Source organism: Zootoca vivipara, chromosome 3 (genome assembly GCF_965207765.1).
Source record: "Zootoca vivipara chromosome 3, rZooViv2.hap1.1, whole genome shotgun sequence".
NCBI classification, from domain to species: Eukaryota; Metazoa; Chordata; class Lepidosauria; order Squamata; family Lacertidae; genus Zootoca; species Zootoca vivipara.
Window position 1 is genome coordinate 46746017 of NC_142586.1, and position 144179 is coordinate 46890195.

Below are 144179 nucleotides of genomic sequence, written 5' to 3' on the forward strand. Positions count from 1 at the left end.
ATGCTCATAATATAGGATGACAGCTGAATTCAAGCTAAGCAGAACTTTGGGGAAATCTCTGGCCCCTCTAAAACTGTCACCCCACCTTCTCTTGCCAATGCACTTCCATTTATTATGTATGAAGTTTAGGAGAGCATCTTCAATCTTCAGTGCAAAGGTTCTGGTAAGAGTCTTCTAAGTGACATTGATTAAGCATGCGGTAATTCAGGCATAAGCTTATATAACTCTGGCAATATTATGATCCTAGCAGTATTATGACGGGAATAAATCACAGGCTGAGAATACAGGAACAATTTCCATAACAAAACCTATTCAGGGCTATCAAAATACTTCACATCCGAAAACTAGGGCAGAAGTAGGAACCTATAGCCCTCCAGATGTTCTTAGGTTTCATGCCCCATCAATCTCAGCCAGCATGGCCAATGGATAGGGCAGGCAGATTAAATAATATTGTTGTGAACTGGCAGGACAATGGGGGGGGGAGAGAAGAGGATCCCAGAGAAAGGTGTAGCTGGGACTGGGACACACGCTGGGGATGGGGAAGGAGAGGTTGGTGTAGGCAGTACTCACGTGGTGATGGAGGATGACGAGGAGATGGAGTTCAGTGCACAGGAACCAGAGCAGTAGGACCCATCACCAGAGCCAGAGAGGCCCTTGACTCCATGAACACAGCAGACTATGAGGCATAGGGAGCAGTGGGTGGGGTACTCCAGAAGGCTGGCCCACAGTCCAGCTCTCTAGCTCTGGGAGGAGGTGTGATTCCTCAGCTGGAGTAGGCTCAGAACATGTGTGGGTCATACGCCTCATCAAGCCCCGATGCTGCAACCAGCATGCAAAGTACTGTAGTATAAAAGGGAAACAGAGCTGAGGGGCTGGGTCTACTCAGCTGCCCATGTTGAAGGACCTCAGCTTGACATCTCCAGGATGTTTGTGGGACTGTGCTTTGGTTTGGACTTTGGACATGTGGATTGACCCTGGAGTGGGGGCTTGCTGCCAGGTAGGCCAGAGTTCAGGACAAATATAAACCTAAGGGCAGTTCTGTTCAATTTGAACAAAGGTGCATTTCAATCCAGCAGCTTGTTTCTCAGAGAAGCAAAGTACAAGCTGGGCATGAGGGCAACAGCTCTCATCCACGATGGTTTCCCAACAACTAGAATGCAGGGGCATGCAACTTCTGACTCTGGAGATACCATATAGTCATCCTGACTAGTCTTATCTTCCATTAATTTGTCTGCTTGTTAGGTAAGATAGTGGTGATATTCCCATTTTTCTACCTGCCTTGTAGATTGGGTGTACAGTAGTTGTTTGCATCATTTGTGGATATTTGTTCTGTAGTGAGCATGCTCCTGTAGTGAGCATGCTCCTGGTCTGATGTGAGTTGTGATCTGCCCTGTGGATTACTTGTGTGCACATGCATGTGCAAGTATGTGAATGGTCCAGGTTGGCAGAAGGATGTTGCATTAGTTAATCATTTGAGTCCCTAGTTGTCTATGATCATCATTCCTAAGCCAAAAACAGAAGCTTATTCAAAGAAGAGGTATGTGGGATGTATGGGGAGGGATAGTACCTCTGGTAGAGGATCCATAATGCTCCTTCTGGGATAGGTTGTCCACCTTTGGTCCCCACCATGCACTCAGCTCTCATCTGGGCTTCTAGAAGCTGTCGGCGTGTGACAGTGGTGACACCCCGGTAATGGCTTTGACTGGCTGGCTAGATCAGTTGAGGTTAGCTGTTGGGTCTCAAACCCTTGGTGAGTTAAGGACTTCCCCTGTGAAGATAGTCTCATCTGCTCAATCCGCTGGAGCTTAATTGTGGGTCCAACAGTCAAGAAGGCAGTTTCTGCATGTGCTGTAGAGGGAAGTGAGGGACAGATGGGCTCACCAACCTGGGAAGGTAGCCTATCTAGGAGAAGGAAAACTCTGATCCTAAAACTCCACTGCCTTGTAGGATGCTTTTGGGAGAAGAAAAGTCTAAGGAGTAAACTCCACACAAACCTGGAGTCGCTAAGATGGATGGTGCCTTGTATGCCTCCTTCCAGCAACTCCTGCAGCCAAGCTGGTGCCAAATGCATTTCTCTGCTGTCCTTTGGACCACATCAGCAAGGCTCAAAGGGAGCGGTGTTGTTGTCTGGACAGCTCAGCACCTCCATACACACTGTCCAAGTTTGTGCCCTGGGGAGGTCACTTCGGTGCTGCTAACCCAGCAGTTTGACTTCACCCCTGAAGGCGCTTTCCATGGCCTCATGCGACAGGCAGATGCCAACAACGAAAATCAAAGACCATTATTGAATAGTAACAGAAGAAGAGAAATGCTGTGCTTTTGTTCCGTTACAGTTGAGTTCAGTATGAAAGACGTCAAAACTCTCAATTTCAGGATAGGTTGTCCAGTGGTTTTTATGCCCAGAGGGCAGTTGCATCCAGAGAGAACTCTGCGATACATTTACCACCTGCTCCTGATCATGGAGGTGTTGCGCAAAGAGCGCTTTTAGTGCGTTGCTCCCCTCCAAAAGAGAAACACTTTCCACAGCAGGTGCCAACTAGTCCATGGGTAAGATGCTACAGCTGCTATTTCTCTCTCTCTCAGATGCTGTGTCATCTAGCCTGCTCCCATCCGTCTCTTTGAGCTAGTGATGTTCAGCACTGCTCACTGAAGCAATGACAGCATCAGTTCTGTTGATTCAGCATGCCTGTCACTTGGCAAAGCCTCCACCTGGAAGCCCCTTGATGTCTTGACTGTGTCCTTATGTCACCTGTAATTACCCTTTGCTAAACCACTTTTGCTAGTGTTTATTTCTCTTACTGTAAGAGCAACACTGTGACTGTTAGCTGTAGTCGTTAGTTGATAGTATAGTGAGCTTTATTAAATATGAACCCTGAAATTTGGAATCCCTTCCAAACTGATGCCAAAGTTTTGTACTCTTTCCGTACCACCAAAGCTGGTATAGTGTATATTCATGTTCCACCAGTGGAACTTTCTTTGACTAAAATTTCATCCACTGTTGGGGGGGGGGTCGGGGAAGAGATGCTAAGAAAGAGAAATCAGGCCAATTTATTCTATTTTGCAGCTGGGAAGGAGGTGATAATGAGGACTACAGAGAGTTATGCATAATGGAGAAATCCACAATAGGCTATTTTGGTGGTTTCACACACCTGAAGCAAAAAAATGATGTTAATTAGAAGTAGTGGAGACCAAATCAATGCTGGATCCAAGCTTTGTTTATTTGTCTGGGGAGGAAAAGTGAAGTAATAGAAAACAATGCTGTTTGTCCCTGCAGATAATACAGTAATGAAGGAGTTTACACAGTAAATTGGAGGCCTCCATGGCCAAAGTAATTATAATGACAAAAGACAGCCTAGGAAGCTAAATCACTATTAGTTCCAACTCAAGGAGCCAAGAGGAATTAAACAAGCCAGGAGGTTCCAAGTAGCAGATGCCTGCAAATCTTGTATGATTTTACAATCCTGCAGCCAAACATCTACAGGGAAGATCACTTAGGTGTTATTAAACATGTTAGCTGATCGTCATTTCCTTTAAATTGGAGATGGCAAACCTTTTCCAGCCTGAGGGTTGTATTCTCTCCTGAGTGATCTTGCCACATGCCAGTGGTGGGCATAAAAAAATGGATGGAGTATTAGCTGTGGCTTTTGGTACAGTTGGCTGCCTTCTAGATGGGAAAAGCACTTGGGGAAGGCATGGAGCACGGTCAGTGAGGGGACGTGGCCTAAGGGAGAGTTTCAAGGGCCCCGTGCTTAATCCCTATGCTTAATCCCAAAAATAATATAAAGCAATAAACATGTATTTTGACTTCCCTCCCCCAACAAAACAGCATTATGAAGACTGATAAAACTGGAAACAAGAATTTATTTATTTATTTATTTAAAGAATTTCAGAATTAATAGGGAGTAAATGAAATTTGACATACTAGGTATTGGTCACCATTTCATAACACAACAGGTACTGCAGTTTGAAAGGAACAACAGAAAATGGGAGAGAACAGGCTTTTCTTTTTTCAGTTGGAATTCACTATAACTCAGTTCTGGCACCTCTCAGAACAAGGGAGGCCTTCGCGGTGAGTTCCGGCACCTCTTTTTCTGGAAAAATAGCACTGGAGGGAAGCACTAGCAGTATAAGCAGGAAAACTAACAGAATATTTTCCATATCTGAATGTACCCTAAGACATGGAGATGACTGAAAGTAGGAGAAAAAAGAAAGTGTATTAAAAAGCACTGATAAATCCAGATATATCATGAGTACAGTACAAATATCAGCTCCGTTGATGTCTACAGCTGGATAGATGCATTGCCTTGGGGTTAATGAAGTTGCCATCATAATATGTGAATTACTAATATGAGGAAGAAGGAAGAGGAAATTGAGAAATGTATTGTGAAAGAAGGTTAATCTGTGAAGCAGTTACTACTCTAAAATTCAGGGTGCTAATCGTTTCAATAATTCAAGGTGTATACAAGGTGAAAACAGCTAGAAGACTAGCATGACAAATTAGAGCTGATAATGTAAAAACAAATGAGAGAGAAAGTGAAGGAGGGCAATTTGTTGAGCTCAAAATAGCTTACAACAGCACACTTACTGCCTGTTTTTCTATATGTCGATTCAAACAATCAGGTAAGGCTAATGATAGAATGTGAGACATTAGGTTAAATAACACTGGGGAATATGCATGACTTGAAAAAAGCAGGATCGTGTTGCTTTTTTACTTCACTTATTTTTGGTGAAGTGCTGACAGGAATATCTCCATCCAGAGAGAGATTAGATCTCTTGAGATGTTAATTAACAGATATATTGTGTGATAACCCCAAACAAACCTTCGGTCATTTGCGAGATTTGAAAATGAGAAGAATTCTTAAGAACAATTGACTCTTTCAGCAATGCCTTGGGCAGCAATGTGGAAGGTGCAGTAATGCAAAGCTCATGCAGCGACCAATTAAAATGTTAACATTAAAAATAACATTGTAGAATCCAGCTGGTACCCTTGCACTCATAGGAAGGCTTTCAATCTAGTGGAGGTGTCCACTATTGGAAGAAGATGGGAGGTGTTTTTGCTGATTCCAGCTCCCAGAAATGTGTTCCAGTGTGTTGCGAGGACTCTCCAGAACAAGGTGGGAAGTGACATGAGGTGCTGCAGGGGAAGGGGATAGGAAGAGAAAAAGCCACCACCTCTTGATTTGAACCAAGTGTTATCTTGTCCAGCATTTGGTCTACACAGTCTTGGTCAATCAGATGACTTCAAGCTCTGCCTACAACAGAACCTGCCCTCAGTACTTGTTATTAAGAGGTATGCTACAATTTTACATAGACGTTCTACCTAACCATCATGGGATAGACAAATTTAGGCAGAATTTTTAAAAAGGTAGACTAACTTAGGCACCATCGCTCTACTAATGGCTTTCCAAGCTAATAGATATCACCACTACATATGCAGTTAATTATGCAATATGTGAATATATTCTTTTGGCTGCTGGCAATCCAATTTTATTTATTACACTTCTATATTGCCTTTCCTCCAGAAAACTCAAGGTAGTGCTCATGACCCCCCCCCCACCTTTTTATCCTCACAACATCCCTGGGGGACTTACTAGGTTGAGATAGTGGCTGTCCCAAGGTGAAGTTCATGGCTGAGTAGGGATTTGATCTTGGGTCTCTCCAACCCTAGTTCAACACTCTAACCCCTATTGTATCCTGGCTCTCCAGTTCATTACGTGACCCTGAATTGTAGCACTGCATGTGTCAGAGAAACATTGCTCTTTCCCCCACACCATTCAAGAACAAACTAGATATGATGTGAGATCACCATGCCTATCACAGTTCAAACAATTTAAGGTCCAGGAGTGCTCTGGTCCATTCTGTTAGTATCCTACCTTAAACTAGCTTGCATTTCCCCTTCTACCTAGCTAGCCGGCCTGGTGACTCAGTGCCTTCCAAATCCAAGCTTCATGTTGAACATTGAGTATATCTTGTGTGTACAACACCGATCCCCAATCAGCAACAAAACCTCTGTATCGTATTGTTTTGGAGAGCTATACTAAAACCATAAAGAGGTAGATAGCTTGCAGGCAGAGCACATGCTGTGAATACAGAAAGTTCCAGGTTTTGTTTCTAGCATATCCAGTAGCAGGAAAGAGCTCTTTGCCTGAGACCCACCACCCGTCAAAGAAAACAGTACCAGGCTAGAAGAAGAAAGAGCACCACCTCATTTAAAGCAGATTCCTATGTTTTTGCTGGCAGCTTGGACTGACTTGTTTTAAAATGCCTGCATCAGAGAAACTGGCTTCCCACTCAGAGTCAATCATGAATACACAAAAGGCTTGTGCGTGAATGGGAATATGATTCAGAGTGAACACAAGAGTTGTCAGCTTTTCCTTGGAGCGTATTTCTTTCTCTGAACCTTATGGTGTATTATTTTTGTAAGGAGGAAGCGGAGAGAGAACAGCTTATCAGAGCAGCCAACTTGAAAAGACAGTCGTACCCCCTGGCGTCTCTCAGGCATGCACATTGGCACACTGTCAGCCATCAAACATTCCCTTAAAAGAAATTGCTCTGATGACTGGATCATGTGCAAGATTTCTGTTGAAGAGAAACAAGGGGAACCCTCTTGGTCTCCATATATTCCATAATCTGAGAAGCATTTTATTGACTGGCTATAGAAAAATGGATGCGTGGGCTTAGGAACTAGCCTGTTCCTATTAACTCCTGGATATCCTGTTAACCGGACAACAGAAGCATTGTGTGAATAGATCCACCAGCAACAAGCTGCCTTTCTCCATATGAACCTACCGGGACTCTGAGATTATCTTTTGAGTGCCGCCGCCTTGTGCCTCCTCCTTGAGAGGTCCGGAGGGTGGCCATACAAGAACGGGCCTTCTTTGCAGTGGCTCCCCATCTGTGGAATGCTCTCCCCAGGGAAGTTCGCCTGACACCTTCATTATACACCTTTAGACGCCAGGCAAAAACATCCTTGCCTATGCCCTTTTAAAATGTGGGATTTTTTTGGGGGGGGGGGGAGCTATTGGGTTGTTGTTTTTGATTATGCATTTGTGGTTTTATATTTTGATTTTATTCTGTGAACCGCCCTGAGACAAGTTTTCCCACTTGTGGGCTGTAGTGCCAAAAATTATTCTCATACTGTTTATGATGAGGACACCAAACATGAAGCCAGCAAGCAGTAACCTATTGAACTAAATTCCGCAGCATTGAGTCATGTAGAACCAGAACGAAGACCAAGGGCACCTTTTCCTGCGCCTAAGGAACTGAGGGCCTCCCATACTACCTCATCATTCCAATGGCATGGGGGATGCACCAGGTAGGAGGCCAGGTAACACAACAGAAGGGATTGTCTTCATGTCAGACGGTTGATCCTTTAATATGTTTTCCAAAAGGAAGTGGGGCATAGGAGAGGTGAATGGGAGCCAGAGGCTCAAACAGCCTTATTTCACATCAAACAATTTTTGGAGCACATGGCCCACAAGGAGCTCTCCATGGTGCTGCAAGAAGGGAGCTGCCTTGGTACCACAGTGCCTTGGTTCCTGAGTATCATGGGAGCACGTGTATGTTAGCCAGTTTTCCACATGGAAAGGTGGAATGTAAATGTAAAAGCAAAGAAATAATCTGAGTTCCCACAATTTCCAGGTGTTTTTCATGCACACCAAGCTGCCTCCACATAAGAAAGGTGTTTTGAAAGTTAAATAGCAGTTACACAATAATACTAGGTTGTTTATTACTACTCACCACCTATTTCTCTGACATGTAAGATTTTCACTTGCATTCCTGTTTTTATAATATGGCTTTACTGGTTTTTATGTTGAATTTTTGTATACCACTTAGAGACTTTTAAATATTATTCAGAAATGCTTTTAACTAATTAAAATAATAATTTTAATAATAAATATTTCCACCTTCCCAATGCACATTTCAGACTCCTTTAGGTTAAGAAGAACCATTTAAGGCTTTATAGGTCCCTGTCGAGATAGGGGAACAACTGGGCCACCAACCAAAGGTAATGGAAGGCACTCTGTTCCACTGAGGCCACCTGAGCTTCAAGTGACAGCAAAGGATCCAGGCGGCCCACCCACCCACCCACCCCAAGGTACGAACCTGCTCCTTCAGAGGGAGCGATCAGTATCAGGCAGTTGCTTTAGGAAGAAAATGCTGGTGTGGAGGGAGAGAAAAGGACACATCTCCACCACCCCATTAAAACGGCATTTGTTATGACAAGTTGCCTCATGCTAGGAAGTAATGTAAAAAGGGTAATGAAGTAGAAAGCACTGTTCTTCGTTTAAGTGTTGCCAGCTGACATTCTGAAAAGCTCCCTCAGTTTGTGGTAAAGTAGCAAGACAAATGGCTAATGCTCTTCACAGCTGGCTGGCCTGGATGTGCTAGAGATCACCATTTGTCAAAAGGTAACTTAAGAGCAGCAGGCACAGAACGACTACTTTGTAAGTCGGGGGGGGGGACATCATTCAGCCCAGTGACTACATTCCCTTCTGAGGGACAAGTGCTGGTGTGGACAGGGCCAGAGGACAAAACAGACACAGCAATTAATGTAGTCAATTTGGCAATATCCTTTTCTTCTTTTAGCATACCTTTCACTCTTTTGCCATCCAAATGCCCCCAACTGCCTCCCTAGCTGGTTTCTCGCTTCTAGTGTTGTTTTTATAATGATATGACTGTTTGGGGTGTATGAAGGTGCTAGGGGAGGGGCAATGGCTCTGGTGGAGTGCGGACCATGTTCCTTCAGGGTAGTTTGTCCACCTTTGGTCCTAGAGCAAGCTCCTTTACCCCACTGGAGGCTTTTAAAAAATCATGCCAAATGGTTAAAAAATTTTTTTACCAAATGGTAGTGAGAACCTTACAATGTCACAAGGCAAGATAAGTGATGTTGGACTGGGTGTTAAGAGTTGTGTATGTGCTTTGTGGTAGCGTATCTTGGATCACTAACATATTTTGTGACTTTTTGGTGTTCTTAGGGAGGTTTAGTGAGTGGCCTGGATGTTCCAGAGACAAACAAATATTCAAATTTTTGAAGTATGATACTTAGATCTAACAATCCATTTCTTTCTTTTGAGATAAAATATGAAAGGTCTAGATTTTCCATGTAGATAAGCATCTGTGATTTTGCAGAGAAAAGGATCATGTCAGTATATAAAAATGAAGTTGCTTGTAAACCACAGTTGTATTATTGTCAGCTTTAGATCAAATGGTGCTCTAAGGTTGATTGTTCCGCAGCATTATTGTATCTATTCTGGCAGTCAATGCATAATCATTCCTCACAAAAGGAGGGAAGTCTTATTTTTAGCTGGTGGGCAACAGGCACACACTCCAATACCCCAATACGTCAAGGGGAGATATATCCTATCAATAAGGCTGCCGTATCCTACACACATCCAGCCCAGAACAGGTGGGGAAAGTCACAGTGCTTTGAAAAGCAGAGTGGCAACAGCTACAACTCCCTCCCCGTGTCCATGGCAACACCGCCAGTGCCCACCAATCACATCCAGTGTGGTGATGTCATGGGGATGATGTGTCAAATTGTGGAGATAAACGTGGTGCAGTTTTGGAGGAGGAGACCACAGTAACTGTCAGCATATTTCTCTCTTTCCCCTTAGGGGTTGGACTGGATCTCTCTGTGGTGATGGTGGCGGTGGGAGCATAGCTTGCCTGTGTTCTGTGTCCAAGCTACAGACCTGCCAGGAAAAGTTACTCATTGAGTGTTTGACTAGTAGTGGTAATGGTTAGAGTAGGCTGTCTGGTCTTCCCAGGGAACTTACCTGCATAGCACTTCTCCCAGCTGTTGGAGGCAATAGCCATAGCTTGGATAAGACACAGCATTCGCATACAGCTATGAGGAGGAGGAGAAGGTTGCAGGAGATAAACTTTCAAATTCAATTGGTTACTGGCAATTGCTGTGTCCCATCACCCTTGTGTGCTCTAAGTGGCTCTAAGTGTGCATGATCTGAGGCTGGATAAATATGTCAATGCATCTCACTATCTGGAGTTATGGTGTCCCTCTGTGTGGTATACTGAAATCGGGTGTCGACTGACATATGACACGGGTGGAACAAGAGGCAGGGGAGAAGGAATGCCTTTTCTTTTCCTCCCCCCTCTTCCTCCTTTCCATTGAGTTGAATGGCAGACATTTCCTTTACATTAGCTCTGTAGCTGGTGGAAAGTTTTGCCAGTATTGTTCAGGGTGTACAGAATTTTGCTTAACTCTGCTCCTCCCATCTCCCACCCACATCTCCACTCATTTTGGCTGGTGGAAAGCGGCAGCTCAGCAGACTTGGTATGGCATTGCACTAGTGTGTCACTGCAGTTACAACATGTCTGATGTGACCCTGGTGGGGGTTAGTTCTGACATACCTAAAGCTATGGAGTCATAATGTGTCATTATTGTAAGCATATTCTCTTAAGAACAATAGAAAGCAGAAGAAATGACAGGTGCTAATCAATCCTCCTTTCTTTTCGCTCTCCTCCTCCTCCAAAGATTATTTACTTCCTTGGTATTTCAAACAAAAGGAAAGAAAAAAACAGTGCCCTGCCTTGGACAGATGACATTTCCAAATCAAGATTTTACTGTAGAGAAAAACATTTACTATTTGTCAATCAAGAGTATATCAGACATTGAAAAATATCTCATTATATTAAAGGGAAAGCCTGATCTTCTCATTTAGCATTTGCTAAGTTTATATAACTTAGGAACATCTTGAGAAAAGGACCATGTCTTAATGGCAGAGCATGTATTTTGCTCACAGGTCCCGGGTTCAACCCCTGCCATCTTCGGGAAGGGCTAGAAAAAACCTCTGGAGGACTGCTGTTGACAACAGTGTGCCAACGATACTGTACTAGATGGATCAATGGTCTGAGGCAACTAGGGCAAATTCTTATCTTCTGAGAAAAGGCCTGATGTACCAACTCAGTCAAGAGAAGCAGGGGCTCTTCCAGTTGCATTGCTACTCAATTTGCAGCACCTCTTTTTAATTGCAACAGCCCAGGGATTATAGATAACAAGACTGGTTAAAAATAGATGTTAAAAGGAAAGAGGTGTGTGTGTGTGTGTGTATTGCACTGTGCAAAACAACGCAACTGCATACTGATTCAAAGCAGTGCTGCATAAAAGCTAGACCTTTAAAAGAACTGACACACAACTTGAAATTACTCCGCATTTGTGATATAGTTATTTTAATGGAGAGGCATTGGCAATAATCCCAACACTCGTCGTGGCTGTAAAGAAAATACGAGTTGACAGTCTATACTGGAACAGTACTTACATTTAATTACGAGAGCGTTGGATATGTTTACAAGGAGAAAAACCACATTAAAACCTTTTCATCACCAACACCTTTGACTTTTAAGAATTCACGTTAACAGCGTCATCTGCAATCTGCCTAATTATCCAAACATGCTATTTAAAAGGGATGACTGGAACTAAAATGAAGAGCCAAGAGTAAACACTGAACAGAAGCAAAGGAGAGACAAAGTTCATGGGAAGCTGGGCGTGGCAGTTCTTAAATGTAAGTACTACACCAAGTGCTCCTGTATAGTTTTAAAATGTTGTTCAAGCCCTTGATTTAACTGAGACAGTAACGGCCTATTCTATCCATTCGAGATTTAGGCATCTTGCTATAAAGGCAAACATGTCAGATGCTTCCTCTATAACTTTGGCTGTGGGCTTCCCAGCCCCGTGGCCAGCCTTGGTGTCCACGTGAATTAGTAGTGGGTTGGTTTGCTTGGGGCTTTGGCCCACGACATATTGTAGAGTAGCAATGAACTTCAGGGAGTGAAGAGGCACCACACGGTCATCATGATCAGCTGTTAGAAGTAAGGTGGCAGGATACTGAAATCCTTCTCCTTCCGGAATTTTGATATTGTGGAGTGGAGAATACCTGTTCAAGGGACACACATTTGTTGGAGATTTGATAAAATGCTGCCACTTGGCAGGAAAGTGGGAAAATAATAAGGAATCTTAGGGGCTGGGGACATGATTGACTTATTCAAGACATTTCTATATCGCCTAATTATTTGCATTTGTAAGTGGTGTAAAACATAAAAACAAACCACAAAAAAATGAGACAATAGGACAATTATCACAAAACCGAATGCTATCTTAAAATGCCTGCTGGAACAAGTAAGTCTTAATCACCTGCATAAAGTTGAGCAAGGAGTATGCTGACTAATAATAATAATAATAATAATAATAATAATAATAATAATAATAATAATTAATTTATTATTTATACCCCGCCCATCTGGCCGGGTTCCCCCAGCCACTCTGGGCGGCTTCCAAAAAAACAGAAATTCTAAAATACAGAAATCCATCAAACATTAAAAGCTTCCCTAAACAGGGCTGCCTTGAGATGCCTTCTAAAGGTCTGGTAATTGTTCTCTTTGACCTCTAGTGGGAGGGCATTCCACAGGGTGGGTGCCACTACCGAGAAGGCCCTCTGCCTGGTTCCCTGTAACTTGGTTTCTCGTAATGAGGGAACCGCCAGAAGGCCCTCGGAGCTGGACCTCAGTGTCCGGGCAGAACGATGGGGGTGGAGACGCTCCTTCAGGTATACCGGACCGAGGCCGTTTATCTCAGCTGGGGACGTTTTCCACTGGCCTGGGCCCATCACACTATATGAATAACTTCTATATTGAGCTGTGCATCTGAGCCATGGGGGGGCCACCAACAGAGATTTCCTCAAAGATCTCAGTGATATGGCCAAGGCAGCCCTTAAGATATCCTGGAGCCATGTTGTTAGGCTCCTTGTAAACTAATGCAAGAACCTTGAACCTGACCTTGGTGATGCATGGGCAGCTAGTGCAAACATTTAAGCACCCTAGTTATGTGCTGGTGCTCTGAGAATTAGTTCTTGTTGAGGAATGGGATGTCTGGATCTAGAAAAGGAAGGTACACGTGGCCTACTGACTCATTCCAATCCAAGAGTGGACAGGAAAGGGGCTCCTTACATTTTATGGTAGTTTCCCCCTCCTCCATTTTGTGTGTGTATTTGGCTGACAACAAGAGGAGGATGTAAGAGTACATAGGGCAGTTAACTTGGGGTTAAAGTGGCAAATTTTATTCCAGGGATTGCTAGGAAATGAGACTGGAAATAAAAACTGCCATTATTGTAGGGCCCTATGGCAAGGCCACATTTCAAAAACTGTGTTCTGTTCTGATCACCGCATCTCAAAAGGGGAAACTGCTTATGATCACCAGCTGTCCAGAACACTTCATTGGCTTTCAAAGCTGATTAAAGGTTGTAGCCATAAAACACACCCCCCCCCCAAAAAACTAAGCATAGTTAAAATGTTAACTGCATTCCTAACATACTGGGAATACCTTGCACCACCCCAGTCTCAATATATTTATTTTGAAGTAATTTCAGCTGATCATATAGAGTTTATCTCCAGGTCAATGTACTCAAAATTGCAAGCTAAGTTGCCTACATGTGAGAAATTTACTGAACTCAAGAGATAATGTAGAAATGAATGCATCCTGGATTTATGATGTCACTTAACGATGTGATTTTCAATTGCAGCTACCATATTATTGTTATTCAAGAAGGCGGCGGTGAATATAAACAAGGAAAAACAAAACAAAACTCCACTTACTTGTACAGCCAGGCAAACTGTTCCTTATAATCAGAGCAGCCAAAGTCTGTTGTCCAAGCATGACCAATGGTGAATTTGTGGAATTTTAACATGTCCATCACTCCTACTTGAGCAATAACACAGCCAAATAGATCAGGACGCTGATTGGCACAGGCAGCTGGAAAGTGGAGGAAAACACACCCAACCCAAATTGAATCTAATGTTTAAAGCAGCTAGCAGTGCTAGCTAAAATCTACAAGTAGCAGTTATAAAGATGGCAATCAGAGGATGTCAACATTCGAAACATGTAAGGGCAAACCTGCATAGGAACAGATCAGTTTGTTGCTTTAGCTCTAAGGCAGAAGTTTATTAGGGGGGAAAGAGGATGAGATGCAGGAGCACCTGCATCCATTCTGTGGGGAACTGGAATCCAGGAGGCTGTCTTTATGACAAAAACAAATATGCATGTTTTAGAACATGCTGAACGTTAATATGCTGAACGTGAAGGAAGGAAGGGCAATTTCATGCAGACAAGGAGCAACTGGGGGATGGTGCAAAATCTTCCTCCACTTGTTCCAGGGCCTTCCAGATGTTGTCAAACTTCATGTGTTTGGCCATCCAGTTGTTACCCTATCAACTTTAGTGGCCATGTTCTGTGGAGTCAGCTCCAATCAGTCCAAAGCAGTGCCGATAATCAGTGCTGCCTTTTGTGTGCTCAGCTCAACAAGTGAAGCATCGGCACTGAACAACCATTTGAAGAGCCTATTATTAAATAGTGTTTGTCCTTGTGTTTCTCAAGGACTTTAAATAAAAACTAAAGATTAAGGAAACACAGCATTTTTAGAGGAGCAAGTCTACCGAGAAGAGAGGGGTTAAGGGCCTTCCAATATTTCAGACATTTTCAACGGCTGGTAAATAATTTAACTGGAACCGTGTGCTCAGGTTCCAGGGGACTGATACGCCCAAATCTTGAAGAGTGTCATAGCAGATCAAAATACCCACAAGCCATTTTGCAGGGCAGGAATTCATGGGGTAAACATGCCAGTACACAGACTCTGGGACCGTCTTAGGTAATTTCAGTCAAACAGATTGGTTAATTTTCTCAACAATGAGATGGAATGCAGGGGTGATCAGAAAGAAAAACACTTGTGTGAGCAGTGGGTTTCCTATTGGTTGGCTACTGTGAAAACAAGATGCTGGGACTAGATGGGCCATTTACCGAATCCTGCAGGATCTTCTTATGAATCAGTCCCTAGTTATACACAGCTCTAGAGAAGTATTCATGCCTTATATCACAATAATATTATACTCTTCATACGGTTAGGCTCATGACATGAAAGGTGGAAGGGGAACAGATATCTTGGTACCATCAACATGGTTTTGGGAAGCAGATGGACTTGGCAAAAGATGACTGTTTTGATACAAGGCTCTTGTATTACCGGGGTAAGAGATTTATCACACTAATTTTGGAACAGTTTTCTATAAAAAGCCCTAAAAATTCAGCCATAGGCTTAAAAATGGTGAGGTTGTGTGGATTTGGGGTATATGCTACAGTCACATTTCAAATGTAATTCCATGACTATGCAGTTAAACCCATAAGAAATAAAGAAAAACAGAGAATGGAACTCAAAACTGTAATACTTAAAACCAATTAGTGCCTGTTATGTATGTGTTGTTCTAGGAAACATCCACTTGTGCTTTTTTTTATTTTAAAGAACACAGTGTCAATTCATCCTGCAAAAGGTTTCCACTGTGCATGGAAAGGGGTACCATTGCCGTATCAAGGCTTTGGTCCTGGATAAACATAAGGACAAAATACTTCAAAATAGGAGAGTGTGGGCTAAAGCAGAGTTCGTGGCAACTAGTGATGCAAAAGTCAGCTCTGACTAGCTATTTTTTGATATGAATTTGCTCTTTCCTTCCCTACCTACGGTACTTAAAAAAATAAAAACAAAGTGTTTTGTATGAAGCCAGTTCTACCCTACAGGAAAAACAGACAGATGTATCAGTGCAGTAATTATGTGTGGAGCTCATAAAGGCAGATGTTTTCTTAAATGGCGAATTGGTATTCTGCAGGCCTAGACAATATTTGGGTATTACACTAATTACTTCAGTTTGTTAACAAACGGTGCAATGTCCAACTTGTGTGGGGAGGGGAACGTCCTTCCAGATTATCCTCTGAGTCCTCCATTTATTTACATGACATTAAATTCACTTAGCTTCGTCATTTTTTAAAAAGGAAAAGAAAGCAGACAGCCTCTTCTTACCCACTAAGAGACCTCCATTTGAACCTCCATTGATAGTCAGTTTCTTTGGAGAGGTATACCCCTCTTTGATAAGATACTCAGCTGCACACTGAAAGTCATCAAAGCAGTTTTGCTTATTGGCCAGGATACCACCTAAATGGAAATAAAGAAAACCAGCTAATTAACCCTTGAAAAACACACAGATACGCACACTTTTGATATTGACGATTCAGAACAAGTACTCTAGGGTGTATGTACACACAAAAAGAACTGCTTGGATTGAATTTTTCAGTTCCACAAGTATTTTAATAATGTATGCAGTTGAGGAACACAAAAAAATAATATCACTTGCAACAGAGAGTTCAGAAGATGGTCTTGCCAATACCTTTAATGCTTTCAAAAGGCTTGAATAATACATACCTATGCTAAAGACTTGGGGGGGGGAGAGGAAGGAAGAAAGGAAGGAAAGCACAGACCAGGTAATGTTCCTAATAACTGATCGCATCTAAAAGCGTCACATTGTAGATTGCAGACAAAACGGCCATGTGCATTTCTGACTGAGGTTTGTCTTAATGGGAAATCGACAGCATCCAGCTCATTTATGGTATTTTAAGCTTATAGGCTTATAAACTTTATAGTTGCAAAAAAAGTAAAAAGTAAATGAGCACTTTTCTTAAAAACAATAAATCTTTCATTCATGTGGTGATCAGGGCTAGAGAAATATATCTTCCTTTTGAGTTCTGGCATCTATCTACCGCAGATCAACAAAGAACTTAAGGTGCACAGCTAAAGTTATCAAAAACAAAGAAAAGCACAACACTATCACAAACACAATTGTATAGGAATGCAGAGATGTTTTAAGAGTTAGTACGCTTTTTTGCCATGCAGCAAGATCTGTTTTCTTGCCTACTCTCCTGCCTTTCCTTGTTCCAAATCTAGCAAATATTTTATTCCCTCCCATTCAGTAGATTTTTATTTGTATTAACGTGAAAAAAACCTAAGCCAGGTGGAACAAAATAAATTTTACTGGGCAAGGCAGGTCCCTTGATTTTCACCAATAGTATACCCCTCTTTGAGAAAATACAGCATACTTCAAAACAAGTCAAAGCCATATTTACATTAAGGTAACAATACAATAAAGCTTCTTAAATCCACGGGCAGAAAATGACATTATGTATAAAGGCTTGGATCCATAGTGGTCTTGCATGGGCAGAAGACACTAAGTCACAAAAGGTGCCCTTCCTTCTCCTGCTGCAGCACCTGCATCCCATTTCATTCTATTCTGGAAAATCCTCCAATGCTTAGAAGCTGCTTGGGGAGTAACAAGCAGCTGCAATGGGGAGTTCTGCTTATACATCTTTGATCCAAGCCAAGATGTACAGAATTCATACACATAATTCACATAAACACACAAAATAATCAAAATTACAATGTTTGATCTGTTAGGATGTAGCAGTAAACTATGGTTTATTGCTATGAGAACAAACCAATGCCTTGGACCCATGTGCTCCCTACTCTCTACTTCTCTGATAGGACTGCAAGCACAAGATCAGAAGATTTCACTTCTGTTTTCAATTAGCCCAGTTCATCCTTAAGTTTTTTTTGTGGTTAATCTATAGTTTGTTATTATGGTTAATCTATGGTTTATTGAAATAAGCCATCTTCATAAATCAGGGTTTTAAGTTGGCTTATTTCAGAAAGCCACAACCACAGTTTGTTGAAATTAATCAAAAACAGAAGTAAAGATTTGTAGTTTCATCCTTAACAGCTGTGATGGAGGAAGAGAGAGTACATAAACATGCGGTAAGTTCCCATAATGATAAACCGTAATTTATTATTACACCCTAACATAGCCAATAAATTTTCTGGATCATAGCCATGAAAACAATTACTGTGGCTCAATCAAGGCAAATTTCTACAATTTATAGTGGTTAATATAAGTTAGGGTTGCCATATTTCAAAAAGTGAAAATCCGGACACAAAGGTTGTTGTGTTGTTTTTTTTTAAGGAAATTCGGACAGGGGTTGCCATACATCTGGAGTTTCCTGGACATTCCAGGTGAAGCTCAGACCACAGTGCCAAGCTCCATGAATATCAGCAATAGCTGCTCATGACACTTAAGAACCAACAGACTTCAACCTAATGCCAACACACAGTCTTGTGTGCAAATGAAACAGAAAAACCAGAGCCCTCCCAAATAAAGGTTAACTTTATTAAGAACTCATTAAAGATCTACAGCTAATTTCCTGTTATTGAAGGGCACTTTGTTTTGGGGCAGTAATACTGTGTTGTCTCTTTCTGAAATCCCCAATTACTGGGAAACACTCCAGACTACAGAAGCAATTAAAATAATAAAGAGGAACAAAACTGATGCAGTAATGGAGAAAATTATTTTGTAAATTAAGAAATATGGACATTTTCAAATAAATTTATGATGGTGTTCCGGAGTCAAATTAAGGTAATAAAACAAAACCAAAACCAGACCTCTGCAGTTGTTTAGCATGGAGACATACAAACATTTGACCTGTGGAAAGACAATCACAGTGCAACCCTTTACATGACTACACTCACAAGCAAGTTCTGCTGAGAGGTGTGTGTATGTGTCCAGGATTGCAGACTGTTATTGAATAAAGCACTTAATAATAATAATAATAATAATAATAATAATAATAATTTATTATTTATACCCTGCCCATCTGGCTGGGTTTCCCCAGCCACTCTGGGCGGCTTCCAACAGAAAAATGAAATAAAATAATTGATTAAACATTAAAAGCATCCCTAAACAGGGCTGCCTTCAGATGTCTTCTAAAAATCTGGTAGCTGTTTTTCTCTTTGACACTTTAGGTATGTTTTTTGCACCAAGGAACTCTTACCTTTGTGCCAGGTCTCTCCATATTCACCACCTCCTCTGATATTAGCCACAGCTAGAATGCCACCCAGGTGTCTTACAAAAATGAGTCTTGATACACTGCAAATATATATATACACACACACACAAAGACAATTAATTGGTAACTATTTTCAGCGCTTGGCCTATGATGCTCAAAATGTAGCTGGAGGAGGAATATGTTTCCATTCATAGAATCAAAGAAATGGAAGGGACCCTGGGAGTCATCTAAGACCAACTACCTGCGATGCAGGAATCTCAACAAGATCATGCATGGTAGATGGCCATCCAACCTCTGCTTACGAACCTCCAGGGAAGGGGAGAGCCCACCACCTCTCATGGAAGGAAAGAAAAATGAGAGATGTAGGAGCATAGGAAGCTGCCTTATTCCACAGGTCCATCTAGCTCAGAATTGTCCACAATGACTGGCAACAGCTCTCCAGCATTTTAGGCCAGGTTCTCTCCCAAGTCCTACCTTGGAGATGCTGGGGATTGAACCTGACACCTCCTGCATGCAAGGCAGGTGATCTGCCACTGAACGGCAATGCCTCCATTTAGACAAGCAGCTGGATTACAACCAAGCCACTTCCTGGGATTCCCACAGCACACTCTACAATGTCAGGGGCTCTGATGTATGGCCCAGGGTGCCAGAGATTTCTGCAGTGGTGCGGAAGGAAGACACAATACCTCCCTTGGGCCCTTGGACACCATCCAAGGGGTCACAGGAATGCAGTCTTAAATGCTATTCAGTCTTCGTTGGACACCTGAGTCCGGCTAGTTTTCCAAAAAAGACATGCCAGGTTAATTTAAAAAGCCAAAAGATGAGTGATATTGAGGGAACAGAACCTTTAATGCCATTTTAATTCACAGGATACTGCCTGCCAGTTAATGATCTCTTTTTGGCAGGAGGTATTTAGATGTTCTAGCTCGACTCTAGGAAACTGATCTCTGTTCCTTCTTCTTCATCCAACTAATGTTTGGATAGTTTCCTGCAACTTAGGCACAATCAGTCCAACAGGAAGCTTAGCTGCACAATATGTGTTTCTCTTTGGTAGCTATGAACACCATACAAGCCAATTGAGGGCAATGGTAGAGGGTGGAAGGAAGCCCTATGACACTAGCCCTTGCATAAGCTTCTGCTGATGTAGCTGAATGTGGTTAGCTGAATCTGGTCCAGAGTCTTTTTTTTAATTTTAAAGTGTGCATATTACTGTATCTGTATGTATAAGTATATGTATGGCCCTCAAAACAAAGGCTACGCTGCCCTTTTGATGTTCTTGTTTTCCACTGGCCAGCAGCTCTATTTCCACACTGGCTTCCAGCCCTTAAACCAGTTACGGGGAATGTTTGTTCGTCCAGATGTTGCTGAGCTACAACTCCCACCAGCCCCAAGTGAGATTGCTCAAAGGCCAAGCTTCCTCTCTCAGACTGCATTCTGGTGGAACACACCACCTCCATTTGCCAGCATTCTACATCTACATTAGACCAACCTGGTAGCACTAAGACTGAAAGATACAGGTGAGCTGCTAGTTAATGCTTCATGTGCCCAAAGTGACTAAGATCTTTGACTTTACAAACGTGGCTGCAAATAGTCTGCGACACAGCGATGCACACGAGAGACACTTACACACATGCTGCACACGCTGCTTGTTATGTGTACTAAGATCACTGTGTGCACAGAGATGATTTTTGATTTTAAGCTGAGCTCAGTGATAAAATGGGAAAGGTTTGAAGCTTATATATTATGCAAGTGTTTTTTGTTTTGTTTTTAAAGTCCATTTAAGCAGGCATTTTTGGTTCTCTGCTTCTGAACTTATGACTCATTCATTTGGGCTTTATTGTCAGGTCACATCTGCAAGGTACATAGCTGAGTGACTGGCTGCTGAATAAAAGACATGACAGCAAAATATGGAGAAAGCCCTTGGGATGTTGAGAGGATAGTTTTCCCCTGGTCACCTGTTCTTGGAATCATGCAAAGAGTGTGTTTTTATTTCAAGTGTTCTCTTCTGTGGTATTGAGTACCTATGAGCCATCTGCCAAAAAATAGCCCCTTCTCCAAAGGCTGGCCTCTTTTTTTAGCTGCTAGGTGAACACAAGGATCTGGTGGGGAAACACTCAAGGCCTGAAAACTTTAACTTTTGCATTAAAAAAACTGTCCAAATTCTTTGCAAAGGGAACTTCATATCTGAACTTAGAATAAAACAAGTTAACTATAATAAGGCTTAAAAAAAAGAAAGAATCAGAATTGTGTACAAACGCTGAAAATAGCAAAGCTTTAGGAGTAAGAAGTGGAAGTGAAATAAAGGGAAGAGAAGGGGAGGAATAACAGGCAGGTAGTAGTTACAGGTAGGTAGCCGTGTTGGTCTGAGTCGAAGCAAAATAAAAAAATTCCTTCAGTAGCACCTTAAAGACCAACTAAGTTTATATTTTGGTATGAGCTTTCATGTGCATGCACACTTCTTCAGATACCTGGTATCTGAAGAAGTGTGCATGCACACGAAAGCTCATACCAAAATATAAACTTAGTTGGTCTTTAAGGCAGGTAGTAGTTGTGCATAGACCTAACAGTGGCTCTTAATTCAAGTCAGCAGAGTGAGAGAGAGTCTTTGCTAAACATCATTGTCTGAGAGCATGGATCTTAAGGCATGGAACGATTCAATAATTTCATCTTAATGTCATCCCCATGGGGAATGTCCCCAAATAAGAACCTATTTGGGACATTTATAGCACTGTTCTGCTAGCGTGCTGGAAATTTAAGTGAAGCTTTTCTCCATTTTTTTTTGAAATGTATACAGTACTTGACCTATGGCTCAAAGCAGTTCTCAGGGCAGTGCAGAGGTACTACTTAGGGCAGAGCAGGGTTGGCACCAACTGCATTTGTCAGATTATCTCTCCTAAACACACCAATATCATCTATGTAAGAAAAAGGAGTGTCACCATTAGACTCGTAGTTTGGTCATGACTTTCAAACTAGCACAGAAACTCTGCCAGATGAAAAATAAGGACTATAGACGTGTTAAAGGAGACCTGCAGTGTGGTCAACAAAAATCTGAAAGCAGAAAAGAGCTAGTAAGAGGTGACAAAGCAGGCTGCTTAACTAGCAAATGATCACTCATGTTTTGGGAACTCCCTTGACCTGGCTATTTCCACTGGGTTTAAGTTTCATTATCAGTATCCTTTAGCTGCAAATTCAGGCTATATAATACAGTACACCGCACAACTTCTTAATATAAAATTACTGGCACTATTACAAATCTTCATAAGCACCCCATCTCTGCTTACCTGTAGCTTGGTGTGATTGATATGTTGAAGCCACCATAACCATAAAGGAAAGCAGGATGAGACCCATCTAATTTGATTCCTTTTTTGTGGACAATAAACATTGGAATCTTAGTACCATCTTTGCTGGGGTAGAAAACCTAGGACAGAGAAAAACAAATATGGTACAGTCAGTCTGCTTAGATGGATCTTAGCCACAGGCAACCATTTTAATTTACAAAGGAAAAGAATGGGAAATAGAAATAAACAACATTTTGATTGTTAGGAAGTTGAAGGACGCAAGAATTATGACATAAGACAAGCACTGCTAAATCAAACCACTGAGTCCAGCATTATGTTACTGTGTCCAAACAGATACCCTCAGCAATTTTTAAGTCACCCATTGGGGAAAAACATTGTGTGGACACTGTTCAAAAAAGTGGATACAAATCAATTAAATGAGTGAATGGAGTAGAGTTGGGGATGATAGTTTTCAAGTTATATTCCCAAGAGACGCCAAAAGCTTGCTTGAACAAGTGTTTCTCTGAAATCCAAAACAAAAGAGAACAAGGGGGGTAGGCTTCACTAGAGAACTGAGGCTCTCACTGTAAAAGGCCCTGTTCCTAGTTTGTTTATAGCAGGGGTGGGGAACCTATGACCAGATATTATTGGACTGCAACTTCCATCATTCCATACTGGTTGTGCTGTCTGGGAGTGATAGGAGTTGGAGTCCAATGACATTGGGGGGGGGGAGGGCACAGATTCCGCTCCCCTGCTTTACAGGGAACTGATACCGAGACTAGAGGCTCCCCTACTTATATTGATGAGCCATAGATCACACGTAGGAAGAGGTGCTTCCTACAGCAGGCAATATCCAGGCTATTTAGGGCTTTAAAACCAGCACCTTGAACTGCTAACTAAAATTTCCCAGCAATTAAGGAACAGAATGCAATATTCTTCTCTTTTTTTAATGCTTTATAAAAAAATACACAGAGACAGCTTTGCTGAAATAAGCCACACAGAAAACTAGGGGAGAGCTATTTTTGTAGCTAGCAGATAACTTCAAGAGGAATACGATCCCTCTCTCCCACATGATATTTAGTGAGTATATTTATCACTGTGCCCACGGTTGGTAAAATCAAACACCACTACAGTGTCTTAAATTAGCTCCTGCTCAATCACAGCTAAGGGGCGGTGGGGGGAGGCATTTCAAAAGATTGGAGTGGGGGAGGAGAATGGAAAAGGGGGGGGGAATGGAACAAGGTTTCCAAAGCATTTATTATTTAGTTACATTGCATGCAACAGGTGACGGCAAACTCTTCCAGCCCTGAAAGTAGCCTGCTTTAACAAGTCTTTCACAAGAATAAACACTTCCATAAATCAGTATCAAAGGCTTGCACAGAATAACAGGCTCCATGTATGCCTGTGACAGCAGCTATTGAATAAAACTGAGCCAGTGCTGGCCGCAGTACCAGAAAGTAGACATAGAGAATTATTATTATTATTATTTATACCCCGCCCATCTGGGGAATCAACCAACTAGTAGCCTCAAAGCAAAGCATTTTTTCACAACCATTTAATTCTCCACACAGCACATAGTTAAACTATGGAACTTGCTTCCACAGGAGGCAGGGGAGGGCCTCCAACCTGGCTGGCTCTGAAACATGATTAGGCAAAATTACGGAGGAGAAGGCTACTAGCCATGGCTACTATCATCTGCTTCCACAGTCAGAGACAGTGATGCTTCAGAGGACCAGTTGCTGGGAACCTCAGGAGGGGAGACTGCTCTTGTGCTCAAATCCTGCTTGTGGGTTTCCTCCAGGCACCTGGGTGGCCACTGTGAGAACAGGATGCTGGACTAGATGGGCCATTGACCTGATCCAGCAGGCTCTTAGATTCTTAAAACCACCTTCCATGGCGAAAAAATAGCAGATCTATCCCCTATTAAGGATGCATCTTGTTTCCATTCAGTATGGGATAATCTCAGTTTCTTTACCCTGATGCTAGAAACACCAGGGGAAAAGGGGTGTGAATTCAGCACAAGTCAATGCTTTATACCTATTCTGTAGGACTCAGGTATACTGGATACCCATTTGACCAACTGATCACGACGGACCCCCAAGGACTGATCTATTGCTTTATCCCAATGAAAGAACAGCTGACCTAATGTTGCCAGCCTTGGTGCCAAACTTCCAGGTAAATAAAGGCTTCCGTCAAGGGAGGCACAGACCTCGATATGGTCAGAAAAGCTGTTACAGAAAAGAGCAGAAGAAGGATAAATAATCAAGGTAAGTTTTTTTCACCAGCCACCTATAGGGACATGAAGCAGTGTCATGCTGGTAGAAGAAAAGTTCCAGGAGTCTTTATTTTATTTTTTAGCCCTTGTTAGTGAGCCTTGCAGTCAAGTAGCAAATGGTTGGTGGACAGAAACTCCCCAGGTGGCAGGAGAGAGGGGGGAAAGAGGTGGGGAAGAAACGGAAGAAAATATAATTAAAATTTTTTAAAAAAAAAAATCTGACAGAAATCCTGCAGCGAAGGCATAGAATAAAGCTTTTTTTATTGTTGCTTAACCAAGTAAGGAAAATAGTTTAATTCCCTCCACACAATATCAAATGTCTAAAAGGTTTGATGCAAAGCGGGTTAATCAAAAGCTTTTGAAGGCAGCCTTCTTATTACACTTCTATTCTTTTTGAGTTCTTGCAGAGCACACTGAAGATCAGTGACCATTCCTTATCCTTTTTGAAAAGGTGTCTCATTGAATGCATTACTGTACTAGAAAACCTGAGAAATTAAAGTCAGATCCCTTTCATTAAAGTAGCCCTTAATGCCAGAACACGCCATGATGCAGGCAATTATTGAAACAACAGTCGATAGCAAAGGGGAAAGTGTCAAAGGAGAACAATATAACTGACACACACAGAGGTTTTTGCAATATAAATAATGGATGTCGTTTACAACTGTGGCTTGAAATCTTGATCCCCTTCTTCCTCCCCACCCCAGTATCTTCTCACCTCTGACACTGAGCACTCTTAACAGTTTCCCAGTTGGAAGCTACAACAATTGAATGAATGTGCTAATACCTTTTAGCATCTTCAGCCCAGTAGTGTCAACCTTGGCTGCCAGTGACACTCCAAAGCCCTTATGCAGAGATAATTCCTACCCCGCTACCCAAAACATTTTACCTTATACTGTATAGTTTCAATTCCTAGTTGGGGATCAGATATACAGTAAGCAAGTCAACTTGCCAAAAAGGATACAGTGAAGGTGCAAGCCAGATGTCAATAGGCAGGGCGTTCCCCAAGTGTGCTGTCACACTAAAAGATCTATTTCATACAAGCACGGAGCAAGTTAATACGGGGCATCTGCAGGAGTGCCAGTTCCTCAGATCAAAGTGGTCGAGTGGGCATGCATGGGGTAAAGATGTAATCACAAGCAAACTGGTCTCAAGGTGTTAAGGGCTTTATATACCAGTAGTAACACCTTGAACTTGGCCCAGTAGCAGACTGGCAACCAATGCAGGTATCTGAGCAGGGGTGTTAAATGCTGACAGGGTTTCACTCCTGTTAACAATCATGCTGCAGCATTCTGCACTAACAGAAGCTTCCAGATCAAGCACATCCAGTTGTGGTTTCTGCTCTCCAATATCTTCTCCTTTAATCAGTTAGGCTTTTTTTTCTTTTTCTTTTTTTAAAAAAGGTCTCTTTAAATCACTCTTTGTTTCAAGAACCATCACACTCTATTGGTTGCTCTTTCTTGAAAAAGTGATTTTGTTGTCAGCCTATTTATTAGATTGTATAGTAGCTGCTGCCAAGAAGAACATCAGTCTATGACAATGGAGGCCACCTATGGCTTATGATCATTAATCTTAGGAGTGGGAAAGGGAAATAGGAGTTGTGTTGAGATTAATAACGGCTTTTTCCCCCTGCAGTCACCCTACTTTGTAAGTTTCATGAGAGATGCTTCAAGGACAAAGCAGTAACAACTGGCCTGAGAAAGGTGACTGACTCTGAATAACTCATAGGCACATTTCTCACAGCTCAAGTTAGTAAATTCCCCAGGTGAAACTGAAAGCAAACATCCTTGTAATAAAACTGCCCAGTGCTTTACATTATACTTAAAAAACTGCTCTGTACAAAAAAGGAAGAAGAAAAAATGGCTACAAGCAAACAACGTCAGGCTGTAAGAAATGACAGGACAACAATAAAAATGATAATTTCCACCCTTGATCAAAGCTAATTCTACCGCAAAGTAGCAAAACTCACCCCATATTTCATTTAATTTTTCATGCTGAAAGTAGAAACACTGGATGGTATTGAAAAAAGCTGTCCCATTTGCAAAAGTACTTCTGCTTGTGCCACAGAACCTCCCCTCCTTCTCTCCATTTATCCCAAATATGCTCTGGATGGTTGTGAGGACACAGAGCATCCCCCAGAACAACTGTGGGGAGAGGAAGTTCCATTGTGCAAACGGAAATCCTTGTAGGAACAGGACGATTTCACTGGATACAAACCAATGGCAACACCATGAAATCTCTACACATTTTAAACGTCTAGCTAAAACTGAATGGGAGATCATCGCAGTTACATGTAAGAGGTGTTTTTGAAAGAAATAACCTTTGAGTCCTGTAAGGTTTTATTTTATACAGTATGCATTCTACCATCTATATGAAGTCAGTGGGTTATGTCATTCTGGGATCTGAAGCGAGGTCATCAGTATGCAGGTGACACACAGCTCTTATTTCTCCTTGTCATCACAGTTAGGCAAAGCTGTGGTTTTTGCTGAATCAATGCCTGGATTTGGTTAGAGGGTGGATGAGCCAATAAACTTAAGCTGAATCCTGACAAGATGGAGGAAGTGCCCTGCCTAGTTCCGGAAAGCCCTACACACAGCCTTCCCCAACCTGAGGTTTTGGACTACAATTCCCATCAGCCTAAGAGAGAAGGCAGATTCCTTAATTACAACACGGTGTCATTGTTTTACATTTTTTTGTGAACCACATAGAGAACGTAGTTAATGGGTGGTCTATAGATGCCTACCCATAAATTGAAGGCATTCTTAAGACATTCAATAAACTGTTAATGCACAGTATGATATAAGCATAAATAGAACTCTTTCAAGTGCAGGACTATATGAACTATGCAGGGAACTGACATATATAAACACTTTGTAAGCAGCTGGGACAAATGATTGAAACTTGAGTTGCTCTGCTAAACAAAGGCTGTTACTTTCCAATTAAGATCTAATTTCAAAACCCAAAAAGCTTTTAATTTACTTTAACAGGCATAAATAACCCTTCTGAGCATATCACCTTTCTTTATTAAAGAAGCACTGTTATGCTAGATTCTAACGCTAATTTAATACTGTTTGTTGGACTGGCATAAGACTACTGAACTCAGTTCAAAGAAGCCCATCTATAATTTATCTTCTCTTAAAGAAAGATCTCTAATGGGATTTGCAACATAATACATTACTTCTCCCATCCAGAATGGAACCACACACCTTAACCCCAACCAAGACAAAGACCTTTTTTTTGACCAAATTATTATTGAGGACCTCATTTCTGCACTGCTCAGAGGTGTAGCTGTCCCAAGATGGCTCTTTCTGCCTCTCAAACTAGGGAAGAAGGTTATCTTTCCCTGGCTCCACATTGGATGGATTTTGATAATGTGTGTTAGTTTAAATGTAACATCCAAGTTGTGAAAAACCAATTCAAAAGAAACCCCTAACAACATACTACATTAAATCACTCAGACACACCATGTTCCTCTGAAATTGAGAACCAAGATGATATTCTAGCTATATTTATACCGATAAGTTTTTGGCACTGGTTTCGGAACAGTCTGGATTTACCCTCCTTCAATTCGCATGGAATAAAGTGAACTCACAGTGATGCTGCTCTAGTTTTCAACTACTGAATTCTAATTCTAATTCCAAGTATAAACTACTAATCATGTGCATAATACTCAATGACATTATAACTCTAGCATCATTTTTCCAAGAGTTCTTTTCTGGCTCAGATTTTAATCCATGCTGGTGTGCATCTCACTCTACCCTTCTCATTCCTGAATGTTGTCATGTCAGAATCCCAGGGACCTGGGAGCCTTACATACAATTTCCAGGGTTCCTTTGAAGGCATCTTGTGCTCAAGATGCAGTTAAACCTTTGGATTTGGCTTGCAGGGGAAGTGGAGCAGGAAGGGATTCTAATTCTGAACTGAGGTATATACACCCTCAGAGTTGATCCTCAGAGTAAGCAACAAGGCTTTCATTCCATCTTATATAAAAAGACATTACATGGCAGGAATTGAAAATATACTCCAAAACATCTGGAGGGTATCACAACTCCCATTAGCCTCAGCGGGCATAGTCAATTGTCAGGGATTATGGGAGTTGTAGCCCAAAATATATGGAGAGCACCACATGGGTTATCCTATGCCTAGAGAAATATTCCTAATTACCCAGATGCCCATCAGCAAGTGTTTAGAATGTTCTGCCACTTTCATAAAACATTTTGAACCGCCAAACAAAATAAATTGAGATCCACTTGCTAACATAAGAGTAGTTCTTCTCTATCTTGGGAATATGTGAAATAATGTGTTGATTGTTAACTCACAAAGGCAAGATCAATCTGTATTCCTAGATCAATGTTTGTGTTAGCTGCAAAGCTACAATTGAAAAGGATAAAAGTTTTACCCATGTTCCATTTCAGAAATGATACTGGAGGGGAAGAAAAGACAAATAGACTTTATCCTTCCCATGAGTATAGATGAACTCAATTACGTACAGTAAAACTCAAAATACATCTTTATTCAGAGTACTTTAAAGATTGGAAAAGCTCTCATTTAAATTGCCATTAAAAGGCTTTTCCTGCGCAGTAAGCAATTTGTAGAGCAATAGGATCAATGGGTATGGATTGAGGCAGATCTACTTCCATTCAGGACGGTCTTTTAACAAGCGGCATCTGAAGGTTTGGAATGAAGCCTCAGATTGCAACGTCGTCATCCATCAGTCAAGATCTCCACTACTCATTGGAAACAAGTTTGTTCCAGCTGTGTATGTTGCTAGAAATACTACCCATACTATCACGACATATTGCATGCAGGTATGCAGTCCAATGTTACCTGTTCACTAAAAGTGTTCTGACATCACATCTGCAATGCAGGATAAGCAGATTCATACTTTTAAAGCAGCAACAATAAGAGAAGGTGCACATGCTGATATTATTTGTATCCTCCATTTTATCTGGCCTCATGTTCAACAACAATTCATGAAGAGACCAGTCCTTCCTTACTTTCAATTTGGGCTGCAAACCTCCAGGTTTTTTTTTTACTGGTATTTGTTTTAAAACAATGGTCTTATTTGTACATAAGGGCAAGGAATGGTCCAAAACAAACCCACGGTTTGCTGCTCAATTGCATCCCTCTCTCCTTCCTGTGCTGCACTGGGAAGAAGCAAACCAGTAAGCTTCTTTTGCATTATGTGCAGACAAGTGTTTATGCTTTGCTATTCTCCAAACAAACCGTGAATGGAAGCCAAAGTTTATTGTTTGCTTTATTGCTTGTGGTTTGAAGGAAACAAACCGCAAATGCCATTTGCTAAACCAGCACTCTGGTTCCTTTCCTACTGGCCTGGCAGTTGGCACAGGGAGGAGAGGGGCAGCACCAAGGAGCAGCATGCACCAGTCAACTGCATGCTTAGAGTAAACCATCCATTTATGACTTACCATGGTTTATGGCTTACTGTTATGTGTGAAACAGTTCACTGGCACAGGCTTGGAAGTCGTAGCACTGCTTGAAGAAATATGAATAGGAAAACTACGTTCACAGGTCTTGTCTATGATCACGGGTCTTCCCCAGAAAAAGGAACAGGCAACAGCAAGAAAAGAGTAGGCTAAGAAGCACTTAGATGCCAGAATTGGGGAAGAAGGGGGGGGGGGAAACACCAATAAATTTTCTTCTAGAGAAAACTTATTTCTTGTTCCTGTGCTAGCAAAACACTCAGCATACACAAAGAGGCAAAGCCTTCTGTATTTTTCACCAAGGCCAACAAAAGAAGATAACATCCCAACTGTTCCCAAATGGATGGAAGTAGCACTACCCTGAAAGTACTCAATCTTTTTTTTTTTGGCACACATTTTCAGCATTGCTGAAAAGCATGGCTTCCTCTAGTGACTTGCATTATTTTAGATTGCCCTCAGTTTCACTCGCCCCCCTCAGTGATGTCATCACATAGCTAAATCTAATTGGCTGCACAGCATTATTAGAGTGCATAATCTCCAGTGGATAGGATCATCCATAGGTCCAATTAAGGCTGATTGGTGCAGCAGCAACAGCTGGGGGGAAATTCTCTGAAGAAGTAGCTGAACTGGAGATATGATAGGCCAAACAGGATTGAGAGGGGGGGGGGAAGAGCTGAATTTTGGCAGAGAAAAACATTTCTCACCGTCACAATTAATTTCTACTTGAAAACTAGCGTATTTGGCAGAGCTCCAGACAGCACGCCTGAGCATACAGGGTGGCATCCTAAACTTGCATTCATAATAACTATTAATAGAATTTGAGCCATGTCTGATCAGTAGAGCAACTGCTTTGCATGCAGAAGGTGAAGGTTCAAACACTAGCACTCTCCAGGTAGGACAGGGGAAGAATCATGTCTGAAATCTTTGTGAGCCATTTGCAGTCAATGTAGACAATGTAGGAGACATACATCAGTATAAGGCAGCTTCCTATGTAAAACCAGACCACTTGTTTGAGTTGAGTTAAGTTGGCTACAAAAAAAATTAGTACCTGCCTATTACTTAAGGCTATAGGTAACTATTTCACTCTAAAAAGGTACAGTTGAAACACCAACAGAAAGCAATTTAATAATAATAACAATAATACTTTTATTATTTGTATTCCGTTCATCTGACTGGGTTGCCCCAGCCACTCTGGGCAGCTCACAACAGAATATTAACTTCCTAAAGAACAGAGCAAGGCACAGCCACAGCCCTTCTGAAATACGAATATTTTCAGTCATCTTAAGGATGATGCTCATTAGCAAGATTGCAGAGCCACTGAACATGCCAATTTTGAATTCCAGTGGACCACTTATTTGAAAAGATACTAGGAAAAAGAATCCTCAATATATTCTCCCTTAAAAATTGTGATCTGAATCTCTTATTTCCCCCCCATAAGGTCAATCAGGAACTTGGTTAGCACATTAATGAAAAAAAAAGATTTTCACTTTTTAAAAAGTTTGCACATTTAATACTCACAAAGTGTCATGCTAGTAAGGATAGCATGATCCAAGAATGGTGTGGGAAGATAATTGTGAAGAAATTTCTCTTACAAACTCTGCCAATTAAATTCAGTTCTGACTCATCCTCAACCTTGTCAAGATTACCACATCAGTACCTGATACAGGAAATTCTGTGTAAGGGGCGAAGATTATTTTAATCTCGTTTCTACTCCTGAATAAACAAATATTCCAGTCTACATTGTTAAATGTAGTAAGAAAGGAGCTATACTAAGTTCACTATATAACCCAGACATATTCGGAGGATTTTGCATAGGCATCTGGTTTACCACTGTGAGAACAGAATGCTAGATCAGATGGGCCTTTGGTCTGATCTAGCAGGTCTCTGATATTCTTATATTTTCACAATATGGCCCTTAATCTATGCTATTCCTTAGAACAGACTGTTATCCTTAACCACCCATGCAACTTTCCTTTAAATAGAAGTTCACAACTGCCCAGACAATTTTGGAGCCTATCATTTTGTATCTGTTTAACTGGCATTAAGAGCAATTGAACTGGTCTCAACCACACCGTTTTAGTACCTGTAATCTTGGCCTGCCAAAATAAATGTACTGAATTCTGAACTGGAACAGCTGGAGGTGTAATCTATGATGAAATATCACTCTGGGGCATAAATATGATGAGCACAGGGCTCATCACAAGGACCGAAAATGCATAGCTTTTACCTAAAGGAAAATATGAATGATTTACAATACCAAACAGGAAAGCTCAATTAAACAGAACTGTGCAAACTTGTCTCTGTCCCTACATAGACCTAGGGACGAAAACAGTGTTAATAATTGGGTAGGGGACTAGTATTCGAAGGCCTGGCTGGCTTGTCTCTTTAAGCCACATTTAAGCTTAACAGTAGTTAAAAGGAGAACATGGTGTGGCTTAGTACTACAGCTGAACTCAGGTTCATGGTTTGTTTCTCAAAAAACAATACAACCCCCCCCCCCAAAAAAACAACAACAACTGGCGATGCACACAAAATCTTCTGCAAAACACTTTGCAGGACCCAAAGATCAGAATAGCCCCTTGCAAAGCGAGGCCAAATCATCAGCCAACTCGGATCTTGCAAAGCGATTTCTAATCTATGGGGCATTACAAGACCCAAATATCAGTTCATTGTTGGTGCTTTGAATGCTGGTTGGATTTGTGACATAAAGTGATTGATAGGTGGGCAGACACACCCAACAGTCGAATCTGGTTTACTGGGGATGCTCCACCGTTTGTATCTAGTTCCCCACCCCTGCCACAGCAGGTGAAGCCAAACAGTTGTCTCAGTTGCTCTCTTCTACCCAGATGAAAGAACAAAAACATCAACAACAAACCAACCAACCAACCACCCAGCCACAAAATCCAATCATATTTGAGAAGAATTTGTTCAAATTATACATTTGTGTTTAATCTACTCTCAGTGCTTTATGGAAAAGTGATGCCAATTCTGTACACTCATACACATATTCAAAGATTTTCTGAGTGTTCAAATAACAAACATCAACATAAAACAGAATCACAGTACATCTTTTAATCTTCACTAATATATGCCATGCTAGCAATGATGGACTTAATTGTGCTTATCATAAATACTAAGTCTCAATAATACTGTGTGTTCTAGCAACATGAGTATATTGTTAGTCCTATTAGAGATACCTAGCTTAATGTACTGAAAACAGCCTAGCCATAAAAATGTTGACATTGCACAGCAGTGATGCCTTTAAAGCTTCAGTCAAAAGGATAGAACTATTGGTTCCTTTAAAAAAAACCAATCTCAAAGAACTGATGTTGAATTCTTCAAACGTTTGCGTAGTTTTAACATTGGAACTTGAGGCAAGTGCAGAAATGATTTTAGATTCTACAAACATTTTCACCTAAAATTCCCATTACCTTTTCCTCCCACTGAAACACTTTAATTACACGGCTATTTGAATTCAATTACTGTCATCTCACTGAATGTAAGAACACTGTATACTTATTAATGTTACACACCCATGTCCTTTTTGCAAGAACACAAGATGGGTCACAAAAGTGCATGTACACAGTGTGCTTGTATTAAGCAACCATGGTGGCATCTTTGATAATCTCTCTTGCCCATCGGTCTGCAGTGGAATCATAAGATGGGTGTCTGCAGTCTCTCAGTCCCTGACCTAGTCCAGCACCCCATTTTCACAGTACCCAACCAGGTGCTTCCAGACAAGCACACAAATAGACAGGGAGGCAATGCCCTCTCTCCACGGTCTCCTTTCCCCCTCCAGCAAGGAGCAGTCAATGGCGTGTGGCATCATGAAGGTTCTTTTCAGCCATCGTGGCTGAGAGCCACTGACAAGTGGAACTTGCAAGAAAATGTTGCTATAGATTCTCATTCTAACAATGAGTTAGGAGTTAGGGAAACTCCTAGAGCAGATTTAGGGGTATCACAGCAAGAGTGAGGAAGTTACACTGCACCACTTAAAAGTTGCTGCACCAGCATAACTGTTCAGTTGGCTACTGCCTTGCGTCAGGAAGGGAACAGAAGGAAGGAGCAGTCCAAGCTGCTGGGGAAGGTAGAAAGGGAAAGGAGACTCAGGGTCTCTCTGGCACTGGCACTGTAGAAATTCCAAGAAAATGCTTCAAATTTAGGACCTGTTCTCAAGGAGTCTCACCAGATTCCCTTTTAAGTCACTATAATTGGCCAGGGACACTTGAGATTAAACTCTTAGGACAGTAAAGCATGACTCATAGTAAACACCAGCTAGTTATTAACACCACAGAATCACAAAGAATTGAATTTAGGGTGTCTGTCCAGGTGGCACATTAATTTTCACAGGGTACTGTCACCATCAGCATGAGATCAAAATGTCCTGTCAATTAATGGGCTCCATCCTGTAACTATACTTGCCAGGGAGCAAAATCGACCAAAAGGTAAATTCAAATCAATTGTAACCAACAGCAACTCTTGTCAGCCTTTTACAGCAGTTGATTAGAATCTGTAAGAAATGATCACTGCTTCTCTTTACTCACCTGCACTGTTTGGTAAGCTGAAGGATCAAATCCTTTCACTGTGACCTCTCGGAAAACTCTTGGCTCCAGTTCTTCTTTGGTCAGATCACAGTGGTAGATAATACCTGAAAATGTGATTCAAGTTGGTCACTTACAGTTGGTCATTCAGTGTCTCTTCAAGGAACAGAATTCAAAAGTGTCTGTAGCTATTATTGGAATACTCAAGTCTGTGTGTGTGTGGAGCTTTGAAAATACAAATGAATAATCATTTATCAAGGCCTAACTTTTTAGCTGATGCAAAGTCTTTCCCCGTGGATCTAGTTGATGAATTCTGCTAGAATTCTTGCATTTCAAAAAATAGCTCAATTTTTCCTTTCTTTCTTTATAATTAAATGGTAGTTGAAACACTCGTCTCCCCTCTAGAAAGCCCCAAAGCGTTCTGGCTTTTGCATAAGATGCACTTAGGAATCAACACTTTGTATCCTCACCATCAAGTAATATCACCTTTAATCTTCCTTGGCCTCCTATAATGAAAGGCTTTGAAATGGGATGATATGTTTTTAATGACATACCCTGCAAAAAGTGAGTAGAGCACACCTTTGAAATTGCCTGATATGCCATTAAATGTACACTCAGTTGTGACCTTTCATCTTGCTGTAGAATTCTCAGATGACTGATCTTTCCCTGCTCAGCCCTCCAAAGTAAGTCAACATTTTCCTATTTCCTACAACAAAGTGAGGCATTTGCTATGGTTTAATGTGGCCTGTGAACACAGCTGGTATCTACTCTTTGTGTTTAATTGCCTGAGCAGTGATATGTCACATAGCAAATAAGCTGCCTTTTTATTTTGTTCTTAACACAAAACTGGGCAGAGTGTATTGTGCTACAAGTATGACAGAATTGCTCATCAAAATTGTGTCTGACACACAGTCTTTCAGCTCCGATTCAGCAGGCTTTTCAATTGCCAAAGTTTAACAGTAAGTTCAAAGCAATGCCCAGGGATCCAGCAAAGACACAGATTGTTATGGGTCAAAAATGCCTTGCTACATTCTTGCATGGCAAATGTAATCCTGGGCTCCTATTCTTCCTTTTTCAGTGATTTCTAAACTTGCTGTAGATGGACATTTCTCCTAGAAATAAATTCTATTTGCTCACAAGGCTCTCTCAGTCGAATGTACTTAATACTCGTCTGCATAAAGCAAGCTTTGCATGAAGAAAGAATGATAAAAAATACTCTTTTAAAGTAAGGCCAATTTTGTAATTGCTTTCCTTATTAATGGCCCTCCCTTAAATCACAAACAAATGAAGAGTAAACTAACCATTTCAACAAGGGCATTCTACCATTTACAATGGGTAGAGTGTTGGACTGTGGTCTGGGAGACCAGGGTTCGAATCCCCACTCAGCCATGAAGCTCACTGGGTGGCTTTGGGCCAGTCACCATCTCTTAGTCTAAGCCAGGCACCCCCAAACTGCGGCCCTACAGATGTTTTGGCCTACAACTCGCATGATCCCTAGCTAACAGGATCAATGGTCAGGGGAGATGGGAATTGTAGTCCAAAACATCTGGAGGGCCGAAGTTTGGGGGTGCCTGGTCTAAGCTACCTCACAGGATTGTTGTGAGGATGAAATGGGGAGGAAGAGAATCATGTACACTACCTTGAGATCCTTGGAATATAAAGGTGGTAAATAAAAATAAATAAATGAACTTAGATTCTTAACCCACATTTTCTGAGGGGCCCGAGGAGTGTATCCCTGCAAGCAATAAGCCAACCACCCCAGACCTACTTCATCTAGCTTCTCTAGTCTGTAGCTTTGCAAACTGCCCTGGAAACATGATGGGTGGGTGGCATAAAATAATACTTCCATTCTCATACAACTGGAGTTTCCCCTTAGCAGAGCTGAGCTTAATAGGTCAACAGCAGAGGTTTTGGGCACGGACGTCAGTGATGGGCATTCCTGCTTAGAACATGTTGCGTCACTCTGCATTTGTCCTCTTTTTTATTGTATGCTGGGCTTGTATAGCCATCTGCCCAGTTGAGGAGGGAAGGGTCACAGGCAGTGGGAAACAAGAGAACAACTAACTTAGGACATTACTAGGTGCAGCATACTCAATGGCTGTTTCAGTTTCAATCTTGGAGAGGAAAGAATGGGAGTGCTGAGAGTTGGGAGGGATAGACAGTCAACAATGAATTACTATGTGCAATCAGTGGTGTTGTTAGAGTCCTAGATCACCTGTCCACCTCCCTCTGCACCTTTCCGCCTTTAACATCACAATATAACACACTTTTTACTTTCTTTATAGGGTGTTCTGCAAGGTATGATCCCAGAGTAGACCCCAACCACTTTCTCCCAAGCGAATGTGGCCCTAGACCCTGAAATGGGTGCCCACCTTTGTCCAGAAGACCATAATTAAGGAAAACTGGATTTCAACTAATATCTTGTTGCTAATACAGTTCCTTTCTTGCACTTACATTTCTCACTGCTGCAGTGATTTTCACACAGCCTCATTTGTGTGTTGCTGTAATTTTGATTTTACAATGCTTTCTTAACTCTGAGGATTTTGCTAGCTTCTGTCTGGCTTTCCGGGGGTGAGGGAGGGCTCAGTATCAAGGGGTGCTAAGGAACAAGAGCTCTTCACAGTTAAGAGCTGCTGGTAGTCAGCATCTTGCAAGACACCAGGCTGGAACCAGAATATCAGAGCCCCGGCTCTGGAAACATTCAAGGCAGTTTTACTAACGTAAAATTAAAATGTTCAACAATACGACATTGGCAGCACAAGCCATCATTCTACAAAACAACAGAAGACACTGTAACACTTCTGCAAGTGTTGAAACACACGGCTACAAGAAGTGCCAAGCAGAAACTGAGTGCAAGAAAGAAGATGATGCTATTAAACGTTGCTGGCACAACTGCAGTCAGCTAAGAGCAGCTTCCTGACTTCTTTCCTCTCTTTTCCTTCCCACCCCCTATCTGAAGGAGACCAGAAATGGAACCACAACTTGAGGCTATCAACAGGAAACAAATTTGTTGTCCAACCAATTTAGGAGAATGAAGAAGAATGCAATTTTCAAGCCTGTCTGCTCAGAACCCCTCGGCACAAGAACAAAGTCCATGCATTGATCCTACTACTGGGCTTTGAAAACACAAAGTAGGGCTTCTTGCTAAAAAGCCATGGTCCTTTAAAAACTATGCTGATAAAGCCACACGAGAACAGACTGCATGCTGGACTAGATGGGTCACCGGGGCTTTTCTTTTGTCGACATCTTCCAGCTTATTAATGTGGCCACTGCCACAATTGTTTACAAAAGCCTAGTGCAAGGTATTATGGCTACCTATGAAGTGAATACTGGAGAAAGAGCCCCTTTATCCATTTATGTAGCATCTTTTGTATAGGCAGTAGTTTCACAATAACTGCCCTATCATTCCCAGAGCAGTTTGGAGACAGCCGCTTAATTCTTTACAAACGGACAACCATTTATATAGTGAGCAGTGTGGTGTTGTACAACCTTATCTGAAATGTACTACTGTACTTCGAGCTGCTCGTCTGAATGGTGGGAAACTGCTTGTTTAAATTGTTCTAGGTCAGGCATCCCCAAACTGCGGCCCTCCAGATGTTTTGGACTACAATTCCCATCATGCCTGACCACTGGTCCTGTTAGCTAGGGATCATGGGAGTTGTAGGCCAAAACATCTGGAGGGCCGCAGTTTGGGGATGCCTGTTCTATGTGCACACACGAAGGTCCCCCTGCATATAGAAAGTATAACAGCAGGAGGAAATATTGAACCCTTCTCAATGGCATGCTATGTGCAGAGAGGCTTGTTATTTTTTAGCTGGGGAGCCATTTGAACTTGGAATATCCCACCCACAGGAAGAAACAGCATTGTCTAAAAATCAAAACTTCATCTTATTATTTGACTGACTTTATAAACAAGCCATACCACTCTGTCCAATGACCACATCACTTCCTTACATCAAAATACCTCCTTCTTCACAAAATGTAAATAAGCAGGTTTTAGAATAGGTTAAGGTCCCTCACTACCTTTTGCTTTTCTCTAAATTGAAAACTAATATGGTAACCTAATTACAGGATTTAAAAAGAAGCATTAACAAATCACCATGAATAAAGCTTTTCAGAAAGCTATGAAAAATAAAGATTACACAAGGCACTAATTGGCAAACTATTTATGAAGATGGTAACTGGCCCCCAATAAACACCGAGCACAAATCATTGGTGGTTTAGACTTTATAGACAGTCATCCTTGATGCAACACTCAAGAGGCACACAAACTGTTTCCATTGTCATCATTCTATTGTCAAAATTGTTATTTTACAAAAGCCAGATTTCCATATGGTCACATAAGAATCTTACAGTTGAATATGAGATTGATTTAATCTGCACAATAGATTGAATGCAAGCACCATTTAAAGTACAGGTACTTTCAATGTATTATTCAGTCTTAGTAAAAAGCAGGGTTATTTGCCACACAGACATGATTCAATTCTGCAAGATCTTTAGGTATTGCAAACACTCCAACACAGTGACAACCTGCTGCCATGCTCCACCAAGCATGTGAAACAAGTTGTTTCAAAATAAGAGACTTGTGAAATAGGTTCTTGCAACAAGAATTTCCCTATACTTGACTAACATTTGTGTATGGGAAGCGTCATGTGTGAAGCTGCCCAGAATGTAATGCAAAGGCAAAACAGACTTACCAGGTGATAAGAAGGAAGTAAACTGATAAAATATTTCACTGTCTTTCTTTTGGCCACTATATCCCACAATGCTGCCAACGTCCAATGGGAATGTCTTGAGATGAGCTCCAGTTGTAAGGTCATGAAGCTGCAGGACGTTCTTCACATCATGGAGGTAACACAAGACTAGGAAGTTGGATCTGACACAAGCTGCCCATTCTGTCCACAGGAAGGGAAAGGGTCCATTTCAGAATAAGCAGTAAATATCACCATAACAGAACACACTTTGTTTAAAAATGCACAACAGTTATATAGATTTCCTTAGCTCTTAAATCCAAGGGCCAAACAACACTTTAAACCTCGTACACAGCATACAGCAAGATCATCAACCCTAATCTGATTACAGACATGGAGGACCCAGCTGAACAGTATCACAATGCAGGGGGAGGGGTTTAACCGCACCCAAGCCATGATTCCCCAGCCCCCCCCCAAAAGCCCTGCACATTTCTGAGGCTTAGGTCGCACCCACACCTTGCATTTTAAACACTCTGATGATTCAATCCAAAGAATCCTGGGGACGGTAGGAATTGTTAAGGGTGCTGGGAATTGTAGCTCTGTTGGGGGTGAACTAGTTCCCAGAATTCTTCTGGGGCGAGCTATGACAGTTGAAGTAGTATAAATGTGCTCTAATGTAGGGTCTGGCTGTGACTTTAGAGCAAAGGTTCCAGCAGGTGCCAAAGCTTTGCAGCCACACTGGGGAGGGGGTGTAGCTGAAGAAGGAAGGAATAAGCTTCCCCTCCTTGCGCATCATGATCCTGATAACTGTGGGGGGGGGGCATGCCTGTATTTAAGAAGAAAAAGAGAAAGCTGTCTACTGTGCATTAAGTGTAGCATGTAGCTTGGCCCTAAGCAAAAACACAAGTTCAATTAGATTCTGAAAGCTTTCCAGACCTGTAAATGTAGTTGTTTTACGTAAGCAAGAACATGAAACGTTGGCTTGCAAGCCAGCATATGGCAGACTGTATGTATGTATTCTACATTGTTATTAATGAAACTTTCAGATAACCCATCTGGTTCCGGCAAAGTTAACAACTTATGGGAATACTCAGCATGTGGAAAGAGCTTGCATCTGTTCTCTCATAAAACAACTGAAGCAAAGATGCATTGTGATCTGCATTACTGATATCACAGAAGGATTACATAACACATACCTAGCACTCTTGGTGCACCCCTTACTTATGGCAGAGAGTGAAGGAGTGCAAGGTAAGTCAAAATATTTTCCCCACAACCCTTAACCACAACTGGCCTCTTACATCAATAGGGATTTACCCTAACCAGGGTTCACTCTTAAAGGGGATGTATTGACATTAAGCAATGTTAACGCCAGTGCGCTTCACATAGCTAACCATGGCTATGGATGGTGAGGGCACCACGTCTGTCGGACAGGAAGCACACACTGTCACGGCCCAAATCTGATCCCTTCAGAATTTGGTAGCGTTAGTTCTCCAGTGAACTTTAACAACTTTAATTCTTTTAAAATTTATATACTATCCACTCAACATCAAGACTCTGTAGGCCGCTAAATCAGATTATTAATTTAAGAATGTTAGATTGAAGGGAGACAGACAGAGACCACCGAAAAACATAATCACATCTTATTTACTGAAAGACTGCTACTGCTGAAGCAAGTTATCCCATTTTCTTTTCAACCAATTCCATAAATAACTTATCATACAAAACATTTTGCAGCAATTTCTGGCTTAGTTCAACTAGTGTTCTTTGCCCACCAGACCAACCAAAAGAAAAAGAAAAAAGAATTACAAAACAAAAACACAGGCTGTTTTATAGTGACAAAATGGGGGAAAGGAAAGGAAATAATTGCTTCTTTTTATAGTACTGTAAGCTATAAACACAGGACATCACTGCAGCGGCTGTGCCCATATCTCTCCTTCCTTACAGCAGGAGAACCTGCCTAAAGGCAATTTTATTTATCGCAGGGAGACACACAAGTAACTAAGTTGGCTTGGCACAGGATGCAGTACAAGAACAAGGGGTGGTCTGAATTCAGGGGCTCTTCATTTTTACAGAGTTCCAGCGGTATTAGCAGTAGCCATGATCATGGGCATGGAAAATCCTGAATGGCAAGTGGAAGGATACAGATACACCAGCCAAAAATATGTGCTTTAATCTCTAGCCACGAATTGTATTGATAAAAGCAACTCGCAAATAAAAATTACGCTGCAGAACAAGATAACACTGCCTATTCAGAGAACGTTGCAGGCAGAGCCTTCTCTAACAGCTTCTGTTAGTATTAAGGTGCTTTGATAAAAAGCAAGGTTGAAAAATATCTGAAAATAATGCCAATCATCTTTAAAAAAAAGGAAAGAGCTCTCTAAAAGGAACAAATATTCTGACCTTCATGAATTTTAGATACCCTGGAGCTGCCTTTCAAAATCTATGGTCCCCCCCCCCCCACTTCTCAATTCACAGAATTGCATTCTAAATTTATCTCAACTCTGTGTGAAACCTCTCCTTATAACCCAACTCTTGTTTTGTGCTTTGGGGTAGGAAAAAAATAACGAGTCAGCTGAAAGAGAAAACTGGCATATGTTTTTGCCATTTCTACACTTTCATCATTGAGAGTAGTTTTTGCCCAAACATTATGCTGTTTAGCAGCAGTAGCTACTACAAAGCATAACAACAGTGTATTGTTATCTAAGCAATGCTTTTTTGGCGGGAAAGGAGGATTTAGGAGGTAATACTTCTGTGTATTACCTCCTAAATGGAGGCAGTGAGAGATTTTACTTTCTTGGGCTCCTTGATCACTGCAGATGGTGACAGCAGTCACGAAATTAAAAGACGCCTGCTTCTTGGGAGAAAAGCAATGACAAACCTAGACAGCATCTTAAAAAGCAGAGACATCACTTTGCCGACAAAGGTCCGTATAGTTAAAGCTATGGTTTTCCCAGTAGTGATGTATGGAAGTGAGAGCTGGACCATAAAGAAGGCTGATCGTCGAAGAATTGATGCTTTTGAATTATGGTGCTGGAGGAGACTCTTGAGAGTCCCATGGACTGCTAGAAGATCAAACCTATCCATTCTTAAGGAAATCAGCCCTGAGTGCTCCCTGGAAGGACAGATCGTGAAGCTGAGGCTCCAATACTTTGGCCACCTCATGAGAAGAGAAGAATCCTTGGAAAAGACCCTGATGTTGGGAAAGATTGAGGGCACTAGGAGAAGGGGACGACAGAGGACAAGATGGTTGGACAGTGTTCTCGAAGCTACGAACATGAGTTTGACCAAACTGCGGGAGGCAGTGCAAGACAGGAGTGCCTGGCGTGCTATGGTCCATGGGGTCACGAAGAGTCGGACACGACTAAACGACTAAACAACAACAACAACTTCTGTGTTGATGCTGATGGCAGCCCAGCCTACATAAAACGTAAGATTGTGTGTGATGCAAAGCTAGATTTATCAAGTGGCTGTTAAAGGAATCAAGAACACTATAAGACTGATGGTATACCTGCCCCATTGAAACATGGCAATGGACACTTAATAGAAAACTCTCACCAAGGGCTGGTTCACAGAAGGCGTATCCTTTACATACAAACACTTCCCCAAGCACTCAGGCAGTCACTGCTGTAGTCAGAAGAAATCCCCACAATGAAAAGAGCTGGAGAAGTGCCCTCCATGATCAGGGCAAAGACTATATGGATCAGTGGCAAAGCATTTGGCTTATATGAAAGAAATTCCAATTCCTGGCATGCCTAGCTTAAATGATCAGGGAGCAGGAGGTGGGAAAGACCTCTCCTGGAGATCATGGAGAGACAACTGCCACTCAGAGTGGAGAATACTGGGACTGATGGAGAAATGGCCTGACCTGGCTTATAGCAACTTTCTATGAACTGATGCTGCTGGCTGTGGCGGCAACTTTCCACTTCACATGCAGTGTGTGCCCACATGAGCATACCAAAGACTGATCCAGTAGGGAGCAAAACATCTTAGTGTGAATCAGCCTTAAAACCCATTTTTAGCAAAGACCAAAACTTCATTCCTAAACATACTAAGGAGTAAGTCCCAACAATGGATACGGTGGATGTGTCTGAGCTACACAGCTACAACTACTAATGGAAGACATCAGTTCCATTGTTTTAAATGGGATTTGGCCACTACTAACTTTGGCTTGGTTAGGGGCTTAGGTCTGCCATCAGTTGGCTCTGCTTCTGAGTACACATGTCTAGGATTGGATTACAGATCGGTAGGCCTTCCATTCGTATGTACTATGCATTTATTTTGCCTGAGATGTGGGAAAAGATTCACAATATAAAACACCCAAGGCACTTTCAAATAGTGGCAAAGGAGTAGTTTTCATGTTTCTCTACAAGAGAGATGTGCTAAACCAGAAAAAGAAGCCTATGTTTGTGTGCTTAAATAAACATAAAGAAGGTAAAGGACCCCTGACAGTTAAGTCCAGTCACGAACGACTCTAGGGTTGCGGCGCTCATCTCGCTTTACTGGCCGAGGGATCCGGCGTTTGTCCGCAGACAGTTTTTCCGGGTCATGTGGCCAGCATGACTAAGCCGCTTCTGGCGAACCAGAGCAGCACACGGAAACGCCGTTTACCTTCCCGCCAGAGCAGTACCTATTTATCTACTTGCACTTTGACGTGCTTTCGAACTGCTAGGTTGGCAGGAGCTGGGACCAACAATGGGAGCTCACCCCGTCGCTGGGATTTGAACTACCAACCTTCTGATCGGCAAGCCCAAGGCTAAAGAAGAATGTTTACAACCATTGTGCTATCTAGTATTTGAGAACAGTGGTGTCAAGTCCTGATTAAACCAGGGCAATGAATCACATCATGCTAAGTAACCATTTAACCTTTGAATTCTTACACATCTTGTTTCTGCAGAAGACACTTCATTAATATGTCATCTTTATTAGGCAAAATCAAAAATTCACTTGACTGCAAAGCTTTCAGAGCGATAAATTATTAACTGCCTTCTGATATAATTATTTCTTTCCAATGCAAATCTGGGAAAAGACTAAAGTAAAGTGACACAACGGCAGCTTGGCCTGTTAGCATCAGGACAAGTTGCTCTTTAGGAATAAAGCACTCTCATACAAATTGAGTACAGTATTATAATTTCTGCAGTTCTGGTATATGGGAATCTAGCAATTGGGTGGGGGAAGATTTCCTCCCACAGTGCATAAAAGAGAATTAGCTGGTGGTGCAGTGCTGTAAGGACACGTTCCCAACATCAGCATTGCTGTTGCTTACCTGGATGGGCAGCAGAAAAGTCAGGATTATGAAGGCACACAGGATTGGCTCTCAGATCACTTCAGCCTCGCCACTGCTCCATCTTTGCACCATCCAGATAAGCCATACTCTGAGCACATTTATTTCCATGGGCCTACCCTGTGCATTACTTAGTCACTGTGCACTGTTTGTGGTTCATATGCCATGGCTGTAGAACTGCTGTTAAAAGACAACCTGCAATTCCGCCTCACAACATTTCTTAAACTTAGGTGATTAACTGAAAGTCCTTCTGAGTTCTTACAAAATTTTGTACGTGGCCTCTCTTTTTCGTCTGTAACTTAATATTCTTACCCAGAACGTCTCTTCCATGTTCAGGAACCAGCACTTTCCATTTGGATTCCTCAGGGTCACTAAAATCAATGTTAATTAGTCGATAATTTGGAGCGTGGCGGTTTGTCTTGAAGGTGAACACAGTTCCCTCATTGGTGACATATTCATATTCTGCATCAAAGTTGTCTATCAGTTTCACCCAGTGCAGAAGACCTACATTAAGAGAAAAAGGAAAGCACTTACAACTGTAAAACCAAGTATTCATGATGAGGATGTTTAATAGCAATGGGCTGCATTCAACCAACTTTTACTCAGAGTAGGCCCATTAAGTTAATGACCATGAGTAACTTGGTTGACTACCACTCAGTGTTCTTCTGACCCCAGAAGTTTCTTTTTCCTGCAAGCATCATAGCTTGTTGGGTCTAAAGAAAGGAGGACTTGCATTATGGCTGTCCTGTTCATTCTAATATTTAACCAACCACACATTCAATCACACGTCTAGACCTGGTGTCTTCTAAAATACATCATCATCATCCATCCCCACCTTTCCTCGCAAAAGAGTCCAGGGCAATTGAAAAAGTAACAAAGTAAAATTTTATTTTGACAGCAACAGAACGATTCGAAAAACCTTACAAGGATTAGAATATATGTTAATGCTCTTTTGCTCCAGAAACAATAATGGTGTTCCTATTCAGAAGCATATGTGACCATAAGCATGTATGGCACCAAAATGTCAAGTACAGCTCAACATCTCCTTGCACTCCTTTGCAACTTAATAAAAAGGAACATACTAATTAGCCCTGGCACATGCAAATATACTGAAGTAATAATTAACCTTATTCTGTCTATCAGCATTTCTGAAACCTTATCATACTGTGCATGACAACAAAGAGCTTTTGCTTGGAGTGGAGAGAGTCGCATTCAGACAATCCGTCAAACTATGTTGACATGAGTAGCAACTAGCCTTGGGCTTGTGTGCTACCTCCTACTTGTCCCCAAACAGCAGAGATTAGAAGCTTCTGTTTCCACTTAGTGGCAAACCACTGTCTGCTGTTGCCTCTGAATACAGCAGACTATAGTTTGTTCAGATCTTAACTCGCCTGCAAGCCAGGTTCCCAAACAAAAATCAAGTGTACTGAATCATAGGAGTCAACTACTGCTCACTGAAGGATAAGCAGTGCAGGTTAAGTCCCCTCCAGGGACCAAAGATTTTATTCATCAGAGAACTTGGCCGAAGTTGCTGCCCCACTTTTGTAAACCAAGGGTTGGCCCGTGAAACAGAGGCAGCACTTTTTGAATAGTTGTACCTCCCCTACCATCACCGGTGCACACGCTTGTCTCACACAACTGTTAAGATAGTTCTCAGATGAAAAGATTTTCAAAATCAAAAGCTATATAAGGAATTTTCAGTTGCCCCAACGTACCCCATGCGGGATAGCTTCGCTTTCTCCCTCTGCAGGCCTTTCACAGCCATGCCACTGCTAAGCAAAAGGAGCAACAGGAAGCTGGAGGGTGAGGAGACTGAGTGAGCACTCGGGGCACAGCTTCTCAGAAAAGTTAACCAGACAGATTGCTCTGCCTGATAGCAGAAATTGTTCTACAGGTAGTTTAACACAGAAAGTTGCCAAGGTATCTCCCCACAGAAGACAGGAAACAAAGAGGCTGCTGTGTTGAAAAGAATTCCTGCAGCAGAATCTCTGGCTGGAAGGAATGCAAGTGTGTGTGTGTGTGTGTGTGTGTGTGTGTGTGTGTGTGTGATGGGTCACACATCATGCGGAGTGAGAAGGTGTTGGAAAAGACACTGCAGATTGTCTAGCAGCCCATACTCTGGCACTGAGCTATTGCCAGAAGCCTGCAATGATAGGCAGATAACCCAGAGGATGAATGAAGAAAGCTGAACAGAACACGCTGCAGAGAGGAGGGTGGGAAAGATTTACACCTCTTCTTCTCAAGCCAGTAAGAAAAAAAACGTGTTGTTAAAAACAAGTTCAGCAGCATCGGATGCTTCCTCATTCTGAGTCAGACACAGGGTACAGGGCACTTCACTTGGCATCAGCTCTTCAAGGGCAGATGTTACTTGATTCTTCTTAGCCCGTGACCCCAGAGACTGAACCTGGGCTGCTGTGCTTGTGAAACAGCTTTGCTCTACACTGAGCTGCAGCCTTCTGAAGCAGACAAAAAACAACAACAACCCAGATGGCAGCAGCCATTACTGAAGTATCATGGTGGAAATTCGCTTTCGTTTCAGGTCCAGGGCATCCCATGAAAGGCACGGATTTTGACTTCCCATATTTCAAGATGCAGAGTTAAACTTCACACTCCTGCGATTCTAGGTTAAGGAATTTGACTGATGGTTGTTCCTCCTTTGGCTATGCATTTTAACATCCAAGATACAATGGCTGTTTAGGGGGTGGGTGGGTTTACAACTACATTTCATGCTGCTTTAACAGACAGTGAGTTAAAAGGTAATAGCGCACAGCCTAATCTCAGGAGTCAAATCCATTTTCTACCAGAGACAGAATGAGTCAACTTCACAGATCCCAAGCACATCAAGGATCAGTGAACAGACAAGACACAGCTGCCTCCTTTACAGTAGAACTAATAAAATGTCACACTTGCCTGGAGCCTTTAATGGTGGACACCCTTCCTTTCCCTTCCAACAATTTAAAAGGCAAAAGAGCCAAGACAGCTTTCCAAAGCAGGCAAGGCATGGCAGACACAAACACTCCCAGTCTGAAAGCTGCTGCCAGTCAGTGTAGACAGTACTGACTTAGATGGGCCAAAGGCCTGGCTTGCTATAAGGTCACATCAATAAATTGTATATTAAAAAATCTTCATAAGGGAAATGGGCTGCACAGAATATAGGATGTTTTTAGCAGAGTATATGGAGACTATGGGTATAATTAATTCAGTGGTAACCACCTGATGATATATCTGCAAGTTCCAGTGGTTAAATATACAAAAACCTAATACCTAATCACAGAGTACATTTTAGATGCTTATTAATCCAGTTTAGAGAATGCCCAAACACTTTGCTAATTTATCTATGTTTAAAAGATCAGCATTGTTTCAGAGAGGCTATCAAATGAAAGCATCATAACCAAGACATTAAACTGATTAAATTCCCATCTCTATCTTCCTAGCTTTTAACATCTGCTTCCTTTTAATTTGAATCTAGTTCACATGAGACTTCAATCAATCAATCAATCAATTATTGTATTTGACTAAAAGCCATTACAAATCCAGTTACAAAAGCAGCATTGGAATATAAGACTTATATACAATCAATATATATAGGGAGTGGCGAGATCCTGTCAGTAATTAGAAACTCTTAATATGGGTTAAGCAAAGGGAAAATAACGTCTCTGTTGGTTCTTTGTGTGAAAAGATCATTACTGTGGCCTTTTTAGGAATTGAGATCATCAGTATGCAGAAAGATCTACTCACAACAGTGAAATTACTCAAGCTACATATACACTGTGCAGTATTTACTTTTCTATAAATATGGGCGAGATTGCCTAAAATATTAAACAAACCAAAGAAATTAACAGTAATTACTAACACAAGGAATCTTTTTACTTTTGCCCTTTATTTCAATGTGAATCAGAAATGCCGTTGCCAATACTTGCTACTACTGTAGATATTTTTGGGTACTGCCAATGCTCAGCGATATTACAATGCATGACACTAAGAAAACAACAGACATTTCTGTTGGGTCAGGATCATGTTGGGCTAATTCAGACATCATGCCAATGATTAAATATGGTGCCCGAATTGACAAACCATAGTTTGTGATAAGCTGAAAAAGAAAAGGGGGCAAGGAACTATAGTGTAATGTGGGTTTGTAAACTATGGCTTGGTTAATCATGGCTTGGTATGCCTGAATTAACAAACGACAGCTATGCCTATTGTTTTGGTAGAGTTAGTAAAGTTTTCGCTTTAATGTACAGTATAAACACCAGCATTCTCTGGGATACAGCACCTTCTTCTTTGTGGCTTAGTAGGAGAATGGTAGAATAGATGCTGAACATTCATCTTGACTCTCACCCAAAGCCCAGTGGTGCCAACTTCATCTTTTCTGAGCACATCAAATGTCAGAAACTTTTGACTGGAAGTCAACTTAAGAGTTAACAGTCTGAAGTACTTTAGGGCAGACAGAAGTTATCCTTACCCCCCAGCAGGTTGTTGGACTTCAGCTTCCAGCTCTCATGGCTAATGGTTAAGGATGATGGGAGTCCAACATCATCCAGAAGACCTCAACTTCCTTTAGAGCTAATCCAAATTTTACAGGTAAGCAAAGGAAACAGAAGTACAAGTTGCACTCACACCAGTCTTCCACTTTTTAAATGCAGAACCAGAGTGTCAGACTAGAACCTGGAAGACCAGGGTTCAAATTCCCACTCCATCATGAAACTCACTGGATGATTTTGGGCCAATCTCAATATAACCCACTATGAAACTGCCTTGAGCTCATTGGAGAAAAGGCAGGATCTAAATTTAGTATGAAAATTAAGTTCAGAAGCCAACTGTGGTCCTTGATATCAGCCTGAGCAGTCATTAATTAAAAGAAAGCAAAGTTGAAGTTACTCATTGCTTACAGTTGTGCTCAGACACACACAAAAAACTTTTGGCAATTGTGAAAATGTATAAAGGGATTGCTCTAAAGAACGGATGAGTAAAGATGATGAATTAAACCTATGAGGGGTACAGATTTTTAAATTAGCTATCATGTACACAGCATGACAGAAATAAAGCTTATTTTAGAATCGGGTTTTAAATCCCCATTGAAAAAAAGGGACAGATTGTGGAAATGACTTGGATAATATTCTACATCCTTCTCCCACGCATTTTTTCTCACGCAGTTCTATCTAAGGTTATAAATGTTCTTAGGATGAAATCAAATTATAATACAAAAAGATGCAAATATACAGTAGAGGCTCAATGGTTTTTTGTTTTGGTCTTACACTGAACAAGTTATCTATGTTTTCAAGCCTACACTGAAAGCATGCTCTAAATCAAGTTCACTGGTTAAAGTCTTCTCACTGATTATATCTATTTGTATAATATATAATTTCTTCTTTTTTCCAGTGTGCTTAGTTGGCCATGGATAACAACTCTCAATTTCAACTTTAAAATGTCTACAAATTGTAGGATAAATCAGACAATGAAGTAATTAAAAGTAAGAAAACGGCTTTGAAGAACAAAAGAATTCTTGTTTTGTTCCTTTGAGCACATCAGATAAATTTATCCCCCTCCCATATGTTGAGATGTCCTTGTCCTGTTTCACTCCACACCAAGTTCCAATTAGAAGCTCATTGAGCAGAAATTAGAATGTTCTTAGGGTACTTAATAACAGATGGAAATTTGAATTTTGATACACACATGGTTCAACAGAGTCCAATAAATAGAAGTGTTCAAAAATGAAGCCAAGCCTTTCCTCTTAAAAAAAAAATTGCAGTGGCCAACAGCGCAGCATAGAGCCACCACAAATGAGAAAGGGCATTAGGGATGTATATAACCAAGTTGTCCCATTCATGCAAGGACTCCTGCTTGCACAATGAAACTTCCCCTCTTCTCGTGCATGCCTCCTCCCAAAAAAAAAACCCTGCTCCAGAGGATTGGAGGAACCCCCAGAACAGATCGAGGGCAGGCCACCTGTCAATGATTATTTGGCTGTTATTCCTGCACTGCCAGGGGTTGGACTAGATGACCGTTGGTGTCCCTTCCAACTCTACAATTCTACGACTCGGGTTGTAGCAGGGAGTTGATGGAACTTCAGATGGGAGGGGGGGAGTAGTCTACAGTGGCAGCCATAAATGCAATTTTGAAAATGGAACATACACGCATAGACAAATCCAGAAAGACTTATTCTGCAGCAAGCAAATAATATGATGAAAGCAAAGGGGGAAAGAGAAAAATCTACAAGTCCCAAGAACAGTTTATTGCTTCAAATGCAAGCATTCTAAGAGAAGGGGTAAATTCTGTAGCAGGGGTGGGGAATTCAAATGTTGCTGGATTACAGCTCCAATCACCCCTGTTTTACAGGTCTATACAGGGGGGGAGGTATTTCAAGTAACTTGGTCCCAAGTTGTTCAGGGCTGTAAATGTTATTGCTGAGACTGAGAGCATGGTATGCTGGCCAACTGGACTGACTATCAGTTGCTCAGCACAGGTGTAATACATGTGCATCCAGGGGCTCCACTCCACACCTGACTTGGGCCCAACCTTCAGTGCAGACAGAGTCACATAGGATGGAATATGTACCAAGCTACCCCTTCGTATGATTAAATAATCTGAAAATGACAGAAGGAAAATTTGTAGCAATCTGGAATGTGACTGTTAAAGACAAGCCACGTTTGCAGCCTAAGGAAAGAATGTGTGATTTCTCTGTTTAACAAATACTGGCTAGAGAACAGGGCAGATCAAGCAGCCACTAGGAACATACCCATGTTTTTTATTCTTCGTACAAGATTTGTAACTAACTGTTATACGTAAACTTGCAATGTATTCAGAAAGAAGTAATTTTACTTTGACATGAAGAAAGCAGCCTCTTACCAGTTATACCATTTGATTCCTTCTGTAGATTACAGTACCACAGCCTATTAACTGGATCACATCCTTCTCGTATGGACAGCAAAGCGTACTGCCCATCATCAGATACCTAAAATTTATCACAATGAATGCAACATAAATATTGATGTACACCAAACAAAAAAGTTACTAACAATACTCAGAAATGTTTGTTTCCCCAAAAAAGCATTTTACAAACCAAAAGCAAAAAAGGTGTGCCAAAATATAAAGTTACAAAATATGTACCGGTAGGACTGATATGCTTTGTACAGATGTGTTTGGAACCAGTGATCTTCCAGATGGAAGATCTAGGGGTGATGGGAACTCAAGTCTATCAACATCTAAAAAGTAAAGGTAAAGGACCCCTGACAGTTAAGTCCAGTCCAGTCGTGAACAACTCTGGGGTTGCGGCGCTCATCTCGCTTTACTGGCCGATGGAGCCGACATTTGTCTGCAGACAGTTTTCCTGGGTCATGTGCCCAGCATGACTAAGCCGCTTCTGGTGAAACCAGAGCAGCGCACGGAAACGCCATTTACCTTCCCGCCAGAGCGGTACCTATTTATCTACTTTCACTTTGACGTGCGGACTGATAGGTTGGCAGGAGCTGAGACCGCGCAACAGGAGCTCACCCCGTCAAGGGGATTCGAAGCACCGACCTTCCGATCGGCAGTGGTTTAGACCACAGCGCCACCTGCGTCAACATCTAGAGGGCCACAAATTCTCCTAGTCCTTCAAATCCGTTCCATGTCTCAGACACATACAAAATGTGAAGCAAATGTCAATTCAGTATTTTGACTCAACAGTGCATTCTGAAAAGCAACAAACCAGTGTATTTTGATAGAAGCACAACTGCCTGAAATTAAAGCCAAATGAATTTTAAATCCCTCTCATCTATGAAGCTCTCATATTATGGAGAGTCATGCCAAGCTGATGTTGTTGTGCTAAATGCAAAGTGACAGCAGACAGTGTCAAAAATTATACTGGCAGATCTTTATTAAATATATTCACTCTACAGAAAGCATCCTAAATCAATTATATCAACACTTAAATACAAATTTTTAGATGATCAGCAGGTGCAAATATTTTAAAGCCATGTCCTAATTCTTCCCCTTCCCCTCTCTCTGCTGTTGTTGTTGTAGTGTTTGCCATTATTGCTGCATGTGTGGCTTTGATACCTAGGATTTCTACACAATTAAAATACAGAAGCACAGAATATCTGTTTTGTATTACACATATGTAAACAAAACGATTTTCAGCATTAAAATACAGATTTCTTTGAACCCTTAGGCATCCTTCCCTCCCTCCATGGGTTCCATCTTTCAAAGAAGCTTTACATCATATTGGCCCATATACCTTGATATCATCTCCATTGAATAAAAGCTGCTCTTTCCTATCCTTACCTGAAGATGCCATGGATTAAGCCTGGAACCTTTTGAAGGCCAAGGAAGTGATCACCCACTGCACCTTCCCTGGCTAGTACCCAACATTTTGAGTTAATGTCAATATACTACAAACTTGAGAATCTTTACTGCCTTCACTCCATCAAAGCTAAAGCAATATTTGAAACTTTATTTTGCATGATGGCAAACAAGAGCCCCTGACAGCAGCAATTTTGAGCATATCTAATGAGCTTCTCAACATTTCCCGCTGGACTGGTGAATAGTTGGTAATAGTTTGCTTAATGCGATTCCCAGAACACATTCTTAATCTAATTTCCCAACACACATTACGGGTAGGGTGCCAATTAAGTCTGTCTTCATTGCTACAGCTGTCTTTATATCAATGCGTTTCAAAACTCAAAGGAATTCAAGAGTATTAATGCAAAACATTATTGACAGCTGCATTCAAAAACTACACCATCGGATATTTTACTGGAGAAAAATAAAGGACAAATACATGTCGTGTGTGTGTGAGCACACAATGTGAGACAGAATAGCCTCTTCCTGCTTCACCTGCCAGCCGCTGGCCCAGCAATGTGCTTTTTTTATCTCTGTGGGGCTGGATGGCCACCCCTGTCAATTTGCATTTCATGCTATGCTGAAGTAGTATTCTGTCCACAGGTTTCAGAGTCACTCAGGTCCCAAATTAAATGTAGTTTGATTCAGGGTAAGGATTAAATTAAATATCCTATCTATTTCAGTGGAAGAACTGAAATTATACTGTTTTCTCCATCCCTTTGGTTTTTATAGAATTTTTTAGGTGCCAATCTGGGTCTTTCCCCCCTGAAATACAAAATTAGTATTTTTTGAGGTGGGGATCCCTTTTTTTATAAAATTCATTAACCACTGTCTCTTGGAACGAAGCTCCCTGCTATAATACAACACTCCCTTGTCTTCTGGTTTGTTTTTTAACCAGTGCTCTTGAGAAAGAGAAACCAATCAATTAAAAACCTTTCTTTTTTGCAAGATCCTGTAGCTGCTTATACGCAGAACTGATTGAATCCATATACCCCAAACCTGTGTGCACTTTCTAACCACTGTATCTTGTTAATTGCAGATGTACACAGCCACCACCACCACTCTTGCCAACTCCTGTATTTGTAATAATCTTAATTTATCGAAACCATTAAACCAGGAATGGGAAGCTACAGCCCTCCATATGTTGATGGGCCACAACTCCCATCGTTCCTGATCCCTGGCCATGCTAGTCAGCTGGGGATGATGGGAGTCTGAGTCCAACAACAAATGGAGGGTACCAAACACTTCAACCATGCATTAAACCCATGCATTTGGTTCCTACTCAAACACTATCATGTTTTCCAAGAGGAAAACAGCAATTAGCACATAATGGAGTCAAATGAAGCAGGTGTATTCTATTGGGAGCTACACTCTACATAAAGCATAATTGGGAAGATCATGTTCCTTTATAAAATAGCCGTTTCAATTATGCTAGGCAGAAAGCCCTGTGGCCACATTTCTAAGATAGGTCCTGGGATTCAGAACTACCAAGAAGCCATGCTCTTTAACCTGGGAGCTGTTTCCTATCATAAAATATGTGGGAGCACGGTTGCCTGCTCAATAATTAGCACAGGGATTCCCGGGGCACACTTAGAAATCTTTTTAAAAAACTGCCATGGGCACCATGAAATACAAAATGATCTTCAGAGAACAAAAACTAGTGATTCTCATAATCCCTGCCCCAAAGGTCAGACATGTCTCCAAACAGACAGACCAAAAAAAAAGGCCCTTCCAAATAAACACATTTAAATAATAATAGTGGGCCCTTAGTAATCTCCCTTCCTCCAGAACAATGCCTGTTGCCTGTTTCAGTCTCCAGGACTTTGGAGGTTTGTGAAGATTCCAGTGCTTCACAGCAGCTCATGCCAGACTTCAACCGCTGCAAATCCCACAGCACATGACAACTGAGATACTGTAGCAGCTCTTGTTCTGATTACTGGTATTTGTTTTGAGCAAAAGCACAAAGGTGATCCTTCAGGTCAGCTCATCTAGGTTGTGCAGCAGTTAAGTGCCTCGAGCTAGCTGAAAGTGAAAGTAGTTTTGCAACAGAAACCTTTAAAATGCTTCTGAAGCAAAACACACCAGCTATACAGCTGTTTTGTGTGTTTGTGTGTGTGTATATATATATATATAATTTGCATTCTGCACTCCCTTCAAAAATAACACGTGAACACAATAGCAGTATAGGTGGTGTGTTTTGCTTCAAAGCATTTTAAAGGTTTCTGTTGCAAAACATATTATATATATATATATATATATATATATATATATATATATATATATATATATACTGTATAATATATAGAATATCCTAATCTCCTAATTTGATACTTTTGATGGCATCTTGTATATTACCCCAAGCATGGGAACTTGGTTAAAACAACAACGTGTGCAGCACAGATCCATTTAAAAACCACCCCTGCTTTCCCCACTTAACTCAGATGCCACACACATGGCTTCAAATCATCATTCTATAGTGCCCTCTTCTGGGAACTGCCACAAACTTGCTCCCTCTGCTTCCATTCTAAATTCTAGATATAGTGTAAGGGGGGGGGAACAGGGCCATGACATTTCTGGTTTTAGTTAGAATTGATGCAAATAGAGACACAGAACATTTGCTTTGGAACAGGGGCAGAGGATGAGGCTTGGGAGGGGGGAAATGACTTGGATAGCTGCCAATGGAATGAAATTTAGTCCCTTCTCTGAAATGTAGAAGCACCATGTTGAAGGAAATAGGGTGAGAGTTGGGCCTGTTTTTTTTAATTTCATTTACCTATCACATTAACATCCTACTTTTCATCCAAGGGGCTTAATGAAGTGTACACTGCTCTCTTTCCGCTCCCTCCCTTGCACGCTCACAACAACAAGGATAAGAAATAGTGACTGGCCCAGCGTCACCCAGTGAACGTCACAGCCAAGTGAACCTTGACGCAGGATTCACTGAATGAGCCCTGGCAGTGGAAGCCCTGCACTAGGGCTTCCGCTTGTGCAACAGGGCTTCCCCCCTCCCCACGCACCCCCCCCCCAAAAAATTGGCTCTGCGGTTGTTAGGAGAACCCCTAGAACAGTACACAGAGAGAGGAGACAGGGATCATTCCCCATGGCAAGCTGACATGCTTGTGCTGTAGGAACAATCAGAAAAGCACAACACTGAATTCCTCCTTATGTCTCCGCAGCACTAATCTGACAGGAGCTTCCCTGCACTCAGTCAGAAGCCATGGAAGCCGCGTTGGACATCCGGCTTCCGAAAAATGTTCGCAAACATTTCACTCACTTCTAGGTTTGTGGCATTCGGGAGCCGAATTGTTCAGGAGCCAAGCCGTTCGACTATCAAGGTACCACTGCAAATATTTCCACTTGCGCAATGGGATCTCCCCCCTTTCCTCCCTTCTCATTCCACCTAAATCTGCTCCAGGGGTTCCCCTATCCTCCAGAGAAGATTTAGGGAGGTTGTAGGGTGTACACAGGGGGAAACTCCTGTTACACAAGTAAAAATCCTTCTGCTGATGAGGCATGTTGGATACTGCCAAGTTGAGTGGAATTCAACGTAGCACTAAGGCTCAGCACAGGTATTTCTGCTTGTCCACCACATGCTCTTCTGGGAGCAGGAATCTCCCAACCCTCCAAACCATATCTGGGGGAGCTATGGGGTGACATGGGGGGGGGAGTCCTGTTGCACTAGCAGGAGTCCTTGTGCTGGCTTCCACTAGCAGAATAGGAGGGTTCAATCCAGCCCATTGATTTCACTCGGCCTACTCAAAGTATGAATTAGTTGGATTATCACTCTTTAGTTTAAGAGAAGAAATGCTAGCTTTGATGAGAATGTGGAAACAAGGGCGTGGCTTTTGTTAACTCCTTTGTGTAACTCCTTCCTAAGCCACCCCTCTAATTTCTAAAGGTTTGGAAGACAAAACTGTTTCCTTTCACGTTGGCTCAGTATTGTTTGTTACTCAACCTGCATATTGCTCAAAGTGATAAATAAATACAAGAAACCAAGAAGCAACTTTTACCAACATTTATATAGTATTGGATGGGCTAAAATTTTCTAAAGGTATAAAACGCGACCCCACTACAATAAAAGGAATATTTTAGATATTTAATGGTAGCAAAATCATATAGGTTTGTGCATCCTGTGGGCTTTTTAAAACTATTTTCACAAGGTCATTTGCCAGAAACTGGCAGCAGTAAGAGGGGGGGGGGAGTAATAAAATATTGTAAACAGCAGGCAAAGCTGGTAAATGCTTTTAATTAACAACAGATGCTGGGTGTAAGAAGTCTCCTGCAGATATGTAATCAAAAGTTATTAATTCCCTCAGACAAACAAGCACCTTGAGAAGTTTACGAGCTTCTGTCATTACAGATTTATAACCTCATTTTATATAGCAAAATGAGGCATACTCCCTAAGTTTGATGGTGAAATGTGTTTTGTATGTCAAAACACCATCATAACACTAACACTACAATCTCCTGAATTCAGTGAGACTTACTTATGAGTAAGCACATGCAGGATCACATTGTCAGGCCATGAACCTAAGCATACTTGTTTGAAATCCAACCAAGAGGATTCATGCAGAAAAATGTTTTTGCACAAACCACTCACCTGCATGCATAAGGGACAGAAACACCCATATCAAAAACAATCCAAGTTCTGGACACATTGCCGGTTCCAATCAAGAGACCCCAAAGCACAAAAGTTGATTTCACGCTCATGAAACCAACTACTGTAAATTAGGAGGACCATAGGTTCAGCGCCGGTGCTAGGGCTTTTTGTGCCCTAGACAAAATCACCTTCTGGCGCCCCCCCCCCCCGGCACATGACGCCCCTGAGTCCCACCCATAGGCGGGAGGGCGCTGAGCTCTCATTTTGGCTTGTGTGCCTCCCGCCTATGGAGGGGACGCTGTGAGCTTTTCAGCGGCGGCGGTAGTGAGTGAGCGGCGGCAGCAGCAACAGCGGCCATAGCTGAAGGCTTCAGCTACGGGTGCTGCCGCCGCCACTGCTCACTCGTTGCAGCCGCTGAGGAGCTCACAGCGTCCCCTCCATAGGCGGGAGGGCGCTGAGCTCTCATTTTTCCTCCCGCCTATGGAGGGGACGCTGTGAGCTTTTTAGCGGTGGCGGCGGCGGCAGCAGCAACAGCAGCCATAGCTGAAGGCTTCAGCTACGGGCGCTGCCGCCGCTCACTCGTTGCAGCCGCTGAGGAGCTCACAGAGTCCCCTCCATAGGCGGGAGGGCGTTGAGCTCTCATTTTGGCTTGCGCGCCTCCCGCCTATGGAGGGGACGCTGTGAGCTCTTCAACAGCGGCTGCAGTGAGCGAACGGCGGCAGCAACAGCGCCCATAGCTGAAGGTGGCGGGAGGAGCGCAAGCCGTGGGAGGGCGGCGGCGGCGCAGGGGTTTTGCGGCCCCTCCATTTACGCGCTCTAGGCAACGGCCTAGTTCGCCTAAATGGACGCATCGGTCCTGCATAGGTTCCCCATCCCTGCCATAGAGGGCCTGTTATGGTACAGTGAATTGAAGGTGGATTTGGATCAAGGAGATCTGGATGTGGCAAATGTGTTTGTGGTGTATACAATGCAGTTATCACTGTGTTTCCCACTGCAAATATATACAACTTACAGAAATACAGTGGAACCTTGGTTTTCGAACGTAATCCGTTCCGGAAGACCGTTCGAGTTACAAAACATTCGAAAACTCAATATGGAAGCCTGAAAACAGAAAAATTAATATGGAAAACCCAATATGGAAACCGCCTCGGAAGTTTGACTTCCGAGGTGTGCTCGAAAATGGAAGCATTTACTTCTGGGTTTAAAGTGTTTCAGTTTTGAAAGGTTCGTCAACAGAGATGATCGAAAACTGAGGGTCCACTGTAATAAGTTTAGAAGCATTAGCTGACAGTAATGAAGTTAAAAAATGTTGTTTTAAAATTCTACAAATGTTAATTCCACCATATTTTTAAAGCTGAAAATGTGTGTCCAGTACATAGCAAACATAAGTTTTCTTTTTAATAGTGTTTTCATTGTGGCCAATGCCCTTTCAAGTTTTTTTTTTTTAAAAAAAGTGGTACTACAGTAGCATCAGATCAAAGGAATAATGGCTGAGAACAGAAAATAATATTTTTTTAAGTTGAAGAAAAATGGAAGGTGTGTGTGTAGGAGGGCTCTTACTGAAAACTGATCACCACAAAAATTCATTGTAGAAGAAGTCAAAATGAGTTCTCACCAATATACCGAGTCACCATTTTCACATATTTAAAATAATGTGTTATATATTGGTCCTAGGTAGTGCAACAGAGGTGAAAAGAGGCAGCGAGAAATCTTTTTTAACAACAAAGGATTCGGCCTATAAACAACTTTTCACTTTTATTATCTGCTGAGTTTCAAAAAAGGCGAGATGCACCATACCTCAGCTCCGCCCATCCATTTTGGCTCATGAGGAAATTCAGCACATAAAACATCCTTTGATTGGTCAGTTCCCAGGACATGATAGTACAACTTCTGGTGCAAGTTTGTCGACGTCTCAGTGCCTGGGGCAATCAACATATTCAATTACAGGTATGTAAGTTGTGACTTGTTATTAGTTCTAACAACCTGAAAGTTTCACACCTTAACATATTAGAAGCTTCTTATTTGACAAGGTAGCAGAACTAGATTTAATAACTCATACGTTTTCTGGAAATACTAGTCCTTATGACCAAGAAGCTAGATAATATCTACGAGGATAATTATTATTCCATGCATTTTTCTTTGCATTATTTTTCTTTATATAAATATAACACATTTGGAATACAGTAATATGTTCTTTACATCAGCGTTTCTCAACCGCTGTTCCGCGGCACACTAGTGTGCCGCGAGACGCTGGCTGGTGTGCCGCGACGTGCGGCGACGAGAAGGGCGATTTGCATTGTCACGTGCCTGGCGGCCGCCAATATACAACACTGACCCGCCGGAAAGCAATATTTCTCCTCCTCTTCCCCAAAGCTCGGTGCAAACGAGCCTGGCGGCCGCCAATACACAGCACTGACCCGCCGGAAAGCAATATTTGGCAAGTGTTTCTTACAGTCATAATTATAATATAGGGCGGCACAGAGTTAATTTTTTTAACTTTTTAAATGATGGTGTGCCTTGCGATTTTTTTCACGGAACAAGTGTGCCGTGGCCCAAAAAAATTTGAGAAACACTGCTTTACATAAATTGAGATACATTGCTAAAGTTACTTTATTTTTATTTTCTAGTCTGTGTAAAATGTCATGCTTAGCTTCCAGCAATATGTAATATTCCCTGTCAAGGAAGTGAGATGTTACTTTGGCTTGAAACTTGACAGCATTCTGTGATGGACAGGTGGACAGGCAGAATAAGAAGTCCCATGAGCCAAAGAAACTAAGCAACTGGGAGATGTTGGCTCTAAGCAACATGTCCCATTAGCATTAGCAAACTTGGGTCTCCTGCTGTTTTTGGACTACAACTCCCATCACCCCTAGCTAGCAGTACCAGTGATGAGGGATTATGGGAATTTAAGTGCAAAAACAGCTGGAGACCCAAGTTTGGGAAACCCTGACCCAAAATATTCACAAGAAGGAAGCAGAGCTAGTAATGAAATAAAGGAGTCTAAAGTAAATAAAGGCTATAAAGGCCTGAGGATGAGACAGGTGATTGTATGCCACTCACCATCACTTTTCCCATCTTGCTTTGGGTAGCAGTTGTAGAACATGCCTTTGCCATCATGGGTCCAAGCCATACAACTGAATTTTACCATCTCCAGTGTGTCTGCCAGTTCTTCAGTACCATCCACTTTCATAAATTTAATTGTTACCCAGTCTGACCCACTGGAACTCAAGCCATATGCAAAATATTCGCCATCTTCACTGAATGCATAACCTAGTGATTAAGAAAAACACTGTGTATTAGTTTACATTAGTTACACACTTTTCTTTCATAGTTTATGCTTCTAACACTTGCCTTCACCATATAGGCAGCACCTCAAAGCATGTTTTAAGTCTTCCACAATTTAATTTTTTCACACGTACATGTGTATAACTCAAAATAGAGAAATTTTACGTTGGCTTCCAAAACGATGCATTTTTGAAAAATCTGCTACACTGACCTCGCAGAGCCACAGTGCCATCATCAGAAAGTTTATTTGGGTCCAGAAATACTTTGGCATCAGCATCCAAGGAATCTTGCACATATAATACTCGTTGATTCTGAAGTCCAGAATTATAAAAGTGGAAATACCTAGAATGTACATACAATAAATGATATAATTATTTGGGGTTTTTTAAATTTTCAACCATAGTATGAGATTGAATACAGAATTATGCAGGCTAAGACTCTCAAGAGGAGTTGCAGATTTATATAACAGAGGAAAGCAGCTTCTTCCTGATGGAAAAATGCCTCATTTCAGTAATTTTGCACACAATTTCATCCATCAGGTTGCATTAAGTCAACATCAGATTCAATTAGCAACTCACAAGTTATGTTAAATAGTTCATTATAACAGTTAGAGCTTTTGACATTGCTGCAGTATGTAATGAGACAAATCATTAAGATTTCTCAGCCATGCACTTACTTTAAAAAATGGAAGAAAAATACTCTTCTTCATACTGCAGCAGTTTGGCATTTCCATGCATGAGAAGCCCCTTAAGGAAGGAAGTCTAAGCCCCTGAACAAATAATACCAATGGCATGGTTGCCACAAAGAAGACAAACCACAGGCATACCTTTCTACATAGGAAGCTGTTTGTATGAAGTGGCACCCACATGGTAAACCAAGTTGAATCATGCCAGTAAACCAGGAATGGGGAGTAGGTGGACTACAATTCCCATCATGTGGTGTGGCCAACCATCAGTGATGACAGAAGCTCTAGTCCAACAAAAGTTGTGGGGCTGCAAGTTTCCCAATCCCTGTAGTAAACCTAAACCTCTCACTTTTGTAGAGATTTTGCTAGCTTTGCTAGCTTAGCTATAACAACCCAAAATATATGCAGACAGGCAAATGCATCATTGCCATATACAAAGGCTCAAGTTCAACTTTATAAAAAAAAATGGTCCCAAACTGCCACTTGTGAACGACTGTTTCATGAAATATGCTTCAATGCTGCTGAACCAGTTTAAGCATAAGCCATCATATGGCTTAGCATTAATGCAAACAAGCAAATGTGTGGGTTCCTGAAGAGGAGATCACAACTGCTGTGTTCTTCTCCCAATTCCTCCTGCTGCCACGCTACCCAGGGCTAAACCATGGTTTGCCTTGGCATGTCATCTGAACCCTAGTTAGTGGTTTGTTCTGCCCAAAGGTTTCTCTGAAGTAGTGTAGCACTGTAGGACAGATGGTGAGAGTCAAACAATGGACAAGAGCCTATGGGCAACAGTGCAGCCTTTAAGAGCTCATGACCTAATTGGGCTCCGATTGTGGCTCCAAGCAGCGGTTCACAAGATAGCCATGTCTGCCAGGAAAAGGAGCTTGACAACTTTGGAAAGTTGGGAGATGAACTATGCCTGCCAGATAGATTTTCCTTCTTCTTGTGTATTGAAGGGGAGAAAATGACCTCCCCACTTTGATGTGATGGAGGACTAGTGAACCGAGTAATCTTAAATAGACAATTTAGCGTACTGGTTTTTTGTCCTTTTCTGCTTCAGTCCTTTAATTACTGCCAGGGATATTCTAAGCCAGGAGTAGCCAACAAGGTGTCGTTCTGATGATAAAAAACTACATCTCAATATCACTAACAACTGGGCAAGCAGGCTGGAGCAATCCATCATCATCTGAAGGGAACCATGCCTCTTCTAGGCCTTTTCCTGAATTTTCAGCTTTCATTAAAAGACACACACACACCTTTTCTGACTCTATATTAAGGAAAATGTAGAAGCAGTAAGCAATTGCTCAGTAAGGATTAGTAAACCTTCTCTCACTTCCAGTAGTTTAGTAAATGTAAGCAATGGCAAGAATAGGACTGAAAAGTCACAGAAACAGTCCTGTCCTTTCACTGCTCAACAATACAAAAGGTAGGATTTCTGTATTGTCCTTATTACAGCAGTTCGTCATGACTTTATTATTTTTTTTGGCAGGCTGGCTGTTAATTTTCCCGGCTCAAGATTTAATTAGTAGAGACACTGTCTCCTCTCTGCCCCCCCTCTCTCTCGTGTCTCTGTGTGTGTGTGTGTAGTTGACCTGAGAATCACTTGGTGTGAATATTTAGCACATAATTTATGATACCCCCACTACAAAATTTCTGGCTATAAACCATCCTGCAATAATCCAAAGACACACACAGTCCCTTTACATACCTTTTCCCTTTCTTGAAATGACAACTATACTTGGGGTAGTCATAGAGTTCTGTCATTTGCTCTTTAAATAGTCCCCGGACAGCACACTGCTCAAGAAAGGGTACTGTTATCTTATTTTGTGCCTCGACAAAAGCCTGAAAGAGAAGAAACAAAACATAATGAAATAAAACATGGGCTTTCTAAAGAAAGAGTCTGTGTTGACCTGGATCAGCAATGGGGAGCTGATGAACCGGCAGATGTTGTTGGAATCTCAACTACCTGATCAGACAGAGGCGGGATAGCCCATGATCACAGGTTGGGAGTACAACATCTGGAGGGTCACAGGTCCCCCCACCACGGTCTAGAGAGTCCAATGATTTGGATGCAACTTCGTAACAGTCTTAGAGTAGAACTGAATATACCACAGATGTTATTTTAGGAATGCTGCAGCTCGTTTCATTAAGTGGCACATAATAACATGATAACTCAAGTGGCTTTCTAATATTCAAAATATGATAGCAATCTGCCCAGTCCACCTATTACTGACTTTTAATTGCAGCATCCTGTGTTAAAAGGGGGAGGGTGACTTTCGAGATGGATTCTTCCTGAGAGAAAAGTCTACAGTCTGCCAACTTGCTTTGCAGGTCATCAAAGGATTCTCTCGAGCAGCTTTTGGATGAAACCACTTCATACATTCAAACACAGAAAGAGGTAACTATTTTACCACTTGCTCACCACACCCAGGCTGAACACGCCAAAAAAGCAGGTCATCACAGGTATGAGTCCTGATGAGCTTTATGGTTCTCTTTGATCTAAATGCAAACTCTCTCATTTGGTGTTTAAACAAAATTGCCAAGATGCCATGAAGACAAACAAAATAAAAAAATTCCTTTACTTCGATCCAGACCAACACGGCTACCTACCTGTAACCAGAACTATGAAGACAAACAGTTTAGCCACCACTGAAGAGATACTGTATATGAACAGTAAAGTGAAGCACTTTAGTTCCAAGATTAATGCGAAGGCAGATTACTGCTGTTTGAAATGGTATAAATGGATGGCTTAATGATCCAACATAACTATTGGTGAAAAGGTTGCAAGAATCTCAATAGCAAGGCTGGGCTGTAGCTTTTGTGCAGGCTGATCCCATGTGTGCCAACGGAATAGAAAAGCCCAATGCGGTGAAAATTTACTCAGAAGCAAGTTCTGTTGAATGTAATAGGGCTTAGTCCCAAGTGAGTGAATGCTGGTTTGCATCAATAAGAGCAGATTCTAGTTTGTGGAATGCCCTCCCCAGGGAGGTTCGCCTGACACCTTCATGACGCCTCTTCTCTCAGGCTTTGGCTAATTAAACAACCTATGGTCTTTAAACTGGGGCAAGGGGGGTATTGTTCTGTTTGCTATTATGTTATATATTTTTGTGTTATTATATTGTAAACCATCCTATGATCCTCGGATGAAGGGTTGTATAGAAATTTAATAATAAAAAATTAGCTATACATTTAGCAAAAAGAAACAGAGAATAAAAGGACCAGAAGGGGACATAATCTATTATCTCTGATAAAATAAATGGGCAGTTTCTGCAAACTACTCCATAGCATTAAACAAAATCAATTTCTTTTAACAGCTCACCAGAGAGAACAGTATTACTGTTCCAGTTCAAGGCCTCAAATTAAGTGATAAAGGTAAATTTCAAACAATTTTCTGCAATAATGAGACACAAAATGCATGTGAACCTGTGAACTGAAAATGATGAACAGCCAGATGTTTGATACACTTCATTGCTTGTATTAAAAGCATCGGGGTTCAGTTTAAGCACATTACACACCAAGAGTACTAGGTTCACAGAAATATTTCGATTCAAGGTGATTAACAGCCCCTTTCGCAAATGCACTCTACCTATCCTTGAAATTAATCAAAACATACTTGAGCCTGGTTGAAACATAATGGTGCCAACTTCTTAAGAGCTTGGGTATGAAGATTTAGACTTCTCCCCTGTCCACTGTGACATTCCCAGAATTATCCATTGTTTAGTATTGTGTTTGTATAGTGCTAACCTTGGTTAATCCTAACAAGCTTTCTCCTTTTCCAGGTAGAACTGGAAAACACTTATCTGAAACCTTTCTCCTTAAAGGTGTGCAAATGCTGTTCAAATCCGGATCAGAACAGTAGTGGTTCATGCTGGTGCAGATGCAATACTAAATAACAGCTAAGGCTTTATACAAAGGGAAAGAGAATTTCCACTGGAGAGGTGACAATGGTAAGGTGGGGGTAATATCCACAAACTCACACCCAAATATCTTAACTGCTGCTAAATGATTAAAGCTACATCTGCCCTGCTTTGTAAGTATCCTGCCTATGGCTTGTACCTTAGTATATTTTAAATATCATTTACTTAGGAAGATCATGCACGTGCCAAGTTTGTCACTTACTCATGTAAACTTCCTCTCTGTTTTCCAATGCATGCACAAAATTTGACACATTTGACCCAGGCAGCTCCCACCTTCCATGGATCCTAAGCAAGGTCCTTTCTTTAAGAAGTTTGTAAAGTCACCACATGCAGAAGCCTCTAGGGGGCATACAACTAATCAGCTCAAGCCACTGCATCTTCCAAGCTAAAATCTCACCCTTCAGCCATGCCCACAAGTGATCATAGAAGAAACGTCAAGCCCAATTCTACATAACAGTGTCATAGCTTATACAGATCAATATGTAACATGGATGTTACTGGATGTAACAATAAGCCAGAAAGTATGCTTCGTTTTAACCACAGCATCCACGAACAAACCTAGACTTCAGATTGTGCCTTGTTTAGAGAGAAAAACAAGCTACAAACTCTGGTTCAGACACAACACTAAGTCAATTGCTCCATGGTTTGTTTCCCTGCAGCGGTAACAGAGAGGAGCAAAGAGCTTAGGCTACATGTCCCAACGTGAAACATTTGCACATTAAGGCTGAAACAAACTGTATCTTAAGCACTCCCGCTACATGTGAATATGGCCATTGAGTCATACCACTGTTCCACCGAGTCTAGTTCAGTATTGCCTACACTGACTGGGAGTGGCTCTCTAGGGTTTCAGATAAGTCTTTTCCAGTTCTACCTGGAAATACCAGAGATTGGACCTAGGACCTTTGCTCTCTCAATGACATTCGATCCTCCCCTAGTATTTTTAAATGGAGATGTAGTGAATGGAACCTGGTGCCTTCTACAAACAAAGCATGTGCTCCATCATTGAGACTTTCAGTCCCATCCCATCTTTTCAGCCAGCGCTCCAAGGCACCGAACCCAAGACCACTGCATCCAAAGCTTGTGCTCTGACCATGAGCTGTGAGACATATAGTCTAGGGAAGCTACCCCACTGTAAATACTAGAGGTCCTGAACCAGGGACATGGGTCATTCAAACATTTCTACCCTGCACAACTAACCAAAAAACACTACTCCAATCACAGCAATTGCCTGTGGACCAGTAACAGACTTCCTACAAACACAAACCTTTCTGGTGTAAAATGATCATTAGTAGAAAACTATAGTTTTTGCCTGAACTGATGTTTTACCTGAGACTAATATCACATTTGAACAGTACTTTGCACCTCTACACTGCAAAGGCATTTGCCCCAAGGTGTCCAGAATTATAAGAAAGACTTACCTTCGTTTGCTCACTATCAGGATCTTCAAGCCAGCTGTATGGATCACATATTTTACAGCCATGATAGTCGTCCACCTGATTTTAAAATATACAAAGAGAGATTTGTTGTTTTTTTAAAGAATGCTTTACAATCACTTTATGAGTGGCATTAAATAAGTTATTACAGCTTCATACACTTCTGAAAACTGGAGGATGCAACAGGCAACTAATTTCATCAAGCTGCCCTGACAGCAGAATAATAGCCTCTTCCAAACAAATTAAATTAATCGAGCATAACCAACCCAGAGAATTTATGTGCCGAGGTAGTTTGTGGACCTTCTGTTTATATTAACAAAAGAGAGAACTCTCAGCCATTGATTATAACTTGGCATGGGAAAAAGATGGGAAATGAAGATCAACAAAGTGGACCCTCCAGATACGAACTTAATTCATTCCTGGGGTCTGTATGTACCCGGAAAAGTCGGCATCTAGAGGTGCCACTTTCACAACCCGAACGTTACTGAGGGTCCACTGTACCATTAACAGCTTCTAAAAACACAACAGCAGTTTGGAACAGAAACCAAAAATAGGACTTCTGCAATTGCTATACTGAAGCCACAGGTGTCTTTTTGGATGTATGGCTCCCTAACTAGCTGCCTTTTGTGCTCTCAACACAGTAGACATGTTCAGGGATTTCTAATTCCAAAAATGAGTCACACTTGCTGGAACAGGACATTTGGGTGCATCTGCAAGGGAAAATGCTTGTGCTCTTGGTTTGGTGCTATAGCACTAAACAGCAAGCACTAGAAGGATTCAGGTGTCAAAGCAGTCTGAAAGGACATTAGGCAGTGATGGGGACTCCAAATGTTGCTGGACCAAAACTCCCATCATCCTCATGGGAGTTGGAGTTGAGCAATATCTGGAGAGCAAGTGGTTAACCACTCATGTTTTAGGTGAAGATATCAGCACCTGAACTTGGGAGAACATCCTCCATGCAAAAACTATACATGTGGCTCTCCAGATTGGACTCCCAACTTCTATCATCACCAGCAGCAAGACCAGTGGGCAGGGATGATAGGAGTGGGAGGTCACAGGTTCACCATCCCTAACCTAAAGGAAAAGGGACAACGATAAAACTGATTCAGGCTGCAATCCAGCCCCACCTACCTGCAGCTGCACTGTAATTCAAGTACTGTACTGTAACAGTTTAAAGGGACAGCTATTTAGGTAGTAGATCAGTATCACACCAATTTTCAAGAGAAGGAACAACTCATTACTCCTACAGCCTGCTCCTATTCAGACCTTTAGGCATATTTAAACCCACTACTTCAGTGAGGGAAGATATATCTAGCTGTAGATTTAAACACAGAGAGCCTAAAGAAATGAGCAACATTCAGGGCTTCCGGTTTGTCGCCCGATCTGGCCGGCGGGGTTTGTCTCGAGTTCCGAGACAGCCCGGCTTTGCTGAGGGGGGGGAAGGCTGCGAAAGCGCCGCAGCGCCCCAAAATAGTTCCAGATACAGAGTTCTGGAAACAAAGCTTCAGCGGCGCCCCATTTTTTAGCGATTCCCCGATCCTCTGGTGAGCTCTAATAAGAGCCCCGGAGAGAAAGGGTTGCAGTCGCGGGGGCCATTTTGAAGACCAGCGTTACCTCAGCGAAGTGAAGCTTCGAGCCGGTGGTGGTGAGCGGCAGATTCTTCCAAACTTGCTGATTCGGAAAATTGGAACCCGTGAGTAAAGTTTGAAAATATTAGGATATTGGACTACAATTTGGAAAACGGGAGTGAGGGGGGGAAAACGGAAGCCACCTCCTCCCACCGATTGATTTAAGAAGCAGTGTAATAAAAGGGAGACCAGTGCAGTATATTATTTGAATTCCTTCAGAGACTATTTTAAAGAATTACCTCCGGAGGCAGGGCAAAGGGGTGAGATTTATTTCAATGCTGATATAATCCCCGCACTTCAAGAAAGGGAGAGCTTCTCTCTACCCCGAAATCGGCAGCCCGGAGAGGACAGTAAGCTGATTGTGAAGACGGATGTTAGCAAGGACTTGATACTTAAAAACTCTTTGATTGACTGTTTGAAACAATTTTAAAGTTGAAGTTAAATACTACGGAATGGATATACAGTTTCCAGTTTGGACTTGTTACAATATATGTCTTTTGTAACCATCTCCTGGTTCTTAAGCCTCGCTCTACCCTCGGCAAGCTGGAAAAATGGCAACAAAAGACTATACACCTGCGTTCAAGGACAAAGTGATAAGACTCTTATGGGAATTCAGAATAGAGACGTATAAGACTCAGCAACAACTGCTGGAAATAAATTATGATTTACAGGAGCTCAGAGAACGGGATTTGCCCAATGAAAAGGAGCAAGATTTGCAAAAAGAGGACTTGTCTAAAGAAAGAACACAAGAATTACAGGAAAAGGCTTTAACTGAAAAAAGGGCACAAGATGAGGAATGGTCGTATGAACTGAGCGATGGGAAAAAGGAAAATCAAAAGAATAAAGATGGATTACAGGAGTCAGTAATGCAAGAGTTACAGGAGAGACAGAACGCACATAAGAAAAATGGACAGCAAAGAAGAAAAGAAGATTGGGGAGGGGGAGATAGAGGGGTCTGGATTTTGAAACAGGTCAGGAAGGGGGTGGGTTGAAGGAAGATTGAATATTTAATTATTTAGGATAGACAAAAAGGACTGATAACTGGACTGACGACTTTGGAACTTACTGGACTGGAAGGGAAAGGCCGAGACTGGGGGAGGGAGGGGAAAATCATGATATTTAAAATTTGTGAATGTAAGAATAATAAAGAGGTTCTTTGGAGGATAAAAAATAGACAGGTCAAGAAAAGTAATGAGTAGAGTTGATTATGAAAAGATTCGGAAATATTAATTTAGAATGATTAAAGAGGATTTAAAAATTGGGATAGTTTTTATAATATAAGGTCAATTTTTCTTTTTTCTTTTTTTGTGGTAATAGAATGGGAATAAGAATAAGAATACTGCTAAATAAGAATTGAAAATGGAAATCAGGGTAGGGGGGAGGTTGGGGAGGCCCACACAATGATTATAGAAATATAAGTAATAATGATGTTTTTTTTTTCTTTCCTTTTCAGTCTCATTTTTTCTTCTTTTTTATCTTTTTCTTTTTAGGGTTTTTTTTCCTTTTTGTTCCCCCTCCTTTTTCCTCTTTGTTTTTTTTCTTTTTGTTTGGATAATTGGTTGGATGGATGCCCCCCCCTCCGTTTCCTCCCTTGGAGCCTCTCGGTGGCAGGGGGGGTGCCGGGGGGAGGGGGAGGGGTGGGGAGAAATTCAACCATAAAATTAAACACTGCCGGCTGCCCACCTTTCGGGGGTCCCTCTGGTGGGAGGAGAGGGCTCTGGGAGGATGGACAGAAGTCAGTGGAAAATATGTTATGTATTTTTCTTTTGTATGTTTGTTTATAATATAAAATCAATAAAATATATTTAAAAAGAAAAGAAATGAGCAACATTCTGCTAACAGGTTACAAAAGACTGCAATATGGCTGAAAGTTCTTTTGTTGCTAGTGAAATTCTGGGAGGGACTTCTGAACAATACTAGCAATTTTATTTACAAAAGGCATTTGGAATGTTTGTTACCAGAACAGGGCAGAGCAAGCTTGACCCTTCTTTGCCTAATGAAATATTTGATTTAAAGTATTATTTTCTGTAGCATATTAGCCTGAGAATGTTATAACGAACAGAGTCATGGATTTTAAGAAATGGGGAGTACAATTAAATCTATAATTTAATGGCTGGTTAAATTCTTTTGTTTTTTTATCACTTTTGTTTTCTTTCATACAAGGCACTGCTTTTCTCCATATCATGGAAAAGTAAAGCTGTTAACAGGTATTGTTTGTCAACCTTCCAGTTAAGATTTCAAACACAAAACTACAAGAACATGGTAAGCGGGGTGTGGGTGTGCAAGCTCCCAAATTAATAGAACTTGTGCTACAAAGAATTCAGAGGTAGTCTCTCTAGAGTCTAGACCAGGGCTGAGAATCTTTGGGTCTGTAAGATCCAACTCCCATCAGTCCCAGCCAGCAAGGCAAATGGTCAGGAATGACAGGACTTGTAGCAAAATATTCATCTTGAGGGTCACAGCTCCCAAAACCTGCTCTAAATCAGGACTTGCCCACACTTCTGCTTGTGCCATGCCTAGAAAGCATACTGTATGTCCGAAGAGTTTCCTAATTGCCCTACGCTTCCTAGGCACGAATTGGAGTGGTTTTCCCCTTGCCCTGCTCCTTTCCAAGGGAAAACCTGATCAAAAACCTGAACTGCCATTTACTCTGATCAAGCGCTGAAGTGTGGTTCTCACCAGTGGGGTGGGGAAAGCAGCAGGACAAGAGGAAGTGTGGGTTAAGTCCTTTGTCTTCTGCTGCAAGAAAACACCATCTGTTTCTTTTAGAGATTTATATAACGCTTGATTTTCAGAATTCTGAAGCGGCACTATCCATACACCAGCCCCAACTGCACATCCCTTCCACCTCTAAAGTTCTATAATTTTATTATAGAACAGTATTTATTATAGAATAGTATGGAGAGCCAATGTGCTGCACAAAGCTATTTACAGAGCAGATACAGGCAAGCCAAACAGCAAGCCAATCTGGTTACTGGCCAATCTGATTTGAGGAAATTATGTCTTCCTGCTTGAGCAACAGGTGCTTGTTTTTGGGACTTCTAGGTTGTGCAAGACAAAAAATGTGCCAACATTAAACTTCTGCAGCTCACACTGCGTCGCTGGGTGGCAAAAGTGTCCCCCGATCCTCTCCAGGCATGCCCACACCTGCCGAAATAACCCACGGCGGCCGTCCTCAGCAACCCCCACACCCTCAAGTAGTGGAGAGAGGCAGGAGATAAAAGACCCCGGTGGTTTTAGACAAAACCGGCCAGGTTGGAAAGACTGGTGTGTGGATGGATGTGCAAAGGCCCTGCGCATCACACCTGCATCCATCCCTTCAAACACCTCTATTTCCGCATCAGGCTTGACGGGGAAAGCCCGCAGGGTGTGATAGATGCGGGAAGCCTTTCCACACCGGGTCGCCGGTGGCCGAGGAGGAAGCGAAGAGGCAGGAAGCCACCGGGTTCCGGGAGCTGCCCCGGAACTCCAGGGGGGCTCTGGGCCGTGTTGGGGGGCTCCGGCGACGGGAGATGGGGGGCCAGGGAGCTACTCACGGATGTCTCTTCGCGGTACACCTCGGGGTACTGGAAAAGCTGCATGCTGCTGCTGGCGGCGGCGGGTTGCGGGGAAAGGCAGGCGCCGTGGCGGAGCGGGAGGCAATGGGGCGGCGTGCAGGAAGAGGAGGGGCCCGGTGGGGCGAGGCGCCACTCGCCTTCCCCTTCAGCCGAAGACAGGCGGGCTGGAGCTCCGCCGCCGCAGCAGCAGCCACGAAAGGGCCCTCCCACTTGCCGGCGAGGAACTGCCACCCCCGGCAAGAGGCAAGAGAGGCGAGTGGAGCAGGCCGAGGAGGCCGCGCGGCTCCCCCTGCAGTAAAGCGCCAGCATGGCCGATGCCGTCCATGCATTCGAAGATGGTCTTTCTCCCAAGGCATCCTGGGAACTGTAGTTTAGTCCCTCAGAGAGCGCACCTGAACCCTTTGCAGCAGCAGCAGCTCGCAGGATTCTTGACGAGGTCGGGGTGGGGATGTGCTTTAAATGTACGTTGTTTACGCAACCTCCCCCCCCCAAAAAGCAAACTCAGAAGGGCTCAGAAGCCATGCTCTGTATTCTGGTCGGCCTGATAAAAGGTCTCCCCCTACTACGTTGTTCATAGAACGAGGGGCGAGACGACTCCAAATGTCATCTAGTCCAACCCCCTGGAATGCAGGAATACAAAGAGACTGCATACATACACACACACACACACCACTTTCAGAGAGAGATCAATTAGCTTTGGTCACGTGAAACAATAAACCATGGGTTTGTGAAATAGAAATCTCTTGCTTCTTTATCATAGTCATAGAGAAGGGACCCAAGGGTCATCTAGTCCAACCCCCAGCTGTAATGCAGGAAACTCAGCTAAAGCATCCATGACAGATGGTCACCCAACCTCAGTTTAGAAGCCTCCAAGGATGGAGAGTCCATCACCTTCCGTGGGAGACTGTCCCCCCTGTCTTTAACAGCTCTTACTGTCAGAAAATTCTTCCTGGTGTTTAGTCAGACTCTCCTTTCTTGTAACTTGAAGCCATTGGTTTGGGTCCTCCCCACTGAAGCAGGAGAAAACAAGCTTGCTCCATCCTCTTTGACACAGCCCATTAGATATTTGAAGGTTATCATATTTCCTGTCGGTCTCCTCTTCTCTATGCTGCTGCCCAGATCCTTCAACCACTCCCCACAAGTCTAGGTCTCCTGTCCCTTGATCATCTTTGTCACCTTCCTCTGCACACACTTCAGCTTGTCAATATCCATCTTAAACTGTGGTGCCCAGAACAGGACACAGTATTCCAGGTGTGGTCTGACCAAGGCAGAATAAAGTCGTACTATTACTTTGCTTGACCTAGACACTATATTTCAGTTGATGCAGCCTAGAATAGCATTAGCTCTTTTATTTTATTTTTGCTGCTACATCACACTGTTGATTCATGTTAAGCTTGTGGTCCACCAAGTCTCCTAGATCCCTTTCACATGTATGTGGCAAGCCAGGTGTCCCCCATCTTATATTGGTGCAGCTGGTTATTCCTGCCTAAGTGCAGAAGCTTACATGTATCCCTATTGAAATTCATTTTGTTAGTTTCAACCCAGTTCTCCAATCTGTTAAGGTCATCTTGAATCCTGATTCTGTCTTCTGCGGCATCTGCTCTCCCTGCCAGTACAGTGGCATCTACAAATTTGTTAAGCATCCCCTCAATTCCTTCATCCAAGTGGTTTATAAAGATTTTAAACAACGAGTCCAGAACAGAACCCTGTGGCATCCCACTTGTCACTTTTTTCCAAGTGGGGTGACAAGGAACCATTAGTGAATTTAGGGATTTTCTGAATTTGCCATAAAGTAAACGCCTTTCAACACAATAAGATATACTTCTGAGTATAAATACGTAAGACTGCAATGTGAATCCCAACTGTGGCAAATGAGAGCTTCTGTTTTCAACCCTATTTTTCTTTTTCTCTGTGCCCATATGTATGTACATATAGCTGCCCACTTAGGTTTCTATTCTGTATATCTGAAAATGCCAAATAAAATTGCTAGAATTAAAATTGTTAAGCCATTGTACCATAGACACCTATGTAAAAAAATGTATACCGACGAACTAATCTGGTCAATCTTCTAGGGGGGGGATGGGTTCAATGTCCATTTAATATTATACTTTTCCTTCAGAAAAATGAAGTACAAAAATACTGGTATCCTTAGAAGGAGACATCTGAGAAAACGCTTCTTTAAATTTATACAGACCTGATGAGGTTTGACCCCTTTTCTTCCAAGCCCTTGTTAGGGTGGCATGTACAAAAGAGGAGAAGCCTTGTGAACCTTTTATTGTGAAGAAAAGGGAATTTCAGCAGGTGGAGTCTGCATTACAAGCTATACTTGTTGAAATTCCCTCTTCCGCATGAGAAATATGTGTCATACTAGGCTCCTTTGGAAGATGGATGGGATATACATTTAATAGAGGAATGCAGCCTATGGGTTTTTTATAATGTATAAATATACAAAATTATTACAATCACTGCACACCATAATTTTATAGATTACAAAATACGTGGGGTGGTGGTCAACTATATTTTATTCAAAGTAGACCTATTGAAATTAATGGATCTAATTTATTCATCTTCATTATTTTCAGTGCGTCAGTAAAATACTGAGTTGAATATTTCCCGAAATTTACAATAAAAGCTCTATAAAATTTAAACTCTTCACAGGGGTGGGGGGCTTGCTAAAAACATTTTTGTTTAGACAAGCCTACCCAGATATCTAAAATGTTGATATGTGTTTTAATCTGCTTTTAGTTCATCACTGATTTTGATTTGCTCCACATGCATTCAGGTGGGACCAGAGTTACAAAGTTAGCTCTAAAGATCTGTCACTGCATCTTCACCTTTCTTTTGATCATTTTGATATACCAATAACTAGAAACTCTTAAAGAATTTTCCTTCCATTTTAATCTAATTTATCATTCTATTTCAAAAAGTTATATTAGTATGGAACCTGTGCTTCTGAAATGTATCAGGAGGTGGCAGCAAAACCACACTGTTTCTCTGTCTCACCAACGGCAGTTGAAACATCTTAATTCACCCCAGAACTGGCCCTACTACAGTAAACATATTCCAAGACAATAATGCTCACTCATATCACAAAGAACTCATAACCCACCTGCTATCAGCAACCAGAAGCATCATAGCCAGACACTGGAGAGACCTTTCAGGAGTAAGCATGGACCAATGGTACCAAATAGTACGGGAAACAGCCCTACTAGAAAAATTAACCGATAAAGTGAAACTGACACAGGGACAAATAGAAGAAGATACCTTCACCCCGGTATGGCTCCCCTTTATCACATACACAGCCCAACAAGACAACGACAAGAATCCAACAACAGCATTTGAATCAATATGGCTAACCTGATTCAAAAACCCACACACACCCCACTCACACACGAAAACAAAGTTCAACATAGCCATTCACAAACAAATAACTGCACCCTAGGCCAGTGGTGCCCAACAGGTGGTCCGCGGACCCCCAGGGGTCCGCGAGCTATGCCAGAGGGGTCCGCAAGATGCTATTAGAATAAAAAATATATTAAATATATTTCGTATGATAACATTTTTTTGCTTTGGCCGCTTCCTGCATGAGCAGAGTCTAGCGCAAAACGAGAATTAGATAGAGGCAGTAGTTCTGCTGTATGCCGTTAGGTGGCACTTTACAAACACTACTGTTTTGCAAAGAGGCAGTGCGCGCATTCTACTAACGCTCACCTCCTCAAGATGGTTTGCGCGCGTCGGCTTCATTTGTGCGCTACTGCGCAGGTACCCTGTCTTCTCCATTCCCCTCCCTCCTCCCTGGCACGCGCTGCCTCTTTGCAAAACAGTAGTGTTTGTAAACAAAGCGTTGTATTTCACGGAAGCTACAGTTCGCGTAGTTAAAAATGGACCGTTGGTTAAAAAGTGGTTTGTTAAAACGACAAAGGCCTACAGATGAAGAGGAAGATAATGCATTTGATGTTCAAGCAAGTAAGTCAGTGACTCTCGAACCGATCTTGTCAGTGTCCATTGAACCTAAATCGTCGGCGTCCCTTGAACCTAACCCTTCCAAGATCAGTGTTAAGCTTACTGGAAAAATTAGATTAGGAATTAGGAATTAGATTTAGGATTAGGAATTAAGGGGGGTCCTTGTCACAATAGCGGCTCAATGAGGGGTCCTCGAGAAAATTTTGTTGGGAACCCCTGCCCTAGGCCAACCCCAATTTCTCTCCCCACCAAAGGAACACAAGCGAATAGCAAAGAGAACCTGCACAAATGACGCTACACAAAAACCCACACATACATTAAGCAAAATAGAAATATCGCCTCCTGACCCCACCCCCTCCACCTCTTCCCCCCTTTTTTCTTCCTAATGTAACTCTAACGTCTCAACAAATGAAACTGACCTATGGAAAATGTAACTTGAAAAAAAGAGACATTGCGGATACCTTTGTAAACCAAGAAAACTTTAATAAAATATCTTTTTTAAAAAAAATTGTGCTTGGGTTCTGACGAATACTTTACATTAGTATTTAAAATCTTTAGAACATTTTGATAAGAACAGGCAGCTTGATGGCTGTGTGCCTACAGATGTTCCCCTCCCAGTAATTAACCTTGCTTAAGTGGTTTCTATTTAATTGATTTTAACTGGTTTATGTTTATTCTTGCTTGACATCTTGCGTATATAATTTTCAGTGTATGAAGTAATTAACTCTTTCCAGAGCATTTTCTCCTTTGTACCGAAATCTCTTGTGGTAAACAATAGGTTTTGAAAACAGTAGGTTTATTATGTTCATTGTGGGTGTGGGTGTGCACGTGCTTGTGCATCTGTGCTTCTCTGCCTGTGTATATGCAATCTAAACAACATCTTAAGCAGAGCTGCCTTCAGGTAGCCTCTGGATCATAGCAAAGTGCAGGCAGTCCAAGCTATCCTCCACTCTCCAGGGAGGGAACCCTGTGGTCCTTCCAGATGTTGATGGGCTCTAACTACCATCAGCCCCAGTCATCAGAGCCAGTAGGGATGATGGGAGCTTGTAGTCCAATGATGATGGCTTTACTTAATTGCACTGCTGACAGTATACAGAGCTATTGTGATCAGTTTCTTGACCACTGTTTCCTATGTACTGTATGCTCAGCTCAGGAGGGGTTATGGTCCAACAAAACAGAGAGAGACTTTAAATCATTTATCAAAAGTGCTGGTTTTCACCTTCTCAATAGCACAAACTATTTATGTCCGAGGAGCTTCAGGGGATGTATATCAGTGGTGTCCAAATGTTTTGCAAAGAGGGCCAGATTTGATGAAGTAAAGGGCTGTGGGGGCCAACCAATATTTTTGACCTTTCTTCTGGATTGAAGTTGTTGAGCTTTTTTTGGATTTTACCCCAGAAAATAAACTTAAACTGACCGGCAGGCCTGATTAGGCCCCTGAAACGCACTTTGGACATGCCTGATGTACCGTATATGATCCCCCCCACCACCATTTATCCACAGAATGACAGGTTAGTCTGAGAGATAGTGACTTGCTCAAGGACTTCCAGGAAGCTTCATGACTGAGAGAGGATTTGAACTCCTTTCTCCCTGGTCCTAGACTCTATACGCCATCTTCGTTGATTCTGGGTGGTCTAGGTGGTGGTAGGGTGATGGCCATAGTCCTAAATGTGCTGAGGACAGAGACTTCTCAGAAAGGTGGCATTCCACAAGAGTGATTTTTTAAAGAATTGAAAATATTAGCAACATTGTAAACATTAAATATTAGATATAAAACATTATATTAGATATTATATTAGAATTTTCATTGTGCAGCAATGACCATCTTGATGTCAATGCTAGAAAGTTTCGTCCAGTTTGCCCTGGCCTATTTCAGCCTGTTTATGCCGTCAACAATATATAGAAAACACCAGGTTGGGGGAACCCTAGCCTATTTGAAGGTCTGAGGCCTCTCATAGCACACTTGTAAGTACTCATTTTTCCCCTGTGTGGAGAATGGTTGTGAAGAGAAAAATAGCTGGTGAAAGGGTTAAGCAGTCCTTTTTCTGTTACCTAATTCCTTTGCTCAAAAATGACAGCCTCTTGAGTAGGGGTCAGCAAACTTTTTCAGCAGGAGGCCGGTCCACTGTTCCTCAGACCTTGGGGGGGGGCTGGACTATATATTTGGGGGGAGGGGAATGAATGAATTCCTATGCCCCACAAATTATCCAGAGATGCATTTTAAATAAAAGCACACATTCTACTCATGTAAAAACACCAGGCAGGCCCCACAAATAACCCAGAGATGCATTTTAACCCAGAGATACACATTCTACTCATGTACAGTAAAAACACGCTGATTCCTGGATCGTCTGCAGGCCAGATTTAGAAGGCAATTGGGCCGCATCTGGCCCCCGGGCCTTAGTTTGCCTACCCATGCTCTTGAGGATTCTTCTGACTTACAAAGAGTGCAAATGTGTGTTACATCTCATTGACCACTTATTCTTTCCCTTCCTTCCACTTCTGGAACAATTAATTTCATCCATTTATATACTCCTGCTCAAGATTGTAGCTGTGTGTGTATGCAGGGCAAAAACATGTTAATAATCATGTCTGTTGACTGATCTTATTTTTGCCTTTATTGTTGTGAATTGTACAATATTTGCTGAAGTACAATATTTGCTGAAGTGCAATACGGGTTGTTAACATATCAGGTGAACTTGCAAAAGACTGCAGCTCATTTAAAGATAAATGTTATCTAAACCTTGTGAGGAATAAACCGATTGTGTCAAGAAATGGACCTTTCTCCTCAGATAATGTATGAGATTTGTGTAAAGTATGCAACTATTGAATGGTCTTGCAAAAGACATAAGTATGGCAAACAAGAGTGAACAGGTTTTCTTTCACCTTCAGTGTAAGGTAAGTGTCTGGTACTAGTAATTATCAACAGAGCTGTTAAAATGAATTACTTAGAGAAGTGGTATATAAAGGTAAACTTTAAAGATTAATTAAACTGTGCCAAGGTATGCATTAATTTGTGTCAAAAGCTATGTTTAATTTAAAAACAGCAAAATGTTTTCTCCCATTAGAAGTGCCACTAGGGCACATCAATTCACATTGAGTTTTCCAAGAGTGCTTAAAAGGGTTGTAACAGCCTGCCCCTCTCAAGACAGAAGGCAGAGCCATACAATGCATTTAAAGCACATCCAACACACATTTAAAGCAGATGACTTCCCCTATCCAGGGAATTGTAGTTTGTTAAGGGTGCTGGGAATTGTAGTTGGGGGAGGGGCTACAGTTCCCAGGATTCTTTGGTGGAAGTCATGTGCTTGAAATGTATGGTGTGGAACTGCCCAGAAACTCCCAGATGTTCAGAGTTTACTAGTTTTGTCTCCTCATTCTGAATGGAGGGCTGAGCCTTCATCCCACACACTTATGACATAATTGATGTTCCCTACAAAAGATCACACCTGCAGCTCCAGGTAAGGAAGGGCTCACCTTGTCTGTCTGCATATTGCCAGATCAACAGTTTTAAAGATGCAAAAAGAGATATTAATAAAATATTAATATTCATGTTTAGATGCATGTTATTTACATTAATAATCCCGGAAACAAATGTAGCTTCCAAAAATAATTGATGTTCAACACCACTCTGACGGGTCACTTTTATTCCTGTTTTGCAGGTGGGGAACTGAGATTAAGGTTGCTTTCTTTTTATGGGGCATCCATATGAAACTGTCATCCGAGCCTGCTCATTCACTGAGGTCATCTGTGAACTCATCTTTGGAAGCAACTAGAAATGTGGCCTTCTCTATGTTGGCATCCTGATGATATGACATTTCTTGGTTTTTTTCTCTCTTGAGTTTTTGTAGAGGAACAGTATGCTCTTTGATTTGCCACTTTGCTGGTAGTGGTTCTGTTACTGCCTTGTAGCTAGGAAAGCAGCTTCTGCCAACCTGGTGCCTTCCATATGTTTACAACTGGAGGGCACCAAGTTGATGAAGGCTGTGGTGGAGGGTATTGACACTGGAATACCCATGCTAGAAAGGAGAATAGGGCTAAAAGGACAAGCCATGATTTCTTGTTCTCCAACCTTGAGCACATTACCCAGCCCATGTTATAAAACACTTGCATACACAGAAAAGATTTTCCTGGGAGGAAAATGTGACTTTTTCCTATCTTCCTATCATGAGTTCACAGCTTTGTGTTATGCAAGTTTTTTGGATGGTGGGGGAGGGGGAGGGGATCTGTTGAAACCAAGGGTATTTGACCCTGACCACAGACTTCTTATCCTTTTGCAAACAACACAAGCATTCCAATTGACACTAAGTGCTCTCCGATATCTGATGTGAAACCTTCCAACCTACTTCCACATAGTAAACATTCAGACACAGGAGGAAGCTATTTCCTAGGTAGCAGTTTTTCTTACATCTGCTTAGTATTAAGCTGTTCATATATTCGAGATGGGATCTTTAAGAAGCCACACCCATAGTCAAGGACGGATGCTGCTTATTTATTCTATTAATTCTTACATGATGGGGCTGGTGTGATCTTCCTTCCAAGGGAGTGCTCTGATCCATATCTGCTTAGCTTCATAAATGCTACAGAGTCAGGTGCTCTTAGAGAATGGGAATTCAGAATTTGTATTTGTGAAACATGCTGGTTCTAGAAAACAATTAGAATTGGAAGGGTCATCTAATCCAATCCCCTGTTAATTCATTGCTAGGAAGTAAATCACAATTATTAACATTTTACAATTCGAGACATGAAGCTGGGATAGATTTGCTTGAAGTCAGCAAAGAGCTGGGTCACTTGTGGACCAATCTGAACCTAGTATAGACAGAGTAGGTGCTAAAAGCCTCTTCTCTGTGTCTTATATCTGCCATGGCCAGTGTGGTGCCCTTTAATTGTGGTGGACTACACACTCCCAGGACTGCACCTGGCCGCGTTGACTGTCTTTGTCTCACATAATGCCTTGTCTTATACAATACCCCAAATCTCCACAGATATGTTTTGTGTCAGCAACACACACGCTTGTCTAGTGGTGGTGAAAGAATGAGCCCAAATATGATTCCTTTTGTATAAAAGAGAATAGGAATTTTATGGTTCAGCTCAAGGAAACCATCTGCTAAGAGAAATAGTTTGACTAAGATTTCCTCTGAGATTATATGTGAAATTTATTATGTGTTTTAATCTTCCATGGCATGAATGCAACAGTTTAGTAGTCCTTTTGTAAAGCAGTGATGCAGTTGCAGTTCCAAATCTTTCATCCATACGATCAGTTATAGAAAGAGGAAGCTGCCTTTTCATTCATTATATGGCTGCCCTGTCTCCCAGGCATGGAGAGTTTCCCCTTTGTGTCCTTTGTTGGATACCTTTGGAAACATTCAAAACAAACAACTTCCTTTCTCTTCCCGTAGACAGAACAAGGAATATTAATGGCTATCTACCTGTGATAAGCTCTCTGCAGGTCTCATTTTACATGACTTGAAAGAGTCATCGGTATAGGCAAGCCCAATTAACCTGTCTTGCTCTCACAAAACAGAGTTACCAAGAGGCTATGCCTTATCACATAGCTCAGGGAAACAGTTCCGGCACAGCAGACTGATCAAAGGATATTTTCAAGCACAAAATCCCCCAAACAAACAGAGCACACACTTGCATGTAGCGTCCTGGTGTCTATTTTGGATTTTTCTCTAGGCAGGATTCTACAAGTAATAAGGATATTCACTGGCAACAATCTATCACATTACATGAGAGAAAATAATATCCCGGCAACAAATTTCACTTCTTTATCCACTTCTGAAAGAGTGTGTGTGTGTGTGTGTGTGTGTGTGTGTGTGTGTGTGTGTGTTGTATAACATACTTGTATTAAGGAAACATAAAACATACCAGTTGCGCAGAGTTATAGCCTATTTCTTTGTGCTGCTGGTGGTTTGCTTCCAGAGTACTGTATATAGAATTAAGAACATGAAACATTTATTTAGCTTTAAAGTGTATGAATCGCTCAAGGTGATATTCAGCATTCAAATATTTATTAAAACCCCATGAAATCTGTAAGAGTAATACCATTAGTGGAAAAGTAGTCCGTAACACCACATAACACCAGAAAGAAATTCTAGACCGCACTAAACTGTTACGTGCCCTGTAGAGAGCAACCCACTTCATACAATTGTATTGTAACAAGCTGAGACGTGGACAAGCTCATGCATGCAACCACTTTCTGTGGACCATGATTTTAAACCAGGAAGTCTCTTATTACCATAGCTGCCAAGTTTTCCCTTTTCTCGCGAGGAAGCCTATTCAGCATAAGGGAAAATCCCTTTTAAAAAGGGATAACTTGGCAGCTATGCTTATTACAATAGTTCCCAGTTTTATCCAAACCAGGAAATAACAGGATCCTAAACTACGGTTTTTAGTTGCTTGAAGATCCTGGATTCAGCAGCTTGGAGCAATGGTAAAACACTAGGCGCCCAATGTTAAGTGACCAAGCATTAGCCCAATGGCAATCTTGGGTGTTGCTGTTTGACAGAGTCTTAGAATCATAGAATCATAGAGTTGGAAGAGACCACAAGGGCCATCCAGTCCAACCCCCTGCCAAGCAGGAAACACCATCAAAGCATTCCTGACAGATGACTGTCAAGCCTCAGCTTAAAGACCTCCAAAGAAGGAGACTCCACCACACTCCTTGGCAGCAAATTCCACTGCCGAACAGCTCTTACTGTCTTGTTGGCATCCAGTGAGGGAAGCCAGCCAAGAAAGAATTAACTAGCATACAACATGCAACCATTAATGATGGCAACCTGGCCATGTTGACCAGGTCAGGTGTAGATAGGTATGTTTATCGAGGGCAGGACAATCCCCATGGGTCAATCATCCCCTTTGTCCATTATGCAGCCTTTTAAACCAGAATACCATATCATATGTCAATTTAATAAGGTTGATTCTGTGTTGCTGGTATACACAGTGAAATAGTTCATGTGTAAAGGATTTTAGTTTTATCCTTTTTTCAGAAGTGCTTCACAATTAGAGAAATAGGAAGGTACCATGTTTTCACTATCAGTACCAGAAGGATGAGCTGAATTCCTAACCAGCCTGTCACTATAAGGTTTATGACAATGTGAAATGAACTGAAACCATACAAATTAAGAAAGAAAAAATGTAATTTTATATCCTTTTCAAAATCCTTTTCAAAATAAGTTTACATATTTTCCTCTGCAGAGCTGCGTAATCATAGAATGATTCACTTAAGCTGTCAAAACGTAACTGTCTGCACACATTTTTCTCCCACAAGCCACAAAGAGTCACATTGCCCCAACTAGCTGAGGACCCACAAAGTTCAGAGTTTTCACCATTTCTGCTTGCCTAAATGTCCAGCCTGAGACCTTACAGAAACTGGTGGGGAGATGCAGGTTAGGTTTCTAATACTGCACCCAAACACATGCTTTCAAAGGCCGTTCCCCCACATTGTGACCACATGCTCACACACTGTGACAAATTTGCAAAATTCTCTTACAGCCAATAATTGTGACCATTATACACCAAGTCCCCTTCTTAAAACAGACCAAATAAGTGAGAGTTAGGTTGATCAAATACTGTATGTGTGTGAATAACATGCAGAAATGTCCCACGATATATTGATGCCTGATATGGAAAATAGAGATGTCCCCATGATAATGGAAATATGGGAAACAAAATAATGGATACTGTGCCTTCATTTAATGGCGCCCCTGGAGAATTAGAATGGATATTTTAGAAATATATTATCTACATGTTCAGAGTCATTTTAAAATATCAGTTTTTAGTCTAGCTTCACCATCATTTTATTTGTCTTACCCTTCACCAGAAGGTTGCAGGATGAATAGAAAAACAACATGCGATTAAAACAATGAACAGCAACTCTTATCTATAACCCCCAAAACAAGCATTCCATTAGGGCAGGCATCCCCAAACTGCGGCCCTCCAGATGTTTTGGCCTACAACTCCCATGATCCCTAGCTAACAGGACCAGTGGTCGGGGAAGATGGGAATTGTAGTCCAAAACATCTGGAGGGCCGAAGTTTGGGGATGCCTGCATTAGGGGAAAGTTTTAACTAGAGGTTGCCTTAAAAACTGGTTATTTGGCAGCTCTCTTTTAGAAATAAAGCACAGTGTGTCTGGGATTTATTATCTTTCTGTACCATCTCTCTGCTTACTCTCATCTAGTTGACAGTTATACATCTAACATTAAAAGTGGCCCACTTTCTCTTTTTGGCTCTGATCTGGAAATGGTTAAACCATAGCATTTGGAATTAACTCAGTGGAAATTAATGACTCTTAATTCTTTTACTAGCAACCCTTGGCAGTTGCATCCTTTTTATAATGTGTCCAAAATGTTCAGTATATTATCTAAACAGTCGTTCCATCATCCCTATAAGGTATTGTGGTAGCAGTAATCTCATGATACGTGTGGTGCTTTCAAAGGGAGGTCGAACATTTCAGGTTTAGCTGGCTGCTGTGTTTAATATTTATGCAATACATTAGTTGCTTTTATCTTGCCCAAGGTAACCCAATGCAACATATTTTTTGGACTCTGGAAACTGCTGTGGACCATTCTATGACTCTAACCATATCTGAAGCATTACAGCCTCAACACCCAATTCCAGAACACAACAGATTACAGATCATATCAGAAATATGGCACAACATCAGAACATGCACTTCTAACTTCCAGGCTTGGACAAGCTCCATATAGTTTAGGCCACTTCATGAAATCACCTGGAGGTGTTTGCTTTGCAGTCAAATAGCATGCTTACTTTGTTGCTGCTCTTCTATGATTCTATGATTCATTCATTTGTTCAAATGTGTTTATTTATGGGAGGAACATGTAGATATTCTGCAGTTGAGGATTTTCTCAGCATGCAGATAAAGTGATTGAGGAACCTCTACCTCTTGAATATCTGTTTGTCACACAGGTGTTAAAAGCCTAGGAACTCTTGCCAGAAAAAAAGCTGGGAACATTTCCCAAACTTATTATATGGGTTTTTTCACACACTATCTTCTCCCCCACTTACTCCGGAATCATCTGGAGGCAGTCTACACTCTTCCACTGAACAACAACAACAAAAATACATCTCTTTCAGGCTGCTGTATTTTGTTTTACCATTATTCTGATGAATATACCCTTTGAATATTAATGGGGTTTTGTAACTTTAATATGTGATGAATAGGCTGCAAGTCTTACTGATCTTCTAGTGTGGTTTTATTTTAAGTTGTTTTATTTAGTCCTTTTTATTGTTGCATTTTATCTGGTATCTATTTTCTGTATATTGTCATATTTGGGGGGAAAACAGATTAGAGAGCAGCAGACAGCCAAACAGGTAGACATTTGCAGTTGTGGGAGACATAGCTGCCAAGTTTTCCCTTTTCTCGCGAGGAAGCCTATTCAGCATAAGGGAATTTCCCTTAAAAAAAGGGAGAACTTGGCAGCTATGGTGGGAGAGCTCTCCTAATCTTATCTTCTGATCTATTTTTTTGCCATTTCGCAGTCAGACAGTTCTAAAGGATAGCACTCTGCTTTCTGGGCAGAAGTGAAAAATCGAGGTTCCTGCTTATAGCTCAGTTAAAATGCAGGCTCCATTAGGGAACCCCAGTCCATACTCTCTCCCATAGGAGAATGTTTCTGCCCATATACAGGGTGAGTCCTTTAAAAGAGGCCCCGTTGATACAGAGTACACATGTTCCACAGGGCCTCTTTTAAAAGACTCTCCCTGTAGAAACAGTGAAGGCTAGTCCATTAGGGCAAATGGAGAACAGGTCCACCAAGCTCAGCTAGCCATCAGCCAGCCCACAACCTCTTGCCCATCTTCTTTTAACCAGTCCAGGGGATAGCACCATCTACCACCTTTTCCTTACTTATCTTCAGTGTTGTAATTATGGAACTCAGCAAGCAGGAGGAGGACAAAGCTAGAACTAGTTGGGCATTGGCTCTGGCTCCACCTACTGGCTTTGGTTCCACCAGCTGTTGGAATCCTTGGCATAGCTGCCAAGTTATCCCTTTTTTAAAGGGAAATTCCCTTATGCTGAATAGGCTTCCTCGGGAGAAAAGGGAAAACTTGGCAGCTATGATCCTTGGCTCTGGCGCCACCTACTGTTGGCCTTCCTGCTTTCCTAATAAGAGGCAGGAATCAATGTTGCATACCGTAGAACCTCACCACTTCAGTCAAGGTGGCGTGATGGAATTTAGGCCGACCAGGTGGGTGGAGGGCAGGAAAGTGCTCCTACACCTTCAATTTAAGTGTGGGGAGTTAGTGGCTCTCCAAATGTTGTTAGACTCATCATTCCAGCAGCTCCAGCCAGCATGGCCATTGGTCAGGAATGACAGGAGCTGAAGTTCAGCATCTTATGGACGGCCACAGGCTCTCCACCACCCCTATTTCTACAAGTGGAGCTTGCCATGCAAGCAACACTTGCTGGAATGGCCTTTTCTACACAACTATCAAGCATGGAGGAGCCTTGTCCTCGTTTGCATCTGGCCACCCCTAGGTGGAGGCGTCCAACATGATACCATTTCCCCACATCCTACTTCAGCCCCTATTGTGACGTATTTAGCAGCATGACCCAGATACAATTTGGGAATCACTAGCCTATGGAAGAAGGAGCCAACTCTGCCATTGTTTAAGATTGACAGCTGCGGTAACCTGAGTCTCCCGAAAGGTCAGTGGCCAGCCCCACAGCCTCTTCTGTGCCTATCAGTGCCATCTCTTAAAACAACAGTTGCTTCCAGAAACCCTTCATCTCTTTTGCTCTTTGGGCCTGTCTTTCCTCTTCCTCCCAGTCCCCAGTCTCGTTCTCCATTCCGTCACTGGTGCACATCCTTCAACATCATTCTCTCCCCTTTCTCTATGTTTTTCCTGTTGTCGTTGGAAAGACCTTTGTTGTGATAGCCCTTCCTCCTTCCCCCACCCCTGCAAGGAAAAAGAATCTTACTCAAAGGCCAACCCTGTTTTAAAAGGAAATCTGTCATTAAAACGTTCCTTCAGAACAAAATAGAGGGCCCTTTTCAATGTCTAACAATGCAACTGTGAAGTAAGTCCCCACTTTGTAAGTGTAGTTTTAAGATTGCATCCTGATGAAGTATGCCAGAAAAAGCTGCCAGAGGATCACCTAAATTTTGTTATTGCATTTATATCTCACCTACCCTGCAAGGAGCTCAAGATGGCATGCATGTTTCTTTCCCCATTGCCCTATTTTATTCTCACAACAACCTTGTGAGGTAAGTCCTACTGAGAAATCCACAGTTGCCCAGTGGACTTCATGGCTATTTGGAGATTTGAACATCCATTATGCCACACTGATTATCAGCTGCACTAGAACAGTTGTCTCCATCCTTTTAAGAGCCACCTTGCACCCAAACATTTAACTGGGCAACCCAATTCTTAATTTTGTTTACCATATTTTTGCATGGTGGCAGTGCTGCTATTGCAACCCATCTTGGATCAGGCCATGATCTGAAGTGGTTCCTGACCCACCATTTGAAGACCATGTGTACCCAGTGCCGGATTTATGCATAGGCTGAAGCCTAGGGGCTCTAAATCTAGGGGGCCTCGCCAGCCTGCCCAGCAGGCAACCTTCCCTCTCCCAAAATTGCAAACCCAAGACTTCATGCGAGGGCAGGACAACTTGGGCCTCTAAATCTAAGGGGCCTCGCCAGCCTGCCATCTCCCCAGTGCCACAGTCTCCCCTCTTCCAAAATTGCAAACCCAAGACTTCAAGCAAGGGCAGGGCAACTCAGGCCCAGCAACAATAAGACCCAGGGCTAACCATAAGGGCCCAGTTTGAAGAAGTGGGGCTCAACTTTAGGTTTTTTTTTTTGTAGGGCCCCAGTTCACAGCCAAAGCCTGCAAAATCTTATAGATATAAATAAAATCCATCTAGATTGATCTGGTGTGGGGGCCAGTGGTGTAGCTAGGCGCCTGGCTGCCCGGGGCGGCAAACCCGAAGGCACCCCGCTGGGGGGAGGTGTCCGTCGCGCACATGTGTCGTGCATCACGACACACAATGCACATGTATATAACAGGAAGACCCAGCCTGCCCAGGCCGAGAAAAGATACAGCCTTCTTCCATCCTGAGCACATTTATTTAATATTCCCCAGCGAAGGCAGCAATGGGAATGATTCCCTATATGGGGGAGTGCATGAGTCAGAGCTAGGTTTGTGGCTGAGGCAGTAGAAGCATCCCTCCACTTATGCAGAGGTTAAGGCCTAGACCTTATTTTAAGAATAACATTACAACTTCATTTTCCTAAGAAATAATGCTTATTCCACAAAATGTTTACAAAGTTCAGCTATTGCAAAAGTTTTTCAGTGTTAATTTATTGCATTTTTCAAAAATCACCATGGTATTTAACAATAACATCTTATGTCCTTTAGAGGAGAAATTGTGAATTGCAGAATTTTAAATACCCATCATCATCATCATCATCATCCTTGGCTTCACTCAATTTTATTTTTTTACACTCTTCCATTTTCTTTTAGTCGTGAGGGTGGGGGGTGGGGAGGGGCCTCACAAGTGGAGTAGCCTAGGGCCTCACTTCATCTAAATCCGGCCCTGCGTTTTACCAGAAGATGTAAATATAATGCCTTGGAAACCAACTGATTCCTACTCTTGTGCCCCACCCTCACTTTGTGAATTTCCTGAGCAATCTATTTACAACTAGCTTCCTTCAAACTTGGAAGCATTCTCTGTAACAAAGGCTTCCATATTAGGCTGCCAAGACAACTATTAAAATAGAATATTGCTATTCTTTTTTGAGCACTTGTGACCTTTCCAATGTTTTTGTTTCCTACTGCTCAAAGTGAATGTTTTACAATGCTGCTATAAAAGTTTCTTCTTCTGTGGCTGGATATGGTTGATTCCCCTGCCCCCCAGAGAACAGATGATCATGTGAAAAGGCGTCATTGCTTGTGGTAAGCACAGTTCTCCAACTATATCCCCTGTTCACGAGAGGTTCAGACAGTCTGAAAGTAAGATGAAACAAATGAGTGAGTACATCACAGGAAATATTTATTTATCATGTGCATATCCTGCCTTGCCTCCAAGGAGCTCAAAGCAGTGTAAATGAAATGTCTCTCTCTGCCGCCCCAATTTGCCCTCCAGTCAACCTGTGAGATTGGTTTGGCTGAGAGTGAGTGGTTGGCTCCAGGTCAGCCAGAGGTTAACAGTTGAGTAGAGTTTTGGACCTTGGTCCCCGCAGTCCCCACCTGACATTCTAACTACTGTACCACACTGATTTACCATATGCCAACCTTAAAACATCTTCAAGCCTACCGGGATATCCAACATCGGCCATGCTCAGCATAGGTTCATTACATGGATGTGACTAACTGAGGTCTATCAATTTCAAGTGGGTCTCCTCTTGAGTACAACTTAGCTGAAGGCAACCACTTCCCATATTTCTTACAAAACAGCCAAGAGCTACATCTCCTTGGGAGGGCTTTCCTTGTTGACCAAGGAAGTGTGCTTGCTTTGAGAGTGCGGATCACCTTTCGAGTTGATCAGATCAAGACAGCACCATTTGCCACCAAAAGGAGGCAATCAGCACTCTCAGAGTTGACAGCACCAGTTATTTACTTAGCAGAGATGAATGAATGAATTTATTAATACGTCTTTACTTAGCAGGTGCTTGTATGGATTTCTATGAAGCAATTCTATCTGTGACCAATTTTATGTTCACAGGTGACAGCAGTGAACAGTTCACAAACCGCATGGATCTTTGCTGAGTGGCACCAAATGGTCTGTTAAGAAAAACTAAAAAATCATGATAAATATTTTAGAAAAAAAACAATGCAAAAAATACCCCAAATATACCTAAATGTACACACACACCCATAGTGTGAGTCAAGGTTGAAAGTTTTGTGTGTGCTTTTTAAAAAAGAAAGCATATTTAATTATAGGCAGTTTAGAAACTGTTACCAGCAAATGGAATCAAAATATCTACCTTGTTGCGACTTGTCCTTGGCTCTAGCATGGCAACAAGTTGCTAAACAGTGATTTATTTATTTTTTTAAAAAAGGAATGAATAAAATAATTATAATGAGATCAATCTTAATTGTTAGTGGTGGTGGTTTTAAATAAGAATCTGGGAAATCTCATTGGTGGGAATTTGATTCAGCACGAGCAGATTTGCTTGCTTGTTTCTTTTGATGCATACACTGGATTTTGGAAACTTCTAAGGCAGGGGTCAGCAAACTTTTTCAGCAGGGGGCCGGTCCACTGTCCCTCAGACCTTGTGGGGGGGCTGGACTATATTTTGAAAAAAATAATAATGAACAAATTCCTATGCCCCACAAATAACCCGTAGATGCATTTTAAATAAAAGGACACATTCTACTCATGTAAAAACACGCCAATTCCCAGACCGTCCGCAAGCCAGATTTAGAAGGCGATTGGGCCGTATCCGGCCCCCGGGCCTTAGTTTGGGAACCCCTGCTCTAAGGCCATCTACAGGAAGAGAAAGCCTGCAGTTCATTGCTAGTAGTACATATGTGACGATTCCAGGTTCATCCCCTAGTACTTCCAAGTCAGACTGCCAAGGCTCCTGCCCGAAATTCTGGACCGACAGTCTGACTCCACATACTGCAAGCTCCTACAGGGATGAGGTGGCACTGTGGTCTAAACCACTGAGCCTCTTGGGCTTGCCAATCAGAAGGTTGGCGGTTTGAATCTGAGCGATGGGGTGAGCTCCCATTGCTCTGTCCCAGCTCCTGCCAACCTAGCAGTTTGAAAGCATGCCAGTACAAGTAGATAAATAGGTACCACTGCAGCTGGAAGGTAAATGGCGTTTCCGTGCACTCTGGTTTCTGTCATGGTGTTCTGTTGCACCAGAAGCGGTTTAGTCATGCTGGCCACATGACTTGGAAAGCTGTCTGTGGACAAACACTGGCTCCCTTAGCCTGAAAGTGAGATGAGCACCACAACATCATAGTTGCCTTTGACTGGACTTAACCATCCAGGGGTCATTTACCTTTTTTTTTTTTACTGCAAGCTCCTGTATTCATGGTCGGATATTAGGACAAGGCCCTTTTACCATGCCAGTTGGCCATACAGCTAATAGAGCATTTATGGGCAGAGGCAAATTTGGATGTGCAGAGTTTTTCCTAGAAGGAAAGTAAAGCAACTGCCACCCCGAACACTTCCTTGTATTTGTAACTTGTCAAACTAGCTGCAATTCCATCATTTATTCCACCAGAGGCTCCTGATATTGTAAGCAATGATTAAATATAAACATTTTAAGGTCCTCACAGCTCAGTTATCTTCCCAAACTGTAGGAGTGATGGGTTATTTATCACTTAGCGGCAGATTTTTGCTCTCATCTGTATTGGTAAGCAAGAGCAGAGGCTCTGACTATGCCCCATCCAGCATTTTAATCTTATAAAAAAAGAAAAGCTGGTAGTGCTTTAGTGTTAAATTGCATCAGCCTGTGTGCCACTGTTTAGATTGGTCTGTGCTTTTAAGGCATAATGCAAGGGGAGTCTGTCCACTCATCAATCTGCCCACTAATGTGAATGTTCCTGGGCACCTAAAACAAATATGTGGCCCAACTTCCTTTACCTGCTAGCCAGTGATTTCTGCCAAAAAATATTGTTTACTATTTTGATGGTGCAAAGGCAAAGCTGTCACATGGCCCCAGAAGTTCCACTGCAGCCTGTCATCTGATTGAGGCTGTTTATGTGCCATGCCCCAAGGAAGTGAAGCAGAAAGAATGCTGTGACATTTCTCAACAGGAAGCATTTATCTTTGCTTCATCTGTACTTAATTGACTTGCAAACCACTCAGGACACTATCAGTGCTAAATGAACAGCTCTTAAGTAAGCAGTTACATTTTGCACAAGTGTCTCTAAGGTACGTTTAGTTAGTTTTGCTCCTTGTTAAGTGGTACAGAAATAGCTCTTCAGCTTGCACACTCCAACCTGGCTATGCACACACCTTTGTGTCTGATAGTTCCAAAATGAGCAAGAAGTCTTGCTCGGAACTCGCACTATTACATGTCAGGAACACAGAATAAAACCTGCACTCAGAAATGCCTAGTGGCATGCTCCATTCCTTGTTTCATCGGGGCATAATTCTTGTCCTTCTTCTAGTACAGTACGATGAAAATGGTTTGGACTGAGTCATATGCCCTCTCCCCTCCCATTAAATTTGCATTGTCCACAGTGTGTGTTTCACCCTACAGTTTCATTTTAACTATCTGTTTACACTCATTGTTTTCTCGACATTTTCTTGCACATTTTTGGAACTGTCACTATCAGTCTCAAAAGAGTGCAGGCGCTATGGGCAACAATGGTGCTATCATGCCACCTTCACCTCTATTCAGGGTACACAGAGGCGTGGCAAGGGGGTGTGGTAGGGGCAGTCCGCCCTGGGTGTCACCACTGAGGGGGGTGACAAAATGCTGGGTGGCACTCACCGCAGGGCCTGCAGCATGCCTGAGCCATGCGTCTCTCCTGGGAGTGACACAATGGCTTGGGTGCCCGCAGGCTCCACACTGCCCCCAATGCTCCACCTGCTGCCTCCCCCTCAGCTGTAGGGAGGCTGAGTGGGAGGAGGCAGGCAGACTCTGGAGGCCCTGTGGAGCATTCTGGCCCTGCCTCCACAGGTGGCTGGCCCAGCCCTTGGACGCATGCCAACCCAGGCGGCCGATTGTCTTGCTCTGCCACTGAGGGTACCTCCAGGTTTGCAGGAGCTTGCAGGAGGGAGTCAGGTGCATACTGGAACTATAGGTTTGCACATTTGAAATGATTAAAGTGCTACCTTATTTTTTTAAAAAAAGTGTGCAACAAGTCCACTTAAAAAAAAGACTTTTGGAGGTTTAGAAAGTGACAGGAAAATGCCTTGAAAACTGTGACGAATGAACGATTAATGGGAAGACATGTAAACATCCCGCAAGCCAGTCAGGATGAATGTTCATTGCCATATGACTACGCTGTAAACAAATCGAACTAAATGTCCATTGAAGACCAGGCGTAGTCTCACCACCATGCGAGCTTTGGGCATGCAAATCAAGGTGGATACTGCGTGAATAGCTCACCTGAAGGAGCCCAGCACTGCAATCCTATAGCTACTTAACTGAGAGAAAGTCCTTTTAAGACTGACTTCTAAGTGGACATGCATGGAATTGCACCATTAAAAACTTCCCTACTTCCAGCCTTTGTGTGCCTATGAGCACACACACACACACACACACACCCCTCTCCTTTTAGGCAAGGCTTGTTTGTTTTGGCACACTCTGGTCCTTTAGTGTTAATATGGATTTTCAATCCCTCCTCCAGCCCTATCATGCATTTCTTCCTATGTTGCATACAGTAGCTATGTCACACTGGTCACACCAGATCGCAAATTCTTTTATGTCTGAGAAAGAAACACTTGGCATTTGCTAAGGTGTTGAATGAAGGAGAGAACTAATGCTGTATCCTGTTAACCTCAAATAACTCTTACATGTGATTCCCATGCCTAGAGACACAATTAAACTGTACAGTATAAACTTTGCTTTTTTAAAAAAACACCACCCACACCATAATTAACTTTCCTTCCATATTTTTGGATTATTATTTTCTTCAGAGCACATTTGGGTGGGGGACAGAGGATGGGAACTGCAGATATTGCAGACTGGCAAGTTGCCTATCATGGATATCCAGATATAAGAATGATTTGTGGGAATGATTCCACAGCTGGGAAACCATAACTTTGGAACTAGCTGTGAGCATAGCTCATGTTTCTCGCAGGCTTGGTGATTGCAGTGACAAAGCCAGGACTCTCTCAGTATGAAAACTTGAAACAATTACAATAAACACATTTATGTGGCACAAAACCCTGACATAGTAGTAGTACCGTAGTAGTAAAAAATAACAAACACAGGAAGAAATATTTCAATCACATCCAAACCATACATTCTGAGCACCATTATACCACTGTAAGGTTCATGGGAAATCCTAAAAACCCTCAACACTCTTAACAAACTACATTTCCCATGATTCTTCGTGGGGGGGGGGGGAAGCCCTGACTGTTTATGCCACTAAGTGGCATAAAAGTGCTTTAAATGTATGGTGCACAATCCCACCAAACATGGTGCATCTTTGTAAGAAGACACAAAGCTTCCTGAGGTAATGCATTGTTCCCCAAATATTCTGGTAAAAAAACACTTGCTAGCGAAGTACAATCCAAGTAAAGGAGATGTTTCCTGATTATGTGAAAGAAGAATCCTTCTGTGTTGCTGCTTGTTTTTCATTCCACAAGGTCACAAACATGTCGTCAGTAAAGCTTCTGCTGAGGCATTTATAAAGCTGTCTAAACATTTTAATTAGCCACACCAGATTGAGCAAAACTGCTGTGCTAACAAGTTTCCCCCTCCCCCTTTTGTTTTTAAAATAAAATAGAAAGTGCCCTGCGTTGCAGCACAAGGAAATGCCTAATTAAAATCTAGCTTAATTAAATCTTGGGGAGATTAATTTAGGTAGATTGTCAGAAAGTACAGGTATCCTCCAATCAGCTGTTATTGCTCATGTGTCAATGTTCTACATGCTGGCTTGTTAACATTCCATTGGAATTAATTGTGTGTCTGGGGCCACGTCTCTCAAGTACAGACTAAAGACAAGGAAGTGTTCTCATGGGTCATATGTGAAAACGTGTCTTCTAAAATTATTAAAACACATAACTAGCTCGTAAACAGATTGCTTAAATGCAAGGCGATCCTGATTACCAGATGCTGGAGACAGACATCAGATTAAGAAGATGGCTCCCATCTCGATATGTTTGGCCTGTAAGCTTCCCAGATGCATACGGGTATCGGATCCTTAAGACAGCATGCTGCAACAGATGGAGTTTTGGTGTGGTCCAGAATGTTGTCATTATTAAGAACTTCTTAGGACTGATCTACACCATCCATTTAAAGCACATTCAATGCACATTTAAAGGATGTGGGGTCTCCCAAAGAATCCTGGGAACTGTAGTTTTTCTAAGATTACACATATAAGGAAATCCATGCACAAGAGGGAAGAAAAGGGAGAAAAGGTGCACCTGATCTTAAAATCCCGTTTCAGTTGTAGGACTGGGCTGAGTTTGATTGCTTGTGTTTCATTAGTTATTCCCTGCCCCCTTTCTTTTTACTTTTAACCAACTGTCTAAATAAATTCTTCTCTGCCTCTTTTTCGTTTCTTTTGGTTTTATGCATTCCTCAAACCCTACAATCTCACTGAAGAAGAATGTGAACTTTTTATTTTTTAAAGAAGCTCTTCAAGTTTTGAGTCAAACTTTCACATCTGTGCCATTCAAGTGGGTTTGAAATTAGGCCAAACCGTTAGACCCACGTCTTGTTTCGGTCCTTGACAAACAGCTTGTGCTGCTTTGGGCCTGATGTTCTTCAGGAGCATGAGCTGGTTCGTGCCTCTTCTTTCATAAGGGAAGCGGTAGAAGATAGCTGTGCATCGCTACGCTTGCAAAAACAAACCTTGCTCAAACGGCATCTTCCTCCCCGCATCCATTTTAGAAGCACCACTGCCTCTCACTTCAGCCCATAGTATACAAAAGACAGTAGCAAGCTAGGCCTCTAGCTCATGTGCTCAGAAGTGCTGGGGTGGAACTGGCAGAGCTGATGGTCCCCTGCCGGCATGGCCAGGGACACTGGCTTTCCTGTTATAGCTTCTGGGGTTGGTGAGCCATGTGACCTTTACCTGTCCTGAGCCTACTCCAGCTTAGGAATCACACACCTCTTCCCCAAGCTAGCCAGCCCCACCTGGGCTGTGGGTCCTTGCCTGCCTTCCCTCAGAACTGACAGCTGTTAGTTCTGGAATCCTGAGGCAAAGCAGGAAGTGCCACTCTGCTTTGCCACATCACCACACCACTCACCGCCACTGCGCCACCTGCCAGCGGCACTGCAGTTGCACCACCCACTGCGCCCCCTCCGCCATATGTGGAGAAGCAGCGCTAAGACAATCAAAGTATTGCGCAAAGGATCCTGATACTGGATCACCACAGTTAAAGTGTTTACTGACACTCTATGCACTTGGCTATTAGGCATACATCCAAGTTTGTATTTCTTAAGAATGGTCCCTAGTAATAATAACACCCCTCAGATCACCACTATCAGATTTCATAAATGCACATTTCAAATATATACACATATATGTAAGTATATATTTTTACTTTGTAATTGTTAGTCATGTTTTAACTGGGATATTATTCACAAGAACCTTTTACATATTTATTAATATGGATCACTTCCCTCCTTAAATGGTGACTGATGAATGGGAGCACAAAAGACTTCCAATTTAAAATTCCACTAGAGCCCTAAACAGTGAAATCTCATGTATTTGTGTTGACCTCGCAGGACCCAAGTTTCTATCAGGCTGCAATTCAATGCAGATTCACCTGGCAGTAAGCCCCTTGGAGCTCAATGGCACTTACCTCTGAGCAGATATATATATAGGATTGAAGCGTTGGATTATTAAGGCTGGCTTGCTGAATTACTGACAGCACAATTCCATTCATTTCACTACCTTGGAAGTAAGTCCAATGGCGTGTGCTTAGCATAATTACAGTTGTATATTTAGCTGTTGTACATTTTGTCTTTCCTCGATCGATAGAAAGGCAGGATATAAATGTTTTAAATAAAGAACAAATAAAAGACTGAAAAGGATTTGGCACACTGCACTTCGTTTGGCTCCTTTTCAATCCAGTTAGTTGACTCTGAGCCATGTAGCATAGATTCCAAGAACATTGTTTAGGGAAGCTCCGCAATTCTTTTCTTTTTTAAAACTGATCAGAACAACAGAAAAGTTGGGAGGTCACATTTCAGTGAGCTGAGCCTTAGCAGTGCAAGCGCGTTGCCCTCAAAGTGATCTAGTTAGCCAATCTAGACATAAGAACTACCACTCTATGTGATTTTTGCTGAAATTCGTAGGCTTTGGGTTTAAAAGCAATGCAGTCATTTTGCAAAACTCCAGCAGCCTAGATGTAAACTGTAAGCTGTGGGCCAACACAGAATTTCATCTGAGACACTAAGGAAGAGAGTGCTATGGAGCATGTACAAAGAGTCCTTGTCCCATTGTCAATATCCTTTACAATCACCTGTAGATTGCAGGACGGAAAGGCTGCCAGCTCTCTCACAGGGAACTTTGGGTTCTAGTGCCATTCATTTTAGGGAGGTACCTGCCTTATAGATATGAATGGTCTTAAACCCATTTAACTCTCTGCTAAATTTTGACCATGTGAACACTTTGTTATATAGAAAGTGTCTTGTGTTCAGGCTGCATTGGGCAGGAAATAGGCCTTGGGCGGCGGGGGGGGGGAGCTGGACAGATGGACATATCACATTAGCAAATGATCTTTGCGTTAACCTTATCAGCACAACCTTTACATTATCAAATTTTGTATTACAAGTCAAGAGGGTTACTTTGTAATGCTGTAGTTATAAAGCAGCCTTGAAGTTGCCCGTTCTCTTTGACAGGAGTAAGAATCCCCCTCTGAGCAGAAATGGGCCTGGCTTTCCTAATCAATTGTGTATACATAGGATGGTGCAGGTGCTGAAATGCCAGGTGTATAGGTGTCCACAGTTATCTGTGATTTTGCATACTGGAGCTTGTACATTTTTGCTTGCATTGGAAGTTGGAGCATGCCATTAGCGCATACCAGGGTGGGTTTTTTTATGGCAGTTGCAAAAATGTTCTCTATCCTCTCATGTCCCCACCTCCCTTTGGGTATGCTTATGCCTGTTCCAGTTTTCTGTGTTGCACCATCATCTTCACTTTAAAGAGTAGCTGTGCATTTTAAAGTATGGGATTTATCTTTAAGATGTAGTAAATTGTGAACTCCAGCGCAAAATTGTGGGCCAAAGGAAAGGTGGTGAGGACCGTTTCTTTAACAAACTCCAGTTCTCCATGCTGTCTAGCAAGTGTCCATTTATGTGCTCAAGCTGAGCAGTTAACGGCTCGATTTTCTGCATAACTACAGGCAGAATTTCTATGCGTTCCAGCTGAAAAAAATGCCCTTCCTGTGGTAATGTTTTGCTGGGTGCTGTCTCTCTCCATGCCTCCTACTTCCATTTTGTTTCCATCAGCCCAAAGGAAAGGCTGCAGTCTGCCTTTTCCCACAACCACCTGCTGAAGGCACAATTAAAACTGTTTTGTTTTGTTTTTCACAGAAATGCATTCACTCAAAAGAGCACTATTAGAAATAAAAAGTTTCCCTTGCAGGTCTTGAACCAATGGCTTCAAGTGACAAGAAAGGAGATTCTGACTAAAGATCAGGAAGAATTTTCTGACAGTAAGAGCTGTTTGACTGTAGAACGTACTCCTTCAGGAGACTGTGGGCTCTTCTTCATTGGAGGTTGTTAAGCAGAGGTTGTTTGGCCATCTGTCATGGATGCTTGAGTTGAGATTCCTGCATTGCAGGTGGTCTGGGTCAGTCCATAAGGGTATTAGAGTCCGGAGCATTAAACAAAAACAAAAAACCACCCTAGGAATATGGTTGAATAGTGACACACAAACACACAAACACACATAATTCAATGGGATTTTCTCCCAGGTAAATGTGTATAGGATTGCAGTCTTAATCTCACCGAAATGAATGAAACCGATTAGGATGATTCAATAGGACTTGGTTCTGAGTAGACATAGTTAGGATTGCACTTTTAGTTGTGGTTTACAGCCTAAATTATTTCCCAAAATATTTCCATTTTTAGCAGCAAGTAGCAGTGGAAGACAGGAGTGCCTGGCGTGCTCTGGTCCATGGGGTCACGAAGAGTCGGACACAACTAAATGACTAAACAACAACAACAACAGTTCATTTTGCACTTTGATTTCATATAAATGTACCTTCCATTTGACAGGATGGACTAAAAACTGCCTAACAAGAAAAATAGATGAAATTTGTTTTTCTTTCTTTCTTTCTTTCTTTCTTTCTTTCTTTCTTTCTTTCTTTCTTTCTTTCTTTCTTTCTTTCTTTCTTTCTTTCTTTCTTTCTTTCTTTCTTTCTAACGTTGCTTAGTTAAAGGGTAACCCAAAAGTCTAAACCTATTTTATTAATTCAGTCCTATTTCCTTAGGACTGTAGTTCTATAATTGTAACGCTAGTAGGAGCTCCATCCAAAGGGAAGAAAACACAGCTAGTTTCAAAACCAGATGGTTTTGAAAGTCAGCAAAATCGCTGGCAACTCTGAAACAGGCTGAAAGGAATTGTCTTTCTCAACTCTGTAGCAGTGCACTGTTGTTCTGTCAAATGATTCTCTATACATCTCAGAAACAAATTCACCTGTCTGCAATATACTTAGGTGTACACAAAGAGCTCACATTGTTTAGGAGAAGTGTTAATATAACTGTCCTTTCTTTAGAGCTAGGGAAACCAAGGCACAAATTAATTAAATGCAGGAAACCAAGGCACAAATTAATTAAATGCAGGAAATTATAGTCGAAAAAGGGATGGGAAACCTGTGCCTATGGATGTTGTTGGACTACAACTCCCATCAGCCCTAGCTAGTGTGATTAATGGCCAGGGATAGTGGGAGGTATAGTGCAACAAGGTAAGGTATGCCACAAATTTCTTATTCCTGCCCTAAACAAAATAACTAATGGGGCTTCTTCAATGGCTTCTTTTAAAGAGCTTCTATGTATGGCAAGCTCACTGGAAGGACAGATCGTGAAGCTGAGGCTCCAATACTTTGGCCACCTCATGAGAAGAGAAGACTCCCTGGAAAAGACCCTGATGTTGGGAAAGATTGAGGGCACTAGGAGAAGGGGACGACAGAGGATGAGATGGTTGGACAGTGTTCTCGAAGCTACAAACATGAGTTTGACCAAACTGCGGGAGACAGTGGAAGACAGGAGTGCCTGGCGTGCTATGGTCCATAGGGTCACAAAGAGTCGGACACGACTAAACGACTAAACAACAACAACAACATGTATGGCAAAACAGGGACACAGGTGGCGCTGTGGTCTAAACCGCTGAGTCTAGGGCTTGCTGATCAGAAGGTTGGGAGTTCGAATCCCTACGACGGGGTGAGCTCCCGTTGCTCGGTCCCAGCTCCTGCCCACCTAAGCAGTTTGAAAGCACGCCAAAGTGCAAGTAGATAAATAGGTACCGCTCCAGCAGGAAGGTAAATGGCATTTCTGTGCACTGCTCTGATTCACCAGAAGTGGCTTAGTCATGCTAGCCACATGACCCGGAAGCTATCAGTGTGCCAGTGTGGTGTAGTAGTTAAGAGAGGTAGACTCATAATCTGGGGAACCGGGTTCGTGTCTCCGCTCCTCCACATGCAGCTGCTGGGTGACCTTGGGCTAGTCACACTTTTCTGAAGTCCCTCAGCCCCACTCACCTCACATAGTGTTTGTTGTGGGGGAGGAAGGGAAAGGAGAATGCTAGCAGCTTTGAGACTCAGCAGTCCTGTTGTGAATAGTACATTGCAGGCAAGATATGACTAAATTGAGACTAAATCTTTGAGTTTTTTTACAAAGATTTATATGATGAGGTCCAGCTATGCCCACAAAATACTCCGTTTTTTAAAATGTCCAAGTGCCAAAGCTCAAGACTTTCATTTGGAGACTTTGTCCTTTTTTGAAATATAGCCCAGGGAAGAGTTCCCTCTCACAGTAATAACAGGAAAATGTATATTTGGTTTTTTAAAAAAATGGTATTGTTCATTATTTTTAGGAACAGCAGGTGACTGACTTCCACTGGATAAAATATGAGCACACTTAGGTTCTGTTTTTGTCACATGCCAGCTTTGTTCCGATTTGGTTCCCATTCCCTGCATTCCTGAGTTCCTCTGGCAAATCAGATACACAATGTCTTTTTTTTTTTTTTGCTCCAGGCAGAGAGTCCGATAAAATATAATGGGACACAAGAGTTGGCCGGACTGCAATGTGCAGGTGTTGGGAGCATTGTAATCATCCAAACCAGATGCTCAGGAGATTATGCACCTGCTTCCTCTTCTTTTGGCGCTCTGGAGAATATAGCTCAATATCGACTCCAGCTCTGCCTTGGCCGGGTAAAAGAGATGTATCTAAGGCAGCTTTGGCAAATGGTCATATAAGTAAACACCTCACACAGAAACAGACTCCATCGAAAACATAGGTTCTTGCAAAGGGGAGCTTTTGGCAGAGGTGGGTAACTACCTCCCCAGGTATTAGCTACTTGCTTTGGAGAGCTCACATTAAAGGCTTCAATCGTACACTACGGTACAACTCCTAACTCAGTTCAGCAGGAGTCAAAGAGGTAAGTGAATGTGCTGGCTAAGAGAGTGGCATCCAGCAGTCTATTTCCCACAGTACCCACACAGCTGCTTCTGGGAAGCCTCGCAAGCAGGACATCAGCCCAATGGCTGTCCTTCCTAGCAAGGGGTGTGCTCACAGGCAGGCTGCCTCTGATCCTGGACGTCATACCGCAGCCTGTAACCGTTGACAGCCTTATCCTCCGGCAGTTGGTTTAATCCTGTTTTGAAGCCATCAAAGCTGGTGACTTGTGGAAGCAAATTTCTCCACACCTGCACACCATCCCATAAACCTCCATCATGCCTGTCCTGCACTCTGCCTTTTGGCGAAATGAAAAAAGCCTCACAGGTTGCCCCTCTTCTATCTCTTTTCCAGCCCTGCTTTTTGACCTGGTCGCAACATCAATCTGTATAAAATAGATTAATACAGTTCCCAGGATTCTTTGCGAGGCAGAGGGTGCTTTAAGCATTTGGTTTGTAGGGCAGACCCAAGCCATACATTGAAAGCACACTCAGCGCACATTTAAAGGACCCTTTGCAGTCCCCATAATTTTTTTGGGGGGGAGGAATGTCCTTTAAATGTATGCAGCCTGAAACATTCAAGTCTGTTTGTCTGCTATTGATGCCTCGATTGGAGTTTATTGTCTAATTAGGCTAACTGGGGCAGAGTGGGGTTGGGGGTGATTAAAATAAATGATAAACAACGCATCTTTTATTTGATATTATTTGGACTGGTTTCACTTATCTGCAGAGATTTTTTTTTTTAATGCTCCTTAATTTGTCCATGAAGTTCTGTATCTAATCATTAGTTGAGCAACCAATAATCTTCCTCCATCCCCTCCGCCTCCTTTTACGACCAACTTTAATCTTTGGACTCAGTGAAAAACATGCTTCCCCTATCATAACTAGTTTAACAAAAAAAAAAATCCCTTTCAAGTTTAGATTACTCAGATACAATGGCTTTCCTGCAGCTTCATGCTGGAGAAAGGAATTTACGTTAAGGGAAAAGAGAGAGAGAGAAAAAAAGAAAGAGAGATTTATGATAGCATTGTATTTCCATTTGAATATGGAGAGTTAATAACATGCATATGTTTTTTTATTATTATTTTAAGATTTAAGCTATGCCATCGGCAAAAGGAAACCTGGAAATGGTGGGACTGGCAAGACTCAATGAATAACTTAATCTGGATTTCATTCACAAACAGCAGCTCACACACAGGGAAAGGGCTGGTGTGTTTGGCCAAATCGGAACTGGAGTAAGTGCCAGGATTTCCTGATTTGTTTACATTGCTCAAAACCCTTTCTTTCCCCCCTGGAGTAGGACAGAATTAGACTTCCTTTTCCACTTTTGGCCCTATCCAAACTATTCTTGCCTGACGTTCAGTTCTTTCCCCTATATTCTCCTTTGTTCCATTCTCATCTGGCTTCTTGTGTCTCTTGGGGGGAAAAAATCAGAAGGGCAGTGAAAGATGCTTACCTACGACAATAATAACAAGGTGGCCTGTGTTGTTGTTGTTGCTGTTTTAAAATGACAGTAACACAATGCCCAGGGCCTTTTCTCATATAGCCCTTTGGATTCACCCCTTTTAAAACAAATATTCCAGAATGGCAATCCCGTCAGTGCTTCATCCTTGAGGCAAGCATGTTACAGTATAGCAAGAGGAGAAACCAGCAGATGAAGCTCATTCGTCTAAGTCTTGTTGATGAAACCTGTCACTGAGTTAATAGGAAATCAGAGGGCAGAGATCATAGAAGGAAAACACTTTTTCATCAACCGGCAGAACTCTTTAAGCACCTGAAGGTTTTATCCACCCCTCCTCCTCCTTCCATTCATAGTTTACTTTTACTTGCTCTGCTGCATGTTGTGTGTTGCTTCAAATAGCAGTGTGCTGAGGGGAAACAGGTTTTGCAAATCCACATGTACTAGTGTAGCCTTTTGACCAAATCATAGCTGTCAAGTTTTCCCTTTTCTCGCGAGGAAGCCTATTCAGCATAAGGGAATTTCCCTTTAAAAAAGGGAGAACTTGACAGCTATGGACCAAATCCCCCCAGAAGGAAACCACCAGAACTTGGATCGAGACCATTGCTTTTATAATAGGTTGGGAGAGCGAAGAAACCATTGGTGGCTACTACTGTGCATATACGAAATTAGCAGTGGAGAATTCCATTGTAAAAACAACAACAGGAGGGGATATAGAAAACCACAAGGACTTACTTGCAAGCATGGCAATGTTTCCTTTCCCCCCTTGACATGCCCTTCTCTTCCACTGCATATACACATTTAGGATTTGTTTGCAACTGTGTTGCAACAGTAGGCTCATTTGATCTGTCTTTTTTGTACACTATTTTCATTGAATATATGGATTTTTATGCGCACTTTCCATAAATACATACAGTATTTCATACACTTTGGTTGGAGAATTGCATATCAAAATTTGGAGAAGCATGAATTTAAAAGGAGAGCTGTGCTTTGTTTCATGTATTGGTTTGTGAATGATGATTAGGTAAGTTTTCATTAAATCCAAATCAAATTACAGGTACTTCATCATCTTTACTTCTGAGGTAAAATTGCCTCAATTCTGACTTCAATACAGTTTTGCATACATTTCCAGAGAGGTAGCAAAAAAGGTAAAAAGAGGTCTGCATCACCTTGAAGCAGAGGTGGGCTGAAGATATTGTTATAGATTTAAGGTAAACTGTGGAAATTAATAATTCTAGGGTTTTGGTTATTTGTGATATGAAAGGAGAGTGCAAGATGCAAAGGAATTCCTAGGCCGGTTTATGCAAACCAGCCTGGTTGGCTTAGTGAAGAGCAAGCCTAACATGCCAAAAGGTGTTGATGGGCCATTGAGGAGAGGGATCTTTTAGCTTGGGGAGTGAGCTGTTACCAAGGTGATGGGGGTGTTTGAGGGGACAGGGAAAGGGTTTTTCTGGGAAAAAGAAGGGAAGAAAGGTTGGGATCCATCTTTTGCACTGCTGCCTCTGGAAATGTGTATGCCGCAAGGTCTGAATTTCCTCCATGCAGACTGAAGGTGTAAATAGGTGAATAGCATGGGGACCTGCTAGGAATACAAGTGATAAGGTGGTGTCTCAAGTAACCTGATCCCAAGTTGTATAGGGCACCAGAACCTTGAACTTGGCTCAGTAGCAGATTGGCAGCCAGTGTAAATCCCACAGGCAAGGTGTTATAGGTTGGAATTCAGTCAGGATTGCTTCTGAATAGACATGGTTAGGATTGTGCAATAAGAGAATATTGTGCTTCCATTAGCAGGACTATAAAACTGCATTGCTGGCCTTTCGTTCCACAACATCTACTGTTGTGGAGATGTTACATTTGCTTTATACTTACAAACAGAAAGGTAGAGAGAAAGAGGGGAAATACATTATTTAGAGATGTCTGATGCACTCAAGGCCATATAAAATGGAGTTTTAGGGCATCATTCAACTGAATAAGCCTCCTTTGCTTATAGAAAAGGTCATCCATGATTTAATGCTTTCTAGAAGCTCCCACATACTAGTTCCAGACTCTCTGAGGGTAGAATCCCACAGTTTCATTATTATGTCTTAAAAAGGCAATTATATATTTTCTACAATGCCTGACCTGAAGAATATGGAGCAGATGATTCAGCAGGGGAAACACAGCCCTGAACAAGTAAGGAGGTAGTACAAGAGTACTTGGCTAGTTTAGATGTATTCAAGTCTCCAGGGCCAGATGAACTACATCCAAGAGCAGGGGTCAGCAAACTTTTTCAGCAGGGGGCCGGTCCACTGTCCCTCAGACCTTGTGGGGGGCCGGACTATATTTTGAAAAAAAAAAGAACGAATTCCTATGCCCCACAAATAACCCAGAGATGCATTTTAAATACAAGGACACGTTCTACTTATGTAAAAACACCAGGCAGGCCCCACAAATACACATTCTACTCATGTAAAAACACGCCGATTCCCTGACCGTCCATGGGCCGGATTTAGAAGGCGATTGGGCCGCATCTGGCCCTCCGGGCCTTAGTTCTGGGACCCCTGTCCAAGAGTATTAAAAGAACTGGCAGAGGTGATTTCCGAACCACAAGAATTTTTGAGAATTCCTGGAGAACAGGCGAAGTCCCAGCAGAGGAGGGCAAATGTTGTCCCTATTTTCAAAAAGGGGAAAAGAGAGGACCCAAACAATTACCGCCCAGTCAGCCTGACCTCAATACCAGGAAAGATTCTAGAGCAGACCATTAAGCAAATGGTCTGTGAACACCTAGAAAGGAATGCTGTGATCACTAAAAGTCAGCATGGGTTTCTGAAAAATAAGTCATGTCAGACTAATCTGATCTCATTTTTTGACAGAATTAAAAGCCTGGTAGGTGAAGGGAATGCTGTGGATATAGCCTATCTTGATTTCAGCAAGGCCTTTGATAAGGTTCCCCATGATATTCTTGTAAAGAAGCTGGTAAAATGCGGTCTAGACAATGCTACCATTCAGTGGATTTGTAACTGGCTGACTGACCGAACCCAAAGGGTGCTCATCAATGGCTCCTCTTCATCCTGGAGAGAAGTGACTAGTGGGGTGCCACAGGGTTCTGTCTTGGGCCCAGTTTTATTCAACATCTTTATCAATGACTTGGATGATGGGCTTGAGGGCATCCTGAGCAAGTTTGCAGATGACACCAAATTGGGAGGGGTGGCTAATACCCCAGAGGACAGGATCACACTTCAAAATGAACTTAACAGATTAGACAACTGGGCCAAAGCAAACAAGATGAATTTTAACAGGGAGAAATGTAAAGTACTACACTTGGACAAAAAAAATGAAAGGCACAAATACAGGATGGGTTACACCTGGCTTGAGAGCAGTACATGTGAAAAGGATCTACGAGTCTTGGTAGACCACAAACTTGACATGAGTCAACAGTGTGATGCAGCAGCCAATGCAATTCTGGGCTGCATTAATAGGAGTATAGCATCTAGTTCAAGGGAAGTAATAGTACCACTGTATTCCACTCTGGTCAGACCTCACCTGGAATACTGTGTCCAGTTCTGGGCACCACAGTTCAAGAAGGATACTGACAAGCTGGAACATGTCCAGAGGAGGGCAACCAAAATGGTCAAAGGCCTGGAAACAATGCCCTATGAGGAACGGCTTAGGGAGCTGGGTATGTTTAGCCTGGAGAAGAGAAGGTTAAGGGGAGATATGATAGCCATGTTCAAATATATAAAAGGATGTCATATAGAAGAGGGTGAAAGGTTGTTTTCTGCTGCTCCAGAGAAGCAGACACGGAGCAATGGATTCAAGCTACAAGAAAGAAGATTCCACCTAAACATTAGGAAGAACTTCCTGACAGTAAGAGCTGTTTGACAGTGGAATTTGCTGCCAAGGAGTGTGGTGGAATGCTTTGATGGTGTTTCCTGCTTGGCAGGGGATTGGACTGGATGGCCCTTGTGGTCTCTTCCAACTCTATGATTCTATTACAGTTTACCTGACAACTGCTGGTAGCATTCCCCCACTAACCATCAATGCTGTTCCCAAGACTCTGAAGGGGGGGGGGGATTTTTCGTGTGTCCTGCTTGTGTCTTAAGTAAACGATGATTCATTGCATGGGTCAGCCAGAGTTTGGTTCCTACTCACAAAACAAAAGTAGGAGAGTTATTTTAAACAAAACTTCTGCTTTCTCGCATTAAGAATAACCAATGCAGAATGAAATCACAAACATGACTATGAGAGAGTCATTGTCATCGTTATGTATCATTTGGAATGATTCCTTGCTTACGGGATTTGAGGGTTCAATCTGGCATGAATTTTTATTCTCCTCTCAGGTCCAAATGAGCATTTATTTTTAAATGTCCACCCTTCTATCGCTGCATTAAGAGTTTCAATATATCGTTCAATTACATTTGCTTTATACTTACAAACAGAAAGGTAGAGAGAAAGAGGGGGAATACATTATTTAGAGATGCACTCAGTTACTAGTTAATGTTGCATCTGGAATTCAATATTTTACTCACCTAATTTTTCACAAAAAACAGACAATGGGGATAATGCTGGAGAAGCTTGCATCATATCTTGGGCTTTAGTCTTCTTTTTAATGCTGGGATCTGGGGATTAATGCTCAACTGGGGAGGAGAGACTGCCCCACTTGCCCTCCCCCTGTGGACACCTATGCTTAGATACAGTGGTGTCGCAATGGGGGCGGGAGGGCAGTGTGCCCCGGGCATGGGCGTACCCAGGATCAAAACTAGGGGGGGGCAAGGGGAGGGGCCAAGGCACGGAAGGGGAGGGGCCACAAAGTGGGCGGGAACGGCAAACTCGCGCTCCGCCGGGCTGTGCCCCTCCCTAGAAGCAGGGCTGGTGGGCGGAGGCAGAGCCCAGCCCAGCGGAGCGCGAGTTCAGCGTTCCCGCCCGTCGCGCCACACTCTCTGGTTCCCTGCTGCGCTTGGCCTTGCCAGAGGGCGCGACGGGGAGCTGGAGGGAGGGTGCAGCACGGCGGGCGGGAACGGCGAACTCGCGCTCCGCTGGGCTGTGCTCCTCCCTAGAAGCAGGGCTGGTGGGCGGAGGCGGAGGCGGAGCCCAGCCCAGCAGAGCGCGAGTTCGGCGTTCCCGCCCACCGCACCGCGCTCCCTGGTTCCCCGCCGTGCTTGGCCTTGCCTGAGGGCGCGCCGGGGAGCTGGAGGGAGGGTGCGGCACGGCGCGGCGGGAATGGCGAACTCGCGCTCCGCCGGGCTCTGCTCCGCCTCTGCCCACCAGCCCTGCTTCTAGAGTAGGGCAGCTGCCCTAACTTGCCCCGTGGTGGGTACGCCCTTGGCCCCGGGTGCCATGTCTGGGGTCCCATGGGGGCTTGCCCTGCCGTGGCGGCATGAGCATCCATTGCGCCGCCGCAGCCACATGTGGAGGATCCTCCATTCGCGGCTGCAGCTGTGAGCAAAGGATCCCGTCACTGGCGACAAACCGCTTTGTACAGCGCATGTGTGGCATCGCACTCATGTGCTGTACGTAATGATGCCACACATGCGCTGTAAATAGCGGCTTGCCACCGGCGCCGTTTGAGCAGCGTATGGATGGATGGCGGTGGGATCCCTCCGTCATCACTACAGCCGCACATGGAGGATCCTCCGTTTGTGGCTGCAGCCGCAAGCAGAAGATCCCGGCACCGTCCGTACAGCGCTGGAGCAACGCCACCGGCACACCGCTATGTACAGCACATGTGCGGTGTCGCTACGTACGGTGCATGCGTCGTACGTAGCGATGCCACACATGCGCCCTATGTAGCGACACCCCGCCCCGGGTGTCACGAAACCTTCGTTCTCCCCTGCCTAGATAGGCCTTTGATTATTTTTCGTTTCATGGTGAAAATATGAAATCACAATCATGCTGCGTTGTGATTCTGGTAAAATGCACTTCCAGACTACAATGAGAAAGCCACCACATAAATAGCAAATGTGATAAAGGCACCTCCATACCAACTCCTATCATGGGGGGGGGGGATAATTACGCATATTAATTATATTATTTATCCAGCTGCTTAATTGATTTGTGTTTCTTTTTTCTCAGAATGGATAACTAATAGTGCAATCCTAGGCACATTTGCTCAGAAGTAACCCCAGTGAGTTTAATGGAATTTGCTTCCATGTAAGTATGTATAAGGCTTGCAGTCTAAGGTTTTAAACATATATTTTGTTTAAATTTATCTAGTTACCTAGTTAAAAAGTCAATAGGAGAAATGAAGGCATCTCCCCCGCCCCCGCAAAAAAAAGCACAACAGAACACCCTAATTCCTGCATATCATAAATATGAGCTACGTTAGCAATAAATTTCATATATGCTGTCTGATTTTCTGCAGCTACAGATATGTACAGGGGAGGAGGAACTGCATGATAGAAGAATAGATAATTTTTTAAAATAAGCCAAACTCACAGGATATGTGACTCACAATGAGTTGTACATTATATGCTGAATGTTACAAAGAGCATTATTAATTTCTTTCCAGTAGCCAAAGTGGGGCATTAGGAAAATTCCATTTTGGATATTTTATTTTCCTCTTAAGAACTGTGACAAAACACTTGTTTTTTTAAAAAATGCCAGGGTTTCTCTCCTTTACACATTCAGCTAGAATGTGGCTAATTGAGAAATGTGCTATATCTTGTTTTCATTGCAGTTGGTTCTATTAAAAATTAAAAATGATGGTTCAGATCAGTATATACATTCATGACCTGGTGCATGAGGAAATAGGAAATAAACTTGGGAGGCGGGAAGAGACTTACCTCTTTTCTCATTTTTTTAGCTAAATGATTTGGTGTTTCTGGTGATAAGATTATGGTTCCTTTAAAGCTACATGAAGAAACCAGATGTGTCTTAAAAACTGGGGGGAAGATGCGAGGACCCATCTCCACAATGCAGAGCAAAAATTGAAAGAAATCACTTAAACATTCTTGTTTTAATAAAGTTCCTTGTTCAGTGTGAGAATAATAGCCCTTTATGGAATTCTGACCCATTGTTATCTGATAGGATGCAGGAGGAGTGCTGGAAAAGGTTGCAGATGAAACATAAAAAGCTACTCTCTACACACTTGGGACGATGAAAGTTTTCACGGCACCTCTGAACAAGTGGGGGCTGTGAAACATTTTCTGCATGCTTGGCTATCTTCAACACAGGTAATTGTAATTCTGCCCCCTTTCCCCCCCCCCAATTGCCTTGCTTTCATTCTCACCAAAGTCTCTTAGGTAACCAGGTCCCAAACCATATAGGGCTTTACAGGTAATAACTTACACCTGGAAAACCACCTGGAAAACAACAGGCAGCAAGAGAATAGATACAGTGTGTGGCAGTAATGAGCTCTTTGTGCGACATTCCACACAAATAGGTTCAATCCCATTCTGCTTCAATTGGAGAGTCCCTTAGCAGAGTCCCTTCTGCAGCTTCCTGGAGGGAGAGGGCAGTTCTTATTAGGGTTGTGCCGTGGTCAGTAAAGGAGTTAAGGTCCCTCTCTGCACACTCAGGTGACCATGTAAGAGAGAGGACAGGGGTTCCTGAAGCTTCAATGGTTGAGCAGACGAGGCGGTTGTGTGGCAAGCCACCCCTGCTGAAATTCCTTCTAGAATCTAAAACAATGAGCAAATTTGCCAGAGCAGGAGTAGCACCGAAGAGGGGGTGGCGGAGCAGGGGCGGCACTGAGATGGGGGGGCAAGGTGTCAGCAAGGTCAGGGGAGCTCCAAGTTTGCAAGGTGTCAGCAAGGTCAGGGGAGCTCCAAGGTGACTCTTCAGGTGTGTACACACCTGCAGGGCAGCGACTGCCAACTTGAGCACCCCTGATGTTGGAACCACTGGTCCTCAACCTCAACCTTGTGCCACTGCTGTGCAGGAACCCTGCCTTCTTCTTCAGCTGGCCACCCCTATACACACCATGATCCTGATTCCTCACTGCAGTTGCTACTTTACAGACAAACAAAACAGATGCATGGCAAGTATATCTCAATGTGTAGCATAGAATCATAGAGTCATAGAGTTGGAAGGGACCCCAAGGGTCATTTAGTCCGACCTCCTGAAACACAGGAATCTCAACTAAAGCATCCATAATAGATGGCCTTCCAACTTCTGCTTCAAAACCTCCAGTGGAAAGCCCACAACCTCCACTGTTGAACTGCTCTTACTGCCAGAAAGTTCTTCCCGCTGTTTCATCAGAATCTCCTTTCTCGTAACTTGAAGCCATTTACAGTATTCGACTCCTGCCCTCCAGAGCAGGAGAAAACAAGCTTGCTCCATTTTCCATGTGACAGCCCGATAGATATTTGAAGATGGCTATCATATCTCCTCTCAGCAACTAACACATGAAATATGCTTTAACAAACAAACAAACATCTGGTCCTGAGTAGCTGGTCCCTATAAGTAAGCACCTTTATTGTCTGAGCTGCAGTGATGTCATGGCAAGATTTAAAACATTGTTTTCTCTGAGGGGAAGGGGAGTTAAAGGAATATTGATGATATTGTGAGAAGACAACATGGTTGAACAAGAGGAGAAGCTGGGTCATTTCTTGGAGGAAAGGGTTGGTTTGAAGAACAACCATCAGATAGAGTTATTCTACAACATGTACAATATGGCTTGTCAGGGCCGGCCCAACTATGAGACAAGGTAAGGTGGCTGTCTCAGGTGGCAGGATCCACAGGGGGAACAGATTCAGCCTCCAAAGAATGCATCACCTGCTTCTGCTGGTGTGGTGGCTGCAGCATGCTCCTTGGACGCTAGTTCTGCTGCCATCTCAGCAGCCCCCCACCTATGTTGCCTCTACAGCAGCTTCTTGGTGGCTAGAAGGGTGGTCTCCTTCCACCCTTGTCCTCAATGTAGATCTTTACTCACCCGTTCTTCCCTGGCTGGGGAAAATGCCATTTTGTGGTTTGCCTCAGGTGCCAAAATGTCTTGGGCCAGCCCTAGGATTTGTGATATGAAACACACAGTCCCTATCTTCAGATGCTATCACTGGTATGTTGGTTTATCTGAGTTAGTGTTTTCATTACGATGCTTTCCATTTTAATTCTAGGAATAGGAGAGGAAAAAAACATGATCTCGTTTAAAGCTAAATCAGAATTCTAACTTGCCATTGGACTTTTTGGAGAGGAGCTATTGCTTCTGGGAGAGCACCCAAGTGGGAAATGGTACTTCCTTCCTGACAGGATACTCTCACTACTGCTCCCCTTGTAATATGGAAGGTAGCAGTTCATGGAAAGCTGGAATGAGAGCTGGAACAGAGCTGTGATGGTGCAGTGTTGAGGATGGTCCTGGGCTGGGACACTCCCTTCCCTTCTCTACAGATAAGTGGGGCCGAGGGACAGGCAAATATAATTATTTGCAAGACTGAGCTAAGTATTTGTATACAGACGAGATGTTTGGCCATTATGTCTGCACTTTGCAGCAGGGGAGACAGGCTGCTTTCTGTTTTATACTGTCTCTGCAAATATTTGTAAACAGGCACATCTGAGTAAAAATAAAAGTTGCCTTTAAGAAAAGAGCCACACACTTTGGTAAACTTCTTTTACTTTCCCCTAATTAATAGGCTGACAAAGCTGCAGAGATGAATTAAAGGCCTGTTTCAAGTACCAGTGAAAGAATCTAAGGACCAGGTCCTATTAAAGATAATAGTCACCTACAACACAATAGAACATTCAGCCCTACTAAGTTCAGTGGCACTTGCTCCCTGGCAGGGCCGGCTCTAGGGGTAGGCTGGGTGGCACGGGGCGCCAGGGCGCTGGGTCAGCAGGGGGCGCTGCACTGCGAAGCCACGCGGAAACCACGCTGCGCCCGTGCCCGCCCACAAGCCGCGGGAAGAAACGGGGCGGGGGCGCCAGAGCGATCCGCGCACCACGGCGCCAGGGCACCCGACCTGCTCCCTGGTACATATACTTAGGATGGAAAGCTACCGGTAAGTCCCATTTAAAGCAATTGGTGCTAACTTAATTGCACCAGTCATTTGTGAAAGAGGCAGGGGGAAAGGAAGTAAGTAATCTGCATCCTGGTCTTGGGCCAGGTGAAGAGGTTGAAACCTCTGTAGGCACCCCAGTATTACGACTGGAATGTTGGTGCTCTGCACTCCCATGTCCCCATGATGGCAACAAATTGGGTCAGGGAAGCTGAGGGCTCAGTGGGCTGGATCAGGCCCATGGACCACCTCTTTGGCATCCCTGCTGTAAATATTTATTTAAGCAGGGCTATCCTATGGTTCTATATTTAGCTGGGGGAAATAGAGATATGGGAGGAATTTTATGGGGAAACTGATCCACTAGTTCCACCATTTGCAGAAACTCATGTGTAAGACTTTTCTGAAGTTGGACTACAACTCCCTCCATCTCTGATCAAGAGCTCTTCTGCCTGGGGCTGCAGAGTGATGGAATGTGGGCCAAATGTTCCCCATCTCTGCTGCATGGCAACCCGCAATCCATTGTGGCACTCTGCTGAAATATGTTGCTTGCAAGAGTCCCCCCAGAGTGCTACTAATACGTTTCCTCCCTCTAATCATGTCTGCTGATCCATACCAAGAAAATAAACCAGTGTTGGTTTCATTCTTATTTTTTGTAATCAGAAATGCATATCATTCTTATTTTGTTTTTATTCACCTTCCAAACACAACGAGCATCTGCCTACCTTGGGCTTTGAGGTTTTATTGGTCTGGCATAATTTTATTTGTATTCAGGTCTTTTCACATGCTATTAGTGAATGAAATGAGTCGAAAATGACCCTGTTCCATTCCACCAACACCAGACGTGTTCAGGTCAATAGGAAGACATCCACAACAAAACAAGGCATCAGAAAGGGGAAATGCTCTGCGGTCTGTCCATATTTGGAGTTCCAGCTGTTATTTACAACACCATGTGTGCTTTCCCCTCCTGTTCACTCGACTGGCTCTCATCCAAGCCCATTGTCATTTTGGCACACATGCATCCTGTCACATGACTATTCCTTGCTCCTGACAAGTAAACAGGTAGGAATGCACCCTTTCAAGCGAAAAGAATACGTTCACTTCCAAAGAAGACACAGGAAATTATGTGGGCTGACAAGCTAAATTGGCTTAAATGACAGGATATACAGTAAACTGTATTACACGGCATTGGTGCAGTAGTCACTAGTAAACGTCAACATAAGCATGTCCTGTCTAGTGTTTCTGACACTTTTTCTCAGGCAGTCTTAGTCAGATAAGGTTGTTCCTTTGTGGGCCTGCAGCCTTGGAAGGGTGAAGGAGTTCATTCGCACATATCTATATATTCAGATTAAGTCTTATTCAGAAAGCTTATCAACACCCACTAGCCACAGGGTCCATGTTCTTGGGAATCACAGGTGGGCAGAATGTTGCACTCAGTTCCTGTAGGCACCTGGTTGGCCACTGTGTGAACAGGATGCTGGACTGAATGGGCCATTGTCCTGACCTAGCAGGCTCTTCTGATGTTCTTATGGAATCTCTGACTCTTCAGATGTTGTTGAACTACAACTCCTTTCAAGGCCAATGGGCAGAGATGGCGGGAGTGGTGGTTCAGCAATATCTGGAGGGGCACAGCACCCTCTTCCTTGATATACACAAAATATCATAAAATGAAGTCCTTTCCAACAAAGCCAAGTGTGAAGGCATCTTGAATCACTACACATGCAGTCTTTAGCAGCGGTAACTGATATTTGTTCCCCCAGAAAAATAAGCACTATAATCCCACACACTTCAGGGCAAAATAATATTTATGCTAGTGTATATAGCACATTAAAAAAAATCACACAAGTGTTGGGGGAAGTATGGTGTTGGAAGAAAAACTGCAGGTTCCTGAGCTGCTGTGACTGTGAGTCCATTTCGTGTTTTGGAGCTTGCCTAGTTCTTTCCCATGTCATGAGGCGGTTAGAAGAGTGTTGGGCTTCATCCTATAGACCAGGCTTCCGCAACCTCGGCCCTCCAGATGCTTTTGGCCTACAACTCCCATGATCCCTAGCTAGCAGGACCAGTGGTCAGGGATGATGGGAATTGTAGTCTCAAAACATCTGGAGGGCCAAGGTTGAGGAAGCCTGCTATAGACTACTGTAATAGCAGCTTAGTATTCCACATGTGGATACTTATGTAGCCCAAATGGAACCATCCACATACAGGAGGAAGGTATCAGCAGGCTCAAGGAAACCCAAAGATTTGCAGAGGTAAAAAACAACAACAAAACTAAACCCCTATGTTTGGGGAGGGGAACACAAAAACAGCCCAAGGAGGTCTATGAATGGTCAATGGCCACAAATGTTTGACTGTTGGGGGGATGAAGCAAAACCAGGGGTTGATAGGGAATGAAAGTTGATAGGGAATCTTGGTTGGAATCCTGATCAGGTGCTGCCCCATGCTGCAACATATTGTTGCAGCCTCTACTTTTAGAGATCTATAAATCTGCCTGGAAGACAAAGGGTTTGCTTGCATACCAATGGCTTTTCACACATCCTCCTTGCAGAACTTAAGGAGCAGCTTGGCAATTAGGTGGTGGGGCTGTTAAAGCAACATCAGAGGCAATACTCAGGCATGCTCATGCAAGGCCTGGTTTTCAATATCTGTGGCTTTATAACCAATTAATCCACCCCATCACATTTTGTCTGCCTTCATCCCCCCCCCAAAAATTTTTTTTTAAAAGAATAGCTATCTTAAAGTCTTGGACTGGTGTGTGTGTGTGTGTGTGTGTGTGTGTTTTAATGACCATGAGAGGAGAAGTGACATGTTTCCATCAAATTTGCAATGGCTATGAGGAAGCTGCAGCTGTTTCCTATGAGTAAGTATGGGCTTTCCATCCATGTTCCTTTCAGATCTCAACGCAGCAACTCATCGTAAGTCTTGCAAAATTTCACATATGTTTCTAGAACTGGGTGACAGCACAGTTCCGAGTTTCATGCTTTAGGAAGGCTGTTTATTCTCAGAAGCACCCTTTTATTTAGCTTGCAAAAATTACCAATTCTTAATTTGGAGAACAGTCATGTTGGGTTTAAAGCACAGATCTGCAGTGAATCATTTGTTTCTTTTATGGGGATTAAGCACATTGCTGCACAAAGTTCTAGTTACATAATTTTATGAAAGGGGATGAAGAGAAAGAGTGACAAAACAACGAGCAAAAGTTCCCCGAAGTCTGCAATGTCTCTTCCTATAGAAAGTACTTGAAGGAACGAATTGAGAGTTGTTTAAAGTCAATGGGAAATGTGCAAAGAACATTCAGTTCTCACACAGTAAACCCACAGGGAACATTGTAATCTTCATAAGTAAGGCACTCCTAAACAAGCCCACTTAGATGACTAGCCATTGGAAATTCGCTTCCAACTTCCTCTGTGTGTCACTAGTGTTTTGGTTGGGGTGGTGGGACATGGGGGCATCAAACAGCTGTCCTAGACATTACATTGAATTCCAGAGGGCAAATGAACAAAAAAGATGTATTGTGACATTTCCCCATGAGATATTATCCCATGACAATAAAGTAATGGTATGCAATAAAGTAATGGTATGGTAACCACAGGTGGCGCTGTGGTTAAACCACTGAGCCTAGGGCTTGCTGATCAGAAGGTCGGCGGTTCAAATCCCTGTGACGGGGTGAGCTCCCGTTACTTGGTCCCAGGACCTGCCAACCTAGCAGTTCGAAAGCACGTCAAAATGCAAGTAGATAAATAGGAACCGCTACAGCGGGAAGGTAAACGGTGTTTCTATGTGCTGCTCTGGTTTGCCAGAAGCGGCTTGTCATGCTGGTCACATGACCTGGAAGCTATACGCCGGCTCCCTCGGCCAATAATGCGAGATGAGCGCGCAACCCCTTTACCTTTTACCTTTTATGCTTATATAGGCACCTCTCCTGAATATCTTCTATAGGTTTGCCCAGTAAGTAGGTGACATAGATCACACCACATCCCACAATGTGGCATTGTTTCGTTCTCCAGTTCCTTATTTTAAAAGATACTAGCTGGCCCTGCACGCATTGCTGTGCGTTAGTCTGTGAAATGGAGGGTAATAGCCCCCCTTCAGATCCCCCTGAGCCTCAGAGTCCCTCTGAGTCGAGGCGAGATACTGTGGAGAGGGCAGGTTTCATCCCTGTGTCTCCCCCCACCCTGTTCTGACCCATTACGTATCCCTGCTCCCTATTCGGCCCCCCACCCCCCCACCCCGGCAGGCCCCTATCTCCACTTGGCAATGTTGGGCCTTGTTGCTGGAAAACGCCTGTTTTCAGTTGAAACAAAATTAAAATATTCCTTTCGGCAGCACCTTAAAGACCAACAAGTACGTTGCTGTAGGTTATTCCCCCCCCCCGGACCTAGTGGGGGCCTGGCAGGGGCCTACATAAAACAAAGGCCGTGCTGCGGCCTGTGATCCATGCGATTGTCCTCTCCCCCCCCCTGGGCCTAGTGGGGGCCTGGCAGCCTGGCAGGGGGCTACATAAAACAAAGGCCGTGCTGCAACCTGTGATCTGGTCGCTCGCCCTCTCCCCCCCCCCCCGGGCCTAGTGGGGGCCTAGCAGCCTGGCAGGGTCCTAGGGGTCTGATAATGGTCGCCCTGGTGGTTTCAGTTGCTTGGTTGATGATGTCATTTGGTTTGTGGGTGTGGTGTAGATTTCACAGGAAGGGAGGGGGTGTAGGAGGAGGAGCTGAGGGAATAACGCCACTTGAGGGCACTGTTTGACTTGGTGGGAAACCAGGTCTATATCTGCCCAGGTGTGAGATTTGAGGGGTTTTCATTTCCAACAACGCTCGGGGAGTGGCCTGGATCGTTATGTCAAAATTTCAGGACAATCGGTCAAGCGGTTACGGAGAAAAATGGAACACGCACTTTCACGATTTTTACATTTATATATATATAGATGTCTTCCTTTGGACTCACAGCTGTCCATGGAGGCGCAGATCAATTCTGTGTCCAGGGCATCTGTCTATCAGCTCCATCTGGTACGCAGGCTGAGACCCTACCTGCCCACGGACTGTTTCGCCAGAGTGGTGCATGCTCTGGTTATCTCTTGCTTGTACTACTGCAATGCGCTGTGGGGCTACCTTTGAAGGTGACCTGGAAACTACAACTACTGTAATCCAGAATGCGGCAGCTAGACTGGTGACTGGGAGCGGCCGCCAAGACCACATAACACCAGTATTGAAAGACCTACATTGGCTCCCAGTACGTTTCTGAGCACAATTATTCAAAGTGTTGGTGCTGATCTTTAAAGCCCTAAACGGCCTCGGTCCAGTATACCTGAAGGAGCATCTCCACTCCCATCGTTCAGCCCGGACACTGAGGTCCAGTGCTGAGGGCCTTCTGGTGGTTTCCTCACTATGAAAAGCCAAGTTACTGTGAACCAGGCAGAGGGCCTTCTCAGTAGTGGCACCATAGCTGCCAAGTTTTCCCTTTTCTCACGAGGAAGCCTATTCAGCATAAGGGGAAATCCCTTTAAAAAAAGGGATAACTTGGCAGCTATGAGTGGCACCTGCCCTGTGGAACGCCCTCCCACCAGATGTCAAAGAGAAAAACAACTACCAGACTTTCAGAAGACATCTGAAGGCAGCCCTGTTTAGGGAAGCTTTTAATGTTTAATAGATTATTGCATTTTAATGTTCTGTTTCTGTTGGAAGCCGCCCAGAGTGGCTGGGGAAACTCAGCCAGATGGGCGGGGTATAAATAATAAATTATTATTATTATTATTATTATTATTATTATTATTATTATTATTATTATTATCCTGCAATTGGTCTGCACAAAACTAGTGTGGTTCTTCTTTCCAGCTATTGTCCTGTTCCCTATCAGAAGACAGATAGATATATTTGTGGATTTGTGCACCAAATTCGCACGTTTAAAATGTACACGTCTAACTCAATACAGTTATTCCGGCAACAGTGAAATCAATATGTGAACCGAATCACAGCTATCCATTGAAAATTGGACTTCTCCAGATTTCGCAATGCAGTTCTCCAGCCAAGTAAGGTGTACATAAACACATATACTAGGGCAAAGAGTGCATATAAATATATATAATAGTGAAAATAACATACAAAAAGGCATTACATTAGGCAAGATTCTATACAAGAGTATGAAGAGTATGTACAGTAGAAGTTTGCACTAAAATGCTGATGAATATTCATGAGAATTTAAAAAAAATGCAAACTGGTGTGGAAATGTGATGAACTGGATTTAAGAATGGAAAAGGGGGGAAATGTGAAATTGATGTATTTGTACATCCTTGGACATGCCCCATCTTGCTTCATGGAAATGCTATGTCTAGTGTTTGTCCAGGTTGGCCATTTCCACTCCTTTTCAATAGAAGCTGACCCAGAAAAATGTCCCTGCTTATCTCCCTTATCTTTAGGAGCTATTTTTCTTTATCAGTGCAATGTGTACAGTAGTTGATGCAGAGATCACCTTTTTCTATTGCTCTTAATCAGCACCTTTGGGGTAAGTGACAGACAGAGTGCAGCCAGAAACAAAATAAAATGGCAGGAAATGTAATTAGGAACCCAGGACAATATGGTGCCAGTACATTTCTGTGGTATGATAAATGGTGGACAACGGAGACTATTAAAATCAGTTCTCACCCCACATTTCTAAACATTTCGGGTGTACTCATGTCTGGCTTAAAATCATTAGAAGACAGCTTCTTCCCACAGCATCTGGTTGCATCTTAAATCCTCTGGATGCCCTGATAGCTCTCGTCACTATGTCTGAAATGTGGTTAGACTATTGCAGGTCTGTCTGAGTTGAATTGCTGGGCTGACTCCAACTTTCTCTTGACTCATAAAATCCATAAACTGCTCTTTTAGGAACATTGTGTTTCCTATATCTATAGATTCAAGGAAGGGGAATGAAGCTCATGTTTACATTTAGAAAGCCCTCTTAATCTTCCTAGACATCTTACTTGCTCATGGACAGTGAAATCCAATCTCTCTCTTTTTTTGTGATTAAGAAAATAACCAGGCCTCATTCCACCTCGCTCACCCCTTTAGGAACGAAAAGCACAGAAATTCAGTTAGTAAGATAAAGATGTTTGTGAAAATGCTCCAGTTGTCTGGTGAATACTTGATTAGATGGGAGAAGACAGAAGAATACCCATGCAATGGTAACCCCACAAAAAACCTACAACACATAGAAAGCCAGCGGTCCTGTGTGCAGGAAATGGCTTTGTCTGAACATGTTTTGTAATCTATTGCCACCCTCAGTCAGACTGAGAGTGTGCAGCCCTGCAGTGATGCCCCTAATTAGGGGTGGGTAGATCAATCTATTATTTCCAGCCTGTTGTGTTTCCATATTAATCCACAACTTAAAAATCTACGTGAAAATTCATATTTAAATACTATGTACTTTTCAGTTTATATACAACAACAACAACAGGTCCTAAAATGCGTATTTTTATGCGAAGTTTTTGAGCTGAGAACTGCATCATAAAATGCACAGATGTGTGAAATCTGAACAAAACCAATGTCTTCACTTTAATCCAGGAGGTGCAGATCATGCCGGTTCATGTTGGAATTTCCACAGGTCTAATTCCTTTAGCATCCATATTCCAGGCATTCATTCATTCATTCAATTTATATCCCACCTTTCCTGCAAGGAGCTCAAGTTGGTGTACATAGCTGTCCTCCATTCCAGTTTATCCACTCAACAACCCCTGTGAAGTAGGTTAGACTGAGAGGCAGGTTGGTCCTAGGCCAGCCAGTGAGCTTCATGGCCAAGAGGGACTAGAGTCCTCATCTGACACTCGAACCACCACACCACAGCAGTTGTAGCCAACATGGTGCCCTTGTTGTGGACTGCAACTCCCATCAGCCCCATATTGTGACAGTATGGTATGGGGTGATGGGAATTGCAATCCACAATGTCTGGAGTGAATGGCCCATGCCCCCTCCCTCTGCTCTACAGTTTCCTTTGGTGCTCTCAATATGGCTCTGAGTTATTCTAAAAATTTTATTTTAGCTTCTGACATTTGGCTGTGTTAGTAGGGTCCCTCCAAACTGTCAGCTGGAAGCCACTGTGGGTACCTCAGTTATTCTCTCTTCATTATTGGAGTATGTGGTTCTTTTTTATTGATTTAATTTTCTGTCACTTTTTACCAAAGAGTCTCTAAGTGACTTACTACATTAAAATTCATACAAATGCAGATCATGTAAATAAAGCATTTAAATTTGATAATAACACACTAAAAGCTGGAATTAAAGTCTTTTTCTTTGCAAAGATATGCAGAGAGTGCTTTAGGTCATGTGCACACAACACTTTTTTAAAAATATGATTTTTATTAGTTTTCTTACTTAACAAACACACACAAGAAATTCACAAAAATAACAAAATAATAGCAACAGAAAAAACATCCGTCCATCCATAAATCCCTAAGTTCTTACAAAATAACTTATGCCACCATGTTCTTAATTCCCAATTCCTTATCTTCCCCAGTAGACCTCCGTCTTCCTCAAAGGGGGTCTGTCTTACCTATTTATTAAACTGCTTCTTTAATCATTTCACCATTTCTTCTGTTATCTGAATACTATACTTATAATCCATATTGTAATTGCGAAAATTAACCAAAGCATGTCCAAGTTTTAACTTGAGGGTACTGTTTTTTGTTTTTTTTAAATATTCTTTTTATATTTCCCACTCCTTTTTTAACTTTTGGTTTGGCTGTCTCCTAATTGTCTCCATCATTTTTGCCAGTCTGAGATACTCAAATAATTTATCCTGCCATTTTTCTTTTGTGGTACTAATTCTGCTTTCCATTTTCTGGCAATTAATATTCTTGCTGCTGTTGTAGCATGTAAGAATGGTCTCTTTTTTTCATTTGGAATGTCTGAGTCTAAAATGCCCCAAAAGAAGCCTTCTGGTTTCATTATGAAGGTTTGCTTAAACATTTTGTTCAATTCCTCATATATAATATACCAAAAATTCTTATTTTTTTTGCAACCACACCACATATGAAACAGCGTCCTTTCTGCCTGGTTACACCTCCAGCAAGTATTAGATCTCATTTTATATATCTTGCATAGTTTGCTGGGAGTTATATACCACCTATAGAACATCTTCAAGATTTTCCTTTAGTATATAAGAGGCCATAAATTTCCATTCTTTATTCCATAATCTTTCCCATGCCGATAGTTCTTCATCTTTCACCTCCCATTCTAAAAGAAGCCTGTGCATTCCAGATATTACTCTTTTCTTATTTTGCATTAATTCTTTGTCCACTTTTGATTCTTCCATTGCAAAACCTTTTGCTTGTCTATCTTAAACACCTTGTTTAATTGATAATATTGTAGCCCTCCCGTTGGGTGATGTTTTATTTCTTTGAATTTTTTTCACTTTCAATTTTTTATCTTTTTCTTCTAATAGATCTTTATACATGACCAAAATTGTTTCCATATTTTTTCTTTTCACTGCTATGGCCTCCAAAGGGGATAGTCACCAGGGAGTTTTTGGTTCCAATAGAGCTATATATTTTCCCCATACCTTATATAGTGGCTTCCTTAGAACATGATTCAGGAAGCCTCTATGAATTTTAACTTTCTCATATCCCAGGTATGCGGTACACACAACACTTTGACTGCCTTTTTAGCCTATATGATATTTGAGGGAATTTTGGTGGTCACATGTGAATGATGAAAAGCCCACATAAATTTTATGAATGTCCAAAATACATACAAATTTTGCCACTTTTCAAATATGTTGATTGCTAAGACAACATTCGTTAGTTGCATCTCTGAGTGTCTGGACATTTACAAAATCTGGATGAAACTTGCAAGTTTCCATTTTTGGTTGTTCAGATAAATCTGCTAAATCTGTGTGGAGATAAAGGGAATATTGTTTGATCTCATTTTACTGTGGCACATATACCACATAGCAAAATCTATAGCCACATGGAAGCAGATGAGATTAGTACGAAGCAAATAGTTTGAAGATTCTAGACATAATTTTATAGTAAACCACTTGAAAGGCAAGTAAAATTGGACTCATCTTGTAATTTTTTTCTTCCTTTAATAGGTGAACATCTATAAATTATGATTGACCCTGCAATCATTTATTTCTATCACTGAGGATTATATTTAAATGGTAGAACCAGAGTTATTGCCCATGTCATCTCTATCCACAGGGCAGCCAATTTTTACAGTGTTTCATATACTTCATGAATTTTCTGTAAGCTGTTTTGAGTTTACAAAGAAAAGCAGGGCATTTTTTTAAAGTAATCGAGTAAACAAATAAGCAAACAAGCTGTACCTAGAAGTTCAAAAGAATAAGCGAGGTAACTGCAATTCTTTAATGTAAGCTACTGGTGAATGGATGGATCCAAACCATATCAAAGTACAGTGGTACCTCAGGTTAAGTACTTAATTGGTTCTGGAAGTCCGTACCAAACCTGAAGCGAACTTTCCCATTGAAAGTAATGGAAATTGGATTAATCCATTCCAGCCGGGTCCACGGAATACTTAAATTGAAATACTCAACCTGAAACGTACTTAACCCGAGGTATGACTGTAACTGTCCTAGGTAAAGTTAATTTGCACTGGAGGAAAACTTCAGGAACATAACCAGGATATTGTAGCAGAAAGCAAGATGCTTGCTCAAGGTTCGTATGTGTATAAACCGTCATTCTACTTTTTTTAAAAAGGGGGGGCAAGTTTTTGTTTTTGTTTTTTTAAAAAATCTCTAGTCAGATGCTGGATTGATGTAAGCTTAGCACCATATTCATCACCAATGCAGTTGGGCTCATGAACGGTGAGTGTGGTGTCTGCTCAGTCACAAAGGTAACTGGCTGAGTATCTCTCAGCCTGACCTACCAGACAGGGTTGTTGTAAAGATAGAAGGAGAAGAGAGAGGGGGGGGAGGGAGGGAGAGAACCATGTGTGATTCACTGAGCTGCTTAGAGAAAAGGTGGAGTATAAGCATCTTCTAATAATGTAACTATTGCAGATTTCCTTAACTTCTCAGTAGGTCTTATGAAATGTTTGGATTGGGGTTGTTTTTTTGGCAGATGCTTCACATAAGGAACCTGTCAAATATTAACAGAGAGCAACACAGCGATGGAGAAAAAACAGACTTATGGCATTATAACCCCCAAGACATGCTGTAAATCCCAGTTTAAAATCTGTGAGCGTTGCAGAATGTGTGCACAGGCCCTTCTTAAAGACAGCATTAGACACTGATGGCTCAAACCCAGATAACCCAAAGGGGGGGGGTGTCATGTTCTCACTTTGTACAGCATTTTTTTGTCTCTTAATCACGTAGTTTAGCTGGGTGTGGAATGAGGGAGAAAGGAGATAACACCTTCCATTTTACCTGAACTTTCAGGAAAATATGCAAACCTGCTACATCTCTACCAGGAAAAAAATTGACTTTTTTGTAATAAAATGCAGTATTAAAATTGTTAGCACCGAATCAACTATTCCAGAGCATTTTGTTTCCCTGTCTTCCTTCCATTTCTGGAAGAAGAAGAAAACACCCACATTCCTTATTTTTCCCTTTCAGAGCAAAACAGGAGACCTGACCTAGACTTCTGCTCAGGAAAGGCCCAAACACATCCTATCTATCCATTTGTATTGTGGGTGGTCAGGTACTTGCCTGTTCCCCCCGCCCGCCCCCCGACAGACAGCGAAACCTGGCAGCTTTTCAATTAATTATTATTAAAGGTCTTTATAATTCACCCTTAAGTTAACTCGAAGGTACCAAGGCAGAAAATTTGTACATATTAAAATCAAACTATACATTATAAGAACTAAAACCAAGTAAGAAGCAACAGCATTAATCACAATAACATCAGAACGATACAGAATAAATTTTAAAAGAGGCAGCAGCAACAATACCAAAATCATCAAGATTTATTGTTGCTTCACTCTTTCTCAAAGGCCTGGACAAAGAGGCACATCTTTATTGAAAAGGCAGCATTGCTGAACTTCTGTGAGTGCTATACCAAGCTGCATTCAGTTTAACATGCCACAAGCTCTGAAGGATTCCCAGAATCCAGAAGGAAGGCACACCCTGTCATCATTGCATTGAAGGCCTTTGCCCATTAGCAAAAACTAGCTGTGAATCCTTGTATTGTAGAGTTGGAAGGGACCATAAGGGTCAACAAGTCGAATCCCCCTGCAGCGCAGGAATCTTTTGTCTAACGTGGGGTTTGAACCCACAACCTAAAGATTAAGAGTCTCATGCTCTACCAATTGAGCTACCGGTACCTGTAACTCATGGGCCTAAATTAGTCATGTCTTTTAATTCCAGTGGTCTACTTTGAGTAGTACTAGCACTGGAAACAACCCACAGTGCCCATATTAAACCACTGAAAGGGCAATTCATGGTTCCTTTCAGTTCTCTGCTTCTTCAATACGGTCGTATCTACCTAAAGAGTTCCACAAATTAAAGTGATTTCCTCATCCATTAGATACTGCAAGTTTTTGCTGCCTGGAGCAGTTTCAAGACTGTAGAGGTTATTTTACCAAGTATGGTGAGCCACATTTGAAGTATCTGGGACAGAGGTGAAGATAGCTATACAAATAGAATATAAAATTAATTACCGCTTCTAAAGGGCAAACAGCACTTTACTGATAGTGCTGGCTGCTTAAAGGTTTTTCTGATGTTTGCCAAGGAGCTGTTGTTGCCCTGAGCTGGATTTCCATGCTTTCAAATGACATCACCGGAGTAGGAAGAAGTGCATCAGAAGCCACACCTGCTACATTAATCCCTGCCATTCATGTCTGCTGCTTGGTTGCCTGGGAACCCGTGGCAAGATCTGCTCTGTAGGAAGGATTTCAGGAGCAGGGAGAGAGGCAGGTAAACAAGACCTCAGGGCCTGCTCTAGCTTGACTGCCTCTCTCCCCTCCACACTGGGTTATGTGCCACCAGATGCCTTCTTCTCAGAAGACATCATAGTAGCTGAAAGACTGACACCTTCCCTGAAGATTGCTGTTCCTGCTCTAGCAGAACCATCCCATGCTGCCCACTACCACATAACAGCTGCCCTGTGGGAAGGATTCTGGGTGCTTCTTATATATTGATGTTTTTCATATTGCTGATTTTTACCTATGCCGATGCTCTTAAATGTTTAATTTTTATATGTTACAGATGTAAATATCTAAATTTCAAATATGTTGTAAGTTGCTTGGAGACCTTTTGTGCAACAAGTAACTGACAAGTTCAAACAACAATATTATTATTTGTGGGAGATGATAGATAGATAGATGATAGATAGATAGATAGATAGATAGATAGATAGATAGATAGATAGATGAGAGATATAAATATAAATATCATATTACATTATTGTTAAGCTGCCTCAGAAATATTTTGTATCATGAAAAAGCTGGATGTGTGTGGTGTGTGTGTGTGTGTGTGTGTGTGTGTGTGTGTGTGTGTGTGAAATGTATGGACAAAGTAGCAGGGATTTAATTAAAGCCAAAAGTTGTCTTTCTTACAGAAAATACACAAATGGAAAACTGTCTTTCTGTGTATCTGTGACATTACATTCTTGACATACAGACACTTCTTTTTCAAAATTAAGCTGGGAATCATAGGAAGACTTTCACTGCTGCTACCATTTTATGAAAACTTTCATAGTAGGCATTCTTCTCACAGGGTGACGACTGCAAGTGAGTGTCAGCTGAAACCCCCCTGGGAAATGACAGAAAGATCAGGAACAGCCTCCTTTCAGTCATCTCTGTGTCTGCAAATGTGGCTCAGCTCTTTCCCAAGGGGACAATCCCTTCTGCTAGACAGCAGCAGGATGAGTCAAGGTACTGTGGCTGAGGGCTGGCGCTGTCGTCCAGTATCCAGACAAACTTTCAAAGAAACCACAGCACTCAGGTTTATTTGCCCTTTCCTTCTTCATCAAGCTGCAGCTATGCGAATGTGTATGGATTTCACCCACAAAACAAATAAATCCATTGAAACACCTGAAGATGGTTTACTTTCTGAAGGAGCCCTGGAAGCATAATTCAGAAGGTGGGAAATGGGAAGCGGGGGAGGGCAGCTGATGGGAAAGAGGGGAATCCTGTGTGGCAATAATTCAAAGAGAAGAACAGGAAAGGACATCCCATTCTTACTGTAAGTGAGCTAATGCAATTACTGTAAGGTCCTCAACATTCCAAGGCTACCTCAGACCCATCTCACAAGCTGCCCTTACGTGATTACTGAAAGCATCACCAAATAATTAGGATTCTTTCAGTATGTTCCAGTTCTGTCTCAGGAAGCAGATATACAGATGGAGGCAAGTTAGAGGAAGCAATGAATCGCCCAGTCCAGCCGCTTAGATTTAGGGTCAAACTACGCATGATGCTAAATGAGTTTTTAAACCTGACTTCCATGTTTTTAAAAGTGCAGATAGCAACCGCTGAGCTGAGGAGATAATTATCAGGATAGCAACCTCTCCTACCTCTTTCTTCGCGAAAAGCACTCTTTGAAACTACTATTTGGGACAAAATCCCCCATTGGCACCATCACAAAGTTGAACTTCCCTGCTTGTTCCAATCCTGTTAATTAAACACATACGACAGCTGCTGCTATTTGCATTTTTAAATACATATGCAAAGGTACATTTATAGTTAATACTGAGGAGCAGCTTGTGTTACAGAACTCAAGTCAGGGGAGGAAGATATGAATGGGACCCTTTTTTGCAATGCAAATTAGAAGCATGGGGGCCTTGATCCAGGTTGATGTTTGCATCTGGATGAAATTCAAGAGCAATGCACTGGTGATTTGGGGGGGGGAGTTCTGCACTCAAGAGCAAAAGTTAAGGTCATGTGTAGTTGGCCCCTAGATTATTGCTTGAGGCAATGTCTCCCTGGGTATCCCCTGGATATTGACAACTATGTTGGGACTGGACGTTTTGATGGTAGCGAAGACTATGTTGAGTTTTGCTTGATAAATACTGTAATGGCGCGAATATAAGCCGCACTTTCCCCCCTGAATTCCAATCCGGAAAAGTTACAGTGTGGCTTATAATTGCGACCTTATGATATGCTGCTGAAGCAGCTGCCCAAGAGGGCCATGGGGGTTGCAGGACAACGGCACGCCACCCACCCACAACTCCCAAGCTTTATCGATGGCATTCCCCCCCCCTTCATTTTGACAGCTTAGGGGAGGCTTGGGAGCTGCAGGCAGGCTGCACACTGTTTCACTGCACTCCCAGGCTGCTTCTGGGGTGGGGGCATGCTGCTTTGCTGATGGCATGCCCCGCTTCCTCCTTCATTTTGACAGCAGAATGTCTCTTCTTGCCCAGCCGGCCTCCACCCACCCACCCCCGTTAGGGAACAGGGGATGGCTGCCCAGCGGGGGGGGCAGCCAGCGGCGGGTTGTGGGTGCCTGGGTGGGCCGTCGCCTCCACTGCCACCCTATGCAAACCTCCCTCCAGCTGCACCATGCACTTTGGAGGAGTGTCAGGGGGGCCTCTTCAGCAGCCCCCCATCATTTCCCAGTGTGCCGTCCAGGTCCTCAATTCTTTGCTCAGACCATGTGGTTGCCGCCAATTTTAAGGGAACGTCTTATATTTGGGTATTGTCTTTTCTCTCCCCCCCCCCACGAATTTTAAAGGTGCGGCTTATATTTGGGCCAATATGGTACAATAGTATCAAAGCAATATGAAGCACAGAACCTACAACTTCAACGTTCAATATCTTTAAAGCAGAGAAAGCAGGGATTTCGTGTGGTTAGCTGTAGGAAGGGCACCACACACTCCTGTGGGAATCCGTTTGTCAGGTCAAATCAATGGCCTGCGGCCCCTGAAAGGTTGCCCATGAGGAAATGTGGGCCACAGTCTGGAAAAGTTCCCTCATCCTTGATCTATTCTGAATTTCAATGAAGTGGGTGAATTAAAATTAACCGTAAACAAGAACTGGGAAAGAGCTGGGCCCCATAACTATTTCAAATACTTTTTAAAATCAGAAAGTCAGACGGAGCTATGTCTGGATTCTTAACTGGATTTGGTCTGCCCCCCCCCCCCGGTGTTGTCTGATGGCTTTTCAGAAGAGCTTATACAGATTAACTTTCCCAGAGTTTCCTCAGAAATGTGAAAGAGTCAAGATAGTTATGTATCTACGGTAAGAGACAACAACAACAAAAAGGGGGGGTTTGCTCTGAAACTAACCTAAAAAGCCCTGGCATGGCTCCAGAGTATAAAGTTATTCTGTGACAAAAATTAGATGGGAAGGATTTCCAACCAATTGTTATGAGGCCAACACAAATCTGCCAAACAGCTCCTTATAAACCTTCCAATGTTAATAGAAGAGACTTAAAAGAACAGTACTCTCACAAATGTGGGAAGTGGCCCTCTGAGAAACTCTGGTGCCCTATAACTCCTGCAGGTGATGCTCAGAAGTTTCATTTCCAGTAAGGTAATGTTGCTCATGTCTCTGCTCAAGACTGAATGTGTGGAGGGAGAACACAGTATTGGATCCATGTGAGGTTAACTGAACTTTGTTTCCAGTGAATTCAGTTGGACTAGTTAGTAATAACTTGAGTCCTGCTGATTTCATTGGAAACAAAGTTCAACTTGTCTAGTATGGCTCCAACCCAAAGAAATTACTTAATTTATTTTTATCCTACCTTTCTTCCATAGGGCTCAAGGCAGCATTCATGTCCCTGCCCCCCTCATGTTACCCCTGCAACAACCTTGAGAAGCAGGTAAGTGGCTCTAGGCCAGGGAACCTGATGGCTGAATGGAGATGTGGATCTCCTTGACCCCAGCCCAACACTCTATTCTGTACTGTACACTGAGTCTGAAATGCCTGCCATTCATTCATTCATAACATCTGGATTGCTAGGAGCTTTGGGCAGAACCAAGCTAAAGTAAAGCACTTTTAACTCCCATTGCTTTCATTGTGGGAAGAGCTAAATTTGCCCTGCTGAAATTAACAGGAGTTTGAAGTGCTTATAGTGACGTATTTGCTCTCAGTGGGTGCACTGAATAAAACGGCTTTTGATTCAAGGAATACAAACTGTATCTTGGGCTGGATACTGGAGAAATTTGATACATTTTGTACTCTAATTTGCACTTTCTGAAACAAGATGTGAACTGAAACATAGCCATCCTTCAAAATTTTACACTATTGTGATACAGTTCTCCAGCCAAGTACTGAGTACAAAAATGCATATTTTAGGAGAAAAACATGCATAACACATTCATTAGTGAAAGTAACATACAAACATGCATTACATCTGGAGAATTTGTTTTGCAAAAATATGTATATTATTATTATTTATTTATTTATTATTAAATTTCTGTACTACCTTTCATCTAAAGATCATGAGGTTGAGGCATGTCAGATTACAGTATAAAAACACAAACATGCATACCATAATAACACACACACACACACACACACACACACACACACACACACAAACACGGGTTTAAAAGGCTTGTTTAATTGGTCAAAGGTCTGGGAGAAGAGAAATGTTTTTGCCTGGTTTCTAAAGATATGAAACAAAGGCCTGGGGTGAGCCTCTCTGGAGAGAGCATTCCAAAAGTGGGGAGCCACCACAGAAAAGGCCCATTCTTGGATTGCCACAAAATATACACAAAAATGTGTATATTAGCACCTGGGGCTGCTTATATAGTCTTTATATGCCTTGGCTGTTAGGTTTCTATTCTTCTCACTGTGCAGGTCACATGCCTGTGTTATGCATTCCAGCAAAGATTCTTGGAATCACGGGAGCGGATGTTTTGCTGTATTCTGTTTCCGTTTGTTTTCTTCTTCAGACTTCTCTCAGCGAAAGGAGACGTGTTTTCTTTTGTTCTGCCTTATGCTTAATAAAGTAGCTTTTAGCCTGGCTCTGTCTGCATTTTATCTCTGCTGGACTCTGAATATGTGCTCAGTGTCTCCAAGACATGAGTTGTAATAAATCGTTGGGAAGAGCTGTCGGAACTCCCTAGAGCTGCACACTGATCACTGAAGGGCTGCATTCGTGCCTGTGGATCATTCCTGCCTCCAGCTGACCCAACATTGGTAACACACCTAAGTGCCTCTTAGGACCATTTTTCACACCCACTAAGCTTCCCCTCTGTACTAGTATAGGTTTTCCAATTGCTTCTGGGCTGACTAAGAAGGGATTGCTGTTGGTGAACACAGTGGCAGAGCTTCATGCTCCAGCACCGGGGGGGCGGAGAGCAGGCGGGGCGGGGCTGGCCGCATCCTGAGGTGGGGCGTGCCACCCAAAGGGGTGTGGTGCGCATCCTGGGCATGTGGTGTGTCACCCACAGGGGCGCGGGGACACGCAGGGGCGTGGGGGACACTGCCCGCAGGGGCATGGTGCATGTTCTGGGGGTGTGGCGTGCCACCTACGGGGATGGGGCACCCAGCACTGGCGGGGGGCAGATGCAATGGAACCCCACTGGGATCGCATTGCCAGGGGTGGTGCTCTCCCCCCCCCCGCACTCCTCTTCCTCCGCCAGTGGGTAAACAGGCTGATTTAGGTAATTAGGTTTCATAGTTTAGAGTTGGTCACATTGTTGACAGGGAGGTGTGGGGAAGGTAAGGTAACAGGTGAGCACCTTTAGGCACCTTTGAACCTTCAAAGGTCATTTCTGGAAGCCAGCTGCCCTGAGTTGTGAGGCCTGAGAGAGGGATAAGGAAGGTCTCCCTAATCACTATAAGATGGGGCCCAAGATTTGGGGTCATGTCTTGTCATGCACCTTGGAATGGACAGGGTTTGGCTCGCACAAGTTGACTTTAAGTTATGGTTCCTACTTTTCTCATATCCCTTGCAGACATAGTTTAAATAACATGTGGCCCCAGTTCAACCCGAATTTGGTCACAAAGCTGATCTGTAGAGATTGTCATGAGACTGATTGTCATCTGATACACATCCTCTAGTGATGACTGACTCACATATTAGGGGGTCTGAAAGTGAAACATACTTTCTTATTAGTCATGAATCTCCTCCTCCCGCATGGCAAGTTTTTGCTTGCTGGGAATTATTTTATCACTGTGCTAAACGTTCCACAGTTCTCTCTCTCAAATTAATTAATTTTGAAAATCCTACCTAACCTTGGAAAGAACCCTTCCGCTGTTCTTTAGCATGAAATTTGTCATTTGTTGCAGTTAACAACAACAGAGAGAAGATCCTGAAACAATGTGGGGAGAGTATAGGTGTGGTAGTTTAAGGCCCTTATAAGAAGGCCCATATGACCCAAATACTGGCTAGATCACCTTGCCTCACATTAATCTACCCACCCACTGAGATTGCCACCTGAGACATTTATTTGGGTGGATCTGAAGTGGAGAGAAAGCCTTTGCCATTGTGGCTCCTCACACCCTCATTGTACCCTCCACCCCACTCGAGCTTTTTAGTACTGCTAATGATAACATTTTTTTAAGTTAGAGCTGTTTTTATTTTTCATGTTTATTTAAGTAGATTGTTGTCATTTTAGCTTGTTGCGTTAGTTTATATCCTTTTATTTTATTTTCTATTGTTTTTAGATTGCTACTTTCTTAGCTTTCCTGGAAACACAGATTTACATGGAAGGTGCAGGTTATAAGTTGTGTAAATTCAGTGACCCAGCCAAGAAATAATAAGGCGCTGAAATATATACTTTGCTGGTGCGACGAGTTTCTGACCCCTGGTTGGTCACATCATGGTTGCTTACCGGGAGGAGTCGTGAAACAGCAGCAAGGTTGGTGCAGTCTGGCAGAGCCGATCAGGTAGTTCCACTGGTGTGTTTGCACCGCACCAACTTCAATGACACTTTGTACTTCCATGTTTATCGCAGAAACACAACCAGTTGGAGCTGAGGGGAGCAGTGGCATTTCACACACCTCAAGGAGGGAGTGCACAACCTTCTCTCCCCCCCCCCTAATAGAATGTATGGGTTGTGTGCTTCATGCAGAGAATTGGCTGTGCATAAGTCAGATTTGCAGGATTATTTGCCCTTTTTCTGAAGGTGAGTAAAGCCTCCGTGTGTACAAATCCTCAAGTCACATGCCTGCCTCACCCTCATCTATTAAGCTATATTCAAGCCTTTTCCCCCAGCTTTTCTTTTCAGAACTCAGTTCTGGCACCTCTCAGGTGGGTGCCATTGCCATTCTAAGAGAACAAGGGAGGTGTTCATGGTGAGTTCCGGCACCTCTTTTTCTAGAAAAATAGCACTGGTTATATGTATGCGATAGGTGAGAGCCACAGGCACATGGCTATACCTCCAACATGTGAGAAGGATCACTGTTCAGTAAGTGAAGCAGAACTGAGTAATGGCGTGTTGAGGAACTAAAGAACAAGAAGAGATTAGACTATAAGAGATTTATTCAATACTGACAGGGTCAAAGTGGAAGGAAGAGGCATCTAAGACTCCAAGATATGACTGAGAACTGTTGGCATAGCAACAAGTCACATGGGTAACAGACTCCATTTATTTACTGACTGCAGTGAAAAGTCTGAAAGGGATGAGTCATGCATGTACAACTGAGGGGGTAAAGTCTCCACGCAGAGACTTTACCACTACCTTTTCATGTGAGGAGCCATTTGTCTGAAACCTCTGTGTGAAAATCACCAAAGTTACCACATCAGAGAAAACCCTTCAAAACTAGCGTAGCATAGGAGAACTTTTGCAATTTTCATGTGGGGCTAATTTCAGACAATTGGCTTTCTGCATGAAACTGGAGTGGTGACACAGCAGGACACGGCCAACTCAGAGATGTGCTGGTGGTGTCCCCCGAAGAGCATGAAATGCAGCATCCCAACAAACAAATACAGTAAGGGAAAAGACACTAATTGGGAGGTGGGAGCAGAATGGGCAAAGGCAGTGCCTCCTTTCTATGTACATATGTATTGTGTTGTGCTGAGACTCGTACTAGAAATGTATTGATGGGCTGAAAGTCATATTGACTTGAAAAGAGATTTTGCTAGTTCAGGCCATCCAATCACATCACAGGTTGGGCCCCTCACTCATTCACTTTCTGTCTCTGAAAATTACCTGGCAACAGTGGCAGGGAGAACTTTGGGTTGGAAGCCAGGCCTTGTCTACTTGTACACAGCTGAATGTAAGCCCTTTCTGCTGCCCCTGCTGGCAATGTTGGAAACACTTGAGATTGTTTTATTCAGGAATTGAGGATCATTGGGTTCAGAATGGTGAGTCTTAAAGGTTTTATTACTATATAGTTTTTTCTGATAGGTAATAAGTGGAGCTGAGCATTCCCAACCCTTAAACTGCCATGCTGGAGAGGTTTAGGTGTTTGCCTGCCTGGGTCTGCTGATAGGAGGTCTCCACTGAGGATACAGGTCGGTAGAAGCTACCACCAGCCACTGTCAACCCACAAAATGGGAAATTTATGGGATGGCATGGAACTGGACAGGCCACAGATCTTCTGAATCCAAAGCTGGTCCAGCTATTAGTGATAGGCCAGATCTAGGTCTCTCTGCTTCGACAACCAGGAGCAGTGAAAAACAGGAGTTTTCACTTTGCTACCCCTTCCACACAGACTGGCATGAGGGACCAGGCCTGGGGTGTGGCGTTGGCTCCTTTGCTCCATTCAGTCTTGCTTGCTCCTGACCAGCAGTAAGGATTGCTCCCTTTGATCCAAATCTTAACCATGAGGAACTTCAGGACCTGGGGCCTTTCAGGCTGCTCTGTCTAGCATTTGGGACTATCCCAGGGCCACACAAAATTTGTGCCCCAGTATGGTGACAGCACAGGGATTTGCAAGGTACATAATGGTCAAGCCTGCAGGCATGGACAGTCTGTTAGGCTGCTTGGTCTTTAGGTAGGTAGCAAGTTGATCACATCAAGGAGCGTGTCCAAAATCTGAAGCTTTATAAGGCCTGATGGAACTATTTTGGCCCCAATTTGTTGTACTAAATCCTAGTCTGGTGCACTGATGGAGCCTAAGGGTAGCTGTGACTAGCTGTCTCATTGCCCTGATTTGAGCTGTCTGGCACGCTGTGTATCTTAAGTTTCTTGACCTCAATAGATTTCTCTCATTAATTTGATTTGCGTTTATGCACAAAAATAAAGAGAGGGAGAGAGAGGGAGAGAGAAAGGCGCATCTCTTACTGTGTTTATCTCGCCTGTCCTCTTTCTGTGTACATGGCTTCATGTATGAATTAAATTTTCCGAAGTGGGAGCAATGAGTTATTCAGGCTATCTATAAATATAACGGCATAGCTCAGTATAAATGTGCTTTAATTTAAACATACTTAAGCCACCAAGGGGATTTCAGGATTAGTCTAATTGGACCTACAGAGCTGCTGCCTTGATGGATGTGATGGGGTGCATTTGTATAATTGGCTTGGTACAGCTCTAAGGCGCCCGGGTGGGAAGTGAAAGCAAAGTGCAGAAACGGCTAATGCCAACTCTGCCAGTGGCAGGAAATATTCTGGGCTGCTTCAGAGAACCCAACATTTCAGGTCCATTCAGAGTGAAAACTCAGAAATGTATGGCTGATATTAACTCTGAAACAGAACTCATTGTGGCACCATCTATCTCGGTGAAATCTGAGATGTACAGTAAAGGTGAAGGGACCCCTGACCATTAGGTCCAGTCATAGACAACTTTGGAGCCGGCGTACACCTTCCGGGTCATGTGGCCAGCATGACTAAGCCGCTTCTGGTGAACCAGAGCAGCACACGGAAATGCTGTTTGCCTTCCTGCCGGAGCAGTACCTATTTATCTACTTGCACTTTGATGTGCTTTCAAACTGCTAGGTTGGCAGGAGCAGGAACCGAGCAACGGGAGCTCACCCCATCACGGGGATTTGAACCGCCGACCTTCTGATTGGCAAGCCCTAGGCTCTGTGGTTTAACCCACAGCACAGTAGTTAATGTTAATAGCCTGGGGCTGATCTTCTCTGCTGATAAGGGAAGTCATGGATGATATAGAGTGCAAATGTATACAGTGCAAAGCCTTCTTCTTTTCTATAGTGTTTGGTATAATGTGGTATGTGTGTGTTGTGCCCATGTTGCTGTGTTAAGCAAATGTACAGCAGAAAAACAATAGTTTGTTCTGTCTCCTAAACTGACTTACTAGTCTAAATAACTAGATCTTTATAAATCACCAGGAAGTCCCCATTTCAACTCTCCTTCAGCTAGGAGCTCAACAGGCAGACTTGGGCAACCCACTCACTCTTTCAGCCTCAACTCCTGATACGCAATGTGAGAATAATGAAACCTTACAGAGTTGTTGTTGGTTTCAGTGAGCTAGCATATGTGAAATGCTTTGAATGTTGCACAGGACAATATAAATGGTAAGTATTGGTATTCTGTTTTAGTCTCCTCCAAACGTCTTATCAAAATCATAGTCAAAAGCCATGAGGCCCAAATGACACTACACAAGCTGCTTGCGGCTTACAATTTGTTCAGGGAAGTGGGAAGGAGGAAGAGAGAGAGGGAGGAAGGCAGGGATATACAACATCAGGACCTGCTCCAGTTGCATTGTCCCCTCCTCACCACAGGGGCAACTCAGGGCAGACTAGCACACACACACAAACCTGGACCAGTTAGTCTGTAATTTGACATGTTTCTTATCTTCAGGAATCTCCCTTATGTATGCTACTTTCATACAAATTGACACGCACACACACACACACACACACACACACACACACACACAAATGTGCACATACAAAACAGGCTAGATTATGAAACCTTCCCACCCCCACTACCTTAAAACTGTGAAGGCTGCTCTTACAGGACACGTACTAGAGCTAACCCTTCAGAAATTTGGCAGGATTAATCTTCTCAGAAAGAAATAAACCTGCATATTTCATCCAATTCTGCCATTGTTTTAAAGGTTGTAGATGGCTCCTTTAAAAAAAGTAAGCATTCCATCTGTACAAGGATCTATGTTTCCACAATGGGAGTTTTCTCCCTCTCTCTTCCCCCTCCCATCTGTTCTGGGGTTTCCCCAACCCCTCCACAGCAGATCTGAGGCAGGCATGGGGCATGCACAGGGGTAAGAGGGAGGTGAATATCTCATGGAATGACCAGAAAACCTTGCGCTGGTAGGATGATATGCTTAGCACTACATTGGATACAAGGTTTTATAATTAGTTCTGGCAAGATACGCAACCAGGTCTTGCCATAACTACAATTTCTATCTGAGAGGAAAACTGAGGAAGAATATAATAGCCTTATATTCAAATTAATCTGTCAGACAAACAGAGAGCACCCCTTAACTTAAAACATGGTAAAACACATTTTACTGCTTATTCACTCAGTATACTTTGGGATGTAAAAATGTCATCCAGCGGATTTATTGCTCCTCTTGGGTTTGCACGCTTTCTGTGGGAAATCTCCTTGTTCCAATAAACCACGATGATAGGAAGCATTTTATTAGGGTTTACTTTAAAAAATCCCACAAGCACAGAGAAGCCAAAACAGCTTTTCAGTGTGCAGATGGTAATATAGACAGAGCATAAAACAGAGAAATTGGTTAAAATTGCAAATATAACGATCTCCTTCACCTCACTAGTCTTAATGCAAGGCCTGTACATTACCTCTGTCACTTGGGGGAAAGGGGGAAATGGCCTCCACGTATTAGCTGTTCAGCATTGCTCACGCAGTTGGGTAGTACTACTTCACATCTGTGTGTGGTTTTTCCTCGTGGGTTTCATAGTATCTCAGGAGTACCTGCTTCAGCCTCTCCATTGATGCTCAACTTATGTTCATGGTGGAAGAAAGCTGTGTTTGTTTCAATGTGACTTGGGTTGTACAGATCGTAAGAAGGCATGAAATCAGGTGCACCTTGTTGATTGTTGATTGAAGACAATTCACACACTTTATGAAAATAGTCAATTTAATTGTTTACATTTGTATCACAAACTTCCTTAAAGGAAGGCCCCTATGGTTCTTCTCTCCATTTTACCCTCACCAATCCTATGAGACAGGTTTGGCTGAGAGAGATAGTGTGTCAGGTTCCAAGTCATCAGTGAACTTCATGGCTGGCTGGAGATTTGAATCCTGGCATTCTGCAGGCCCAGCCCTACAATTAGACAGAGTGAGGCAACCATCTCAGATAGCGTACGCTGGGAGACAGTCATGGCAACAGTCCACCCATTCTTTCTGACCCCTGAGCAATTCTCTCCTGTTAAGAGGGCAGAACTGTGTGTGCCATGTGGTCTAGCCTTCGAAACCCTCTAAACTAGTGGTAGTATTTATACATTGGGCCCATGAAATACCTGTAATTACATGAGTAATTCTATTAAACATCTGCAAAATGCAGAAACGCAGTCAATGTATCAATTTACAAATTGGATAAAATCCTTATATAATAATACTTCCCCATATGGCTGCAGTACTCCAGGAAGAGGGATTCCCCACAGAGCTAAATAAACCCCATTCCCTCCTTCTCTTCCTCAGCACATGTGCATTCAGTGCGTCAGAAAAGGACTCTGCAAGGTTTTGCTTTGCTTTGAAATTCCACTTGTTTTTATTATAGGGTTCATTCATTTATTAAAATCACATTTCTTTCATCACATTTGTTGCATTTATAGTGCTTCTTTCTTTCTTTCTTTCTTTCTTTCTTTCTTTCTTTCTTTCTTTCTTTCTTTCTTTCTTTCTTTTCTTCTTGAGTCCTGTGGTTACAGCAGCAGAGTTTTTCTTGGTTAGTGCCTCCTAATGGCTACCATTTCCCCCCAAGAACATTGTGTCATTCTGGGGGAAATGGCAGACATGACAAAAACTTTGCATATTCCAAGTGGAAGCCACCATTTTTGTGTGTGTGGTGGCTGCAATTACACCACCCCAAATGGCTGGGAATTATGCAACAATTGGGACATTCTGGGAAAAGAAAATGCTGGCTGCCAGAAGTTAACTGCCAAAAGGTGCTTTGCTACTGAAAAAGGTTAAACTATCCCAAATGAATGAGGTAACAGGGTAATGGAAACAATTCATTGCTCTTTGCATTTCATTTCATAATGAATGAAAGTTAGAGTAACCCAAATAAATGGATGGGTTAGGGGAAGTAGGAACAGATCTCCGATTCCCTTAAGCAGCTGGGTGACCAGCCTGCACACATGTTCAAGTATCAGGAATGGGGAACCTCTGGCCTGTGGGCCAAATGTAGCCCCTCAGACCTCTCAATCTGGCCCCCATGACTCTCTCCCAAGCCATGCATCCTGCTGAGAGGCACCTCTTGCCAGACCTACTTTGCCCTCTCCTTGGTAGTTCTTGGCTGTATCTTGAATTCTGATAATACGTCTTGTTTGCGTGGACGGATTGTGTGATTGTGAATAAACTAGCCTGCTGCTCATTGATTGTTCTGCTCACTTTTGCCTGTGGCTCCACCCAGTACTGGCATGTGGCCTCTGGAAGGTTGCCCAGAAGACAATATACCCCTCAGGCCCAAACAATGGTTCCTTGCTGCTGGTGTTTACAAAGGAGGGGGGGAACAGGATCCTCCTCATTCCTGTTGGGATCTCTCTCCACACAGGAAAGCCAATACAAGAGATAGCACAGGATCAGACTTTCATGGCATTTTGACCCCACTTCATATCCAACCCCACTGCTGTTCTGTGCCTATTTATGAACACTTATGCATGTATCAGGCGGTGGAGTCTATTCCACAGAAGCTTGCTTTATGAGAAGTATGTTAGTCTTTAAGATGCCGTAAGAGTCTGTAGCGTTTGTGCAGCAGACTTAGAGAACTACCCCTCTGGAATTTGCCTGAGCGATGTATGACCAATCTTCCAGGTTATATATCTTGGCTTCCCCTCAAAACCCCAACACTTCTGCCAGATATCTGCAGCCAATTGGATTGGGAAAGTACACAGTACATGGCTGTTTCCGGTTTACACAGCCTTGGAGTCAGTGCGTACTTTCGATGTCTGACTGGCTTCCTGGCTTTGAGAGTCCCTTGGTTGAAACTTCAAGGAGCATGGGGAAACATTTCTCTAAAGTCCCACAAACTGGACGGCATACCCAAGGCCTACTTAAACCATCTTATCTGAATCCTGCTCTCCTGATCCTGGAATGGTACCTCTACCTGTGCTTCCCATATGCCCAAAAGCTCTGGCTCTGTTTATCTAAAGTAGCGCCAAGGGGCATCTATTACACAGAACAGCGTGTCCTCTGGATGCAAAAGGAAAGTCTCTATTAAATACTGGGATGGGATATGCTGTACACCAGCCTTTCCCAACCCGGTGTTCTGCAGATGTTTTGGACTATGTTCACAGATGATGAAAGCTAAAACATCTGGTAGGCACTTGGTTGGGGAAGCCTGACACACACTCATAATGGACGGATGCATCCCTATATGCCAAAATAGACATTCTGTTTATTTACACCATGCTGGATTTTACACCTACGTTTCCTACTGGAAGGTGAGCAATATATACAAATGTACATGCATCTCTGAGTATAAGAATACATGCTGATTAGCCCAGGTTTCCCAGATAAAGGAGTTTTAAAGACTTGTATTAATGCATACACACACACACACCCATGGGGACGTGGGTGGCGCTGTGGGCTAAACCACAGAGCCTAGGGCTGCCAATCAGAAGGTCAGAAGGTCAGCAGTTCAAATTTCCACACCAAGGTGAGCTCCAGTTGCTCGGTCCCAGCTCCTGCCAACCTAGCAGTTTGAAAGCACCTCAAAGTGCAAGTAGATAAATAGGTACCGCTACAGTGGGAAGGTAAACGGTGTTTCCGTGTGCTGCTCTGGTTCGCCAGAAGCAGCTTTGTCATGCTGGCCACATGATCTGGAAGCTGTATGCCGGCTCCCTTGGCCAATAATGCGAGATGAGCGCTGCAACCCCAGAGTCAGTCATGACTGGACCTAATGGTCAGGGGTCCCTTTAATTTTAATATACTGTACACCATACACTGTGTTGAGGGAAAAGGGAGTAAAAGATGCAGCTGTCTCTAGATGTGCACAGATGTTGTGATGAATAGAAGTGTTATTTACATTTTATTGTGATAATGAAATTTGACCTTGCTACTTATTTCTAATCCTACCCTCTTGGTCAGCTGAGTGCAAGTCTTTGACCTCTTCCTTGTGACAGCCCTTCAGGTATTTGAAGGGTCTCTCAAACACCCCCCAGTCTGGCTTTCTTATCTCCAGGTTAAACATACCCAGTTCCTTCATATGACATGTTTTCCATGCTGTTGACCATTTTTGTTGCCCTTCTCGAAACCTGTTTCCATTAGTCTATATCCTTCTTTGCAGCCTTGGATGACTTTAAATTTATTTTGGATTGGCTCGGCAATGGTGTTATTATTTCTGAAACTGGTGGAGGATATTTGACACTCTTCTCTTCCTTTCCCTGGACTTTTGTTTTTAAGGGAAGTGCATTCCTGAAATGGGCACAGGCAGCATTACTAAAGGGGAAATCAACTCTGCGTCACCTCACCACATCTCAGCATGTGAATCTTATTTAAGTAACTATTTTTTTAAAAAAAAATCCCCTATGATTATAACTCCCCCCAATGGATGAGCTGTATTCTTCTGACTAGGTCTGACTAGGATTCAACAATATGCTTTCAGAGCTCTGATTATCTCTTCCACACACATACTGCCTACTTGGGCATTTCCTGGAATTTGAGCAGCAAAACTGCATGAGGCTGAATTCCACCTAGCATCTGTACACTTGCAACACTATAGGCACTAGGGCTAAATAAATGAGTATTAATAATAGGAAGTAAAGGGGGAGGAGCAACTCCAAATTTGATGGGACCCTTCAGGCTTACCCAACTATGACAGCAGCTGGGAGCTACCACTTTAATTTCCCAGAACACCCTGGAGTGTTTAACATGGGGGTGTTGGGAAAATTAAAATAGGGGCTCACAGACCCAGCTTCCTGGAGGACCTGGGACATGTGTCCTGCTGGGGCCCAGGAAACAACCCTAGGATGGCAGGTGTTTGCGCCCAGCCAGAAGAGAAGAAAGTGCTTCTATTTTCAGTTTTGCTATCAGATTTTAGTGATATTAATAGGAATTACATGAAAGGATGGAAGAGAACATATTAACCTAGAAGGCAACTATTTTTATTGTATGAAGCATAATTAGCTAGCAACCAGTAATGTGCTTTTAGCCAATGATTGCAGGTAATTCTATCCTAGGCAAAACAGTCAGACTTAGTGTGCACAACAGAGGAACAATGCTGAATGTATCACCTTGGTTTTTGTGTTTGTAAAGGTAAAGGGACCCCTGACCGTTAGGTCCAGTCGCGAACGACTCTGGGGTTGCGGTGCTCATCTTGAGTTATTGGCCGAGGGAGAGGGCGTACAGCTTCCAGGTCATGTGGCCAGCATGACAAAGCCGCTTCTGGCGAACCAGAGCAGCACACGGAAATACAGTTTACCTTCCCACCTGAGCAGTACCTACCGGTATTTATCTACTTGCACTTTGACGTGCTTTCGAACTGCTAGGTTGGTAGGAGCTGGGACCGAGCAATGGGAGTTCACCCCGTCATGGGGATTCAAACCGCCGACCTTCTGATCGGCAAGCCCTAGGCTCTGTGGTTTAGACCACAGCGCCACCCATGTTTGTAGCATATGCTTATTAAGCTGCCTTTGGAAGGCAAGATGGTCACACACTCTCTCTTTTATGGGGCTCACCTTCTTTTATTAGATCATTTGTGAATCGCTTTCTATGAAGCACGCCAAAGTGATGCCACAATGAAGAATAGGGCAATAAAAGCATTCACAATGAAACATAATATAAACAACTTCATATATAAAAACGATTTCAAATCCAGTACAGATACCAAATGGGATAAAATAAATCTTCATGTAGAAGGCTTGTTGGAAGAGAAGGACCTTCAACAGGTGCTGAAAAAACAAAAGAGACTACACTTGTCTGATATGTAATGGAGAGAGAGAATTCCAAAGTGCAGGTGTCCCCACACTCAAGGCCGATTCCTGCATCAGGCAGAAAGGACCTGATGAGATGGTAACTGCAGGATGCCTTCTCCCACAGAGCACAGTTATTGGCTGGCTATGTACAGCAAGAGGCAATCTTTTAGGTATCCTGGTCCCAAGCTGTATAGGGCTTTGTACCAGCGATTTGAACTTAGCCTGGTAGCTAATTGGCAGCCAGTGCCATTTTCAATCATTGCGATGGGGTTTTGTTGTGGGACAGTTGTTTATTTGAACTAATTATGCTACAGGTTTGTGCAGAACAAACAAAGGAGAACTGGATCTGGCTAGTGGGCTGGTCCTTAATTTCCCCACCCTATGGGCCAAATTTGAGGCAGAGACACCCTCCCATCTAACTTCAGAGGCGCTCACTGTGGCCACCTATTAGCTGGTTGTTGGTTAGAGTGCCCCTTTAAAGATGTGGTATTAGCATCCTAGTGCAGCCAATCCCAGTAGGGCTCGCTGTCAGTGCTGGTCAGCTGGTCAGTGTTGTCAGTTTGCCCCACTTTCAAGTAACATTCAGTATTTCAAAAAAAATTCAAAACATTCAAAAAAAATGAAAGGCACAAATACAGGATGGGAGACACCTGGCTTGAGAGCAGTACATGTGAAAAGGATCTAGGAGTCTTGGTAGACCACAAACTTGACATGAGTCAACAGTGTGATGCAGCAGCTAAAAAAGCCAATGCAATTCTGGGCTGCATCAATAGGAGTATAGCATCTAGATCAAGGGAAGTAATAGTACCACTGTATTCTGCTCTGGTCAGACCTCACCTGGAGTACTGTGTCCAGTTCTGGGCACCACAGTTCAAGAAAGATACTGACAAGCTGGAACGTGTCCAGAAGAGGGCAACCAAAATGGTCAAAGGCCTGGAAATGATGCCTTATGAGGAACGGCTTAGGGAGCTGGGTATGTTTAGCCTGGAGAAGAGAAGGTTAAGGGGTGATATGATAGCCATGTTCAAATATATAAAAGGATGTCATGTAGAGGAGGGAGAAAGGTTGTTTTCTGCTGCTCCAGAGAAGCGGACACGGAGCAATGGATTCAAACTACAAGAAAGAAGATTCCACCTAAACATTAGGAAGAACTTCCTGACAGTAAGAGCTGTTGGGCAGTGAAATTTGCTGCCAAGGAGTGTGGTGGAGTCTCCTTCTTTGGAGGTCTTTAAGCAGAGGCTTGACAGGCATATGTCAAGAATGCTTTGATGGTGTTTCCTGCTTGGCAGGGGGTTGGACTGGATGGCCCTTGTGGTCTCTTCCAACTCTATGATTCTATGATTTCACTTTCAGCTCCCAGTTGTTCCTTTGTAGATGCATTCTTACCAGCCCTACACCTGAAGTCACATATGGTGTCAGATATGGGGCAGCTGAGTGTGGTTTGAGGAAAACAACCACATAGTCCAAATTGGGACCTGTGTTAGATCTAATTACGCCTGTAGGCTGGAGATTTCCCACTCCTGCTCCCCACTTTCTGGTTAAGATCAGGTAAGTCTCTGGCTCAGGTTCCTTTCTGAACTACTAGTATTTGGTTTGTGAATGAACCCTGAGGATGATGGATGTGGACTGTATGGTGGATCTGTTGGGCAAATTCCAAGAGACACAGTGGTCTGGTCCACATATCCATAGCCATCACTTGATGGCAAGTGATGACTTGTACACCTGTATATGCCATTATATGCTGTATATGCTGTTAAAGGCAACAACTAGAACTTTCATATTATGTCACATATTCCAAACCTATTTCTTTTAAATTTAAAATTTAAACCATGTTAAATGGTTTAAGGTCACACACTGTGATGCAGGTCATCAAGTCAAGGGTAGAGAAATCACATGAGAAGCAAGCGAAGTACACGAACATGGATGTGAACAAGCCTACAGCTGAAGCTGCAGTGATCAAGTGTTTCAGTTCATCCAAAGTTTGACCACCTGTAGCTGATCAGAATGAATAGCAGTGGCCCATAGTGATGCCGTTTCACAGTCGCCTTTTAGCTTCATTGGAGGCAAATGCGACTTTGCCACAGTGTCATTTTTTTTATTAAGATAACTGTCTTTAGACCTCTATGCACATTGTGCTAAATCATTCCCTGCTGTTTCATCAGACTCCATCAGATTGCTCAACGCTGT

At 42.7% G+C, this 144179-nt stretch overlaps 1 protein-coding gene across 1 annotated transcript; it reads right to left on the reverse strand.

The window, feature by feature from the left end:
• Window positions 1–11163: 11163 nt before the first annotated feature.
• On the reverse strand, window positions 11164–71748 carry PREP (prolyl endopeptidase). Its single transcript, XM_035109312.3, has 15 exons — window positions 71632–71748; window positions 66453–66527; window positions 62826–62959; window positions 60644–60774; window positions 60208–60417; window positions 58945–59066; window positions 51075–51180; window positions 44541–44732; window positions 38954–39151; window positions 34260–34363; window positions 22003–22139; window positions 18707–18801; window positions 15855–15986; window positions 13609–13765; window positions 11164–11894 (listed from the first exon to the last, which is right to left on the reverse strand). The coding sequence occupies exons 1-15, from the start codon at window positions 71674–71676 to the stop codon at window positions 11600–11602; spliced, it is 2133 nt and encodes a 710-aa protein (XP_034965203.1). The 5' UTR covers window positions 71677–71748; the 3' UTR covers window positions 11164–11599.
• Window positions 71749–144179: the final 72431 nt, after the last annotated feature.

Excerpts from the sequence above, each read along its gene's own strand:
- PREP (XM_035109312.3), bottom strand. The coding sequence starts at position 71,676 with ATGCAGCTTTTCCAGTACCCCGAGGTGTACCGCGAAGAGACATCC. Across the intron at positions 22,140-34,259 it reads CAGCTTACCAAACAGTGCAG|GTTTTCTACCCCAGCAAAGA; the intron begins GTGAGTAAAGAG and ends TCTCTGTCCTAG. Across the intron at positions 15,987-18,706 it reads TGGAGAGACCTGGCACAAAG|GTGGTATCCTGGCCAATAAG; the intron begins GTAAGAGTTCCT and ends ATTTCCATTTAG.